Genomic DNA, 141,596 nt, shown 5'->3' with positions numbered 1-141,596 from the left:
AGTTACTATTGAGGACATGAATATTCTTCCATGTGGAGCCTGTGGGCAGCAGCACGAGCTCAGGGCATCCATGGGAGCTGACCTGAGCCCAGCCACGTGCTTTGCTTAACACTGGGAATGAAATGTGAGCAGAAGATTGTCTTGCCTGAGTCTGTCCTTGGAGCTGTGAGGTATCTGTTTCGCAGGGAGGGGGCTGTCATGTACAGAGGATGCCAAAAATTGGCGAGAAAACCCTGAAGAAAGGTCAATAAAAGCAGGATGGAAACACACTGAGGAGCTCCAGACCTGCAGGGCAATCAGAACACAGCATGAGGAGGGAGAGGAGCAGGAGGGCTGAATCACCGAGATGTGGCTGTGCTCCTGGGGCTGCACTCAGCAGGTGAAGCACATCTCATGTTTGGTGAAATTGGAAGGTAACACAAAGTGCAGCTGCAACTCCAGCTGGCACTGCGTGCACAACGTGCTTGTGCTGTCCCAGTGCTGGAAGCAAAGCTAGTGCCCAGCTGCTGTGCCAGGCAGGGAGCTGTGACTCCAGGGCAGTGTGGGGGGCTTGGTGCTCCTGCCTGCACCAGTGGGATGCTTCTGCCATGGGTCTGTTGTTAGAAACAGAATAAATATTATTCAAAATCTCTGCTCCCTGTTAAAATATGAATATCTGTGCTATATTAATATGCTCAAAGATTTCTATTATGTAGTTTGCTGCAAGTTGTTTATAACCCTGGCTTTATCTGGGGATGGCACACAGGAAAGAAGGGAGAAGGCATGCCTTGACTTCTAATAATCTCAATTTCTTCTTTGGTAGTGGTCTCCTATAGCAAGGGGCTTTTCCTTGAGCCATATAGTTTTAGATCAACATATGCAAATGAGGGGAAGGTGTTCTTAAAAGGCTCTATTTAATGCAAAGAAAATTTAATACAGAAAAGTTAATTGAATGAGTTACTGTCTCTGAAGTGTCTGGATGCTTTACTGTACTGAAAGCTTTCTATTATCCCATATTGTTTGTACTTGAATCTTGGCTCTAAAACCGGCCATCCCAACTGAAGTCCCCAAAAATGCTGAAAATTTTAATCTGTAACTAAGAGTAAAAAGGGAACAGCATTGAGTGTGTTCCTAAGCAGTCTGCTCAATGCTGAATTAAGGCATAAATTGGAAATTGAACAGGACCACAACGTTTTATAGTATTTGTGTCTGTACTGTCTCCTTTACCAGTGCAACAGTTAGAAAAGGACTTTATAGAATATTTTTAAAAACATGAAGTTTATGTCCAACGAAAAATTGACCACAGGAAGGAGACATGCTGGATAACATTGTCTGTTAATGATACAGTGCTGTATCATATCAGGTTTTCTGCTGTTGCAGGACTGCATGGACCCAGCATGGACCTGGCAAATGGGCACAGTGTGAGTTTCTGAAACAGCCTTGGAGCCCCGGGCACAGCTGCGGGTTCCCTCTTCCAGGCTGCTGTAGTGTGTGATAGCACTGCCTTGCTCTGGGTAAAAAAACAACCAAACACCAAAACCAACAAAACAAACAGAAACAAACAAAACCTACGACGACAACAACAACAACAAACAAAAAAACCGAAAAAACCCCAAACCCCCACAAAAGCAAAACCTGAAAAAAGCAACACAAAATGGGACACTAATGTGTTAAGCCCCACTGTTACAGGCTGCACACGGGAGCGCTGCCCTGCAGCTCTGGGACTCTCTCCCTCTGTCTCCCCAGGTGCCCGGCGCCGGCTGCCGCCGCTCGCCGCTGTTACACAGCCCTCGCCCCCCCGCCACCGGCCCTGCTCGGTCTCTGCTGGCGTTTCCCGTGGGCAGGGGGTCCCGTTTGTCACCCCCTCGAGGTGACGGGCTGCCCCGAGTTCCCCCCGACAGCATCCCGAAGGACGCAGCCGGCGCGGCGGGATGGGGGCACTAGATACGGCCTCGGGATGCCGTTGAGGGGGCGAGGAGGGATTCCTGGAGGGTAGCAATAACTCTCTGGGAGCTGCGTGTGCCCCGAGCCGGGCTGCGGGCAGCGCCCTGGGCACGGGTTTGGGTCCGAGTTCCCGTCTGGGGTGCACTGAGCGAGGGCGGGCTCAGCTGGGGCCGGGCTGGGGGCAGCGCCCCGGGAGCAAGTCTCGTCTGGGATGCGCTGAGCGGGGTCGGGCTCGTCGGGGGCGGGCTGCAGAGGAGCCGCCGCTCGGGGGAGGGGGCAACGCGGCCCCTATATCTGCCCCGGCCGGCGGTCGCACCCCATAGCCCGCGGGGCTCGGGCAGAGCGGGACCCCAGTGACCGGCGGGACCCCGGGAGCGGTGCCCGGGCGGTCCGGCCATGGGCTGCGGGCGGGCCGTGCTCGCCCTGCTGGCCGCCGCCCTGCTGGCCGCCCACGCCTTCCCCCAGACCAACATCAAGATCAGCCAAGGTGAGTGCCCGGCGGAGGTCGCGGCGTGGGGTGGCGGTGATTTAATCGGCGGTGGCTGCGGCAGGGAAGGAGCGCGTGTGCCTCCCGCAGGGCCGGCAGCTGCCTTCCCCCTACTCCGGCTGCTCCAGAAAGTCCTGAGTTGCTTTGAAATCAGCTTTCTTCTTTACCATGGGGACATGACAAGGGTAGCCCGGGTCCTTCTCATCGGGATGTCGAAGTTCCCTCTGGGCTGGCTTTGTTTGTGCATGTCAGTGTTTGCTCTTTTGCCTTCTCCAATGCGCTGCCGTGGCTCGGGGCCGTGGCGGGGACTGCAGGAATCACTGCACGAGCCACCCGTGTGAGGGGTGCAGTGCTGGGGCCACCGGGGCTGCCTGTTCTTTATTCACACTTACTGTGTGTGAAAAGTGGCCACAAATACGGGATTCCCTCTTATTCCCCTTTTTTTTCCCCTCAGAGCTGTGGTGATGGTGACTGTTATATGTCATTTAAGTTTCTTCCAAACTTTTTCAAGAGGTTGGTAGAAGTGAGTTGCTGCTCCAGTTTTGGTCATGCCCTGTTAGGTTTTTTGGGAATGTGAGCAGAAAGGGACTCCTTAAGTGCTGTTCAGTGAGATCGTGAGAAAAAGGATCGATACAAGCCCGGTTTTCCTGCCAGACGCCTAATCCGTGGGAGCTTTGCCAAAACTAATTAAGGAGGGAAAAAAACTCTGCAAGATAACTCCTGTCTGTCCGTGCCAGCTGCAGGAGTGCTGCTGCCGGTGTTGGCTGTATCCTCACAACTCCAAACATACCTGGTGGAAGATCTGAAACTGTAAAACCAGCTTGGTTTCATGAAAGGATTTTAAAATGCAAAGCCCCTGGTGTGAAAGGACGTCCCTTCCAATGTGCTGCAACTGTTGTTTAATATTTTACTTGGTCATTTGTAATGTTCACCTTAAAAAAAAAACAACATTTCAGAGTGTGGAAAATATTGCCTAGTTATTCAATGAGCTTCACATCCATCAGTGGATACCATTCCCTACAGCTCCATATAACCCCCAGACATGAGACCAAAATCCTGATCTGCTTGCTTTGCAAGTGGACAGTCAGTGTGAGACTCTTTGATCTGTTAATGAAAGACAAATATTGCAAGTAACATGAAGGTGGCATTGTTTTCCTTGATGACTATAGTGTCAAGGCTTAAGAGGTGCTTCTAAATCCACAGTGCCCTGAGGCATCCCAACATCACACAACAGCACTGTCTTAGTCCTTGCCACATGATCCTGCCCACCAACCCCCCTTTTTAATGTCTTTTCTTTGGGTCTATTCAGTAATGAGGACGTGGTGGATGTGTAAAGGCTGTGGTGGGATGGAGGTCTGGCTTAGCTGGCACTTTGAACCCCCCAGCCCAGCCACAGGCAGCTTCTGCTGAAGCCATCGTAGACAGGCCCTGGGGGTCCCCTGTCCCAGCCCTGTTGTCTCACCCATGCCCACTGCTCCAGCAGTGCCAGCCCAGGGTAAAGCCATGCTGCTGGCACTCCCCATGGCCTGAGCTGGTTAAGATTAATTGGCTTGGTGTTAGTGAGCACCAGGATGCTCATTTTGAGGCCCAGCTCTGCCAGATGGGGCCACGCCCCATCCTTCACTCTCAGCATCCCAGCCCTTGGGTATTGCTCTGTGGGCAGCTCTGCCCTGAGAAGGACCCAGCCTACCCTGTGACAGGGGTCTCCTCAGCTCTCCTCCCTTGGCATTAACTTCAGACAAGCCTCTTGGGTGTTGATGGATGTCCTCCAAAACAGCTGCTTGCCAAGAGCTGAAGAGGTTCACTTGCTTTTTCAGGTCAGATGTGCCAAGGGAGGGTGTCTCAAGACCATGCCTTTCAGTGCCCCTAAATGTTTTGGTGAGCTGTCAGCTGTTGATGAAACAGAGCTCTTTGATGCTCTGCAGCAAAAAGAGCATCTGCTGCCAGCACTGATCCAACCAGATCTGTTGTCCAAAACCTGTTGATAGAGCCACGGCCCCTCAGAAATCTTCCTTGCATGGGCGTGTCTTGCCAACCTTGTCCTAGCCCCAAACTTTATATCTCGAATCTGCACATCTCTGGAGGTGAGGCAGCACTGTTCCTTAGGATGAAGCTGTTCACGTGCAAACCTGCACTTCATCAGCTGAGTCTATGGGAGCCACACAGTTGGTAGAGTTTTTTGATCCTGGTTTGTTGGTTTTGTTGGTTTTCTTTTTGGTAGCATCCTGGAATTAAAAAAAAAAAACGACCTTGTGAAACTGCCTGGGACTTTTTCAGTTAATTATTTCTAATTGGAAAGAGGCCTGTTGGGGACATGCAACTTTTTGGCAGAGCAGTGCCAGCTTCTGCAAGATTCTGATAAGTGATTCTCCTGGTGGTTCTACAGTGGCTCTCAGCTAGTCAATAAATAAAAAAGCTCCAGCTTTGTTGGCACTGACACAAATTCAGAGAGCACAAACCCCTTTTTCTGACCCCAAAATACTTATTTTCCAGCTTTTGTGAGTTAGTAACACTGCCTAATCTGAATCTTATCCTCAACCAAGTGTAGACATCTATTTTGCTGGGTCTGTGTTAAAACATGGTCCTGCTCTTAAAACTGTTACACTGTAAATAAGCAAAGGGAGAAAGGATTCTTGCCATCATTTTTCACCAGGAATTTGGAGACAAACTTGGGGTTGGCAGGACCCCCCATCCTGGCTCTGCTGCTCCTGCCCTGTGCAGAGGAGCTGATGGTGCTGGGGTGATGTTTTGCTGGTGTGCTTAAAAGTGAGGATCTGGTCTAAGTAGGCCCAAAATGCTATCCCTGTCCCCTTCAAGATCAAAATCCCACCCCCAGCTGCTGGCTTGGGGTTTGAGGATTTCCTGCAGAGTCACAACCATACATCAGATTTCTTATGGCCTTTCTGCTAAAAACAGCCCTCGAAGATACTGAAAAAAGCAGCTCCCCTCATTGTTCCTGCCTGTAAAACTGGGAGCAGTAGCTCTCCTCCAAAGAGACAGCAAAAGTCTCTGATCCTGACCTAACAGAAAAGATGCTAATTAAAAGCTGACCTCCCATATTTTCCCTTTTGGTATATTTAACCTTAAATTCCTTCAGGCACCTCTGGTTCACTGAAGCTCATCAAATTAATGCTACCTAATGGGAAGCAGTATGGAATAACAAAGAAGGACTGTCTCAGTTTTTGACTCGGTTTCAGCTGCTCTGAACAAACATGAGGGTGATTTTCCCTGGCAGTCGGGGTGCTGATGGACCAGTCTTTGAGGCAGGACACTGGACGCCCACTGCAATTCGCACTCAGCAGTGAAGGCTCCATTTGCTGGGAGTGCTGCTGGGATAAGCCCTGTGAATTTTGCCACCACGCTGCTAGAGGTGAGGAGTTTGTCAAGGCACTATAATAAAATCCCAGTCGATGGGGGAGTTGGTGGTGCCTGTCTGGCGCAGACCTCTTGTTGTCCTCGGGAGGAAGGAACAGCAACCTGGTGTCTCTGTGAGCCAGGACCAGATCCCAGCCCTGTCCTCAATGGCAGTACACGTCTCACCTGTGACCTGGTGGTGAAGCTGAAGACTTGTCCTGTAGCTGAAGACTTACCCTCTGCCCCTGCTCTGCTTTGTGTTTGGTGGAAACAGGGAACCCTGGCCAGCATCGTAGGGGAAGGAGTGCTTGACTTCCAGGCAAATACATCAGCTCGCAGAATTCCTGGTCCTGCTCTATTGCTACAATAAAATAATTTGCATTTCCTAGGGCTGTTCTAAGGTTTTTCCCAATGCAAGTATGGTCTGGTGTGAACCAGAGAGCTGAACCCTGGATCGTCGCTGAGCTGGCTGCAATTTGGCCACTGTCCCCTGAAGCTGTTCTGCTCTTCCAGCACAGCATGCTTTATCCTTTTTCCTTCATACCCCACAATTAGTGCTGATGAGGATGAAAGAAACTCTTGAGCCCCTCAAGGGTTTGTTGCTGTGGGGTGCAGACCTGCCCTCAGCCTCAGCTCCTCCAGAGAGATGTCTGCGGGAGCTAAGGCATGTTGATAGGGTGACAACCCCACAGGGCTTGGCAGTTGACTTAGCCTTGCTCAGGAGGAAAAAAAAGGCTGTTTGCATTTGTGGCTCGTCACCTGGAAGTAGGATGTGACAGAAAGGACCCGAGGGCTGGCTGGTGGCTTTTTGTAGAACACTCAGAGATCCTCATGTGGAAAGAGCTGATGAAATATGAAATTATCACCCAGAGCTGCCAGCATTGGCACAGGGGAGGACTTGGCTCTGCGAACACTCACAGAGCTGCTATGGATTTACCTTGACTCTCCTTTTCCCTGTGCTGTTGCTTCTCTTGTCGTGGCCACATCCCTCATTGCTGCTGGCAGGGGTTTGCTCTCCCCACCCTTGGGGAAAGTGATTCCCCCAGCCCTTCAGTACTGGAGGCCCTGTAGCACCACTCTGACCTTTCTAGGCTTGAGCCTGTTACCTGCTTGGATAGTTTGATGGCATCTGATGTCTGCCTTCAACTCCTGCACACTCACCCTGGCCGCTGCCCTGCTCACTCCAGCAGCAGCTCTGACCCTGGACCAGGACTCCGTGGGGATGTGGGAACTGGCTAGCGGGGAGCTGGCAGTTCCCCAAGGCTCAAAAACCACCAGCTAAGAAAGTTAAGCCTATGTGCTCCAAGATTTGGGGGTTCCACACGTGTTTGTGCTGGGGGGTGTGTGGTGTGTGCTGCATCCTCCCCACTCACCATGGGGAGCACGGCACAGAGATTGGAGCAGCCGTGTTTACACAGCGGCAACTGCAAAGGCTCCAGGAAGACATCCTGCCCCCACAATGGCCTCTTCTGGGGCAACTTCCCCACTGTGCTGAAAAGTGACCAGGGAGGATGAGCAGCTCCGTGGCCCCAGCTGTTATCTGGTGGTGGGAGGCAGATAGGCTGGCACCGCTCCCGGCGGCACGTGCGCCTGGCCTGGCTATATATGGGGCTGAAATGCAACGCGTGTGTACGTGCACGGCTGCATCTGGGCCCAGGGGTGGTGAAAGGGTTTCCTTGGAGGGAGGAGGTGCAGACTGTCCTTGCAGGAGGGCAGAACACGGCCATAACCCTGCAGCCCTGGCTGTCGGATCCTATCCCAGCACAGTGGCTTTGGTGGTGCCTGGTGGAGATGAGAAGAGCCCTTATCTCGGTTTCCCCAGTAGCAAATGTCAGTGCCTTTATTTTAAGCACCCTCTACTGAAAATGATGTCAAGCTGGTTGGGAATATCCCTCCTGGTTTAGGCAGATGCTAAAACTGAGAAACCCACAAGTTGTGCAAAATGCATTTTAACTTTTGCGAAGTTCTGCACAGCTCCTGCAGCGTTGGTTTTTCCATGCATGTAGTTGAAGCTTATTTGCCTGCGTGAGGTGGGGGAGGAGCAGGGCTGGGCACTACTGTCTGCTCAGCTGCCTGGCAACACTGCCTCACCACCACTAGCTGTCTTCTGCTCTGCCCCCAGCCATGCCCGAGCCTGTCCACGCCTACTCCTGCCCACTCTTCTGGACAGAGTATGAAGGTCACTGCTACCGGTACTTCCCCATCAACAAAACCTGGGCTGAAGCTGACCTCTATTGTGCTGAGTTCTCCATTGGCATCAGATCAGCCAAGCTGGCCTCCATCCACAGGTGAGGGGTGCAGACACATGTCATTGAACCCTGGCACAGCATGGGGAGGAAGGAGAATAGGGACAAAGTCCCATTCCCACAGCACAATCTCTCTGTCAGCTGCAGGCTCATGTTCCAGCCTACACATCCCTCTGCAGCAGTGACCTGGTCAAGTCTGATGCACTGGGCACACAAAGGAGATACAGAAAATGCTTTTTCCTGGACTGGCAGAAAAACTGGCATAGTATTCCCTGAATTTCCCCAAGCTGTGTTGCTTGGTCTTGAAACAGGAACAGAAATACAACATGATTTCACAGGCTTTTCCTTCTGTTCCCTCTCCCTGAGCTCTCACAACACTATGCTCCTCTTGCATAGACCTGGGAAAGTAATCAACAGCAATTAGAAGAGGGGGACCCATTTGGCCATGAGTCCAGCAGTAGGGTGGATGCTTAGGGACACTCTTGACCATTTGCTGACACACCCCCTTGGCACCTCTGTATTGCTGTTTTGCCAGCTGGGAAGAAAACGTCTTTGTGTACGACCTGGTGAACAGCCGCGTGCCAGGCATCCCCACTGACATCTGGATGGGACTCAACGACTTGCGGCAGGTGAGAGCTCCTTGTAACCATGTAGGAAATGGCTTTGAAAAATTCACCTCTCTGCATTTTCCTCCTGTAAACCCACTTGGTTTTCTTCTTTGCCCCTTATGGCCCCTTTACTCAAGTGGTGGCATAGGATCTGTTGCAGAGTGCATGGAGAAAGTTGTCATTTCCTCCCATCCAGTCTGCTTTTACAAATGCTACTAGAATGAATATATAAATAATTAATAATTAGTCGTATTTTATTACTGGGTTAATTGAGAGAGCATTGTACTGCTGGTCCAAGAAGAGCAAATAAACTGAAAAGGTCTCCAGTGTCAAAAATCATGAAGTTCCATTGCTCTCTTGTGATCTTTGTGACTTTTCAAAGCTGACTTGTTAAAAATATGTGGTCTAATATGTTTGAAAGAAAAATTGAGACCACTGGGAGAACATTTCCATGTCAGCAAATTTTTTGTAGATATTGGGAAGGGAATGGAAAAGAAAAAGGAAAAGGAATACAGAATTGGGTGAGGGTGTTAAAAAATATACAGATTTAATGTCTGGGTTTGCCGTGGTGAGAACACTGAGAATTCTGGGGCTGTTCATCACAAGTTTTCAGTTTTAAAACCCAAATGAGCTGTTTGGCCTTTGCTGAGTGGTGACAATCTCTCCCCGTGTCCCCGGGCTGTCTGGTGATGGGGATGGGGTCTGCATTGGAGCAGGCCCTCACCCTCTGCAGTTGTGGGTCTATGATGATGGCCTTTACCCTGCCTGTCCTGTGCCAGGAGGGTCACTTTGAGTGGACAGATGGCTCCTCCTACGACTACCAGTACTGGGATGGCAGTCAGCCTGACGACGGGATCCACTCCATCCCGGAGGAGGAGGACTGTGTGCAGATCTGGTACAGACACAGCAGCGGTGAGTGCTGCACTAGGTGCCGAGGGCACCTTCAGTGTTATTTGCATGTCAATAAATTCAATCCACCGCAGCTCCTGCTTCACTGAAGTGCTTGGTGGCAGGCAGAGGATTTGCATTTTAATTTCTTAGCATTATTTTATTTCTTCTTTACAGAGAAGGGGTGAGTCTTCCCTTTTCACCATGTATGCATACACACACACACACACAACACACACACACACACACACAGAGACTTGTTTTCCCACTGCTCACAGCCCACTTCCCTCTCCCAGGAATATCAGCTGCCTTGAAAAATTACCAAATTTAGCCAAAGGTCAAATTTTCCCATTTTGCTTCCCATCAGGGAGGCTCATGGAAATACCCATTGGCTTGACAGCTTTTCTTTCCCATGCCCAGGCCTGGGCATCTTGCTGAAGTGGGACAAGACCCTGCCTTGTGCTTAAATCCCACTTCACACCCTCACTGCCAGTGAGAGCAGCCAGGTGTGTCCAGACCCCCAGATGTACCTAAATGCTCTGTCTGTGGGCAGCCTGCTGATATATTTTGGGGTACAGGACTGTTTGGAGCTACTTTTCCACTACCATGTCCTAGCTGGGGCCCAGGATCCCCTCCAGAATGCCCCAAATGGGTAGGGGAATGCTCAGAGGGGGTGCAGCTGGGAGTGGTGCAAATGGGAGCACAACCAGGGAAAGCCTCCCGTAATGGCAGGAGGTCCTGGCCCCAAGGGTGGTGCATGGCTACTTCCTTGTGCCTTTTTTCAGCTAATGCCTTGGGGTTTTTTTGGGAGGTAGCACTGCGCTCCTGGAACGACAACGCCTGTGGCAGAGCCTTCCCCTTCGTCTGCAAGATCCCCTCGCTGGCCCTGGACTGAGGCTGCTGGTGCTGCCTGTGCTCCCCCTCATTTTGGGTCACCTCTCCAGCCATACTGGGGAAGAGCAGTCAGGACATGGCATGAATTGTGAGAGCTATGGAGCTGCTTGGCATCCCCAGCCAGTCCCTGGCTGTAATATTCCTCCTGGGAGTGCCACGGGGATGAACCTGGTGCTCAACGACGATGGAGCTAAGGAGCCCCCCAAGCCTGTCTGGCTTTGGGCTTCAGATCAACCACTTCAGCATATGATAGGAAGCCCATGATTTTACCAATACATCAAACTGTTAGCACCAAAAAATAGCCACGTGTAGAAAAAGTTTTCGCCTGTTGATCTGTAAAGAGTGGAAGAAGTGTTATTTTCTGTTAAGTTATGCATAATGCCTCTTGTCCACATTATTTTTCTCTCTGCTAAAATAAACAGCAAACAGCAGGTGGAGGCTCCACTGTCTTTGTAGAGTAGTAGTGACTCCCCCGAGTCATAAGGTTGTGTGTGAAAGAAACTGGTTTTCCCCAATCTGCTCTGTATTACAGAGATGTGTTGGGGGAAGTGGGTACTAGAAAAGTTTATTTTATTGACCCTGACTGGTTTTTGGGGTCTCTGGGGCAACCTGTGTGCTCATCCTGCCCTTTGCCTGGCCCCCAGCGAACACAGTGTCACTGTGCAGGGTGTGTGGGGCCCGTCACTGCCCCACACCTGCACAGCATCCCCCCTGCCTGCAGCTGGTGAGCAGGGTGTGGCCTTGGCTGCTCCGGGATGACTGGATCAGCTGGAGGGCAGGTGAGGGGCTGACACACACCAGCTGGGGGTCAGCCTACCCTCACAACCTTGTCCTAGGTGGGGAAAACTTGTGGTGTTTGGTACAACTCTTGTTTCCCAGTGAGATGATGCTCTTTCTCTCAGTCCTGCTGATGTCCTCCAGTGCTGCACTGGCACTGCAGAGGTACTACTTCTTCTACGTAAATAATTTTTGGGGAGGGGCGTGTGGTTGTGCCAGCTGCAGTGTGCCTTGTTTGAACTGCTCAGAGGGGAGGTGGAACCCTCCTCCTTGGATTTGGGTGAATTTGCAGGGCTTGGATGCAAGTGGGGCTGTGGTGATGCCAGGGTCCAAGGGAAAGGCAGTGCTATGGAGGCAAAAACATGTTTCTCCTTCAGGGCACACAGCTCCAAGGGCACTGCTGGATCCAGTCAAGTGCAATAAATTCAGTGCTCCCCAGGGAGCCTTGGGGTGTGAACTTTGATCCCACACAGCTCTGTGGCATCCAGGTGGCTTTGCAAGTAGCCCTGTGCAGAGTGGGCTGTAGAGGGGCCCCTTGCCCTCTCCTGGGAGCCGTGTGTCCATTCTGTCCCTGCTCTGACACAGCCCCAGGGTCTCAGAGCACCGAAGCAGCTGGGACAGCCCTGGACTGCCCCATCTTAACCACTGCCTGCAACAGTGGGTAAAAGCACACCCATAAAGTTGTCTGATCCTCCTCGATGTCACCATCTAAGAAATACAAAATTTCAAAACTAAGACTTTCCAGAGTGATCACACTGGATACAATGAGGTAAGTAGCTAAGGCTCCTCTGGGAGCTTGGAACTTCCTCAGATGGAAGCTCAGGTTTTGGCTAAAATATATTTCCACTTGGAGAGAAACTGGAAAGCTTGGTGGGGACAATGGTGGAATGTGTATGTTGGAACAGGTTTCTAAAAAGGAAGTGCTGTCATCCCCAATTATGTATTTTTAGAAATATATTAAAAAATTATATAAATATATATACAAATGGATAGCACCTATAAATTAAACTACATTATTTTTTATTAGATTATATATTTTTATATATATATACACACAGACTATCCACATATTTATATGGAAAGTAAGCAATTTGTGTAGTGTTCAGTTCTAGATTTCAACATTGGATATGTTTTCTACAGGCTTTTGTTTCATTGGAAAACAATAAATTATGCATGGATGATAACAGAATGTAAAGAAACAAGCTGTTTAAAAAAGAAAGAGCTATTGGATCTAACAGGCTTAAAAAAGTTGATGTGTAGTATCTTGTCTGCGGCAGAAAAGGGTTTGAGGAACAAAGTGTGGTGTGGGACACATGTCTGATGAACTCCTGGTTCCGAGCGCTGGTGCTGAGGTGTGGTCCCATCTCCGAGACGGAGATCAGTCACAGCACAGGGAGTGGGAACAGCACACCCTCAGGGTCCCCTCGGGCTGGCCATGCCCAGAGCCCCTCACTGATGGGGAGGGTTGGGTGCTGGAGCAACAGCCACCACACTGAGAGATGCTGCTGCACGGTGCCAAGCTCTGCTCCGGGCCCCAAGCTGCCTCTTCCCAGTTTCTTTTCCTTGCCCCTCCTGTGTCCTCTGTTCAGAGGAGCTGGGAGTTCATCATGGCTGTGGATTGGTATGCCTCTAGCCAAACAACTGTCTTTTTTCCCGGTAAGTGGTATGAGATGTTTCAAAAGAAAGGTTAAAACCTTCCCTTGGGAAAGTGTTTGAAGACCTGGACCCTACTGTGGCTAAAAATATTGCTAATGGGGAACTCTATGAAAGCTGTCACCTCCAATTAACATCTTCATTTCCAGGTAGAAAGAACTGAACATGCGTGACCTGAAAGTCAGGACCAAAGTTAATAGGGGCTTTGTTTTGCAACCCCCCCTGTCTTTCTCCTTAGGCTTCAGGGTCCTTACTTAATAATCACCCATCTCTCCTTGCCAGTGTCTTCTGTTCCACATTAATCAAATAAAATTCAGAAAACAACAGGAGTTTTCACCTCCTTAATTAACTTCTAGTGAATCTGGCAAGGTCAGGCTTGCTGGAAGCAGGGATGTGCCCTTTCCCTCGGCGTGGATGGTCTCAGACTTTGGGTGGCCAGGAGATGCTCCAGCTCTCCAGGCTGAACTTTTTGTTTTTCTGTACTCCTGGTCCCATAACCCCTCACTTCCCTCTTATCTTGAATTTCTCCCTTTAGAGTCAGTGTGTGGTGCAGGCAGTGGGAAACCAGCAGTGGCAGAACTCTCCCACGCCTCTGCTGCACATCACTTACAAGTGATTGATTTTCTTTTTATGACATTGGTTTTTTTAGGAGCTGAACATCTTTTATTGTAATATATGAAATCTGGGGTAAGTGTGGACAGTGTGTGATGTATCCTAGGAGTGAACCAAAATAGTCTATTAGTGACAAATGCCTTTACCCTCCTATACCCCATTTATGAGCTGTAGAGGTAATATTGCCCCCAGCCCTGGCATGGCAATGAGGAGAGATGAGCCTACCTGCACCTTGGACCTTTTGATTCCATAATTATTCTTTATTTCCTGAGATATGCTGCTGGATACTGGGATATGGGAGATGGATGTCATGCTGGTGCTGCCCAGGCACAGCCTGGTGAGGATTTTCCTCCCTGGTGACTATCTTGGCTGCTCTAATGCCTGGCTGAGTTGAGCTGGGTTAGGCTGGGCTGTCCTTTCCTCTATTAATTTGGTACGATCTTTTCTCCTGAAAATGAGTGGGAGGATAAGGGCTGCACAGCTGAATCATGAGCTTTTTCTTCTGCATTTCCCTTGGGTTTAATTGCCTGAGTAGCAGCTCAGCTCCTGCCCTGCGGCCAGGATGCCGCAGAGTGGTTCCCTTTGACAGAACAAAAATATCTCAGGACCTAAAAACAGGCTTCCATCAGCTCAAACAGCACCTCACAGACATTTACTGGCTGCAGCAGTGATGCCCATCACAAAAACAACCCCTTGTGACAAATTATGGTACCCATTTGTGCATCCCAAATGTGCACAGCAGGGAGAGATGGAGCAGCAGGGCATGGGGAAGATGAGCAGGATCTGGCTGTGTGGATGCCAGGGGATGTTGGCTTAACTGAGAAATTCCTGCTGTTTTGCAGGAGGGCTTTCCCATCACATCTCACACCAGCTGGTCCCTGCTGCTGCCAGGGAATGAGTGGGACAGTGGGAGCCAGCAGGGACAAACCTGCTGGGAAATGTATCTTCTTCTGGGCAGCCAGAGGGCTCAGCTACGGCAGCCATCAAGAGGCATGAATCAAGATGGATTTATACACCATGGAAGCTACTGGTGTGTGATGGCACCTTAACTAATTGTGAAAGCTAAGTGAAACTTCCAGCAGCACCAGTTCCCCTCAGAGAGGCTCATTGCTGCCAGGACTCCTCCAGCCTGGGACGGGGCTGGCTTAGCACAGAAGCTGTCTCATGCCAGGGCCTATTTTACTGTTGATTGCTCCTTATTGGTACTCCAAAATTCTCCTCCTCTTTTGTGGCCAAGGCTTTACAGGCTTGCTGAGAAAACTGCCTTGGTGGGGAGCACTGGCTGTGGGCCAGTATCCCAGTCCCCCTTTGGCACAGGGCTCTGCAGCACAGCTGCCTAAAAAGGGTGGTTGGGTTTTTCATTAACCACTTTCACTTTGCTGGGGCTCAGTAATTTGGCTGAAAACTTTCTTTCCTGGTGCAAATTGCCAGAGCTGCCACTGGTCAGTGGTAAGGCACAGATCTGACAGGAACGCAGTTCCCACTGTGGTCCCTGCTTGGAAAGCTGGTCAGCCTTGAAGGACACAGACCCAAAGCACAGGTGATGTGAGAGAAAAAGGAACCACAGCTGACACCATATCTGTGAACCCCCGGAGTCGGCCAGGGAGGATGGGGCTGTTCTGGGCTGATGCTGAAAGAGCTGACACTGCTCAGCAATGCCTGGCTGCTGTCCCCAAGTGAGGTCCTGGGCATTGAGCTCCTGCTGCGCTGGCAAAATGTGGCTGTATTTGGGAATCTGCAAAAAAGTCTAGTCCGGCTCTTGGGGTTGCCATGGCAACTAGATATTTGCTCGTTTGTATTTCTTGAAAATTATATTGGGCTGCTGATTGCCTTATTTGTGAAGCTCTTTGTCAGGAGGCCTATAAATCCCTGTTTGTCAAGGGTTGTATGGGAGTGAATGGTGCTGTTATTGAGCAGAGTTCTCAATGGGAACTTTGCTGGAGTGTGGGGGTGTTATAACAGCATCCCTCCTGAAGACACCCAGTAATATAACCCCTGGCCTAGGAAGTGGCTGCTGTCTCTGCTCAACCCTCTGACATCCATTTGTACTCTGCAGTAGCTTGGGATAACATGAAGTATGACTCATCATGGGAGACCACACTGAGGATGGGATGGGAGAAGGCTTGAGGGGAAACTCTCTTCTTGCATGGAGAGAACTCAAATAAAATATCTGGCTGTGCTCAAGAATCTCCTGTGGAGTAGGAAGGCAAGAGGTTTAACTCAAAGGTAATTTGAGGAATTGCTAACTCCCCATGTGTTCAGGAGAGGAGATGAACACTGCATGGCTGGAGGGGTTCCAGGATCAATACCCTCCAGCCAAGATGGGAGGGCTGTGATCCTGCTCACAGGGGAATTAACCATCTGCTTCCAGAGTGCATGGAGACTTGAAGGTTTGGGAAAATGCCAGCTCATATTAAATGCTTGCTGGGTTTTGGTGTTGCAAAATGTGGCACTTGCTGTGGAGCACTGGGAAAGGACAGTGCTGTAGGGCTGTCTGGAACTTTCAGAGATGGCTGTAGGAGAGGATAGGGAAGACTTCTTTTTTATCCTGAAGACAAAATTAATTTGATTTGGATGCTGTTTAGACTCTGTGGCCCTGGTCAATTGACCCACAACCCAGCAGCTGTTCAAGAGCTCAGCATTCCTTGTCAAGTATTTGTTTAACGGCAAAAAGCCACTTGCCACTAACTCCTCCTTTGTCCTGTTGAAATAATTAAATTAGGAGGCAGAATATCATGGCAGGTCTGTAGGCAGAAGTTTTGCACAGCTTTTCCACATAAGGATGTAACACCTTTGTGGGCTCCCATGCTACTTGGCAGTGCTGGCACAGGTGCCCATGTGGAGTATGGGAACTGCTGGACCTCATCCCCCCCATCACATCCAGCTGCCTCCATTCTCCCACCACCAGCCATGGGTTGCACTCAGCAGGCACCAAACGTGAAGATCACAGGCCAGTAGGGGAAGCAAACAGCAGAAGGGTGGGTTAAGATATTTAAATGTGGTATTTCATCAGTGTGGAGGGCAAACACTTACAGGAAAGAGCCATGGCCTTTATTAATCTCCAAAGACATGAAGTCATGGCCCCAAATAAATGCTGAATGCAAATGATGCATGTATTAATCCATTATGGATAGTGGCCCTGGACTTAGGTGGGTTGTGACAGTGATTATAATTTGGTAATAGCAATAAGATTAACAGCTCTAATGAAATGTTAAAAGTCAGTTTTGTAACCTGCCCTTTTTTCTACATTAACTCCATCAAGCAATCTGTGGTAGCTGGCTGGGGGGCTGTGTGTCACATTGCATGTGATCCTTCTGACACCCCATGTGCACCTGGCCTGACCGGCATTTCAGTGTTAGTTCTTACCCTGGGCTCCATAACCACACAGGTGAGACAGAGTGGCTCCCACTCTGGCAGTAACGCAGTCAGGGCACTGAAAACGCTTGCTTGGATCTGACACTTTTGGGTCTATTCTACATCTACAGTCAACTCACCATTCAGTGCACATTGCCCTGGACCCTTGGGTGCTCCCTGCTGCAGAGATGTCTCTTGCAGGGACAACTGCCAGGGCAATAGCCACTGGGCTCCCAAAACATCCCAGTGTGCTAGTAAGTTTGGTCCCTTCAACCCTGGGTACCCCCAGGATGGAACTTTTGGGGAAGGACTGATGAGTTTTTGGCTTTGGGTGGAGTGGGATGAGGTGATGATGAGGAATGCTGCAGTTCTTCCACTCCTGCTTTTAGCATACAGCCATACAAGGAACAAAATGCCTGTCAGAGTGGAATGTTTAACTCCAAAATGTCAGTGCAGGCTCTCACTGCTCATATTGTCTGGCATCTGCAGGCACCACATCCTCTCTCCCACTGCTTTCTCCATTTTTCTGGTTTAAACTGAGAAAACCCAAAAAAGCTACTGTTTTGTTCAGAGTTCAGTGCAGTGAATGACCCATTTTTCTTCTCAGATGAGTCATGGATCCTCCTTTGGAAGATCTCATTATTAATATGTCATTTGTGGGATATGTCTGAATTTTCCAGCAGTGGCAGTGGCCTTGTCTGTGCTCACCAAGGGAACCTACACAATGAATATGTCAAACAGCTGCACCCTGATGCAACAGATTAGAGTCTATGTATTTTTAACGGACATATTGCTTTCATGCTTTACACTTTTTCCCTATTAGAAATTTGTTCAAATTCTCATAAGCAGGAGAAGGGGATCCCTCCTCAGATGGTTTATCTCATCAAAGAGAAATGGAAGAGGATAAGGGAGGTATTTTTAGATGAGCAGAACAGTCACAGAGTGGGCTTGAATGTCAGGGAGGTCAACCATCACCCTGTATCTGGGCTGCCAGGGCAGTGCATCTCGAAGCCCTGCTCTTTGCCTTTGGCACAGACCTCACTAAACTGTTGGAGAAAATTAAACCTGCAAGGTGACAAATGCAAGGGTTGCCCCGAGGTTACTCCACGGTGAGGCTTGCCTGGCTGGCACAGGGATCACCTGCCTGCACTGCCTGAAAGGGGAACATCAGGTCTGCTTGCCCACGGGGGATGGCAGCACCCACAGGGACAGTGCACAGATGCTGGCCCTTGGGCCATGACCAACCATGACAAATGCTTGGACAATATGGAAAATAACAAGAAAAAAGAGAGGAAAGGATGTGGCTGCATGGGAGCTGCAGACACAGCATCTGCCCCTGTGGCTTGGGAAGCACTGTAATGGAAACTCCTCAGATCTGCAGGAAATCAAGCAGAAAACACTAAACCAACCTTTCTCAGTATGTTTTCTGTTGGTCGCTGTTTACAGTTGGTCCAAATCCCAGATTCCTTGATTTTTAATAACTGGATCTGGGCTTTTAGCATGCCTTGCTCTGGGGTACTTGTGCAGGAGAGTGGCAGCTGGAGCAGTAATGCCCTCACAGAACAGAGGACAGAGAGTAGTTGGGCTTAATGAGCAGCTGGCACATGGCAAGTTTTCCATGCTAAGGAAAATGTTGGATGCATTTTCTTTAAACAAAGAGCCCTTAGGAAATGTTTACCATTGAAGCTGGCTCCTGTGGGCTGCCAGAGTTGGTGGGTACCCTGCGGGAAGGTGTTGCCAGCTTGGATATCCCCTCTTGTGACAGGCAAGGAGGCTGTGACATAGTGGCATTTGCAGGCAAGGTCACCTTGCTGCCCCTAATTAATGCTGCTACTAATTAACTTTTATCCCAGGTTCTTCTCCACCTAAATTTCTCATATTGGTGGCAGCAGGCTGTCCACTGCAGAAACCCAAGCCAGACTGTGCCCACGGTGATGGAGCAAAGCCACAGATCTTCCTGAAACCTGATGTGAAGGAGCATCTCTGGTTGGTGCTACCACCTAAGCAGACACTGCTGACCTCAGAGCTCTTTTGTAAAAATTTGTCTTAATTAGTATTTATTTTCCTTGCTTAGCTCTTAGAATGAGATCTTTCACTGTTGCTACTTCTGATGTGACAATGTTACACTAATGGCTCACACTAAATCTGCCCATGGTCATGGTCAGTGGTGGTAAAGGTTCTGTCTCTCTCCAGTAGCAGTGGCCAAGTCCACTGCTCTGTTGTGCAGCCCCTGGAAGATCATTGCTTCAGGCCAGGAGGCCCCAAAATTGGGAGGCCCAGATACATCCTGTAAGGGGGATTGTGCCCTGTAAGTTAAAATCCAATTGATCTTTTAACCAAAACACTGGAATTGGGGCAGGGTTGTGATTGGGAAGCAGAGTGTGCATGAGGAATTTGGCTGGAAGTGTTCAGGTCAGGTTGGAGCCTCCCTGGCTGCCTTGCTTTGTGGCATGAGAAACACCAGCCGGGATCCTGTGGGAAAGATAAACACAGCAGGGAGCTGGGCATGAGCCCCTGCAGCGGGGACTCCTCCTTAGAGAGAGCAGAGCTCAGCAGCCACAGCATCACCCCCCTGCCCCGTTTCTACCGCCCTGGATGCAGGATTGCATGCTGGGCTCATCACGCCCAGAGAAATGGAGTTTTTTCTCCTTAATTTGGCACAAAATGATTGCAGAACTGGGGTAGGCTTCCCTGCTGCGGGCTTTCCGGATCTGCTGGATGGGCCCCCGGGGCACTGAAAACGCTTAGCCCTGACTGAATTCAGCCTTAATGCACTGCAGATGTGATTATCCTAACGCATCGCAGCTCCTGGTGCGCCACTACGCCCCGTTGCCGATGGGCTTCTCGATACAAATCGGCTTTCTCTGGGTGCAGGTACCCACGTCACCCATGGCAGGGCGGGACTGCCACCGTGAGCTTTTCCTCTGCCTGCGAATGTTGTGAGCTGCTCTGCAAGTCCGAATTTCCCTGCAGCTCTCCGCCCCTTTTAGTGCCGTCTGTTTTCGTAGGGATTATAGAGCTCATCTTTGCATCAGGCTTCTTGAAAGCAAACCTCAGGTTCTTCTGCTTGCAAAGCTCTGGAATTGAAGGAGGGGTGGTTGTGATCCCAGGCAGTGGTAACAGCCTGGCGGGATCCCATGGGAAATAAGCCTTGGCAAGGGCAAAGCAGGTTCCTGGGGGTGCACCCCAAAGCGCTCAGCAAAATCAGGCAAGAAATAGGGACAGGGTAGGATAAAAAAGCAAGTGGAGGCAACAGTGTGGTAAATGTATCATCTTGGGAAAGGCAAACACCAAGACTGAGCATTTCCTGTGAGTTTCTCTGTTCCAGCTTTGATGGTGCACTTGAACAAGAAGCTGGTGTGCACTGAGGGCACTAGGAGCTGCACTATGTGGGGGCAGGTAAAAAAAGAGTCATTCCAGATACACATTTTGACAAAGGATGCTGTTGGCTTATTTTTTTCTCCTCCAAACAACACTCGGGACGATGAAAAACAGGTCCTCCCACTGATATTTGGTAAATGCCTGAGTGCCCAGTCCAGCATCCTCTCAGGGCCGGGGAGGGGATGGCCAGGTGTGCATGAAGTGATTCCTGCCGTGTCGTCCGGGGGTGGAAATGCTCGGTGGGGACCAGCGAGCTGCAAGAAGCGGCACCAGGAGCTGCAAGAAGCAGCAGCATCGTGCCTGCCCCTCGTGGCCACGGCTGCAGCCCCAGGGCCGCGAGTCTGGCCGTGTGCGACAGCAGACGGGGCAGGAGAATGTCCCTGCGACGTGCCTCGCCACTGCATGGAAACCTCTCACGTTTGCAGGGAGTGAGGGAGCTTTTCCAGCGGCACATCCGTGAGAGTGTGCTGCCATCTCTTGGCTATGCAAATCAGGACGCACAGCCGAGCGGGGCACGCTGCAACTCGCATTGCCTGGGAAAATGTCCCTTATGCACTATTCTTCTGTTATATGTTTTTACCATTATTCCATTACCGTGTCTTATTCCCTTTACCCTGTGAAGTGACCCTGGGTGCGAGGGGAGAGCCCTGACTGATGCCCAACACTGCCAGGGTGTCACCATTGTGGCACCTGGCACCCCAAGCTGAGCATCCAGGAGAGCACACCGTGAAGTGGAACCCCAGCAGCCCTTTTCTTCCAAACAACATAATAAAGTGGTTATTTTTAGTGCTTGAACTCAACATAAATAAAGATTTCTGCAAATTTCAAAATTAATTATTGAAAGCAATGGAAAGTCTCAGGCTTATCTGTTTGCTTCAGTAGCACACTGCAACATCTGAAGCCAAGTAATTACCACTTTCCTGGACTTAAAAATGGAGCTTACAACCAGCAAACAAGTGAGCATATACGGTGTTTAGCCTGTGTGTGTGGCCCAGGATTGAATGGTGACTACTACCACTAGGCACAACAGGTTTCATAAATGAACTTCAGAAAATGGAATACCTGATCCCTCTCTGACAAACATTATCCAGAGCTAAGCATGACTCACTCCATCCATCCATCTCCACAAAATCCACCAGTGTGATTTCTCTCAAAGCAAATGGGTTATGGTTTGACAGCTCCAGGCTACCAGCAGCTGCAGAGGTTATTTGTTGGAATGGCAGCCTTTCTTTTTCATGTGTGTGAGACAAAACAGCTCATCTGTGTTCCTTTATCTTTGAAAAGGAAAAGAGAAAATGGAAGTTATTGGAAAAATGTAACTGGATGCTCATGGCTGCTGGGGCTGGATGTAGGAAATGCAACCTGACACCTCGCTTCCCATGCCAGGACAGACTTGAGCTGCCACCCACACTGCAAGTGGTGTGTTCTGAACCCCACTGGGGTTGCTTTGTGCTGTGTGATTCCTTTTCCAGTTGGGAAACACCAACTACTGGCACTTGGTTCAGCTCCACTGATGATTTGGCTGCAGCTGCATGGTGCTGAGCTGAAATACCTCCTGGGGGCTCACCCTGAGTTAAACTCTCTTTTAGGGTGAATGCTTTTGGGAGAACAGCCCTACCACAATAGCCCTAACCAGCTATCACAAGCATGTGCTCTGTAGTTTGCCCCTACTCTTCCCATGGTGATAAAACCAATGTTTGAGCAGCCATGAAGAAAGAAAGAATTTCCTGGGGAGATTAGCTGGTCCAAGTGTGCCAGATATTTTGTTGATGCAGATGTGATGCATTTGAATGTAATGTCTCTGGCAGTGATGTAAGCTGCTTTCCCAAATATAAGGCTCTCGATAAATCACTTTTCCAATATTGAAAAATAAATTTCAGTGATGCTGCACAGAAAGAAGGGGGGAAAGGACATGATGGGGGCCTGTTCTGAGCTAATAGCCCATCACTGAGACTGTGAATGTTGAACTGTCGCATTTCAGGCTGTTTTTCTTGCCTCTGCCCAAATCAACAGTGGTGAGTCACCACGGCAGACGGTATCAGCTGCCATGGTGCTTGCAGCAGTTCACAGCACAGGCTGCCGAAACTTGCTGCTTTCCTCTGCTGCTGACAGGAGCGGGACTCTGATCCCAGCCATCCTCAACACCAAAACAATGATTGTTTGACAGAAACATGGTTTTGGAAGCCAGAGACCCTCTGTTTTTTCAATACCGAAAGAAGCAGTGGCCTGCTCCCACACTGAGTTGGGAGACAGTGGGAGGTTGGGCAGAGTCTGTCCGAGTGGATGCTGGGAAGGAGGAGCCTTGTGATGGGCAGCTCAGTGCTCCTACCTGGCAAATCCCACTGATGCAGCCCCTGAGGGTCTGAGGGTCGTGGAACCATTGTGCTAGTGATACAGGAACTCTACAGGAGAAAGCAAAGGTCTGGTTTGAACCTCTCCCACCAGCCCCTGCACTTTGGGTACCCCTATGCCACCATGGCACTGTCAGAGCATCCCTGTCGATGCAAAGCCAGTGTTTCACCTCCCTACCCCAGCTCAGTGAGGATCCAAGCAAAGCAAAGTCAGGCCCAGCTGCTCTATGCCCAGCACCTTTTTGGCCTGTACAGCTTAGTGCCTGTGTCATGGAGACCAGGACATTGGGTGAGGAAAGGGGAGTCTGACACCTCAGTGTCCTGGCCTATATGAACTCAAGATACCTTCTGGCATGTCCCCAAATCAGTGGCTGGGACCACCCACTTGCACAGAGATGGTGGAAGGTTCATGGGGTCCAATTCCTTCCTTATGCAAAGGTGGAGTTCCCATCCCCAGGGGTATTATAAAGAAATATAGATGTGGCAATTAGGGACAGGATTTAGTGGTGGACTTGACAGTGCTGGGTTAACAGTTGAACTGGTCTTAAATGTCTTTTCCAACATAAATGATTCTATGATTCCATGATCAGTGCCCAGGGCTCGCCATGGCCCTGCAGGTAGGAAGCACCACTCAGCACCTGGTCTGCCAAATTCACCAATGCCCAGCCTAAAACCTCCTGGGTGGTGACTGCAGGAGGGCCGGCACAGTGCTTGGCAGGGCAGAGTGGGCACCCCGGGGCAGTGCCAGGGCTGCAGGCACCATGCAAGCCCTCTCTTCCAGGTCTGCACATGCACACGGCTGTGCCTAGGAACACCTGTATTTCTCCAGGACATGGCTGTCCCAGAGCAGCTCTTGCTGAGCAGCCTGATGTGATTTAGAAAGGAAGCAGAAAAGCCTCAGTACTTGTCATTTTCCAGGCTTGATGAGCACGGCTTAGCAAAAGGTCAGTCCACGGCTGGAGCCAACAGACAGTCCTTGAGGGAACAGGTACAACCCATAACTTCAGCAAAACCAGCAAATGACGGAACTTGCCGGCAGGTCTTGAGATAACAGAGTTCACTCTTTCCACTACAGAGGAACGTATTTCAATAGCTTCTCAAGGGCAGTAGATGCCCTTTTGCCTTTGTCATCACAGATCCTCTGCCTCTTGCTTTGGAATGCAAATACAGTTGCAGTTAAAGGAGCAGAGCGTGGGCTGCTCCATTCAGGCTTTGTGAAGATCAGTTTCCCTTCTGCCCGCAGCTCCCTGCACACACAGCAATGGGACTGGGGAAGCGTGAGCCTGCATAATGATTGTTGTCAACTTATCATCCTGACCCATCGCATCCCCCCTTGAACACCAGCCTCACAGATATTAATCAACCAGCAGGCAGATTAGATTAACTGGATTTCTGCATCCAAAACTGATGCTGATGTCCACTGAATGGAAACACTCCAGAGCACAGGCAGTTAAACAGAAAGGTGTTTCCCATTTGTTGCTCAAAGGAGATATGGATACACAATAAGAGGAGGCAGAGGAGACCATGCAGCAAGGCTGAATTAACAAGGAGTTTGGTATGCTCTTGGTCTGAGGGTTACAACAGCCTCAGGAATTTGCTCATTAGCTGTGTCAGATCATTCTCTTGCCAGCCAGTGAGTGAAACGGTCATTCAGTGTAAGCACACTTTTTTTTTTTTTTATACTTGGAAGCATATTTGACACTTTGGCATCTCCATGTGCTGCAGGTCATTGATCCTGCAGCCTGTGCTGGACACAGACCCCCTGGGGTGACACTGCATGTAGCCTCACTGGTTGCTGCTGCAGGAAAGCAAAGCAGGCCAAAACATGGGGACTTGGGGTTTTTTTGTTTGTTTTGTGGGTTTTCTTTGTTTGGTGTTTTTTGGTCCTTTTGAGGGGGTTTGTTTTTTTGTTGTGGTTGAGTTGTTTTGGGTTTTCTTTGCATCCAACAGGCCTCTGAATTACATCTCAAGGATGGGGCTGTTTAGAAAGGAATTCAGTTTTCAACTGCTTTCAGTCATGAAGGATTAATTTTTTTAATATTGAATTAGTATAAGAGCATACTTTTGGTTTTTGAAGAGGAAGCCATGATAGATAAAGACCACAACTCCCAATCTCTGTCATTAGGTGTGGCAGGAGGATGTCCAAAGAAGGTTGTGACACACACACACACCCCACACCTCCCCCTTCCTGCCATGAGAAGCCCAAGTTGGAGCAGGTTTGCTGGCACGACTTGTGACCCCACAGGGTACCCACACTGGAGCAGTCTGTTCCTGAAGGACTGCATCTCATGGAAGGGATCCAGACTGGAACAGACTATTCCTGAAGGACTGCACCCTGTGGGGAACTCGTGCTGTAGCAGTTCATGAAGAACTGCAGCCATGGAAAGGACTCACATTGGAGAAGTTCCTGTGGGAACTTCCTGTCTTGTTTGGGAGGGACCTCATGCTGGAGCAAGGGAAGAGTGTGAGCAGTCCTCCCCCTGAAGAAGAAGGAGCAGAAGGAGATGCTCCAGGCACCACAGCAGAGAACCCATCACGTCCTGAGGTCCCTGCAGCCCTTGAGGACCACAGTGGAAATCATTACAGACATGACTTACAGCAGGAACCTCTTGCTGCAGCCAGGCTGGGAACAAGGGGAGAAGTTCAGTGTGATGTCAAACCCCATAACCTGGCCCAAAGGGAGCACGGTGGACATCCTGCACTGCTTTTCCCTTACATACAGCATGGGGAGCTTTTAGCTGAAGAAGCTGAAACAATTGCTTTTGAATATGTTCCAAAACTAATTTAATATGTGATGTCTGCTGGGACTGGGTGAGTCAGAGAGCTGTGGTGGGACTCTGTGCTGCAATTTATTTGTACTGAAGTTTAAATAAGATTGATGGAGCTATAAAGACATTATTGAAGAGACTTTGTGGTGAAGCCTGGGGGGAAAATGAAGCATAGCAACAGGCTCCTTATTCTGTAGCATCCTCCTACCTCCCTGCAGGGTTGGGATGGTGGTAGGTCTTCTTCGTCAGCTGTTTTGGGTCTGCTGGGAGCTGCGGGTGGCTGTAACTGTTGTGGATGCCTGAGACTTGTGAGAGTCACCAGAGCTCTGCAAGATTTCCCAGGAGACGAGGGAGTCCAGGCCAGGCCAGGCCAGGCACCTGTGGAACTGTATCTAGTAGAATCACAGAATCACAGAAATGTTAGTATTGGAAGAGACCTCTGGAAATCACCTAGTCCAACCCTTCTGCCAAAGCAGGGTCACCTGGGGCAGGTGACACAGGAGCATGTCCAGATGGCTTTGGAATGTCTCCAGAGAGGGAGAGACTACAACCTCCCTGGGAAGCCTGTTCCAGTGCTCTGCTACCCTCAATGGGAAGAGTTCTTCCTCATGTTGAGGTAAAACTTCTTGTGTTTTATTTTAGGTCCACTGCTCCCTGTCTCCTGTCACTGGGCACCACCAAAACCAGCCTGTCACCATCCTCTTGGTACCCACCTTTGAGATATTTATATAGTTTAGAGTCAGTTAAACGTCAGTCTGGATTTTCTGGTTTGATGGGAGATTTTGTCAGAACTTGGCCTTGAGGAAGAATTTGCAAACCTGGTGAGGGGTTAGGCCAGCACAGTGGGAATAACCTCTCAGTGGTGCTGGTGTCTCTGCCCTGCAATGAACCCCACCAGCAAACTCAGCCAGGCTGGAAGCCATAGGCTGCCCACCTGCCACAAGTGCTTTTGGAAGCAGAGCAAAAGAAGTTGCATGAATGGTATAATGAAACTAGAAAGGGTTATTTGCCTTGATTTAATTTTCAAAGATTACAAAGCTCTTTCAAGTGTCTTGGGCTTTATTTATCACCTAGATATAGACCAGCACAGACAAGTACATTTATGGTCCAAGATATTTCTAAAGGTCTTCCTTTACACTTCACAGCTGTGAGGTATCAAACCCTCAGCTTTCTTATGATGATTCATTCAAAGTAAACCATAAGGAGGAGCAGCAAATATATGTGGAGCTGTGGCATTCTGCAACTATAGACTGGGCATCCATGGGCTCCTGGCAGATCTGCTTTCCCAGTGCTCAGCATGTTTGAGTGGCAGGGCTGGCCCAGTAAAGGTAATGACAAGTCTGCTGCAAAATGTTTACAGGCATCTTCCCTTCAGGTTTGTAGAAAGGTTTAGTGGCAGCTGCTGCCTTGAGGTTTCCAATGCCAGAAATGTGTGGCTGACACATATGGTATTTCCCACTTGGAAATCTCCTTTGAAATTCTCTGAAACCTCAGATGCAGGGCAGGAGCAAGAAAGACTTGGGATGCACCAGGATTTCCAGCTGCAATATTTCTATCATTGCTGGATAGAAAGTGCTGAAACAAAACTTTTGGCTAATTCAGAGTCTCCCTTTGCAACTGAGTGTACGTGTGAGTCACCAGTATGTTGACACATACTCATTTTAGTAAAATCTGATGTTTGTTTCACAGGTAGTGTTGATGTACAAAAGGCATTGAAATTAAGTGCTGCATGTTAAAGATCAGTTAGGTTTTACTCCTACTGAAAATACCACTGGTATTTGGAAGACATATGCACCTACACCCCCCTTATGCTCACTGAGAAATTTATGGCCCAGCTGCAGAGAAGCCGTTTTCTCTTCAGTGAGCTTCAGACTTTGGATTCTAGCTCTGCTTTTTCTCCACTTGAGTATGTTTTCATGTACGGAAAGAAAAGTCCTGGAAAGAGAGGACAGATCAATGCCAGCTGGGAGACACCTGCTGCTCTTCAGACCTTGCTCCCTTTTCCTGAGACTTCTTTTTGCTAACCTAAGGAGCCAATTCACATCACGTGTGCAGGCTGCAGGTGAAAACTCATCACCTGCCATGAGAGGTACATCCTGGGGCCATTAACAGCAACTTAATGGGAGAAGAAAAAGCACCATCCCAGGTACCTTCAACACAAGTGCTGTGGGATTTGCTGCAGAGGTTTGCAGGACTGGTCTCAAGGGCATTGCGTTTCTATACTAGAAAAAGAGATGAGGCAGAAGAATGTGTGGTAAAAGTACTTGCCTGGGGGACTCTGTTCACCCTAATAATTTCCCTGATGTGGCTAAGGGGGCTGGAGAGGAGCTGCATGCATGGAGAAAGGGTGTGCTCAAGAAATATCTTGCTGTCAAAAGAGAGGAGAGGTGGACAAATGGGGATGACTCTTGCACTGGATTAGTTCCCTGGTGTGGTTTGCACTGTGCCTCCAAAAAAAAGGTGTAGTGGCCCAATTTGGACAGGACTGAGCTGGTGAAGAGAGGAGGTTCTGCCCCTCAGATGAGGGCAATGTGCTGGGGCCAAACAGGAAGAACAATGGGCTTCCTTCCATTTCTCTCTCTTCTGGACCTGGAAATTCAAACACTGCTGCATGAAGTATTATGGGCACCTTTTCCTGTTTTTTGGGTTCTGTTCTCTGCCATCTCTGTGTGAGGACAGATGCAAACTGGCTTTGGTTCAGTGTAGCTACAGAAGTGATTTCAGCTGCTGAGAGCAACAGCCTGGAAAGACAGAGGGAGGTGTGTGCTCTGTCTCGTGTTTGTACCGGAGTTGAAAATGTCATTTGTCATTTCCAATGGTGTGCATGATTTTGTCAGTTTAATCAAATTGCTCCTTTTAACACTAGATTTGCCCAGGGGCTTCTTTCCATTCCTTCCTCTGCTAGGCAAGGATCCAACACGGGCGGGGAAGGGGCCATCCCAATGCCCTGCCCAAAGGGCCAGCCATACGCTTCTGGGGGCTGTGCCCAGCTTTGGGCTCAGGCTGGGGCTGGACACATGGCAGCAGTGTTTTGGGGACATCAGCAGTGCTGGTCCTTGATATGATGATGGCCCTGGGGAGGCCTGGAGGAACTCACCTGGTTATGGAAGGCATTGGCAGGCCATGGCAGGGAGGGCAGCAATAAGGAGTTTGACGTCATGAGTTACGGCTGCTGGCGCTGTCTTGCCTGCTGGGGACTATTTTTAGCATTATCTCCAAAGTGCCCCTCGCCGGGTTTAGTTGCTTAGCAGCCGCCGTGCTGGCATGAGGAGGGTGGGAGCAGCTCTGGCAATGCACACGTGCAGAGATTTCCGCGCGGGTCCCTCCCAGCTGCTGCCTGCAAATCATGTAGCTCTCAGACCTCATGTTCCCTGTGTGCAGCAGGGTCAAACCCTTTAGCTCAGGGGGGGTCCTGCATCTCCTGTCTTGCACTTGGCCCTCAGGCACAGCAGGGCCTTTCCCTCTGGGTTTGCTCTGTTTAGGAACAGGCATCAAAAAAGAGGATTGGGCTCAAAATACGCCTCTCTGGAAGTCCCCAGCTCACAGCCAAACAAATGCAAGGCACTAAACCTTGGCAGGATGCTTTGTTTACTCTTTGGTGAGCCATTTTACTTTCAGATGATCTGTTTTCTCTGACATATATAGAATTGCATGTGCCTACCAGGATTGCTGGTGTCTGAGAGGGGAATTATGTTTGTTGTAAAGTCAGTGATAGTATCAGTCATAATCAGGGCTCTTGGAAGACAAAAGGGAGTTGTTTTCTCAAATTCACAAGTTTGGTGCTTAAATGATGTCTGCTCAAGTTCATTAAGTCAGATTGCTGAGCTACAAATCTACACTACAGTCAATACATTTAGCTGAAAAAAGATTACTTTTAATTTTCCATGCTCTGACAGGCTCCTTTTAAAGCAGGAAAGTCCTGAAATAAGTTACTGCAGGTACAAATACAATATACAAACAGGACTTCTAGGGACTGGCTTCCAAAATGGCAGGAGCCCAGGCTGATACACAGTTATAAGCATGTCCCAGCCACTGACAAAGTGATCTGCACATGAGACTGCTGCAGCCTGCTGACAGGCAGGGCATTGGCTCTCCTCCTGGCTAGACTGCAGGGATGGGCTTGTTCAGTGGTGGTGTTCGACAGTGCTGTGTGTGAGACAGAAGGTCTCTGTCAGGCACCGGAGCTGGAATGCCAATGGCAGGAGAGGGTTTCTGCTGTGTATTGGAAGCTTGCCTGGAGGAGTCCTGCAGCACCGAAACCAGGGATCAGATTCCTACTCAAGGGAAGCGACCTCTGAATACCACCCCTTGTTTAGTCCGGCATAAGTTATGCTGCTGTGTGTTTTACAGCGAGGATCCCATCTGGAGCATCTCCACACCACTCCTAGGCTGTGGATAGGGATAAGAGGTGTGAGTACTAGCTCCCAGTACAAAAGCCCTATCTGCATACCTGTAGTCTTATTGATTTGGTATAAAAGGCAGAAATCAAATATGAATTCAGCCTTACTTGCCAGCTGGGTCCTCATTTTTAAAAGCCATTCTACATCTTTCATGTAACTGAGAGTTATAGGTCACCACTCCTGGTAAAAAATTAAGCCAAAAATTAAGTAGGCTGCAAGAATGGGACAGTCATGCATTTCCTGCAGGTAACAGGGACACCAAGGGCTTTCCCAGTAGCTCATGATATTACCCAGCTTGCTGACACAGAGCTCAAACAGTTTGAGCAAAGGTAAAATACAGTACTACACAATAGAGGAGGTGTTTTGGTCTGGTTATGGTTGGCAGCCTGGAGTAATGTTTAATCACTTAAAGATTAAATGGCAATTCCTGAGATACTGAAAGCTGAGCATTTCAGGAAAATCATTCCCTTAAAGCATGCTTGAGTGATGGAGCTGTTCCCTCTCGCTTTGTCCTGTCTAACTGATGTACAGTAAAGGATGCAGAGCCAAAAAGCTGTTTTTGCTAACAAACTCTGGGAAAGGTGAATCTGGCAGACAACAGCAGCAGTGACCTGTGAGTGCTATCCAAAGTGACAAAACACGGGTACATGTTTCTGCCACAGTCCCAAAAAGGCAATGGAGAATCGAGTGCTGCTGTGTCTCTGCTCCCAATCCTCTGCAGTTACAGCCAGCTGGTTTTCACTGTCTGGCACGTGTCCTGGCTGAATCAACCCAGCCCGACTGTCTGCACAGGCATGCCCTGAGGTGATGCTGGAAAGGTTATTCCTTGGCTTTTTCTCCTGTTAGTCACATTAGTGCTTGTGCCCATATTGATTATTTTCAGACACTGTGCACTGCTAAAGCAGGTAAAGCCCTTCCACCCTCGTGAAGCAGTGGTAGAACAGGTTTGTGTGCTTTTCTTCAAAACAACTAAAACTATAAACCTGTGTGTCTGCCACCACAACCCCTTGCTGGGCCTTTGGAGTGCTTAATGAAACAATTTCTGCATTTAAATTCCAGATGCCTCTCACTCTGCCAGCTGCTGTTCACCTGGGCTTTGCTGCATTTGGGTCTAGGCCCTGTTTTTTAATTCTCTATTGTAAAATAAATTTGAAATAACGAATAATGTTTAGGTGGTTTAGGACAGAGCTTTATCCTACTATTTGTTTGCTTAATGCACCTTACTTTGGCAAGCATATCAGGAATGGGAAAGGAAATGAGTGTCACCATTTGTCACACATTTGGTAATGTTGCATATAGAAAGGTAAATGCTAAGTGTGCATATGCCATTTTATAAATAAATGCTTCTGGCAAGGAAAGGCGTTTTCGACCCAGTTATGCGCCCTTTTGGTTGTAAATGTTATGTATGTGTGGTAATATTTGGCCATCTGCTGCTGACAGTAAGAATTGCACGGGCATGGCAACAGGAGCCCTTTGACACCGGCTGCGGCCAGGAGGGGACCCGGGAGATCCCGGGAGGTACCGGGATCCGCTCCACAAGGTGGGACGGGGCTGACAGCCTCATCCGGACTACTTGGACTCAAAATTAATCTCGGTTTGAGCTCACCATCTTGGTCTGTAACAGTACCTATGGGTGGTGAATAGCAGCTGCCCCTGCTGGCCCATGGCGAGCCTTCCCAGGCTGCGGGGCAAGCTCGTTGCTCTCGTTTGCCTGATCTGTAACCTACAGCGTCATGTACCGCATACGGGAACAAAACCCGGGTACAATAGCTGGGTGAGAGAGGAAAGGGAGAGGTGTGAGGAGAAAAAAGGGAAAATGGGGACAAAGTGGAAAAGGTGTAAATTAAAGAAGGTGGAAAAGTTGGTATTGTGCTTTACAAAAAAAGTTGTGTGAGGGGATGTGATTTTGCAGCCTGCCCAGCAGAAGGCACTCCGGGAGGCTCAGACAGTATCTGCGTATCTGATCTTCCTCCCATCAGAGGGAGCTCTAATCCCTGGCACCCCACAGCAGGTACTGAGGTGGTGTTTTACGTGGTGAAAAAGTAGGACTTGGCTTTTAAACCCACTGAAACACAGTGAGTCAGAAAAAGTTTCTAGAGGAGAGATAAAAAAATAGCATAGACATTTTCTTTAGATCATTCCTAAACATGTTTGTTACATCTTTTTCTGCTCAATTAACACTGAATTTTCTCAGCACAGCCAGAGTTTTGCCCTGCAAGTGCACCTTCAATAGAGACAGGCAGCTGGCATGGTTATGCCACCAGTCCCATGTGTACCACCCTGAGTTTTCAGTGTGGGTTGTGATCTGAGAAGACATGTCCCACAGCAAGAGCTTGAATGGGTAAGAGAAGGTGACAAATGCATAGCAGGGGTGTTGGATCAATGGACTTCTATAGGAGCAGATCCCCAGGCTGGCCAGTGTTGAGAACCTCCAGCACTCAGAGCAGTCCTTGTGGTGTGCATGCTGCTGGTCTGGTCTTTTTGGGAGAGAAGGAGAAATTCTCATCTGTCTAAAGTTATCACCTGAACCTCCAAGTCCCCGGTTCAGCCCTGGGGCAATTCCACTGCTGCAATGGAATTGTGTCAGGTAGGGACTCTGACTGCACCTGTAAAAAATATGTGTTTTTCAGCTGTCATCACTTTGAAAATCACTTCTATATCTGACAGGCAGTGTATTGACTCGCTTCTGCTCATTTGCTTTCCAACTCAGTTTTTCATTTCACATTTCTCAATGTCTCACCAGAAGCCATTCAAGTCTGTGTTCTCTGTGATAGGGCACATCCTCATGCTTGACAATTTTGGATACATTTTGGAAAAGACATGTCTGCTGCAAGGCTTACATCTTGGCTTTTTATAAAGACCTAAGCAATGTATACAATCTGGGTACAGCTACTGTTTCAAACAAATGCAGCCCCCCAAATAGCTGTATTGTGGAACTCAAGTACAGCGTTGTTGCTGTTTTGCTGTAGCACTATTTTCTTGTTTCAGCTTAGAGTTAAAAATAAACTTGACATATACTGAAGGAACTGCTGGAGATGTCATACAGAAGAGTGAGGTACTCATGTTAGAAGTATGGGGACAAATTCCCTGTTAGGGGACCCTACAGTGCAGAGACTTCCAGGGGTTGAATGTTCCTTAGACCGAAAATCCTGTTCAATTCCTTCACCCTACTAAGTGAAAAGCTTTATGCTCTCCCTTACCACAGTCCTTAATTGTAAGTGAAAATCTTTCCACACATGGCTGAGATCTGTCTGTGGCCTGCAATAGCAATTGTATTCCAATTTCCTGTCTTATTTAATAATATCCTGAGCAGCACTGAATGCTACTGTTACACTTGCCACATCTGATACAGAATGAATATTGATCCCTTACAAAGCTGGATGTTAGGATATTCATGAATACTTTCTTTTATGCTGAGTTTGTTGTTGATTTTTTTAGGGTTCACCTTTCACATCTTCTGTTTCAATTAAAGGAAAAAACAATGCTGAAAAGCAAAGGCAGGAGGAAAGGCAGTTTCTGTGGGTTCATGTTGGTGTTCCCAAGGTACACCCTCTTGCCCTTCTTACCTGCAGTGCTACGGAAATCAGTAAGTCATAGAACTCCTACCACTGTGTCAGGCTGGGCCACATTTATCTTTATGCATAGAAGCCCTTAACTTCAGGCAGAGTATTTGATCTCTGAAGGGCCTGAACCACCCCCAGAGCCTGGGAAGGTAGAGGTGCACACTGTGTGTTTGCCGTGGAGAATCGCTGAGCTGCATTTCAGGCAGTTGCTCCCTGCTCCAGAGCTGGCTGCATTGCAGTAACAGCAGAAGACACCCCGTGCTGGTGAGCTGCAAGGCTGAACCAAAGCACACACAGATTCATTTCTTGCCACAAGACAAATGGTATTACTCACACAACGTGAGCAAGATCTATGCCAGGGCTTATGAAGACTGTCAGCTTTGCTCACATGGATAAAAGGCATTAAGGAAATCCCCCCTGTTTTTTTGATGTGTTGTCTCTTGTGGGACTGGCCCATGTGCTCTCACACTGAATGCGTTCTGAGCTCTCCTTGAGTGCTGTGTATTTAATTGGCTTCCCTGCACACCATGGTCTGTCTTGTTGGCAGCCTCCAAGATATTTTGCCATTGTTCTTTTTTCACTTGGCACACAAGTGTCTGCACACAGTGTCCAGAGTAACCAGGTCCAAGTCACTGATGACATTATGGTCTCTGAGAGAAAAACTTTCTCAGGGAGCAGGGGCAGTGTGTGCAGCTTTGGGGTAGCTACAACCCAAATCCACTGTTTTGTGCAGGAAATGAAAAATATCCTCACAAAGATCAAAGGGAGTAATAATGGTGACTGTTAGCAGAGAATGTGCTGGATGAGCCCAAAGTCAGTGTGCTTGTACTTTACACTGTCCCAGCAATCACATCTGTAGGATGAGCCCAGATATCAGAAAAATCATACTAAAGCCTTGGTGGCCCTTTCCCTCTCACAGGGGCAAACTGTGGTCCAGAGTGACCTGCCAGGATTCAGCAGCAGCTGACCTAAAGGAAGAGAGGGCTCCTCAGCAAGCCTTCTGTTTTGGGAACCCTTTACTTCCAGACTAGATCCTGCCAAGCCCTAGGCACTAACTGTGGTTTCCCTGTTCCTTTTTTCTTTATTTTTTTCTTAGCCGACTGTTGGTAGTGAACTGTAAAACCCCCTTTGCTGACACAGCTGCAGGAGATTCGTAGGCTTCTTCTCCTGGTCTCCAGGGAATATTGCAAACCCCAGGGCAGGGAAGGGTCAGCAGGGAGGGAGGAGGAACATGGCTGGAGCTATTCAACAGTCCTGGAAGATTTGCATCCCTCAGCTAATAACTAAAGCAGGATAACAATGGAATTAGTTTTAAATCACCTAAACAATCAAAGAGCAATTACTTCCTTTAATTATAAGCAAGATGAGGGAAACAATAGGATTTAATTTCAATAATATCTCAGCCAACTCAGCTATGATTTTAATTTAATACATAAGTGATAGAACTTCCTGCATTGAGATACTGGGCCTGAAAATACTGTGCTTTATTTTCACCATTGACTCAATAAACCATGGTATGGATTTTGCTTAATATTCAGCATCCAACTGAAAAACAAGCCAGGACCCTACATTTTGTTTTTAAATTATAATCCCAAGTCTCTATGGCAGTATCTGTTATCAGGAACCTGGTACTAAATTGAATGATGACCTGCCTGTCTAGGTGTTACTTATTAATAATATTTTTTAGATTCCCCCAAGTGTTGTAGTTCCTTTTCAGAACATGCAGCTTTCACAGACTCTCCCTGAAGGGGCTGAGGACCCAGCAAGGAAGATGTGAGGGGAGCCTTCCAGTACTCCTGGGCTGGAGGAATTTATCAAAATCTGGGTAAAGAGAAAGAGAAATTAGAGCAAAAGTAGCAGCTGGTTTAGTTGACTGCAGGCAAGCAGCACAGCTGGAGAACAGTTTTGGCTTGCTGCTTTGCTTTTTTGCCTTTGTAGTTGCAGCTTTTTTTTTTTTTGCTAGTATTTTTAGCATTATTCCAGTTTGGTAGCATTTAACCTTGTTGCTATAATAACTGCAGCAGAAATTGTCATGAGGGAATTTATTCTGTCTTTGTGAGTATGTTTGCACTGCATGAAATAAAGAAGGCCTGAGGCAAGCTTTTGAAGAACAAGGGAAAGACAAAATATTGACTCAACAATTCAGTGAGCATCATCTGCCCAGTGTGCTGAACAAGGCAGGAGTCCTACAAGAAAAATCTCCCTTGATCATGTTATTAAGGAATGTCTCAAAAGGCAAAGAGACAGGAGGACTGGAGATAGCTGTGTGGCCTAGAGCAAGCCTGATAATTTTTGAATACTTGCCTTCACAGCATACAAATATATAAAACTCATACATGATTCATATATAGGTAGGCAACGGAACTGATAGACCCAGGCATGTAACAGTGACAGTGTCATTCCTGGTGTTAGTGGTTTAATTTATTCTTGTCTTGGTGCTTGCCACTTTTATTTAGAGCAGCCCCTTTCGATGTCCTGAGTCACTTCAGAGAGGAGGACATGAGGATCCAGCTTTAGCTCCTCCAGGCAGCTCTCTCAGTCCCATGCCTGGGTTGTTGTCAAGGAGACATATCTCTGGCATATATCTCTGTGGTTTCTCTTCTTAGTATGCCTTCCCATTGCTATGGAGACTATCACAAACTCATTTAGCAACTCCCAGAGCCCCACAAGGAATGCGTATTTCATAACTCACTGCTCAGAACAAGGAGTGTTGTTTCATTTTTGGCTGCTCACCTGCATGTCCAGCCTGGTTATGCCAGGGACGGTCTGTACTAAGCCATTCTGAACTGACACAGCACAGCTCTAAGCGCAGGGCAACAAAAAGATGTCTTCAATGGGCACAGTTTGGAAGTTGAGGCAAACCTTGCATGTGGGAGGTAGATAACTGCTTGCCCTGGCTACTTGGTAAAGCTCTCCAAGTCCAAACCCCTCATAATATCCAGGTCTTCAGCTGGCATTCTGCTGAGTTCTCATAATATTGCTGTCTCTGGTAAAGACACCATTTCAGATCAAGTGTTTGCATGCTGTAGGTGAACTGAAGCTCTGAAGAACTTAAGGATTTCACAAGAATTTATTTTGAAAAGACAAATTGCAGGAAAGACTATCAAAACACAAGTTGCCAAACAGCAAGAACTGAACTTCCTGGGTTAGGAGTAGAAGCAGCTCATGAACTGGAGGACTGGGGCAGAGAACATAGGTATGGTGGTACACATGACAGCTCCACAGGCATCCTGATGCTGCAGATAAAGGCTGCACCCCCTCAGAGCAGCACCCGAGTTTGTGTGGCACTTTGATTTTCAGAGAGCTATGGGGCAGCTGCACTGGAGACAGCAGCATCCCAGTAGTAGAAGTAGCACCAGCAACCTGGAGGAACCTGACTATGTGCTGGCTCTGTGCACTCAAGCCACTCTAGCCAGCACAGAAGTGTAGGCTTTACTGAGAAAACCAAGACATAAGAAAAGTTATCATTTGGGGTTTGCAACAGCTGGTAGAAGGAATGCAATCACTGCTGGGCTGAAGGGCCAGCAGCAGTGTGTTTGAGCACACCAGAGCATCATTTTTTTCTGAGACAGAGGGAGAAAAATCCTTGCAAACCAGTCCAACAGAGAGTCAGTAGCATGGGAAGACCCTTTTCAAAGTGAATGCAAGTGGGCAGGCAAAAATAAACAGGGCAGTCTTTAAGATAATAAAGTTTTATGTTCAAGGTGGGAATTATTGCACTGTGGGTCGTGCTGAAACGGCAGCTGAAGCTGCAGTTCCCAGCTCCCTGTCCTGTTTCCCCAGTCCAGTGCACAATCTGACATATTAGCATAATCCCTTGTTCCAGTTTGCATTAATATGTCGGTCTATGCCCTGCAGTAACTCAGGAGCAGCTATACTGTCATTTAGCTATTGGGGTTAGAAGGCCATAGCAGGGATCTGAGATGGGGACAGTAACTCTGTTACTGTTACTGGGTAAGGCAGAGCTCCCTCACCCTCACCATACTCAGAAATCTGTAAGGAGCCAGATAGTCTCCAAATCTGCACCTTAGTGCTACAGAATCATAAATATTCAGCAGGCACAAGGAGCAGCTGAACCCAGCTAAATGTATCTAAATATATAAATAAAATGAAGTAATTAATCAATTCGCTCATTTTACAAAAATATACATCAAATTTACATATTTTACTGATGCTCATGATTTGTAATGAGGTAGAGTTTGGGGAACCCAAAGGAATCACATCTACCCTGTCACTTATGCAAATCACTCTCTATTCACTGATTTATAAAATCAGTTAGTTACACATGAAACTGCTTTAAAATGCTGATGTGTATCTCCCTGACATGCACATAATTTCTAGCTCACCCCAGTGCAAAGCTGGGCCGCTTTAGGAGGTGCACTCCAGATTTACCCTCCACATTTTGGAGCCAACACATTGCAACCAACACACTCACAGGCAGTGGAGAAGGAAAAGAGGAGGGAAATGCATTAGAAATCTACCCTGAGCAGTTGATTTCACTATGTCTCAGCAGTGATGGGCTGCTTTGTAATTTGCTTCAGTGTAATTTTTAATCTTGTGAAATTTAAAAGATAAAGGATATATTTCATTCAAACTTAGATTTTTTTTCAACTCAAATCTCAAATTTAAACATTATGTTATGTTGATCCATCTAGTGTCCACAGAAATGTATGTATGTATGTACCACGCATGGGATTGCATTTCAGAGGGGTGGTTATGCCCAAACAGCAATTACCTGTGCAGCTCTGGTTTGTACTGCTACATTTTTCAGTGTCACTTTTTTGTCTCATCATGGGTTTTCTTCCGGGTGTTTAAAGGCTTGGCTTGTTCTTCATCTGTGTGTTGGTGAAATCGTACAGCCAGGATTTATGGATTTGTGAACACGTCATTATGGGATTGGTGGACTGGGTCTGCATGCTTGGAGCTAAATTCCATTTATCTGGAGAGTAGGTGTTTAAGTAATGGGCCCATCAAACATGGAATAAATGCAGGGCAGCTTCTAGTCTCAGTGTTTTACAAAAACATCTGAATGAATGAGCTGAGAGAGCAAAACATTGACTGTTTTTATATTCAGTGAACAGAACAAGAAAAAGCATTGTGATGAAGCACTATCTTTGTGCACTACTGATTATTTCAAGGTTAATTCTATTTGTTCTGAAAGATTGCCGTATCTGTAAGACTGTGGAACAACGAGTTCAAGGAACTTGAATTAAGTTATTGCAAACCATAGGTTGAAAACAACCTATTTAATATCTCAAATAAGAATTCAAAGGAACTTATGTGAAAGTAAACAATAAATTTATGTAATTTTTTTTCTAGCTGAATGAAGAGTTGTTAAAAGGCCTTTGGGCAAATGGGCTGTAACATTCATGTGCATTGGCTCCATGAACTGTGGATATGGAGGGTGGTGGTGCCACAGGGAATTGGGTAAAAGTGTAGTTTAAATATGGCCTAGAAAAACAATGAGGAAGAGAAGGAGAGAGATGTGCTCTATTTAAGGGCTTTTTCTGCTTCAGATGATGGCAGTCCCACCAACTCCAGGCTCTTGAATTCTTCTGTAGCAGAAGTATTAGACTTAATGTTATGTTGTGCTCCAAATCCCAGCCAGATCAAGGTCTTACTGTGCTAAACATAAGGAAGGATGTAATGTCTGCCTAGAAAGCTTTACAATATACAGTGTTTTACAGAATAACATGTTTTTATGGGAGAAATGGCAAGTACTGGAGACTAAGGAGTATCAGTTCTGAGTAAATGATAAAAAGGTTGAAAGAACATGTCAATATGGCATGAGGAGGTCCTTTTTTGTTTGTTTCTGATTAAATCCTCTGTAAACATGCAAAAACAATGCAAAAAACTTTATGAAGGCTGCAAAAGCAAAACTTGAAAACTGGAGAAAAAGTCAGAATTCAGGTTGACTAGGAATAATGTATGCTTTTTATGCACAAAGCTACATGCTATTTTTTCATCTTGGCCTGGAGATGAGTCAAAGCTGCTTATTGAAGGAAGCTGTGGTTTCTAGGGCTGTTGTTAGAGAAGCTACAAATTGTAGTGATTTAGACAGGGCACTACAGGAAGATGATTTGGTGGTTACAATGCATGTATGTTATTTGGAAAATCAGATTTTCTTTTATATAATGCTGGACAGCTCTCCCACATCCAGCTTTTCACAGGCTCAAATGAATACAGAGTCTTTCCACTGAATGTATATGGCAATAAAAGGCAATTTACTTTCCTTTGATTCAGCTTTGATTCAGACACAGACATAGCTTTTCTCACAAAAATAACGTGCAATAAAAACTATACAGGTGAGATTTCAACCAAGTAGTGCCTGGGGCCTCAATTTCCCCTGTGGAGACTTTGAATCCTCCTGAGTTTGCTCTGGATAGTGTCAGTGACAGTGGCTGCAGGGATGTCTGTCCTCTGCAGCACCAAGCAGAAGAGCCCTGGTTGAGCAGGAGCAGAGAAACTGCTGCTGCTGCCCCAGTTTACCCCAGCTGTATACACGTGCCATAAGTCTATCCAACTTGATTTGTTTTCTGCTCCTAAGTGTTTTTCCTCCCTGTTAGCATGTTATTATGCAAACATCCAGAGATGTCTTTTTAGCTAGTTTCTTATGGAAGCAGAGATTATGTGGTCTCTTGGCCAGCAGATGAGCCGTGGGTCCTCGAGGAATGACTTTGGTTCCAATTGTCAGCTTTGTGGTCAGACACCTCACCTTGTGAGTGTCCACAGAAATGCCCTTCAGAAAGGCTGTGAGAAAATCCAAATGGGACTTGAGAAATGTATGCAGAACTGAGAGATGATCTAGTTGTACATCAGACATAAAGTTAGTCCTGTGGAAGATGGTCTGGGTCAGAGCAGTGAACTCTGAGGGATAAGGACCTGCTGCTTAAATGTCTCTCACTCTGGGCTCATAGTCCTTCTCTTTCATGCTCTGATAGTATGTTTTTTCTCATAAAGGCTGGTTATTGAGCTGTCACATGAAGTATGACTCAAGTGACATCTCTATTGATCTCATCAAAGTCTTTTCCAGAGGCTTCAAGGAAAGATGGAGAGATAAGGACTTGGTAATGTTGAGATCTGGAACACATTAAAACAACAGGTAGGAAAATAAGCCTAGAAAAAGCAATTAAACTTAGAGAAGATTAAAGGATAAATACCTTGGGGGAGTTTACTGTATGTTTCACTTCTGTTTGTACTGCACCTCTTAGACCAATTTTTCTTTTCATTTTCATAGCACTCCACTATCAGCAATAAGCACCAAACTGAGCTAAATTAACAAGTTGGATTCATTACACCATTCAAACAAATTTCCCTGGGCCTATTATGCCTTAAAGGCTTCGTACTTTCCTGGCAGCCTCTTTCAAATTACCCTTTCAATAAACATGACATAAACTTGGGTCTGTACAGCATGAAAATTTATGTGTGAGAGAGGTTATCTTAACAGGTGGAAATGGTTAGATTCACCAGAAAGGTGAAGCCATTATACTAGTCCTGTACTATTGGCATCCACAGTAAAAGGCGACAGTTTCTTGCTCCAGCGCTGCCTCTCTGCAGTGCAGTGCCACTCCCGCCAGCCCCGCTCCCGCCTTGTGCAGCGTTTCATAATGTTCAAGTGCTCGTAAGCCCCGATCAGCTGTTCATTCTCACAGGATGCAGTGTTTGTCATCAGGCTTCTGCCCGGGCTCTCCAGAAATAATGCAAGTGGCACAAATCTCCCTAGAGCTGCCAGTCTGAACAGCCAGCTCTGGCAGCAACATGAACTGATCTGCAGCCACGCTGTTTGGTTTGCAGGTAACAGCACATATCAGGCAGGACCTGGGGCACGGCACTGTCTTGTTGAGCAGAGGAGAGGGAGCTGCTGCTCGTGGCACACATTTTAGTCGGTGTGAGTAAAAGCTCACTTGATTCTCAGCCAGCGCTGTCTACGCATCAGACATTCAACTGTTCACAAAGTTTGATTTTCAGAGATGCTGAAAAATGTTGTAACTGAGTTGCTGTGATGCTGTCAATTTAACTACATAGCACACTGCATGCAGGCTACGATTTTCCTCTGAGGCAGCTGGTGTGGATTCCAAAACTTGGAAAAGAATTGGTGCAGTTTCCGCTCTCCTGAAACCAGCATGGAAACTACTGTTTTGGGCTATCTCTCCATTTTAACCCTGGCTGAAATTTAACATATGTAACATGCCTGGTTATGGATTTGTCAGGTCAAAGTAACTGCAACAACTACTTGTTTAGAAACCAGTCACTTAAATGGAAGCGCTCAGTTTGTATGTTATATATGACCGTTTATGCTAATATGTAAATGATGTGTAGGACATTTAAAGAAGCATACAGTTAATAAACAGAAAATTAAAAAATAACTTATGCATGCAAACAGGGACTAATGTAGCCCATGATGTAACAAATCTATAATGACAGGATGATGTCTGTGACAGGAACTCAAATATTTACTCACATATTGTACATAATGCTACTTACATAGGACAGTAAAAAGCCTTAAAGATGTAATAATCATAAAGAAATTCAGTAGAGCAAAGATGCAAGTTCTGAGGAAGTTAATGTCTTATATTTGTTGCACTGCTGTAGAAGAATACTGTTCAGGAAAAGATATCCTCTAAAAGACCTTGAGGAAATGGAGCAGATGGTTCAATGTGCTATCCCACTTAAATTTAAAGTGACTTTATAAATACTCAGAAAAAATAAATTAATGTTTCCCGTAGTATTTTTTTTGTAAAGAAAAGAAGGTAAAATATGATTTTTATTACTATTCAAACTGGAATTCCAAACAATAAGATTAACATTTTTACATTAAAATGATTTTCAACAAAATGCTTTAGAATGGCTCAATAGTCCTTGCTATCAGGACTATTTGTATGTTGCATTTCTGTATTAATACACCCCATAGGATAAGGAAAAATTCCAGTTTGGGATGAGAAAAGGTGGGCCTCAAAAAGGACTGTACCATTTGCTGGTGATAGACAATATCCCTGTTGGGCAGTACCACCTCCACAGCTCCTTGCACCTGCCGACATGTTTAACGAAGAAAACAGCGGGAATCCTGGGGAACCTCCTGTGCATGCGCGGGCGGCTGTGCCTGTGCCGCAAGTACAGCATGTTCTGGACACCCTGGGCTCCTGGTGCCTGCACAGATTGGCCATGCATCACATGTGCTTTGAGTCTGCTATGTCCAGAAAATAGTCTGTGGGGCCATCCAACTGACAATCTGTTTGGTTATTGATAAAACCGGGATTCTGCCATCAAAACAGTAGAATTGGCAGGTATAGGGAATGCTATTCTAGGAATCCTATATGATTCTTGAGGCATCTGTCTGAAATACACAAACTACAGGATCTTGGCAACTGGAACTTCTCTGCTCTAGTTAAATACTGGTTTGCTCCTTGGCTTCTGTTCTATTTCCAGAAGAGGAAATAGCATCTCTTTCCCTCTCATAACTGGTGATTGTTTTTCTCTCAATCTGTAGCTTTGTCATGGATCAGAGGGAGCCAAGGGCCATGAGTGACTTGCAATCCTCATCACATGCTGGTTTCTCTAGACATACTGCTTAGTAAGGAAATAAACTAGTGAAGGGTAAAAGACACAATATGGTGCTTACTGCCTTATTTCGGCACCTTAAATATATACAATTTGCACTTCATTCCAACTAAAAATAATACTCAGATTAATACAGCTTTCTTTGATATATTAAATAAAGACATCCTTACCATGAATTGTAAAGCAAGAAAAGTGTGTTTCACAGTGTCTGTCACAACAGAGTTCTGCTTTAGGATGGATGTGGGCAGTTTGATGGAGTGGACTGAGCGTACACTCAGCAGCGAGACAGGGCACAAATCTCTGCGAGTGTCATCGACTCTGAAATTTAAGGCAGGTCTTTTAAGTCCATGTATTTCTATTTTGAGAGGGTCCAGATTTAAACACTTTATTTATTTTTTAGCAAGACTCAAGAACGTACAGCTCCAACTGATATCTGTGCTGGCCACTCAGTATCCAAAACTGAAGTCCCAAATTTGAGGGCTGAAAATTAGAGGGCAGGTCCAAAAATCCTGGCCTCAGCTTTCCTGTGTTTCTTAATTCCTAGCATGATATCTGAGTGCCCTTATCCATCTTTGGCTGATTGAAATCTGCAACTGAGAAAAGGTTATAGGAATAATTATTGCTCTATCTCACAAATCTTGATGAGCTTTTAAACTATTATCTATAATACCATTCAAATTTCACAATATAATCATCCTTGCAGAAACAAATCTAGTGTATATCTTTTATTTTGGCAGCTATATAAGATTTTACAGATTTAAGGCTGTGCACAACCAGCAGTTTAGAAAGCTGAGCATCACTGATCTATTTTACAAATGGAGACAACTGCACTCAGAAGAGGGATCTGCATTAGACCACACAGACTGCAGCAAACTCACCACTAGAATACAGGATTTCTGATACAAAATTTACTCTACTGGACACTAAATCAGTGGTTCTTAAACTCTTGCTACACGCAGGCAGTTGTTGGTCATTGTAGCCAGCTTACTGTCATGCCTCCCCTAGCTAAATTAATTTGAAACGTAATTAAAAATACATTGCTGTATTACCTTGTCCCTCAAGTGGTTCACATTATTATTGCTGGGATACTACTCAGTCATGAAACAAAAAGAATCACCTGCTGCATCACTGGGGAATAGCATCTGCTCGACTTATTTGGAAAGTATCAGCAAATTTGCAACAGGTATTGTTGCTCTACTTACAAAAAACTGATTTTGCGGCATATTGTGTAATTCTGGATGTCCATCTCGATTATAAAAGATGGAAAAAAAGATCTGGCATGGCTTATGGAACTGATTGGTTTTGTACAACTAATTCAAGATACACAAACATATGTCAGTTCAAACGCAGTCTGATGGGCACGGGGTTGCTGCATCAAAATGGCATTATGTTGTGATGAAGCTTTGTGGCACAATTTTGTTTTTGTGTCCTGAAACTGAAATCTCCAGGTCTTGCACACACTGCCTATGGACTGCAAGCCAACAAGGCGATGTCAGAGGACGATGGCTGCCCAGCAGAGTCCGAGGGAGGCGGCAGTACACCATCTGTCTCACCGAAGTTTCCAACAGAACCGCGGCGTACTCAGCACAGGAGAATTTCAGAAGTCTCCTCAGGTCTTGCAGTGGTCTCAAACCTCGGATATTGTAATTAACAAAAGAGTTTGATCTACCCAGATCTCTTTGCTGAATACCTGACTCAACTATTATAATTTTTCATAACTAAGGGAATATTCTGCAGTCAGGGTCAGCTAATGTGAGTTTCCAGGTCTTGCAGGAAAGAGGTCTGTGAGGAAAAAGAAATCTTAGGGGTTCAGTCAGTGTTTAGTGTGAGACCAGAGCTGAACATCAGCCCTGTCCCAGGCAGGCACGCATGGGTGAGGTGCTGTACCAGTGGGGAGACGCGCGAGGATGAGGATCTGACCATTCAGAGGGACAGACTGCACTGAGGCTTGGGGCAGCACAGACCCTGCAGAGGGAAGGGGGGACATGTCCATACCCTTCAAACAAAGGGAGAGGGCAATGCTTCTCCCTCCAGCGCTGCTCAGGGCCGGGAGCCCTGGTTCTGCCCTCACCCCCCGGGCACCTTGGCCCCTCCGCGCTCCCTTCAGGCCCCGGAACCCTCTGGGTCCCCTCACAGCCGGACTGGGAGCCCAAACCCCGCCGTGCCCTGGGCATCCACGTCCTCAGGGCGAGAGGACTGTCTTCAGCTGTGCCCAGGGCGGTTTAAGTTGTGCATTAGGAAGAATTTCTTCACAGGAAAGTTGATCAGACACTGGAATGGGCTGCCCAAGGAGGTGGTGCAGTCACCGTCCCCGGAGGTGTTTAAGGAAAGCCTGGACGTGGTGCTCAGTGCCATGTTCTAGTTGACGATGTGGTGCCCGGTCACAGGTTGGACTCGGCGATCTCAGAGGTCTTTTCCAACCTCAGTGACTGGGTCTGTGTGACCCCTTCACGCTGCTCGCGCTGGGATGCCCTGTCCGCCCTCACTCCCCTCACTCAGGGGTCGCCACTGGAAGGCCGGGGGCTGTGAACCCCCTCACTGCCCTGGCCGGCCGCCCTCTCATGGGGCACGTGCGGTGAGGAGGGTCGGGGAGCCCCCGCGGGCAGGGATGCCGTGCCGGACCCGGCGGAGGCGGAGCCCCCGCGGCCCGTGCCCGCCCTCCCGGCGTGCCCCGCGGAGGGGCGGGCGGCTCATGTCCGCCATCCCGGCGTGCTGCGCGCCCAGGCAGCAGCCGGAGCAGCCGCGGCGGCCGCGTCCCCTCCCTGCGCACTGAGGCAGCAGCACCGCCCGCCGAGCGCCCGTGACGAGCCTCCGCCCGCGCCTCTCCCCGCATCCTCCCTGCCCTCCGCCGCTCCTCCTGCCCCTGCCCCGCGCCGCTGCCCGGCCGGCCATGCCGTCTCGGGCAAGGTAATGAGCCGCAGAGCCCCGGGGTCTCGGCTGAGCGGCACCGGCAGCAGGCAGCACTACCACCCGCGGGGCTGGAATGACTGGCAACCCAGGTGCGCAGGGCCGGGGGCGCGGGGCCGGCGCTGCGGGGAGCGGAGCGGGGCGGGACGGGCGGCTCGGCCGGGCCCCGGCCCGGGCCTGGGGGAGCGGGGTGGCGGCGGAGCCACTTCCTGGCGGCCGGGCCTAGCGCGGGCGGGCGGGCCCGGGCGGCGGGACGGGGTCGCGGCCGCTGGGACGGGCCGGGCACGGCACAGGGACGGGGCTGTCAGCGCTGGGCGCCGTCCCCGTTGCCCCCAGCCCCCCTGGCTTGCATGCGGTGTGGTTGCGGGCAGCACTTCCCTCCCTGCGGCCGCGGGGCCCGGCCGGGGCTGCGGTGCGGGGGAGCGCGGCTGGGCTCGGCTCCGGTGCTTCCAGCCTGTTTTTCAGCTGGCAGATAACCAGGGATGAGCTGGGGCTGCGGGAATACTCGTGATATTTTGAGGGTTAACAACATAGTGCGGGGTTTTTTATTTTTTCGTATTTTTTTTTCCTTAATCTGAGGAGAATAGTTGATCTGTGTAAGCTGTCACTCCAGCCCACTTACAGTGTGTGGTTAGGCTTTAGGTATATTATACCTGGCACTTTTTAGTAGGTAAAACTCGAAGTCTGCTCACTTCTTTAGGTATATGTAGAGAGTGTATTTCAGGTCTTGATTACTTCTAATGTATCTGATGCTCAGCCTTGCTATTTGAAAAGTCAAAATTGTCATGTAGAAATTGTAAGTAAATTTGCTGTTTCTTAATTTTTTTAATGTGTGAGATTTGAGGCTCTTTTAGTGTTTTGAAAGTTTAACAGAATGTGGGATCTTACTTATACACTTTCCATCAGAGAACATTGGCACATGCTTGGGAATGTATTGGCAGATGATGATCCCAGTTTCATGCAGTTCCAACTAGGAGAATTGAGTGGATGTGAAAGGAGACCTTAAGAAACACAGATGTAACTTCAGTGTTTACTGTGAAAGAAGCTTTCCTTTTGCTTGAACAACTGACAGCACAGCCTCTAGGGCCAGTGCTAGAGGCAATTCAGTTCTTAGTGCTGTGTGGGGCATGGTTATTTAAACTCCAGTTTCTTCTGTAATTGAACTAGTTGGTCAAATAACTTATTAATTTTACTTACTGAAAGACTTGGGGACCTCGTTGGCAACATTTTCTTAGAGCATCTAGATTTTCTGTTGGAGAGTGAGGAAGTCTGATCTCTCACATACTCCGTAACTACTACCTCTTCAGGTTTCTGGGCTGCAGACTGGGGTTCTGGGCCCTAACTCTGACCTTCCCACCTGGAAGAAATTGGATGTGACTTTGTAATGAGTGGCTTCTATGAATGCCTTCTGGTTGGGTATATGAATTTGTCATGAGTTCTACCTTTTAGTCTAAAAAATACATCTTACAGGGGTTAGGAAGCTGATTTAATTTAATACAGTATTGCCTGCTGTAGGGTCAGTGGTGTTAGAGCAGAAGTGAGAGTGTAGCTGCACAAACACTTTTTCTGGTGATAAGGATGGTTTAAGAAGATAGATTGTTACCTCTGGGTCTGGTGCTGGTCTGTTCCCTGTGCTGTGTTCTGGTGCCTCCTTAGCTCTCAGGTACAGCTGCTGTAAACTGAGTTGCTAAAATAGTTCTCTGCAAAGCCACAGCAGAAACAAAACTCTGAAAGCACAGACAGTGTGGTGGCCTAAGGGGTCCTCACAGCATGGACAGGGTCTTGCTCTGTTTCCATCACACTGTGTGACCAAGAGCCCCTGCTAAGAAATAGCTGACACTTCCACACTGGTCCTGTCACTTTTCAGAATTTAACTTTATCCTTCGCTTTAAATATTACCATCTTTTTCTTATAATGAGGGACCCTGGGAATCAGAAATACTCACACAGTCCCAAGCACAGCATATTTTCCTCCATGTGTTATGCTCCAGTTTTTTACATCTCAGAAAGATAGCTTTGGCAATGGGGAACCTGTAAGTCTACTCTGTGAACTTAAAGGACAGTGCAGAGAATAAATCAGTCTTTGTTGATTTGATGCTAACTGATTTTTAAAAGTTACTCCTCATGCACCTTTGAAAGGAGCTCTGTTATATAAAACTGATAGTATGTGTTTTTTTGATTGTTTGGAATATGCTCTTGGACAAACCCCACAACACAAATATACCCATGTATTCTTTCCTTCCCCTTTCCCTTCTGGTGACTGTTAGTTTCATTTACTTCAGGTGATGTTGCTGGTAAACGTTTTCTTGCAGGGCGTGGAAGAGGGGAGGGACATGGCCAAAGTAATGACAGCTGTAGTAATTGTAATTGGTTCAGTTTCCTAAAGGCAAAGTAAGGAACTGCTGATGCTTGGGTGTATCATCAGATGGATTGTGTTTTCATTACTAGGTCCAGATTCCTCTCAATTTTTAGTGATGCTGATCAGCATTGGCAGTTGGGGTGAAAACAGTGTGGAACTGGAAGTTTGAGCATAAAACCTTCTTTTAAGGAACAGTAGTTTTTAAATGAAAATTTCAAAATTTTTTGTGCCTGTGTGGATGCAGTCATGTCAGATAAGATCTTGTTCCCCCTTCTCCTAATCTGTAAGCTGTCTAGACCTTTACTTTTTTTTCTCTCTTTTTTTTTTTGGTTAACACATCACACTGTATTTTCCTGTTACAACATCTGGGACAAAAAGTAAAATCATGTCAGTGTGGAGGCCTTGTGTGGGAACAGAGTTAATTTGTTAGAGGCTGTTTACTGAAACAGGCAGTTCTGCCCTTGGATAGGAAATGTGGGAGTCTGAGTGCAGGGTAGCAGGTTAGCAAGTGCAGGGTGCACCATGACACGCTTAGGTGAAAGTGAGGAGGACCTGTCTCTCCTATCATACATGCAGTTAGCTTGGGTATGTGCAAAGGTGTAAAACAAGATCTGAGCAAAGTTCCAGAAATGTCCTGTTAGGTTCAGTACTGAATTTTATTCTTGAAAATGATGTGTATCCTCATGTTATGTAAGTCAGTGTTAGGAGTTACTGATTTCTGTTAGCATGGTGCTTGCCAGACCAAGTTACTGCCTGGTCCCAGTGGGTATAGGATGATGAGACAGGACAGTAAAATGTGGGTCTTCTTCTAGGTAGCTTAGAGTCTAAGCAGGAGAGCATATTGGCTGAAGCTTTGTGACTGAGGACAAGTACCCTGTCTTTAATTAAAGACAGATTGGGAGGTATTGGCAGCAAGCAAAGCAGCTCATCAGACCAAAAGGCCCAGGGAAATGATGTTTAGAGCAGTGCTTCTTACCTGGCTGTGAAGGGCAGAGACTTGTCTTCTACAACAAGCACATACTCACTGTGGGTAGTGTCTGATCGTAGTGCTGGATCCATGGAGTGAATGACAAGCAAGTGATTGTAGTGGGTGCTGTGTATGAGGAAAATTGTGACAGACTGTTTCTTCTGTGCTTGTATGGACAACGTACACAGAAAATGTTTGTTAGGAATAGGCTGAAACCTTAGTTTGCACAGAGAGAGACCTGAAAGTTGGCAACATAGAGGTGTTTGAGAATGTTGCTGAAATCACTTGAGGCTGGGTTTGTAGAGTCATGGATGATGAAAGTTGGGAAGATTTCTCTCTCTCTTCAGGGTAATTGAAATGGAGGTGAGAGCAAAGACTGAGATTCAGGTATGTACATAGGGAAGGAGAGGGAGAAAAATAGCCAGTTGATGTGGAAGGCAGCTTGAGGAACAATATGCTAGGGTTAGTTGTGAGGTGCCATTGTGAAGAGATCAGTGGAAACATTGGGAAGAGATTCAGTGGACTGTGCATGGGAGATGCTGAGCAGCAATGGGTTCACTTCTGGACTCGCAGCTGTAATTCTTGATCTCCTTTCACAATTGAATGAACATGCTGATAAGGTTGGGCTCGTGTGAGATGAACAACCTTTCTTTGGTTTTTGGTAAAATGGATGCACAGAAATTTGTAGTATGAAAAGCTTTGGTTTTAGTATGAAGACAGACGAGAACGAGAACGAGATGTGAGAATGATGAAAGAAGATGAAAGTGTGTCTGTGGAAAGCAGAATAAACTTGGAGCTCAGATAATTTTCCGTACAAGAACAGCCATACTAGATGAGACCAATGATTTGGCTAGCATAATATCCTGTACTCAGAAATGGCTGTCAGAAGATACCTGTGGAAAAAGAAGAGGATGCTTATATAATACCTTTCCTTGACATTCCCTTTTGATGTCCATCACAGGACAGAATGAAATTGGTGAGGAGTGATGCAGAATCAAGAAGTGATTTGAAACACTACTGTGATTGCAGGTAGATGTCCAACAGTAGAGATTGCAGAATTGCAGTAGGAAAATAGTTAATTAGTTGTTATTTCACTCGTAGATAACATGACTGTGTGCTCTCAACACAGGTGTGGAAACAAAAGTAGGTTTTGGGGTGGGCTCAGCCAGGCTTAGGCTTGGCAAAATGGACCAAGTCATGAGAAAAGGCCATGGCAAAAGGAGGCTATTGTGGCTCTGCATGCCAGTGAAAGAGCAGTTGGAAACTCGGTAGGAAGCTGTTAATTGAGTGGATACAGTGACTCTTAAGCTTAAATATTTTGTTGATAAAAAATTTAAGTAATGAAGAATTTATCTGTGCTACAGCGAATAAAATTGGCAAATAGAGCAGATAAGCAATTAAAATTGAGTGACTTGAACAATAATAGAGCTCACACAGTGGAGTTGTCTCAGACTAAATCCTTCATGTAGGTCCTGTACTTGGAAATAAAATCAAATAGAATAATTAAGTGGGTTTTGTCTCAAAATAATATCCATATGGCAGGGTTGTTCTCTGAAAAAGCTACAGATAATGAACAGTATACACCAGATTGTAACAAGCTTCTTGGACAAAAATTCTTAAGGCTTCCATATAACTAAACAAACATGATGTATTTTTGATTGACCTGTTTTTTTTTGTAGATAAAGACTTTTTTTTCAAAACCAGTTGTTATCATCTCTGCTTCTTCAGTTAAACAAATTGGCAAGTCAAATCGTAGTGATACTTTTGATGGAATGAGATCTAGACAGATTTTTGAAAAGCCTGTGTTTCCTTCTGTATGCCAATGGAAAAAAATAAGCAGCCTTTTTAGAGAATGGGGAGACACACAAGTGGCCATTTCTGCTTATTTGGGTGGGTGGACTGTTTTCTTTTTCTGAAAACCTACAGAAAACCGAATGAAGTCTCTTCTGTATAAGTGATGTTGCTAAAACAGTGTATGCAGCCTGTTGGTGGTGATGGCGAATCTTCCACCCAGAACAGGCACAGATGAAAACTGTCACATGAGCTCTTGAAGTACTTTGCTTAGTGAGCTTTTCAGGTGGAAATAAAACAGCACATAAAGTGCCAAAGAAGCTTTGGAAGCTGTAGTATAAGGTAATCATAGTCATGTTCATCCTTGCAATTCTCATTCTGACTTTGTCTAATATCTTTGTCTAACTTTGTGAATAAAAGTAGTTTTACTTTTGCTTGTCTGTTGCTAACATTGTACATTGTGATTCCATTAGTATGTGATGTTTGTTCGACTTCTGACAATGTCAATATATGTAACTTAAATTTCTTGTTACATAGGCTTTGTTTGAAAGATGATGCTAAGTGTTAGGTCTGTCATGTAACCTGCCATCTACAGGGCACAGTACAATTAAAGTGGAAATGCTGCCATGTGAGCAGGGGCAGTGTGCCCTTCTGAAATACAGGCATGAGCTGAGGTGGCCAGGAGTTCAGTTCTTCCCATCACCTGCTGGAATGGCTGCAGTGAACCCCAGAAGCCTGGAGGGAGGAGAAAGAAGAGATTTCTTGTAAAGCTTAAGGACCTGTCCACAGAGTGCCTGCCTCTGAGTTCTCAGTGGTTGTCTTTCAAAATCACAACTACATTCCTGACGTGTAAAGTAGAGTCTTTCAGAAATGGATTTGGAGATTCACTGTCTCTTCCTGTGCACGCAGTGAGGATGCACAGCAGTGCCCAGTGTAGTCTCCTGATGGAGCACAGGGAGAGGTGACAGGTACTGGGGTCGCAGCCCCGGGTCCTGATGAGCTCACGCCACAAGTTCCCTGAGTGCTGCTGCAGGAGCTGACAGTACAGCTCTTGAATTTGTTTCCCACCTGGAATTTGGTGTGTGTCAGTGGGCTGCTGGAAATGCACAGGCCCATCAGATGGTGGGCTCTGCTTCTGGCTTGAGTCTCATTGCAAGCTCCTTCCTGTTGAAAATCCTCCTTCCAAGCAATACAGGCCTTAGCAGTTAGTGGGATCACCGAACCTCGTTTCTAAAGTGGCATCTCTAGAAGGTATTTTTTTTCCTGCCTCATAAAGAAAGGATAGAAACTGCTGGCTATTTAAGCTACATGTTTATTATAGAGGGAACAATGTTTTCAGTGGTAACTATTGTCTCTTAAATTGGTACACAGGAGAACAAGTATGTATTTTTTTATTAAAACTGGACTCACCTTTTAGTAGGTGATGAAGTGTGAGCAGGTTGGCTTGCAGGTTGCAGTTCCCAAAGGCAGAATGAAGGGAGTGCGTGGGTTTTCCCAGGGAAACAATAGTCTTATGTATTTTACCACAATGGAAGATTATACAAAGCATTCAAGGGCTGTGCTGTGGGAAGTGGGGTTAGCTGAGAACATGGGTAGTCCTTCAGTTGTTTGGGATGCGCAGAGCAGTGTTAAAAATTGTGTGTTTAATCAGCTTGCCTTCAGATGTAGGAATTTCAGGCTTAATGGTTGACAATTGGAGATGATTCAGTTTCACACCTCATTGCCTTAAAAAAAGCGATGCCCTTTGGGAAGGTAAACTTAAGAACTCATCAGTACTTAAATTTACCAACTGAAAATTTGTCAGCCTGTTTCATTAGAGGGTTAAATAATTGCTCTAAGTGAGCTGGAGTTTCTGGAGTTTTTAGGGAAGGGAGAAAATCTGGGGACTGTAACTCTCTGGAAAATTTGCACACAGTGTAGACACATTTAAAATTCATGCCATTGAAGGTAAAGAGCAGGTTTGTTGTTTGACATGGCTTAGGTGAAAGATGGAGGTCCAATTGTATAAGAATTTTTACAGTCCTCATTGACTGTCATGAACAGAGACTTTCAGTAAGGCTTTGCCTCTTGAGTAGCATAGCTGATTTTATAAATAGTCCAAGCAAGTGCTCAACAAAGCAGTAGATGTGATGGCACAGTGAATACTCAATGAGGAAAAGTGTCCTACTGTGTATATCTAAAAATGAATTTGCTTATAGTGCAAAAGGGAATAATACCTGCCAATCAAACTTAGTGTCAACTTGCACTGTGAGAACAGGGCAAAAGCACAATTTTCTTCTTGTTCCAAGTTGGTAATATAATGTCTTTTAACATGCTCAAGAGAATAAAATGTGTGTGTATGTCTTTAATCTAGTTGGTTTTGCAAATACCAGCTCTCATGGTGTTGCTCTTCCAGTTGTGCTGAGGCTGAGCCATATTCGACTGTAGCAACCCTTCAGGACAGCTTAAGTAACAACTGCTTTTAAAAAAATTCACCTGTGTTTTTCCCTTTTGGCCTTTTCCTTGAATTTATTTACCAGTTCTAATCACAGTGTTCTCTTGAAAAGTCAGAGACTTTCTCAAGAACATATGGTGTTAGTCCTTACACAAAATGTAGTTAATTTACAGAAATTATCTGTCCTGACTTTTTTTTTTAAATAATCAAATGAACTATCCAAAACTTAAAGTAAAAATAGATCTTTAGAGTTTGCTTAGAGAAAACGCTCTGTAAATAATCTGAGTAGTGTGATTCCAAATATACTTGAGTTGAACAAAATTATATTGATTTTTCTTTTGGATGAGTATTGTTTTATTTGTTTTAATATCAAACCCTCAGCATTTCTTGTAAGAATGCATTTAAAGTAGTTGGTTGAGTTTATGTTCTGAAGTCTCATGCACACAAGTTTGTTTCATTAATGTTCCTGTATTTTTAAAAATTAAACCACTTGGTAGTAGACCACTTAGTTTGTCCAGTGAGAAGAGTTGGTCTCATAATTTTAATCTTTTTCTGTAAGAGTTTATTCTGGGCTATAGATCAGTTTTCTGGTGCAAGAGTGGTTTAAACTTCATGCAGTATTTTTTAAGTAACCTTTTATTTGCAAACATGTACTCTAAAGGATAACAGCTCTTAACTTACCTTTCTGTTTTTTCTCCAGTAAAGCCTGTTTGCTGGTTTGCAGCTTGGATTTTGTAAAAGCCTAATATGTGATTTCTGTGTTGATTATCAGTTACATGCTGGTAACTCTTCCATCGAATAAGAGGGTTTATGTGCTCAGTGAGGGCTATGGCATATTATGTAAAGGTTCATGTGTGGATTAGTGATGACTTTCACAAATGGTAGGTACTGTATCATCTACCTGTGGTACATGCCTGTACCTAGTTGATTTTATTTGTCACCTCTGGGAAGTAATTTTTCCTTACATAGGCATTCAGCTGAAAAGAGACTGGAGAATGTCCTGAGAAAAGGCACTGGAGCACTAGAATGCATTTCCTTTGCATGTTGCTTTGGTAATTAGTCAATTCTCATCCCAATGTGAATTTAAGGTCACACTTTAAGAAGCAGGTTAGATGTACAACTTTTTTACACAGGAAAATACACTTGGGATTGTCATTTAAGTATGTCGTATTTGTAAGTGAATGTGAATCCCACTCCTGTTATACCCCTACATAAAAAAATATTTTTCTCTTTATAGAACTGACAGTGCATCAGCTGACCAGGACAATTTAAAATATTCTTCATCCAGAGATCGGGGCAGTTCTGCCTCCTATGGATTACAACCCTCAAATTCAGCTGTGGTGTCTCGGCAAAGACACGATGATATCAGAGTCCACACTGACATACAGAATGAAGAAAAAGGTATACAGATTACTGTTTTATGTATGAAATGTGAGGGGACGTTCAGGGAAAGGCAGTAAACTGGAAATGGTGGAGAATTTTTTGGTTTGTTTGGTTTTTTACTCCCCCCAAAAAGGCAGTGAAATGATTTGACTTACTGTCACTGTATCACTGTTTTGAGAGATTGGTCAGGGGTGAAAGAAATGTAGTGGTTGATGTGAATACTGAGAAAAATATGCAATTGCATTAGGAGAGGAATGCAAGAGAAGACTTGATGTGTTAATAGAATAAGCACTTTTTTCTGAGGAATAGGGTTCTGGATCTATCTGGTCTACAGGCGGTAATTTCTTCCTGAATGCTCTCTAGTGCTTCTGGTATTGGATTAAACAGGCTACTAATCTGATATATTGCCTATTGCAGCTTTACTGCACCAAACTGGAATCTTTGTTTGGTAATCACATCTATATTTTGTCATTAATGGCAATTTTACTTCCGTGTGCCTCGGTCTGACTTCACGTAAATCGTATGATGTGTGATTCATACATTCATACTGGGTTTTTCAAATTACTTTTAGGATGGAAATACTACCTCTAGAAAATAACTAAACATTCAACTCGTGTTTTTTTCATATTTATGAAAAAGAAATCTGTATTTTGATTGTTTTCATTGCCAAATACAGACGTCAAATAGGATTTCTTGCTAGCACTTCTTAGACTATATAAATCTTCAGGCAGGCCAGAGTCAAAACAATCTCCCAGGAACAGGAGTGTGGGAGTTTTTGTTCAGGAACCTAAAAAGCATTTGCACTCCTCTTACTTCTCTGCCCTGTAACTGTCTGTAAACAATTGCTGTATCTTAGGGGAAGCTGCAGCTGGGTGCAAATTTATTTTATTATAAGTAGTAGGTGCTGTTAGTTGGCAGAAACATGAAGCATGTTCAGCTGCATGGCTTAAGAACCTTGAGATTTGTTTAACAGGAAAACTGCTTAGGGAGTATTTGTCAGTGTGTCAGCTAATGTGGAGTGTTTTACTGTGTTTAACATAGTGGGTTATTCTTATAAATTCTAGTATTTAAGAATGTACTGGCAGTGTAGTGAACTAGTAAGTTTAGGACAAATTCAGAAAGGTAGTTTGTGAAGTTGCTGGAAAAGTGCCATTAGAAAAGAAAAATGCACCTACCTGTCCCTGCAGTGCTGTCTCTTGCAGGGCATGTCTCTGCTAGCTCTGCACTTTGTGCTGTTTTGTTCAGGTGTGACTTGAAAAGAGATGATTAGGATATTCTGTATGAAAAACCCAAATTCCAGGTATCTCTTAGTTTATTTTTGGTTTTGGAGAAATTTGTAAGCTTACAGATGCAGAGTGGTTTCTTTGTTTATTAACATTTTTCAGTTCATGTGTTGGAGTCTGCCAGCATGGAATTTTCTTTCAAGATTTTCTGTGTTGGATGTCACAACCCCACTACCCACCTTACCCCAACTTCTGGTGTTGATAACGAAAGTTACTTCCAAATTGATAATTTCTGGGAGCTTTACAGATTTGAAAACTGCCAAGGATGGGAGATTCTGCAGCCTCCCTTAGGAACCTGTTTAGTGCTTTACCACTGTTGTTTTCTCATATTCAGTTCAAATTTTCTTTGCTGCAACTTAGGATTGTTTACTCCTGTTCTTTTGCTCTGCATCTGTTAAATTAGTATGGCTGATGTTTTTTGTTTTAAATAACCCTTCACATTAAGTAGTGGAAGGCTGCATTAGGACTCTCCCCCTTGTCTCCTCTCCTTTGTAAAACAAGACAGGGGACTTGGAAAATGTGTTTTTAAACTAAATAGAACGCTCTTGGGTGTTTTCTTCAGAGGTGTTCACCCTTCCTGCAACACTTTCTTCCCTCTTGATTTGTAACTATGATGTCCTCTAGTCCTTACTGCTACACTGTTTTCCCTTTCTCATGGTGTCTGCATATCTGTGCTCAAAGTAGTAACAGGGACATAACTGGTCGTGTTCTTTCTTGGCTTGAGATTTAGCATATAAAGGGAAATTAACAGAATTTATATCTATTAGGATTTTCAAAAGCTTTTCAGACTAGGAGATAAGTGAAGAGTTAGAATATAGAATTTACAGCCTTATTGCCAAAAAGCTTCTGCTGTTTTTTATTCAAACAAATTGTGATTTAGAGCAATATTGTTACTAAAGATGTACCATCTACATATTGAGTGGGAGAATATAGGTTTGTGTTTGAATCATTTGAGACGTTGTCAAATGTGCTGTGGCAAATACTGCAGCCTCTGCAGATGGCCAGAAAAGCTGGGATCTTGTGTACTAGAGGTAAAATATGAAATAACTTTTAAGACCTCCAGTAGTATGTGGTAGCATCTGTATTTTTGATAGTTGATGTTGGAGGCCTGAGTGCATGGCCATCTGACATCTTCAGTTAAACTCATTTGCTTGTTGATTTGAATTTTAGTGATACATTTCACATTTTGGTTTAGTCTTAATTGTATTCATTGCATTTGGAGTAATTTCCATCATAGGACAGTGTTGGTTTGTTCTGACAAAATAGTGTTAGGGTGACATACCTGCTATTTTATGTCTAAAAACTGAATTGTAAAAATTAATGTTGTAAATCCAAATATACACAAGCTATTTTTACTGTAAATGTAATTAACTAATTGCAAATGAGACTTTGCACGGGATTTTCTGTAATGGTTGGACAGTCCTTTGAGGATAGAAATGCACAGACATCTATCACTAGTTCACATCTGCTTTTTATCAAAAGCTTTGCCTTCAAGGGACATTCTTTGTATCTGCTGAGGTCCAGATTCACCTTGATCTTTGAACTTATTTTTTATCCAACCTTTAGTCTCAGTTGGCTGCCTCTTTTTATGGGGAGCCACCTCTCCTTTTCCCCAGACTTTTTTATACATTGAAGAAGGTGGAGTTGTGGAAATACCTTTCCTGAAAGAAATCTTGCATATCATTTGTTGTTTAGGGTTTAATTTTATTTGTTGATTCTTTCCTGTCTCAGGAAGGAAGGGCATTTTATAAAACAGCCTTAGAAATGATCTCTAATACATTGATTGAAGTATTGGGCAGGCTCAGGGGACAGTTTCACTTCTTCACTGTACTGAGAGGAAGAACCTGCCCCTGGAAGTGGTTTTGTAGACTGGAAAAATTTTCAGTATGAGCAATTGAGTATGTATATGTTTATGGATCTAGGAATAAGATTAATTGAATTACTCAGTGACACTTTTATTTTAATTTTATATTGCTACCAAAGATGTATCTCAAGTGGGAGAGCATAGGATTGACTTAATTAAGAATAATGCCAGTATTAGTGTCTGAAAATATTGACCTTGGCATGTTTAGAGAGATGTCCAATCTGTATGTACAAATAATGTTTGGCTTTTCAAAAACTTTCTCATTTTTTGAACCATTTTATTGAGCCTGTGTGATGGATTTATAGCAAGAACAGAATGGAAATTTGATGTGCATAATCAAGGAGCAAGTAAGTGAACATACCTAGCCATGTGTACTAGCAGTGTGACATGAAAGTCTTTTTAAAATAAAAGGTCAAAGTAATAATAAGAAAACATTAAATGCAGCAAAATCAGTGTCGAACTTCATTGCAACAGAGGTTTATTCATGTGCTTCAAAAAAAAAAAGACTGATGAGATCCTGAATATGTGACCTGGAAACTTAAAGGGTGTAAAAAACATGTGAAAAGGGAAGCTAAAGAAGGTGGTAGAGGATAGGGATGCTAATTTGCATAGGCACTGAATAACTGATAACTCGCTACCCTCCTAAATCCGTGGTCTGAGAGCCTGTTATAATGTCATACTGTTTTTTCCACAGGTGGCTACAGTGTCAATGGAGGATCTGGGGAAAATACTTATGGTCGGAAGTCGTTGGGGCAAGAGCTGAGAGTTAACAATGTGACCAATCCTGATTTTACCAGTGTTCCGCATGGGAATCGTGCTTTAGCCACAAAAGACATGAGGAAATCACAGGGTAAGCATATTGCATATTTTCAGGAAAAATTATCTCTTGCCAACATTTCTTGTGCTCAGAATATGAAAAGTTCACTACATCAGGCACTCTATATGGATTTTATGTTTTGTGGTTTATGATTAGGTGATGCTGATGGAAGTTGTCATCTTCTATTTACTACTCCCTACATCGAGGCTTCTTCCATAGGTTGGGCACATCCCTTGACTTAGGTTATCAATCTTTGTTTCCTTTAAATGACTTTTTAACCCTTATTTAGGTCAGCAAATTTGGCAAAGAGATCAAGGACTGTAAGAAGGAGAATTTCCTCTTTGATTTGTTGAAACCTGGTGCCTGAGTAAGAAGTTGTTGATTAATGAGTCATTAGTGTGGGAAGAGCAGCAGTGGTGAGCTCAGCCGTTACCTGTTCTCGCTGGCCTGCAGGTCAGGGAGCCATCACATCACTGTAGCAGCTGGTTACTCGATGTACTCCTGTTCCTGCCTCAACTCCTGCTGCCTCTTGCTCAGCTGAGGATTAGAGGCCAGGGAGGAACTGCAGGCATCAAGAGAATGCGGGCAAGGTCTGGGGAGATGCAGAGAGAACAAATTTGGAGTTGCAAGAGCGTGCAAAAATGCTGGGCTTGTGTTTTTGAGGAAGAAGGCTGGACTCTTCCCACTGTTAGAGCTTTGACTCATAGTTTAAAAAAAAAAGTTATTCCAAGGACTTTTGAATGAAAATAGAAACTTAAGTTATGACTAAGGACTGTCACTTACTGCATCACTTAGTATAAGTAGTAGTTAGGCCACTACTAAAAACTGTGACTGCTTTATGCCAGGCACGTTATAAACACATGAGGACATGCTGTTTCTTCTCAGGGATTTGTATTTCAGAGGAGAAAAGGATAGTAGTAGTTCAATGTGCTTTGCAGGTGGAAGAATGGAGGAGCAAGTGGTGATAGTTTCAAAAACGTGATCTTTGGAATGAGTTAAACTCAGACTTATGATCCCATTCTGGGGTTTTGATATAAAAATTACTTGGTCCTTTTTGTGCCTTTTTATGTCTGTAGAGGAAATAGAGAACTTTTTAAATAATACTTCTACTTGTGCATGAAGGTTTCTGCCAGTACTAAATAATAGTAAATTCAGACTTCTCTTCTAGGTACATGGGTACCTCCTTAATCCTTAAAAGGTTAAGATAGATAATTTTGGATGACTGAAGTTACTGCCTAGGACTTGTGTACTTCTGTATGTTCTCTCTCCTCTAGATGTCAGATCTCAAGAGTTTCTCCTTTTGAACTTGGCTGTCTTTATGATTGTTGTAGGTTTCAGCAAGTCACTTTGATTTTTCATAGCTTGTTTAAAATACAATGGGATTGTTTTTTAAATGCTTTGATATTCTCTTGTTTGGTAGCACGTGGCTGAGACCTTGCTGATTTTTCACAAAGTGGAAGACACAGGTGTTTGTAATGCTTTGGTTAGTGTAGCTTCAGTCATGTGCTCTGTTAGTATTTTGGCATTTTTTTAAGCTTATGGTTGTGACTTAACAAACAGCTCATATTTGTTCTCTTGGGGAGATATTCCTTAGATATTAACTGAATAAAAACAAAACTTGCTTTACTAGAAAGTTTATAACAGTGTGTCTTGTTCTAGCAGAAGCTAAATGTGTCTCTTGTACCAGTAATCTTGGTGGTGGCAGTTTATTTATGCAGTTCTGGTTTTCTGGACAGCAGCCTTCCTGGTAGTCCTTTTCTTTCTTCTTCAGAGCTGTTCAAACTTTTTGGGTGGATAACTGCATTGGGTCCATCCTTCTGAAGTTTGGCTGAGTATTGACCATTGGCAGGCAAGCCTTGGATTACAGCTGCTGGCTCAGCTCTGGGCAGCAGTACAAGGAGATCCTCCAATGCAAATCACCATCTAGCAAGGATTGTAGTTCTTGGCCTGGCACCGTCACTAGGGGAGACCTCAGAAACAGCTTCAGAAGATGTCTTTGTTGATCGTGGCTCCTTGTATGTGTCTCACCAGAAACACAGCTTTTTGTCCACTACTGAAGACTGTGGTTCCTAGAAGATAAATAAGGGAAAAAATCTTTAACTCTTTCTAAATGGCTGTGTCTGCCTTAGTCTTCTGTAAAATCACTAACATCTCAAAAGAAGTGCTCTTCATGCCTGTCAGATAACATTTCTGCATGTCTTGTGTGGTTGTGTTAGCTAAGAACAAAATGTAGATTTGATCCTTCAGACTCTTACTGCTATTTTAATTTGCTAAGCCTGCCTAATCCTTCAGAATGTCAGGTGTCTTCAAAATTAATTGCTTAAACTGATGCCTGGCAAGAAACAGATTATCAAAGCCTATTCTGTTCATACTTTTATTTTAAAATTCAAAAACAGAACATGAAAACAAGGTTAAAAATATTTTGTGAGTGTAAGACAGAAGCCGTGCTCTGCTGTAGATGATTTCATGACCTGTAAGAGTTACTGGCCTGTCAGTGGGTTCAGAGGATCTGTAATACACAAGGGCACAAAGGTTTTTTGTTTCTCAAATTTGTTACAAGGTACTGCAAATCATGACTAGTAAAGCAGGTATTTACTTACAATTAATTACTTACAGGCACACCTATATACTATTCCAAGTGTTACCTGTCCAGCACTCACCACACTTCTCCAGGAGTGGGGCCGGTTGATGATGGTGACACTTCAAAGCTGATCTGCACCCGGAGCTGGAGCTCAGTCAGGCGTCTCCAGGGAGAGCCTGGTGTGCCCAGGGGATCTCACACAGCAGAGTCTTTGCAGGGAGAGCTCTTGGGAAGATGCTTCATTTTGAGTAGAAAGCAAGTTATTTTCATGGTGTTAGGCATATAAGGGAATGTAGGACACAATCACCTGGAGCCACCAGTGCTTTTACTGCCTCCTGGTTTGCACATGGAACAGCCAATAGATGCTGCTGCTTTATTTTCTCAGACCAGTTTGCTATTGTTTTTCCTACTGGAGCAATCAATAGCTGTTGCCAATTCCAGCTTTCCCAGGATGTTTTTCTCTAGTTTTCACCTTTGCAGACAACAAATTTGTTGCTTCAGTTTCTTATTTGTTTTGTGCTTATCAAGGATATCTTGAGATGTCTTGTTCTTAGGTACCCAGCTGCCTTCAAGGATGCTCTGGGTTCCCAGGCTGTCAGATGACATCTTCTGTCAGTACTTTTCCATTATAACCTTCCAATTTTAACCAGTTTGACTTTTATGGCTGCTCCCATCTTATGACTGATCTGTAGCATTCCAGAGCGTAAAGCTGTCTGTAGTTGTCTTGGATTTTCTCATTAGTCATGTTGACTAAGAAAACCTCATCATGTTCTATGACTCCTCTGATTTTAACTACCATGAAACATCTAATGTTCAACTTCTTGAAATAACCTTTGTTTCCTTTTTGCAAGTGAGGGAAATTAATTACTTACATGAATTCATAGGCACTTAAATTTGGTAAGCTGCGTTGTGACCTCATGTGGTATCGAGTGCTATTGATCAACTTTAATGAAAGATTTTCTTAGGAAGATGTTCATTCTCCCACTTGATCTGCTTAAGCAAATAGCCACTGCACTCTGCATGCTGTAGGCTTTTGTGCCTCAATAAAGGAAGAGTAGATCTATTTTCCACGCAGAACTCACTATCTATTAGAGAGCTACTTGTAATCTGTCTTCTTGTACCAAAACAGGAGAGAAAATCTTGTTTCTTCATAGTTGCTGGAACTTGACTTTGGTTCTTTGCTTCAAGAAGCAGTTTTTTTCATTCACGAGGTTTTCTTTAAATATTATTTGTTGAATTATTTTTGTTTATCTATTCAGTCAGAAGTCTGATTTAACCTTGCCACACCCATTTTTTTCCATTTATGTGGAAGGGAACTAAATCTAGGTTTTTGTGTAGAAGTAAAACAGTTCTGCTTAGTTTTGAATGAATTGTATACAGGTATTGGGGCTGTCCATGAGAAGAAACAAAATAAGTCATGATTTATCTTTTTTTTCAAATTACTATTACGACTTACTAAGTTCAAAAATACATATTTTGTACAATACAGATGTTATTGATCAAATTGTGTAGGAGAAAATAAATTTTTTTTTTGCAGAGCGATCGTTGTCTTATTCTGACGAGTCTCGACTGTCAAATCTTCTTCGGAGGATTACTCGGGAAGACGACAGAGACCGAAGACTGGCTACTGTAAAGCAACTGAAAGAATTCATTCAGCAACCAGAAAACAAACTGGTTAGTAATTCTTCCTTTTCCATAGCACTGGGATGCTATTTCTCTTCTTACATAACTGTCTTTTTAAAAATCTGAGTATTGGGATATGTCTGCAAGGAATATCTTGTATGCAGGGAATTTCATTCCACAAGAAAGGAGAGTGTATTCCTGGATTCTGTGTTGTTTTCATAATTCAGGAAATTTTTAATTCCTTGATTACTTATGACATAGTGCCTTAAACCCTGGCAGTAGCTCCTGCACTTCCTGACACTATTAAGTGTATTTTAACAGAGTGGTTTTCATTCTCAGGGTTGAAATGTGTTCAACAAAGTAGTGAAGGTCAGTTGTCCCTTGTCATCCAGTGACATTATGCTCCAGCTTCTAAATTATATAGATGCCTTCTCCTGTCATTTTTGTAGCTTTTTTCCAGATACCACACACAATTTTAAAATGTGCTTCTGAGTTCTGAGAGACCAAAGATGTGGACCTCTCTGTCACTCTGCCCTCAAAACTGTGATATTGTTCAAAACTTTAAAAAAAAACCCTGGATAACATCTTCTGTGTTAAGGATGAATGTCTTTAAGGGAAGATAACAATTCTTTTTATTAACTTGTCAAGGAAACTTCTTGTTAATGTCTTGCACAGTTGTACCTTATATATGATTTTGCAATCAACCCACTAATACAGTGTGGGTTTAGTGCATATTAGGAAGCAATTATTTTTCGTTGTGTTTACTGAGAAGCCCTGGTTCATCAATAGTGTTTCATCCTGAAAATAGCACTCTATTTTGCTGTAATTTAGGTTTGCCTACATAGAAACTTTAATATTTCAGATGCTATTATCTGTTCCAATAAATTTTCTGGTGATACTGTTGATCATTAGTATAAAAGATTTAGTCTGCAGTGCGCACTACTCATGAGCTCTGTCTAACATTTGTGATGTAATGTTACTAGCAAGAACTAAACTTAGAACAAACCTTGATAGCAGGCTGCCAGTGTATTTTCATGGCTGCTGTAAATAAATATTAAATATAACATCTAGGATAATATTGCAGGATTGCTTAAAATAGTTCATGTTAGTTTGCAGCGGCCTTGGAAAGTCTAATGCTGTTCTATTGGCAAGCAGAATTGGCAGGGGTGTGTTTAACGTGGGTGTAAACAGGACCTATTGTGCAGACAGCACTGGGCCATTATTATGCTTATGCCTTTTATGTATCTTACATTATAGGTACTAGTTAAACAACTGGATAATATCCTGACTGCCATTCATGATGTACTCAATGAAAGGTAAGCTGGAAAAATGAAGCAATTTGAAGGCTTGGAAAGGGAAAAAATGATGACATGATTAGGTTTGGATTTCAGTATAAAGTCAAACGGAGAGGGAAAAGATTGAAAGAAGTTAATTCACTAATTTTGCATGGGTGTGACAGAATGAAACTGAAGGACAGTTAAGACAGACATATCATCAATACTGTTAGACTGTTTAAGGTGCACTTCTCATGGACAGGAGGAGAATGCACCATTGTGGCTTTGATGTTACAGGTAATGTGAAGTCTGTCTCAACTGAGTTTGATCACCTGGGTGTAGCAGTGCACTGCTGTGGCTGTGTAGCTGCAGAGTGGGCTTAAGGTGTTTTACAAGCTGATTCATTTACATCCAATGAAGAGCATTGTGCTGAGGGACCTCAAGTGTGTGGGGCTTTTTGGTGCTTAGGTCAGTGTTATGACTCAGGGTCAGCTGAATGTTAATTTTTTTTCTTGTATAGTGTGTTGCACGTAGAACAACACATTTGTTACATACTTTTATTAAGTTGACTTATTCTATAGAAGTAATATTTAATAGAATTTTGTTTTGGCTTAATCACTGGTGCCATTAAGTAGGAGAGAAGCAGCTTCATTCCGGCATATATTTTTTCCTTTAGAAAAATGCTTTAATTTGTTTGTGGTTTCTTCTTTTCTGCTGTCATGTTTGGAGATCCCAGATTTCTTTTTTTTTTTTTCTTTCCAAAAATATAGTAGCAAATTGCTTCAAGAACTGAGACAGGAAGGAGCTTGCTGTCTTGGCCTTCTTTGTGCTTCTCTGAGCTACGAGGCTGAGAAGATCTTCAAATGGATTTTTAGCAAATTCACTTCATCCACAAAAGATGAAGTTAAACTTCTTTATTTGTGTGCAACCTACAAAGCACTGGAGACTGTAGGAGAAAAGAAAGCCTTTTCATCTTTAATGCAGGTAAAATACAAGTTAAAACTGGGTTATTAATGATTTTTCCAGTACAATGCTTGAATGAACTTTTTAAACTGGAAGGAAGAAAAGTGATGCTGTATTGACATAATAAATAAGTATAATTACAACTGGGAGGGAACGCTATGACTGAATGGGATTCTTTGGATTCTGATTACACTAGAAAGCAATACAAGTCTTTGTAGGATGATATATACTTTGATGCAATTTTTTAGTATTTATAGTAGAACCAAGAAGAAAAATACTGCTGAGACCAAAAACTCAAATGGAATGGTACACAAACCCCAACCTTTTTATTGCTTTGTGCTACCTCCTATTTACAATTTCTAACGTGAATTGTGAAGAGTTCTAAAGTAGGATATGTGCAGACAGGATGTGTCCCCTCATTCAAATGTAAGGTTCTGTTAGATTTTGATTGTAGAACACCTATGTCCAGGTCTGTGCTCCAGTTTAATCCTATTTACTTTACAGAGCCAAAAAGCCTCAGCAGGAGAAATAGGAACTTAAAACAGTTAGTTGTTCTATGGCTAAAGAACTGAAGAAAACGCTGTCCTCAAAGCTTCAACCTGAGTGTACCATATTTCAGGCAAATGCCCACTTGAAGTGGTTATTTCCATGCGGAATATGTGATACTTTTCACATTCTTTCTTCCTGCAGACAGAGAGTTCAGTCGTTTGTTGTTTGAATTGAAGTAGTTTGCTGTGTGTTCAACACTGAGTAAATCTGTATGTCTTTAGCATAGTTCTCACATGTTTTTTTAATTAAGTGAAATTTCTGGTGGCTTTGCTTTACTTTTTAGCTTGTAATGAGCAGCCTGCAGTCCATTCTAGAAAATGTTGATACACCAGAATTACTGTGCAAGTGTGTCAAGTGCATCCTTTTGGTGTCTCGATGCTACCCGCACATTTTCAGCACCAATTTTAGGGTGAGTTTACCTTGTGCTCTGTATTTTCTTTCTTGGATAGAAACGTTACCGCAGCACATGGGCTGATTCAATTCATCTGTTGTCACTGTTGTTTTCCAGGACACAGTGGACATACTCGTTGGGTGGCACATTGATCACACTCAGAAACCTTCACTGACACAACAGGTGTCTGGTGAGTTTGGCCACAGAGTCAGTTTGCTCTGGCTTGCAAATGGTGTGGGTTTCCTTGCATAAGGTTGGTTCTACTGATGTGGATTTTGACATAAAACCAAATTGAGTTTCTGGCAACATAACAAGAGACTTTGTTCCTAACTTTTTAGTAAATTTACTTTTGCCATTTTATGCTTAATCTGGAAAAAATGGGACGCGTTATTTATGGTACATTTAAACCTCAATTGTTTTGTTCAACTTTGACAATTTTTAATAAGTTTATAGGTCTTAATATATTCTCTGTGAAAGGGTGTATTTTCTTCTAAGTATTTCTAGAAAATCTTTGTGGTAAAGACACTGTCCTGGCATTTAAAAATGAGGAAGACTTTCCTGTGGCTGTAGTAGTTGTCTTGGGAGTTACTCACAGCAAGTCTGTTTTGTTTCATGTGTCATAGTCCTGGATTCTCTCCTCAACTGCTGTGAGGCAGGACTGAACCATAAAATTGATTTTTCCAAAGGACAGAAGAGGGTAATACCATTTATATTTAATTTTCGAAACAAGTTATGTTAAAAGTTTTCATGGAGATAATCTTCTCTTACCTGAGCAACTTTTCCCTCAGCAATATGTAACTAAAACTTAATGTTTGCATGTTACCTTGTTCCCCTGTATTAATTATCCAGGTATTTTTATACAGGATGGCTGCAGAGCTTGGAGCCCTTTTGGGTGGCTGATCTTACTTTTTCTACCACACTGTTGGGTCAGTTTTTGGAAGATATGGAAGCTTATGCTGAGGTAAACAAGACTTGATGGTATTATACTAAACTGTTAGGATTTTCTTAAAAAATCCACAGCTGTGATTCTTAGGGTAGCATTACATTTGTAGAAAATAAAATGACATGGTTTTCCCGGGGAAAGAGTTCCAAATTATAGAACATACTGGAGTCATGTGCAAAGACCATGCTGCACAAATCCTGAACTACCTAAGAAGTGTGTGTCATAGCCAGACTTTGAGCCATAGTTGATTGAGAGTCATCTTGTAATAAAAATGAAAGCAATTCACCAAACAGGAATGCTTTCATTTTTTCAAGAGCTGCATTGAAGACATTCCGTGGTCTTTCCTTGGTGTTTTTTTTTAATTGTCCAACTTCAGAGTTTTTTCAGAAGTAGCAGGAACTGATGGAAAACTAAATTATACTCATTTAACTCATTTAACAAGTCAAAAACTTTATAATCTTTGGTTAGTTAACAGGGCATAGAGTTTATCTGGTGCTGTCATTAAAGGAAGAGTTACAGCTTTTAAGGTGTATGTACTCATATGTAAATATGCCCATAGCTAGGTTATACTATATTGTATATGTTAATATGCAGATTCTGAAGGTAGAATTGTACTTTGAGCAGAATCTGTTTCACTCAAAGCAGAATGAATAATCTGATCAGAGTACTTACATGTACACCAGGTCTTCTGATGGTGCAGCTTTACACGTCAGGATTCACAGTCCAGTGCAGGAAGTCACTGCTTATCAACTTGTCTGCTGAACTGGTCAATGTGTGTATTCTTAGTGACAGAAGAGTTTTAAGATAACATGTGTTAACTTAAGTCATGGAGGATGTGGTTCCATCTAGTGTGTCTTTATCTCACAGTGGGGTAGACTGAGGCTGCATCTATACTAATGAGATCAGCACTTCTGGGAATGTTCCCAGGCACTGGTGCCAGCTGGCATGGAGTGGTCTGTTAGTAAACTCTGTCTCCAGGTCAGCGTAGCTGTATGTAAACAGTGTGATGGGAATGGCCAGTCAAACATCGACTCCAATTTGTGGACGGGAATTTTTTTGAAGAGTCGTGGAAGTGTGTGGGCTGCTGTTGTAACAGTGCAGCAAGATCATGTTCCAGGGACCAGGAACTCCATAAGCTTCTGGTTTAATTTAAAATATGTAGTCAGAGCACTTCGTTTCAGTGGCTGGAGTAATGAGCAGCATCTCATTACTGCTCTGTGCCTTCACTGTCAGTGTGTGCCTCCATCTCACCTTCATATGGGTGTGTAGTTGAGATACTGTAGAAATACATCTGTAATCAGATAGTAGAGTTCAATGTCTGGAAAACAGATGGAGTATTTTCAGTCTCATTTTTTGATCTTTTATCTATATGTAACAATTAATGATGTGCACTGACCCATAAAACTTGTGTGCTGCAGGACCTCAGCCATGTGGCTTCTGGGGAATCAGTAGATGAGGATATTCCTCCTCCCTCAGTGTCGCTGCCCAAACTGGCTGCACTTCTTCGTGTGTTCAGTACTGTGGTGAGGAGCATTGGGGAGCGCTTCAGCCCCATTAGAGGACCACCAATTACAGAAGCTTATGTAACTGATGTAAGAACTCAAGTTTTTATTGGTATTTCTTTGCTGCTGACATGATTTATTACCATATAATGTTGCTGTTTGTTCTGGGATTTATTTAGGTTTTATGGCTTTTACATTGATATGCATATTTTCAGCTTTGAGTAAATCTGTTTTCTCAAAGAAATATGCTACAATAATTTTATTAAATATTAAGATATAGATTGATTCCCATGTGCCACTATGACACGTAGCAGAAACTAACTTTATTAGGCATTTTAATTTTGTGGCTAGGTTTATGCTTATCTGTCTTTAAAACCATGTTATCATTTGTTCCGAGAACTATGGTGCTATAAAAGCTTGAACTCAAATTGAGTGACTTTATAAAAATGTGAGGTTTCTATTCATATTGACATTGTATCTTTCAAATCTGATAGTAAGTTGCTCTTGTTCTATAGTGCAGGATGGTGTAAATGTAATAAATACTATATAGTATGGTAAGTAGCTCCTGTAGTTCTGTAACAGGGAGGGGGAGATAAGATAAAAATACCTGCAGTCAAAGTCTTCTTGTTGCTTTATGAGCTGGAATTTATGCCCTTGCAGAATTTTGTGAGGGACACAACTTCTTCGATAAATAAGTGTATGGAATCCCCAATTAAAGACAAGACAGTTATGTAACTTCTGTCTTAATTGGCAGAGGAATATTGTGACAAAAGGTTAAGAAAGTTTATCTATCTTTTACAAGAGGAGTTCTGTTGACATGAGTTGGAACTTAACAGAATTGTGTGTAATGATTTCAAGTTTTCTATCTCTTTAACTGAATTGGAAACCAAGCATTTGGAAGTTTTTTCTTACTCTTCTGAAGTGTAATGCAGTGATACACATTATTCAGATAGAATTCACCAAGATGCAGAGTAGATGATGGGACAGGATATCAAATGGGTGTGAATACAATTAAAAAGCATCTCTTCTTAATGGAGTTTAATTCAGTTGTGGTTTTATTTTTCCAGGTTCTGTACAGAGTAATGAGATGTGTGACAGCAGCAAACCAAGTATTCTTTTCCGAAGCTGTACTTACAGCTGCCAATGAGTGTGTTGGGGTTTTGCTTGGCAGCCTGGATCCAAGTATGACCATACACTGTGACATGGTCATCACATATGGATTAGATCAGATGGAAAGTTGTCAGACTTGTGGCACTGATTATGTCATTTCAGTCCTGAATCTGTTGACACTGGTTTGTACATAGTTTTATTATTTGGGGGGTTTACATTGAAAAATGTTATTTTCTAAGCTACCTCCCTTTTTTGAGGGTGTGTATTAGATAAATATTTTAAACTCTTCCTGATTGTAAACAAGAAATCCCTATTATAAACACTGATTCTTCGTAAAACTTATGCTGCTTGGGTTTTTATGCATTTGGCTTGTGGATAAAGTGGCATTTATTTTAGCCTGTTTTCCGATGGGGTTGGGGTTTTTTTGTTCTTTTGAGTGGTTTTTTTCCCTTGTTTTTCTTCTCGTTTCTGGTTTAACTGTTGGATAGTGCAGTAGTTCTCTGGCCTCTGCAGTTGTTAATACCACCTGATGGATTTCAGAATCTTAGTGCTTAGTATGTTCCGTTTATCAAATTATGCCATTACTTGGAAAGTCAGACTTCTTCAGAACAGCACTTAATGTGTCGGCCACCAGCTCCTAATGTTCCATTGATCTAAATGAATCACACAGCTCTCTCTCTCAACTGTGCTGTTAAAGCCTGACAATAACTACTTACCTGACTGAATTTTGGAAATGCAAATACAAAATACTTGCATTACTGGGAAGCTTTTTCTAGATGTGCTGTGTACAAACTAGAAAAAAGTATTTTAATGAATCTTTACCTGGATTATTATATTATTAAAGATATTTATAATTTTGGTTTTTATCCCCAGATTGTTGAACAAATAAATACAAAACTACCATCATCATTTGTAGAGAAATTATTTATACCAGAGTCTAAACTACTTGTTCTTCGTTATCATAAGGAGAAAGAGGTAAGAGTAAGCACCTTCTACAGGTGTATTACAACAGCCTTCATGAATTTCCTAAAATCTGTTAAGCTGTAAAACTTTGTTCATCTTAAATGTATTTTTGATCTGTGTATCTATGAAACTTCTAAAAGGGCAGATATAGCTAGTTCTTGGTTTTAGTCTTTAGGTTTGATAAGGAATGGGTAAGTTTGCCATCGTTCCTAATAGAGAACTTCTTAGTTGATCTGGCTTTGATACTCAGGTGGATGATCAAGAAAGTAATTAATAGATTCTCTAAGTAAGAGGTACTTAATTACAGAAAACTGAAAATAGATGTGTGTACCAGACCAGGCTGTTAAAGAAAAGTAATTTTAAATTCTTTGTTGCTGATTAATATACTTTATGATTTTATGCTAATCAATTATTGCTGTGATTTTATTCTCAAGGTTGTTGCAGCAGCCCTTGCTGTCTACCAGGCTGTGTTGAGCCTGAAGAACATTCCTGTTTTGGAGACTGCTTACAGGTTGATTTTAGGAGAAATGACCTGTGCTCTAAATAGTCTTCTCCATAGTTTACATCTTCCTGAGGCCTGTTCTGAAATCCAGCATGACTCTTTCAAGAAGCTTATATCCAATGTGGATAATGCCAAGTTTGTTGTTATATTTGACCTCAGTGCTCTAAGTACTATTGGAAATGCTAAAAACTCATTAATTGGGGTGAGTAAAAACTCTACAGTTTGTGCAATAAGTGTAAAAAGTAGTTTATTACTCAAAATACACCCTATTGTATTACACCAGTAGGGCACATATGAATAATTAAAATGATCATATTTGTCTCTTAACTTGTTACAGAAAAACCTCTACTATTAAAACTTACGGGAAACATTGAGTGGATTATATCTCTACTTGGTGCATAATGGAAAGCAGTTTCTAGGGAAGAGCACCCTACAGGGTTATTAATGGATTGATTCTAAGATCATCATAGTAATTGCTTTTGAAATCAAGACAGAAAAAAGCAGATAATGTGTCTTTTGATTGTATATCAGCCGTGTGAAAACACTTTGTCCAGATCTTTCCAAATAAAACTATGAACTGCTTTTAACAGCCTGTTTAAAAAGGGAAAAGAAAATAGTTGCAATTAAGGTCAAAAAATAATAAATTATTTCCCATGGGAAAAAGCAAAACCTATTAATTAGTGGTGTAGAAATGACACTTAAAAATAGATCCTATTTATTATGTTCCTTTGCTTATGTTGCAATTGTTTTCTAGATGTGGGCCCTTTCGCCAACTGTGTTTGCACTGCTGAGTAAAAATCTGATGATTGTTCACGGTGACATAGCAGTTCACTTTCCTGCTGTCCAGTATGCAGTGCTCTATACACTGTATTCACACTGCTCCAGGTAGGAGGTTTAATAATTCATCAGTATTTTAAGAGCACTAGGATGGACTGATCTGATTAAAATACATTGGTGGAGGGATGACTTTAAATAAGCTGCAATTACAGTCAAACTATTGCCCAGACTTCCCTGATCAGTTTTTACTTTCATTAATTGCAGGGAAACTGTGTATCAGCCAGCAAAGCATATCCTGGTTTGGAGTTGGCCTTTTATTCAAAGGCAGATTAGAAATCTTGTGTTTGAGTAGAGATAACTAAGGGAGAACTCTCTTGAAAGTAAATAAGGAAAGATTACTTACTATTTTTCTTATTGAGAGATCCAGGACAGGTAATGATATGTAAACAGTAGATGTAAATATGTTTCAGACTGTATTAATACAAAATGGTTTCTGAGTAACTGTTATTCTGTACATCTCTTGGTTTTGATTTTTCACTAAGCATTGGACTGATGTGAAACTGTAGCTTTATTCTTCTAGGCTAGGGATCCAAGTACTTGGGTTTTGACAGTGTGGTTACTATGAGGGTGTACATTGAACTTGTGCTGCTTTTTGTTGATTTTCCTCCCTCCTGTAAACTTCAAGGAGGTACCCTGAATCTTGAGGTAGTTTTATATTTTTGCTTTTCCTTGCCTTTTCAGGCATGACCATTTCATATCCAGTAGCCTCAGTTCTTCCTCTCCCTCCCTGTTTGACGGAGCAGTTATTAGTACTGTAACCACAGCAACAAAAAAACATTTCTCAATCATATTAAACCTTTTGGGGCTATTGCTAAAGAAGGATAACCTTACTCCAGATACCAGGTAAAGTAACTTAACATTTTCTTATGAATTGGGATTTTTTTTCTGGTAGAATACCTGAATTCAGAATGATTTTAATCTGTAAAACTTGGGGTAAATTTAACCAGTCAAACATTTTAGGTTTTTTAAACGTCAATAATGAAATACCTGTGGAAAAAGTAGCTGCTTGTTATTATACATGAAAGCTAGAAGAGTTTAAACCATCCTAAGATCTCTACAGTAAAAGCAGAGCTATCAAACCTTATTGAAACAAAGGCTTTGCTCTGGTAGTACCCTTTTACAATAGTTGCCATCCTGTATTAGCAAAATGCTGTGAAAACTGGGGACACATTTCAAGGTGTGAAATGTCTCGTTTAAAACATATGAGTTATGGTATAATTCTGATTTGTAATGTGAAGTAATTTTAAGTTATATGGGAAAGTACCTTTCTGTAACTGTGTAGAGTGACTCATATTCTTGCTTTTTGAAGGAAACTACTTACAACGTGGGCTTTGGAAGTGGCTCTTCTGATGAAAAAATCAGAAACATATGCACCATTATTTTCTCTCCCATCTTTCCATAAGTTTTGTAAAGGACTATTAGCAAACAGTAAGATACTGCATATTTCTACTTAACTATGTTTTACATTTCAAAATTAAGTACATATGTGGCCATGTGCCACTGATACCAGTAACTGAACTTGTTTAATTTAGTTTAGGGATGCTTCGAGTTTTTATTGTGCAAAAACTTACACTCATTTTATAATGTTTTTCAAGTGGATCCTTGCCTATTATTTAAATAAATAATTTCTTAAAATAAAAAGCAGTCTTAAAGTAAGATTTGACAGGTCATGACATTTTTGGTAGATAATTTCCCATTGACAAATTATTACTTAATCAAAAGCACGGGAGCTGTTCCATAATGTGATGTGATATTTTCGATTTCAAAACCTATAAACAGAAATATGGGAAGAAATGCTTTTAGTGGATAATACTAGCACAAGTAGTAACTTCCCAAGGCCAGGAGTTACTAACTTTGCCTTAGTTTTTTAATCATCGAAATACATTATCTATAATGCAAATGTGTGGAGATCACAGAATTTATCTGTCAGCACTTACAAAAGGCCTGTAACTTACTAAGTGCTCACTTGTTACAGTAAAACCAGTAAATGAAACTAAAAGAAAACTGTTGCTTAAGGCCTGTGTCTCCATTTGCTGGCTGTGCTGTAAAAATGTCATTAGATGCTCTGCCACAGCCAGAGTAATGCAGGAGTTAGCTAATTTCAGCAAGAATAATTTTTTTCCCTTCAACTCCTTAATTCAGCTCTTCTGGAAGATGTGAACATTTGTCTTCAAGCATGTAGTAGCCTCCATGCCCTGTCTTCCTCCCTTCCAGATGACCTTTTACAAAGGTACTTGCACAGAATTCTGAATGTTATTCGATTTCTGCTGTTCATGGAGATCTTACCACTGGTTTTCCTTTGTGGGTTGCAGGTGTGTTGATGTGTGTCGTGTTCAATTAGTACATAGTGGTGCTCGTGTCAGACAGGCTTTTGGAAAACTTCTGAAGTCAATTCCTTTAGATGTTGTGTTGAGGTAAGTTGTTCAGATGAACTTAAGTGTAAAGAATGATTTAGTTTCTTTCTTCAGTGACACTTACCTGAAAAATAATGCCAGTGCAATGTCATCATACTCTATTATAAATTTAAAATGAAAAAGTGTGAAGTGTCTTGCCATCTCCTCTGCTTTCTTCAGGTTTAAGAACAGTAGGTAGTACACAAAGTAATTAGCAAATTTGATAAGCTGTACATCACTTCTTGAAGCAAATATGGATACTTGTAAGGTCTGTGTTATTCAGAGCTTCAGCAATATTATGCCCTACAATTTGCCTTGAAAGACCTGAACTCTGAAAGCACCTTCTCTTAATACCAAAGTATATATTTATTTCTAACTATTGCATAATGTGTGTGTAACTTTTTTGCACGACCTTCTTTATTTATTCAAGTACATTATAGGATGACTTGTTTCCCTTTCTGCCTGCAGTAATCGTACCCACACAGAAATACAAGAAATTTCTTTGGCTATAAGAAGTCACATGAGTAAAGCTCCAAGTAATACATTCCACCCACAGGATTTCTCTGACGTCATTAGTTTTATTTTGTATGGAAACCTCCACCGAACTGGGTAAGAACTTCTTGTACAACTGAAATCTGTGAATCTTGAGTTTATGGAAAACAATTCTGAGTTATAGTTAGTTTATAATTTGTGATTATTTTTACAAATTACATTGTTTTACTTTCAGTCTTTTTTTTCCTGTGTGTTTCTAAATATTTATAAATGTCTTATTTACACATCTCTTTGCATATTTGTCTATGAGCATTGGTGCTTGGAAATAAGTTTGTGAGAGATTTGTTTGAGAACAAGAGGGAAATGAAGTGTGTGCAGTATTAAACTTGTTTCCATGTGAACTTGTGTTAATGTACTGATATTTTCTTTCAGGAAGGATAATTGGTTAGAAAGGTTATTCTACAGCTGTCAAAGACTAGATAAGAGAGATCAGCCAACCATCCCTCGGAACCTGTTGAAGACTGATGCTGTGCTTTGGCAATGGGCTGTTTGGGAAGCAGCTCAGTTCACTGTTCTTTCCAAGTTACGAACTCCGCTGGGTAGAGCCCAAGATACGTTTCAAACAATTGAAGGTAAAGTGAAAAAAACCAGTTTATTTTAATGAGATTTTTTAATAGGGTTGTGAAGCTAAGGTCTTCAAGTCCAAGGCAAGGAGCACAATGACTTTATTTTTCAGTGTTTATAAAGATGTTGCATAATTACTGTTAGTTTTGATAGACTAATTTACATACTGCATTTGACAGATTTTTGAGAGCTAACATTTTTGTCCTTTGACATGTTTAAGTACAATACACTCTGGTAACTCTTTTTTCCCCTCCATGTTTTGGTACACTGTGTAGGTATTATTAGGAATCTTGCAGCCCATACATTAAACCCTGATCAAGATGTCAACCAGTGGACTACTGCAGACAATGATGAAGGACACAGTAGCAACCAGCTGAGACTTGTTCTCCTTCTGCAGTATTTGGAGAACTTGGAAAAATTGATGTACAATGCATATGAAGGATGTGCCAATGCCCTGACCTCCCCACCCAAGGTATGTCTGTCTTGCAGTGCTGGTGTTACTTGGAACACTGTTGAATGAACAGGCTTGTCAGATTTGTTCTGTTCTTAATCATGAAATTTCAGAACTTCTCAAACGAAGTTTGAGACTTAAAAGTAGTCTGGCTTTGACTTGGTCCTATTCCTAGAGAACATGTAAAGCCAGACTTTATTTCTGGAGTACCAGCTTGTATAGTGGTACAAATCGAGCAAGTCTGTAGTACCTCTGCTTCTTAGCAGTCTCTTATTTGTAGATTGTCAGCAGTTCTGCTACAAAGTAACAGTTCTTTGAGGCTTTAAATCACTTTTTGAAGAATGTAGTAGTTATTTATAAGCAACATACCCTTTTGTGTAGTTCTAACTCCAAAATATTCTTCCCTGTTGAAATAAGCTGTTTAATTACCAGCCTTTGACATGACAGTAAGACATAATTTATAGTCAGTTCATGTAAAGACTTTTAGCTTGCCAGTGTGCCTGGCCATTTGGATGCTATGTGTGATTTCAGACGATTTGCATTAATAAAATTAAAGATGCAGAATTTTACCCGTTTCTTCATCTCTTGACCTGAGGAAAGAAACCTTCTTGCCTTTGATTATTGTAAGTGCTACATAACGTAGCTATTTTGGTTTGTACAGAAGAATGGTGTTGTGAGACTTTTTCTCTGTCTTTAAAGGTTATCAGGACGTTCTTTTATACAAATCGCCAGACATGCCAAGATTGGCTGACACGGATTAGACTGTCCATCATGAGAGTTGGATTGCTGGCTGGGCAACCTGCTGTGACAGTCAGGCATGGGTTTGATTTGCTCACAGAAATGAAAACTAATAATAGTATCTCTCAGGTACTCTCTTTTCAAACTCTGTACATACTGCAAAAGTATTCCCATGATATTCTGAAAGAACTAAGCTAAGGCAATCAGTTGTTATTAAACCAACCAGTATGAAAATAATGTGTTGTTTAACTTTTTTAACTCATAATTCTATATTGACAGACTTTTGTGGTCAATGGGTTGGAGATCAGGATGTTCTGTACATCTGTAGTCAAATACTACACAGAAATGAGTGTTATAGTTCAGTCACAGATTGACTGGGTCCATTTCTTAAGTAGGAGGTCCTGCTTAAACTTTATGAAACTGCTGCTGACAGTATGAGGCCTTCCCAAACTTGTGGTAGTGTAATGTCTTTGCTTACCTGTGGGTTTGGGGAGAAAGGGGATTGTATCATGAGGTATCCTTCCTATATAAGTGACTAGCAGGTTAAGTGCAGGGGTGGGATGAATGGATAAAGTGGTTAAAGCCTTCCTGAAAAGGATTAATAGTGTCTTCAGCACATGACTTGATTTTCTTAAATGTTTTATCAAAGAAGGATTGATTAGATATTTGTTACTTCATGGTCCTTTTGAATTCTTGTATAGGTATAACCCATCACATAGTGATTGCTGACTGTTGATGTTTGGGCTGTGGGTTCACAGCACATACTCTTACCTTTGCTCCCTTGCTTTTCCAAAGGCAGTGCAATGGATGGATATGAGTAGCACTTGCAGATGCATGTAATAAAATCCTGCCTCACCATTTCTAAGTATTTACCCACATGTATATATAACTCTTATTTTATATGGGTTTTGTTAAGTAATGCTTTTTGTTTGGTTTTAGGGAAATGAATTTGAGGTGACGATTATGATGCTGGTAGAGGCATTGTGTGAGCTTCACTGTCCTGAAGCTATTCAGGGTATCGCTGTCTGGTCTTCTGCTGTGGTTGGGAAGAGTCTCTCCTGGATCAATTCTGTAGCTCAACAAGCAGAAGGGCGGTGAGTTTTCTTAAATAACTGGATGCTACAAACTGGGACATTTTTTCCTTCTTATGGATGGTTCTATTTCTGAATCTTTTAAATTGTGGGATGAGTCAAGGCTGCTGATCTAATTTCCATGTCAATTAAAGTCATGGTATCTTTTCAGAGATACTGAATCCATCCAGCACTTTTAGGTATTTTAGGTATTAGTTTGAAATAAATTTTCAGGATTTGAATGTAAATTGTGTTCCTAAATTGTTCTTTCTTAGTTGTTCATACACAGCAATGCTGTGTTCTTATTGTATTTAATCTTCCCTTGCAAAATAGTATTAATTTAAATTATTTTCTAGTGAAGTTTCTGACAAATGTGTTATCTGCTTATCTGCTTCAGTTTGCCAAGAGAGGGGCCTGCTTTGCAGTTTTAGTTCAGCTTAGAAAAAGTGGTTTTTACGTCTATTGCTGTAGAATATTTTCGGATGCAGATACAAATAAGTGGGTCATTGTTCCAGATAGGGTGCACCTTCATTAAGGTGTTTTCATCTCCTTAAAGGAATGCATCATTTCTTCTGTATGAAATGAAAAAGAGTCAACTTTCATTTACCTTCCATGTGAAAATCCCCAAACTTTAAAACAGTCTTTTTCCTGTTTTTGTGAGATTTCTTAAAATCATGTGCAGTTCTGTAATAGGTGAGAAGTTTCTCTGAAATGTGAAGTTTAAGGTGTGAATTGTTGCCCTAGAGCCACTTCTACAGTCCTTTAGTAATCAATAGGTATTTGATCAGTATTCAGCTCTACTCATTCAGGTAAAAAGAGTAACAGTCAAATATAAAACTCATTTATCTGCTTCTGTTTGTACTTGGCTTGAAGTTGACTTTAAAACTTGACTGGACAAGCTTTTATCCTGTGCTATAACCTGGAAATTCAGCCAGTAAACTTGTATCCTGTGTTAATAATCTCTATCTTTTGCTGAAGGTGGTATGAACTTTTTGTGTATCAGGGTAAAGAAATGCTGAAAGATACAGTCTGTTTCCAAAAAAAACCCAACCTGGTTCTTTAAAATGCTGACTAAAATATTAAACTGTTTAAGGTTTGAAAAAGCAACTGTGGAATACCAGGAGCACCTGTGCTCCATGACGGGAGTGGATTGCTGTATAGCAGGCTTTGACAAGACTGTTCTGAAGTTGGCCAATTCAAACAGTGTGAATAATGCCAGCCCAAAGCATTCCTTGAATGGTCAGTGTTGTTTGTTTTCTTTGTAAATGTATGTACACAAAATAAGAACGTGCAATGATTCAGCCCTGTTAGTGTGTGACTGTGAAATCTGAAAACCTGTTTCTGTCTGCAGTTAAACTGAACCATTTAATGCCATTGAAACCAATATTATGTGTAGATAGGAGGGTTTGCAGTACTGAGGTCTAGCTCAATGAAACTAAAAGTAATAGGTAAAATACTTTGTAACTTCCTAAGTCTAATTTATTTTAGAGCATCATAACATAAACCTCAGTATTTCTGACATTATTGTATCATAAATACACGAGTTACACAGAGGTTTTTAACTAAGACTTGGTTACAGTATTCTGTTTCATCCTCAAAAAAGAACCTTCTTTGTTCCTAATTTAGTTGTCCTGTTTTTCTGTTTTGATGTTTCTTTACAGATATGGAGTAAAATCTCCCAAAACCTCCTTTGAAAAGTTTGTCTTTTTTTTTCCTTAGAAAAAGTGTCAGTGGAAGAGTACTTTAAACTTGGTGTAACCATTTTTGGTTTTTTTAAAATTAAGTGTTTTTCTTTACAAAAGATATAGAAATTACATTTGAGTAATAGAATTGCTATTTTAAAATACACATTAAAGTGTTATATATAACTTTTTCCTTTCACAGGAGAAACTAGAAAAACTGTTCTGACTAAGCCAAGTGACTCTTCACCTGAAGTTATAAACTACTTGGGTAACAAGGCCTGTGAATGTTACATTTCCATTGCCGACTGGGCTGCTGTTCAGGAGTGGCAAAATATGGTCCATGAATTGAAGAAAAGCAATAGTAATACCTCAATCAATCTGAAAGCAGATTTTAACTACATAAAGTAAGGATATAATTAATTTATTCAACAGTACCTTGAAGTTCATTAATTTAGAACTGAAATATTAAAGTTTTTATGAATTTTAGAAAATGTCAGTTTCGAAACAGAGGCTTGTGAATAAGTATTAGTATTCAAGAAAAACATCCCTCATGGGAGGAAAAATATACCAAATTTATTTTCTCTTAGCAGAATATACATCCTTTTGCACAACTTAATAGCAGAAAATAAAATGCCTTTCAGTGGTACAGTTCTTCAATATTTTAATTCATTAATTTAATGTAAAACATATAGGAGGAAAGCAGTCTTGGCTGTTTCATTTTTGTTTTGTTTCTTTTTTTAATGGAATTTAGAATTGTAGCTTGTGCATTTATTTCCTGACCTTTGCTATTTGTCTGGTTCATGAAAAAATACTTGGACATTGAATAGTCTTTCAAGGCTTAAGGGCCTTTTCTTTTTGTTTGGCAACTTGATTGCTTTCCATCTCTGTACCATTGTGGCAAACATAGTAAAATCCTTTTGGCTGAAATTTCCTGACTTGAAAATAAAAGCATACAAGGAAGCAGTGAAATAAAATCTTACAGTTCTGACAAAGTGGCTGCTTCTGTCAGAGAAAGGGGTGATCCTTTTTCTTACTGCAGTTAAATTCATTAGGAGGGCAAGTACTTGTCTTAAAGGTGAAAATGTGTAATTTCTGAGTGTTTGTGTTATTCTAAACTAAACCCACGGTACTTGTACTCTTGCAGAGGTCGTGTCATTGGTCACATACCTTTCATTGATCTATGTGAAAATTGGAATTTTTTGCTTAGAATTCATTGTAGGAGGTCTGTAGGATTTGGAGTTAGGCTTGAGTCTTTGTTTGCTGTATAATATACTTAGCAACTGAAGTAAAGTAAAAAACATGAAAATAAAACTATAAACATTGAATTGCAGATCTTTGAGCAGCTTTGAGTCTGGACAACTTACTGAATGCACTGAACAACTAGAATTATTACCAGGAGAAAATATCAACCTGCTTGCAGGGGGATCCAAAGAAAAAATAGGTATAAATGCATAAATTAACATTACTTCAAGTACAAAAGTAAATATTTCTTCATCTATCTGTCTCTGTAAATGACAGGCTGAAACTTCTGAATGCAGTTTGCTGTGTTCAGTGGACTGACCATAACCTTTATGAATCAAGCTTCAAAATGATTGTCAGTGATCATCCTAAATGTTGATGCAAGTGTGCTTTCTGGAGTTAAAGTGACTGTCTATAAGTAATCTGTTGTGAATTTCTAATACGAATACATATATCTGTAAAACACATCCATTTTTAAAAGAGTTTTTTTCCAAACTTCCTTAGTGTCCAAAATGCATTCTCAGATGGTGAAACTTGATAAAATTTGGCAGTTCTAGTTGGTTTCAATTGTTTAATCTCCATGTAGACATGAAGAAGCTCCTGCCTAATATGCTAAGTCCTGATCCAAGAGAACTTCAAAAAGCAGTTGAAGTACAGCTTTTGAGAAGTTCAGTATGTCTGGCAACAGCTGTAAACCACATAGAACAGGAGCAAAAGTGGCAGTCAATATCTGAGTAAGTTGAAATGTGCTGTGAATGAATGTAATACACTGTGAAAACCTGCTCTAGTTTTTTAAACATAACTTTTTGTAAAGTTGCAGCATCTGTAGTAGTTTGCTGCCAGTTCTAGCTGTTGTGAATTACAAGCTTACTGAGGAAAATTGAGATGATGTTTAACTTGGAATTTATGTAGTTGATAAAGTAATTCTGCTTGTCAGTTTAATAATAAAGTATCGTAACTTGTGTGTAATAGTGCAAGGTGTTCTCATCATCTTTTTAAAGATGCTGAATTTGGATTTTCTTCAGTAATTTTAATACCACTGTTTAAAGTCTTGCTAACAAAAATGACTTGTTCTGATCCTTTTATTTCAGAAATCTTATTAAGTACTTGAAGCAGACATCACGTATTGCTATTGGGCCTTTGAGACTTTCCACACTCACTGTGTCTCAGTCTTTACCAGTGTTGAGCACTCTTCAGCTGTATTGTTCTTCTGCTTTGGAAAACACTGTATCCAACAGGCTGACATCAGAGGTATATCTGTGTTTAGAATCTAAATTGGGGTAATGTCTTTCTCCATGTAATGTTGTGGAGTACTGAATATAAAACATATATTAATTGTTTTGACAGTTGTTGATCATACTGTAATAAAACCTCACTGAGTTTTTTGAAGTTTACATCTCAGTTGGACTTCCTTCTATAGTTACAAATACAACAACTCTTTCAATTACTTACAGTATTTTTGAAGTTTTATTGGCAGTTGCCTTTCAGAGAAGTGGTGGTATTTCTTCTCTAAGTACATGGTTACACTTATTCCTGCAACACACAGTATTTACTTTAAAAGCAACTTGAGAATATTCTAAAAAAAATCACCTCAGCAATTAAAAACTCAGACTCCAACCAGTATGAATGTTCTAGTTCTAATTACTAATCACATCATTCAGAAAAGAATTCAGTTTGATTTTGAGCAATTCTTAGTGTTGTCCTCTCAAAATCAAGCATAAACCAGATTTAAGTTTAATTAATGACAAAATGTGGCTACTGATACAAATAAGAATGTTTGTGCTGCACTGAAATGTTCTTTGGTTTTAGTAAGTGAAAATACATTGTAGTATTTTCTCATGACAACTATGCAACTTCTGTGCCTCTTCAGGACTGTCTTGTACCTCTGTTCAATGATGCTTTGAGGTCATGCAAGCAGCACGATGTGAGGCCGTGGATGCATGCACTGAGGTACACGGTGTACCAGAATCAATTGATGGAAAAACTTAAAGGTATGTAAGCTCTCATTTTAGTGTTATGAGAAGTAAATGCAGAATTTGAACTTGAATTGTCTGCTGAAAGCAGCAGCTGTGTCATCTTCTATTATTTAGATGGACTACTTTTTAAATGCCAAGTTCTGTTGTTTGGGTATCTTGCTTTACAACTCATTCTCTCAATTACTGCTGTGACGAAGACAGTGTTAAAAAGAAAAAATAGTATTCTGAAGTGTTTAGCAGTTCTCTACTCTCCTAATAACACCTCACTTGCTCATCTCTTCATACTTTAAATGCTTTCACTTTTGAACACTTCAACAGTATGAATAATGGGTCTTTAAAAACAGTCATGAAAGCCATTTAGATGTGCAGTGTAATAAGAGGTAATGGGAGAAAAAGTTCTATCAGGGAACAGGTAGTTTTATTAGCTAAGAAGACTGGTTATAGTGGAAAAAACTTCTTTTGCCCAGCAGATGATATGTGGATATATTTTGTGTTTTAGAGGGGATGTATAAATATTCTAGGCAGAAGGAGATGTTAGAAACTAAGAAAAAGCTGAGCAATTTTTTACTGATGGGCGTGTGCAGAATACATTGGGCAGAAATTATCTGTGTGTATCAGATAATTTAATAATTTTGTTGACAATGTCTTGCTCTCTTCTTCAGAACCAACAGTCCCAATTAAAAGCCATCTAATGGAACTGGGCTTAACAGCAGCAAAATTTGCACGGAAACGAGGAAATATTGCACTGGCTACACGGCTGCTTGCCCAGTGCAGCGAGGTCCAGTTGGGAAAAACCACCACTGCACAGGACTTAGTCCAGCACTTTAAAAAATTGTCTGCACCAGGCCAGATAGATGAAAAATGGGGTCCTGAGCTCGATATTGAGAAAACAAAATTGTTGTACACAGCAGGTGAGTGTTTGCTAATTGTGTTGTAGTGACTTGAGCTTGTTGTCTTTATCACCAGGCTAATTCACCTGACCTTAAAGAAATTATAAAAGGACAGGATCATTAGGAACTGATTTCATCCTATTAACTGTTGTCTCAGTGTGAAAGTGTTTTCATAAGCCTTTTCTTACTTGTCATTTTTAACTTCAAAAACAATTTTCTGTGTAAAAATACATTGCTACAAGCTGTATCTGCATACATTGAATTTCAGAAGTGTTTTGAATAATGTTCACACAGTTCTGAAGATCTGCTTTTCATGATATGCAGGTCAGTCAACACATGCCATGGAAATGCTGAGTTCTTGTGCCATATCTTTCTGCAAATCTGCCAAAGCCGAATATGCAGTTGCTAAATCAATTCTCACACTGGCTAAGTGGATTCAAGCAGAGTGGAAAGAGATTTCAGGACAGTTGAAACAAGTATATAGAGCTCGACAGCAGCAGAATCACAGTGGTCTGTCTACGTTGTCTAAAAACATATATAATTTGATTGATCTCCCAGCTGTCAATACACTAGAAGAAGAATATCCCAGGATTGAAAGTGAATCTACAGGTAGATGTCTCCTCCTTCTTATTCTTTTATAAATTCGTTACTGATGATTTCATTGAGGGATAGAACCAGTTATATTGATAAGCACGAAGTGCTCCATCACTTGTATTAGTTTTCCTAATGCACATACAAATAGTGTGTTTTGTGCAATAGATAACTATATACTGCTAAAAAACCCAAACACCTTAATATTTCTATCATATTTCTGTAACATTTTCCTCATTCAAGTGATGGTGGCCTGAAGAAGAAACTGGTATGCATTTATTTTGTATGAGGATATCAGTTTTTGTCCTGTGTGTGTTTGCTTGCAGCTTGTGTATTTGCTAAAGTTTGAATGAGATCTTTAAACATGGACGGAATTTATGTTTTGAAGGCCCTAATAAATGTGAAAAGTACTTCAAGTTTCCTCATGATCTTTAATCTGTACTTAAGTCTGAGCACTTTTGCTCTTGCCACAAATGTATTCTCATTCCTAATTTTCAGAAGACTTTTTTCTTAGATGTTGAGATAAATTCTGTTGTTCCGTAAACGTGGATTTCATAAATAAAACACGGACATACACATATGTATGTATATATATATATACACACACCCCCAAATAAACACAGCTACACTTCCCTGGGTAGTACTTCATAGAAGTCTGCTCTCTGAAGTGTCATGCTCTTTTGGAGATCGTGAGTTTTTTGCCTTAGTCCCATCGTTCTGTAAAAGAGGAAGTAATTGTAGAGATAAGCAGTGGCTGTTAGCAAATGAAAACTGCTTTGTTTTGCAGCAGTGACAGAACTGAAAAATAATTTCACTTTGTAAAATTTTACACCTTTGGATACTAACTGTACTGAAAAAGTATTATGTGTTCATAATGTGTTGGTGTTATTTTCTGTGTTAAGGAAATTAGGAGTAGGTTTTACACCATAACATCTATTGCTCTATTTCTCCCATCACAGTAAACATTGGAGTTGGGGAACCAGACTTCATCTTGGGCCAGCTCTATCACTTGTCTTCAGTACAGGCACCTGAAGTAGCCAAGTCTTGGGCAGCCCTGGCTAGCTGGGCCTATAGATGGGGCCGGAAGGTAGTGGATAATGCCAGGTAAATTCATCCTAATGTTTAAATTTATGCAACACAATTAGTTTTCTTAAGATAAACCATAGCTTTGTAGTTATGATTAGTGTTGTTTGTGGTCCAAAGTTGCATGTGAGCAGAGAAATGAATATTCTCTTGATTACTTGCCCTCTGTAAAAGGCTAGTTTAATTCTGAGATAGAGATGATTTCTTCCTCCAAGGAGTTTTATATATACAGTCTTAATGGTTTCAGTACCTCTACAAATAGCCATGTAACGGGGATCAATAATTCATTAAATGTTGCAGTCAGGGAGAAGGTGTTCGTCTGCTGCCCCGGGAGAAGTCTGAGGTTCAGAAGTTGCTTCCAGACAACATTGCAGAGGAAGATAAAGAGAAAATCTATGGGATTCTTGGGCAGGCAGTGTGTCGTCCAGCTGGGATTCAAGTAAGTGTGAATCTGCTTGCTTAAAAAAATATTCAGCTTCAGTGTGAACCTTATTTTTCATATACTTGTGATTCATGTTAACTCTTCTAAGTCTCTTAAAGTTAAAATTCAGGCAGACCAAGAAACTATTGGTTAGCTAAGTGGTCACACATCTGTTGTATGAGCTATGGTAATGGGATCAAATAATGCCTTTGCATGAGTTGCCTAGACAAAAACTGAATTGGGAACTAATATTGCTTGTAGAAATTGCTGGATGGCTTAACCAAATCTGTGTTCTCTTTATTTGCATTTAGGATGAAGATATGACACTACAAATCACTGAAAATGAGGACAATGAAGAAGATGATATGGTGGATGTGATATGGCGTCAGTTATTAACAAGTTGTCCCTGGCTTTCAGATCTAGATGAAAATGCAACAGAAGGATTAATTAAAGTGTGGAGGAAAGTTGTAGACAGAATCTTCAGTCTCTATAAACTCTCCTGCAGTGCATACTTTACTTTCCTCAAACTCAATGCTGGTCAGGTTAGTGTCCATGCTGATGAGAAGATCCAATTACAAACTTGTATAAGTGATATGAACTGTATACTAAACTTAGAGGAGTATTTTTTTGTTTCAAGGTTCCACTTGATGAAGAAGACCCCAGACTGCACTTAAGAAACACCTCTGAGCAAAGCACTGATGATGTTATTGTGATGGCAACCCTAAGACTACTACGATTGCTCGTGAAACATGCTGGAGAACTTAGACAGTATCTAGAGCATGGGCTGGAAACTACACCTACTGCTCCTTGGAGAGGTGAATATGTTACCGAGTTGTTAATTTTGATGCATTTTTTTCTAAATGCAGAAAGCTGTTCTTTGCACTTCAATAAATTTTTTGTTTAAGCATCATAGAAAGAGAACTTGTCTTTCACTAAATAATGTCATTAAAGATATTCCAGTCTGCCATACATTCTGATCTTAGAGCAGTTAAGTAGCACAGATTCTGATCCCCTCCCTCCCCAACCGGGAGACATGGGAAGGAGGAAGGAAATGTAGTTTATGAAATATTACATGATATTACCACCTTAAAAAAATAAATGAGGTGGGTTTTTTCCTAGCTACAGTTGAGAAAGATGGGTGACTAAAGCCAGATGTCTCAGAAGTAATTTTTTGTCACTACACTGCTGGTTCTGGTAGTTCAGGGACTTTCCCTCAAAAGGTGATGGAGTTAGTGTGGGAAGCAGCGGAAGAGGAAACCAGCAATTGTAAAATTGCACTTTCTTTTGGACTTTTTTGTGGATTTGTACTGCCTTTTTTTTTTAAATTACAATAAAAAAAAAGTATGCTTTTAAAAATAAACAAAGTTCTGCCTCATTTGTCAGCACACCTTCTTTTCCTCTTCCTGCAGGTATTATACCCCAGCTTTTCTCCCGCCTGAATCACCCAGAAGTGTATGTTCGTCAGAGTATTTGCAACTTACTGTGTCGGGTGGCCCAAGATTCCCCTCATCTCATACTATATCCTGCAATAGTGGGAACCATTTCACTTAGCAGTGAATCCCAGACATCAGGTATGGAGATAAAAATCAGCCTTCAAGTAAATTTTAGCTAATATGTTTCTATATACTGGATTAAATGATATTGAGGAGTTTGGGTTTTTTTCTCAGTAACTGATACTTTCTCTCTGAAGAATGTTTTTATTATAGGACCTCACTGATACCTTTCATCATATTTAGCAGTGTGTCAAATAAGACTCTTAATTTTGCATATTTTTCCATATTCTTTGCTAGTACTTCATGTAATATGGGGACCTGATGCTAAATGAAGTATGGAGTGATACATGTTGATGTGGCTAATATTTTAATACCTTTTTTTAATTTAGGAAGCAAGTTGCCTTCTGCCATCCCTACTTTGCTAGGTAATATTCAAGGAGAAGAGCTGTTGGGTGGTGAATGTGATGAAGGGAGCGCACCAGCTTCCCAGGAAAGTAGTAAAGATGATACAAAAGCTGGATTAAATGAAGATCAAGCAATGATGCAAGATTGCTACAGCAAAATTGTGGAGAAACTCTCTGCTGCAAATCCAACAATGGTATTGCAGGTAAATAATCCAAATGTCCACAACTTGGGTACCTGAACCACAAAGTATGTCATTTGTATCTTGGCCTACTGAAAGTTTGGTGTGTCGTTGCTTGAGGCTGTCATCTTTTTTCAACTTGTTCATCTACAAAAATAAGTCAATACTAGTTCTTTTAAAAGAAGTGAATCTTGTTTTACACAGGTTCAGATGCTGGTGGCTGAGCTGCGCAGAGTTACAGTTCTTTGGGATGAACTGTGGTTGGGAGTTTTGCTGCAGCAGCACATGTATGTCCTCAGACGGATTCAACAGCTGGAAGATGAAGTCAAGAGGGTCCAGAACAACAACACTTTACGGAAGTATGTCTCTTTCAGTAGTTCAAATGACAGCATAACAACTGTTTATTTTTGGGAAGCATACAGTCAAACCAAAAGTGTTGTGGTTCCTGAGTTCATGCTATCCCAGCTTCTGCTTTATGAGCCTGTGACCTCATTTCAGGAACATTTTGATGCTGCAGCTTGTACTCTAATCAAATGAGAAACAGCAACAGTCTACTTGGAAATCTGTGTTGGGATTTCTTCGTAATAATGTGTTAGAATCCAGTGTATTAAGTTGGGGATCGAGATCCTACAGTTCTTGACTTTCAAATCAGATGAAATGCAGACAAGCATGTTGAAGGGAGTCATCTATTTAAAGATTACAATAAATACAGATATTTAGAGTAAACTGAATGTTTTAATCTGCTTATAGTTTGCAGTGTTGAGCAAGTCTTTTTTTTCCCCCTCACCTGGGTTCTGCTGTGAATGCATTAGTGGAAGAGGAGATCCATTCACTGGACAGCTGGCTAAAGTTAAGGAAGCCTCTTGAGCTCCGGATTGGGACAACAGAATTACCTGAATCTCCCTTCTTCATAGTGTGGTAGATCCTCAAGAATTAGTAGAAAAGAGCTCTTTTATTAAAGGCAATCAATTTTTTAGAGTGGTTTCTCCTTGGAGCTTCTCAGCAGTTTCTAATGGTGAAGAACTCAGTTCAAATGTTTGGTATTTCTAAAAAAAAAAAAAAAAGTGACTTGAACTACTCCTTTTAATAGGATCATCCTTGAAGACCTCATTTTAGAGATGTAATAATTTTTGTGATGCATCCTTCAATGTCTAATTTACCATTTTAGTGCTCTGATGATGAGGTAACTTGGTTTAATGGCGTTACGAGGAAATTTTGGTGTGTTTTTTTTCTAACAGAGAGGAGAAGATAGCAATCATGCGTGAGAAGCACACAGCTCTCATGAAGCCCATCGTGTTTGCTTTGGAGCACGTGCGGAGCATCACTGCAGCTCCTGCAGAAACTCCTCACGAGAAGTGGTTTCAGGATAACTATGGAGATGCAATTGAGAATGCACTAGAGAAACTTAAGAATCCTTTGAATCCTGCCAAACCTGGAAGCAGCTGGCTTCCATTTAAAGAGGTATGATATGCACAGATGTGGAGTACACTGTAGAGACTCCTGCTGCACTTTTTGCTTGACCCTCTCCTTCTCTTGTTCTCTTGCCATATCAGATTTGCAGCCTGAAATTTTGTCTTCTCAACACAGGCATGCTGGACACTAAAGCACAGTATTTTCTGTCTCTGGCAAGTCCTGTTGACTGTGTTATTGCATTTCTATCCAGTGAAATTATTTTGGTTTTCTAATCTTGGATCTTCCATCTGGGGTGTTAGTTTTGGGAGAAGAGGGCTTTATTTTTTTTAAATAACTTTTTTCTGAAAGTATGCCATCTGAGTTTAGTGGATTTAAATTTTAGCAAGTTAATTCCATGGTTATCTATATACAGTCCTTGGGCTCTACAGCAACCTTCAATTGATAACTCTTCTCAGGGGTACTCTGTCAATTATGTCATCTTCTCCTAGTTTTTTTATGTCTGAAGATTAAATATGCACTCAGCTATCCAGAGCCAACCTGGTGGTTTTTAAAAGTCTTGCTAGACAGAGCCAAGGTCTTACACACAAATACTGTACTTTTCCCTGTACTTCCCCTTCTGCTTTGCAGAACAAACATGCAGATACATGAACAGAAGGTTGCTGAATGCTGCTGCCTTTAACCACAGCTCAAATACTTACAAATGCAGGAGCAAAACTAGAGGAGCATGATTTGTTGTGACTTTGTTGCTTATCACTATGCAGGGTATGTTTGGTGCATAAAGAATGTCTTTTAGGATGAAGATGACAAAAGCTAAACTATCTGGATCAGTAGGGTGGAAAGGAATTTAAGGAAAATCTCAGTGCCTTCAGGAAGATTGCCACCACTGAGTCTGGTTTGGTGGTGGTTTTGTTTTTTAATGCTGACTGTTGAGATGAACCTCTACCTAATAAAGAAAAAAATTCCTTTGGAATAGGTTATGCTAAGTTTGCAGCAAAGAGCACAGAAACGGGCCAGTTACCTCTTACGACTTGAAGAAATCAGTCCTTGGTTGGCTGCCATGATGAACACTGAAATAGCACTTCCTGGAGAAGTATCTACCAGGGACACAGTCACAATTCACAGTGTGGGCAGCACCATCACAATCCTGCCTACCAAAACCAAACCTAAGAAACTGCTTTTCCTGGGTTCAGATGGGAAGAATTATCCCTACCTGTTCAAAGGTAAGAAATTACAGTTTTCTCTTACAAGGTACTACCTCTTGTTATAAATTAGACTGTATTAATGTTAGGAAGATTGCATGGTGCAATTTCTGTTTTATCTGCCTGAATAATATGGTGAAAGAGGAGTTTGAAGCATTTGTTCTCTCTCTTCTCTACCTCCCACTTCACCATACGTTTTCCAGGAATTTTGACTGGTGAAGCTTTAAGTCCAGGGTGTTTTGAATTTCATCTTTGTAAGGCTTCAATCAGAAACTGTTCTTCTTGCATGTTGATTGGATTAGTTGGATGCAATTTTTCAGAAGCTTGAGGTAGCACCTAAAAGAGAACTTTAGAGACTTCTTGTCCTCCCGGAAAGGGGAAGAGCTGTTTGTTATGTTAGTAACTGTTGTGTGTACCTCTCACAGAGCGAGCTGACATAAACTGGTCATTCTAGTGGATAAATGCCATGTAAACATTTAGGTTTAGTCTGAACAACTCATGCTTAATCTACATAATTTATAAAGACATGCACAGTCTGATATAAAGTAGTTTAAAAAATGCTAAATTTTGGGCTTTAGAAGATATTTTTTTTATCTAGAAACCAAATTTTTAAGCAATTTTGTCACAGGTTTGGAAGACTTGCATCTAGATGAAAGAATTATGCAGTTCTTATCAATTGTGAACACCATGTTTGCCACCATCAACCGCCAAGAGACACCACGGTTCCATGCAAGGCACTACTCTGTGACACCGCTGGGAACGAGGTCAGGCTTGATCCAGTGGGTGGATGGAGCTACACCTTTGTTTGGTCTTTACAAGCGCTGGCAACAGCGAGAAGCTGCTTTGCAAGCACAGAAGGTAACTACTGTGTTTTATGCTAACTAGAACAAGTTGGAAGAGGAACATCTATTTTGATGATTGCTTTGCAATTCTAAATCATGTAGTCTTAAAAGAATTGTTTTTTGTTCATAATAACGGAGAATGGTTCTGTGTATTTATATGTCTTGGGATTTCACCAAAAGTCAATGAAATTGCATATGTGTCTTTATATATAATTACAGTATGCAACATGAACATGCTGTACTGGCACTGAAATTCACAGAGAACTCTTCTTTACAACTAGAATTATCCTTGGTTATAATTATTTTAGTTCCATATCTCATTTTCTCCTTCTCATTTCATTTTAAATACAGTTTTTACAGTTAGATTTTTAGATTTACTTTGATAAGTGTTAGACCAAAACAGTATGTTTTCAGTTTATATAGATTTTAACTACTGAGTTTTGAAAAAATTCTCTGAGCTGTAAAAATCATGTTCAGTAGAGGCATTGATTTCATATTTCATTCTCACCAAAACTGAATTTGGGATACTTTTGTGTGGTAATGAATGACAGTACAAAAGCTATTTTTTTTTAATCTCTTCTAGGCTCAGGACTCTTACCAGAGTCCTCAGAATCCTGGAATAGTGCCTAGACCCAGTGAACTTTACTACAGTAAGATTGGACCTGCTTTAAAGGCAGTTGGGCTTAGTCTTGATGTGTCACGTCGTGACTGGCCCTTGAATGTCATGAGGGCTGTTCTGGAAGAACTGATGGAAGCAACTCCCCCGAATCTTCTTGCTAAGGAGCTCTGGTCATCGTGTACCACACCAGATGAATGGTGGAGAGTTACCCAGGTGAGTCATAACTATATTTTACCTTTGAGAGGCTGTGGTTTTAATGGGATGAGGGGCAACAAATGCCTGAGATGTGTGCAAGCTGTGATACTTGTGAGTTTGGAGAGCTAGCACTGCTGATGTTTGATGCAACAGGAAATGTGTGCAGTTCTACCATCTGGAATTGTATAATGGTATAGACCTGGTAACTCTACTTTATTATACTAGAATTAACAGCCTAAGACATGAAAACTTGTAAGATATCATCAAACAACGCATAGAAAACTGCTTGGAATAAGTTGGGTTTCATTTGTCTTACACTTAAAAATACTGTTTTAAGATGGTAGTCAGTCCAATGTGTTGGCAGAGGATTCCCGCAAATAATTTTTTCCTGAAACTCTCTTTAAAGTCGTATGCAAGATCCACTGCAGTTATGTCCATGGTTGGCTACATCATTGGTCTTGGAGACAGACATCTGGATAATGTTCTTATAGATATGACTACAGGAGAAGTTGTCCACATAGATTATAATGTTTGCTTTGAAAAAGGTAATTTAAAAAATGCTCTATGTTATTCAAATAAAAGGTTTCTCTTCTGGCTAATTAAAAGAAACAACTTAAATTTTTATCTTAAAGGGAAGAGCCTTAGGGTACCAGAGAAGGTTCCGTTCCGGATGACGCACAATATTGAAACAGCACTTGGAGTGACGGGAGTAGAAGGGGTTTTCAGGCTTTCTTGTGAACAGGTACGTTAGGAAACTTGAAAACTGAGGGCTCCCATTTGCCAAATACTGTCATAAAACTTTTCTATTAAGTATTCTGCTGCTGGATTATAAAACCTTCAGCTTTTCTGCTGTGATTGTAGTTGGACTTATTTTAGATATATCCTATGGTAGGTATTTAAGAAACATGAGAATGTCAGATTCTTGCATGTCACACATGCAAGTAGTGGCATGGCTGTGATTTAGGGGGAAGGGAGGACTTCTAACTCTAGATATTAAAATACTACGTTTTTCCAATCTTTTTTTTGTGACATTTTGCTTACCCTATTTGGGACTCATCCTTTATAACCAGATAGATTTTTTAAAAGAAAAATGTTCTGAACAAGGGAGAATTTTCTTCCTTAATTGCCTGTGCCTGGTTTATAGAGTTTGTGTGGAAGGTTAGAAGGCAATCTTGAGTTTTGGTGACATTCCTACAATTTGGCTGCATTTGTACACACTCTGGTGTTCTTCCTGTCTCTGTAGTAGGTAAGGATATGTTGCAGATTGCTGCACCTACTCAAATACAGTATTCTGCATCAAAATTTCCACTGTTGTAGAAGAAAAATTGCAGAATCGAAATGAATTTGTTTAAAACATGATGCAGGTCCTTCATATTATGAGACGTGGGAGAGAGACTTTGCTTACGTTGCTTGAAGCTTTTGTTTATGATCCACTGGTGGACTGGACAGCTGGAGGTGAAGCTGGATTTGCTGGAGCTGTCTATGGTGGTGGTGGCCAGCAGGCTGAAAACAAACAGAGCAAAAGGGAAATGGAAAGGGATATTACACGTAGTCTCTTTTCTTCGAGGGTGGCCGAGATAAAGGTGAGTTTACTACAAAAATTTTGTATCTTACAACCAGAGTAGGCCTTTGCTTTCATTTCATTTATTTGCATCTTTGGCATGGTAGAAGATATGGCCATTTATTAGAAATAGTTCACAAATTCTTTTGAGCTAAATTGGGTTTGTATTAAGGGAAGTGCTTGTATTGAACTTGCAAGTATTTAATTTTCAATTCCTGCATGCTGAATTCTGAAACATGTTTTCAGTGTTTTGCTTGAATCTGGGCTAAGGGAATAAAAATAGAGGTCTTTATTTAGAGAGCAGTCTAAATAAAGAATGTTTGTAAAGATGTAGCACTGGAAGCAGTCCTGAATGAACGGCGTCACAAAGGGTTAAGTTTTGCCATATCTTACTTTCTCTTACCTTCTTGAATTAAGTCCAATTCTATAACTCTGTGTCTTGTTTACAGGTTAACTGGTTTAAGAACAGAGATGAAATGCTTGCTGTGCTGCCCAAATTAGACAGTAGTTTAGAAGAGTATCTGAACCTGCAAGAGCAGTTGACAGATGTAGAAAAGTTGCAAGGAAAACTACTGGAAGAAATAGAATTTCTGGAAGGTGCAGAAGGAGTGGATCATCCCTCCCACACACTGCAGCACAGGTACAGAGGAGCTGGGAATTCTGTCAGGATCAGTGACCACAATTCAATACATGTGGCATTTTAGTAATGTACCTATGGGTTAAATATTAGAAATGTGTGTATATGAGAGTGGTGAATAGCTGGGTCAAAGCTATTCTTACAATAAGCAGGTTACTTCTTGTGCAGAAGAACTACTGAAACAATTTTGCTACTGAATAATCTTATATAATGTCTTGCACCCGATACTCCATCAATATAATCTGTGTAAGTCCCAACTAACTCTCAAGGCAAGATAAAAATGAAAAGATGTTTGTGCTATTTATCAGTATATGCCTTATGTTGATTATTCTGGTGGGACACCACATTCAGCACATTCTAAGTCACTTAATTCTTGAAGGTTTTTTTAAGACTGTTTGAAATTGGTAAGAATTTTGGAATTGCATGAGTATGCACATGCATTAATTATTTTGTAGGAAAACAGTTATTATTGCAACATTGTTACTTCTGTTTAATTGGTTAGAATATGTTCATTCTTCTGGTCAACGTGGTAGTTGTATTGTTTGATACAGTTGTGTATTCTGTAGTGTTATGTATTTTTATTTTGGTAGTACTTGATTCTGTGGCTTCAATAATTCAGGTACTCTGAGCACACACAGCTGCAGTCTCAACAAAGAGCTGTCCAGGAAGCAATCCAAGTGAAGCTGAATGAGTTCGAGCAGTGGATAACACATTACCAAACGGCTTTCAGTAATTTAGAGGCAACACAACTTGCAAGTCTTCTTCAAGAAATTAGCACACAAATGGATCTAGGTATAAAATTGTATTTGTGGGGGTGTTTTTAATGGTTTGAAAACAACTACAGTTTAATATCAGGAGGCATTATGAGTATCTTCTAACTTAAAGGCAAGGACCTGTATGTAATAAATGTTAAAAAGGGGCTTCTTCAAAGAGTGATTTGGAGCACTTCAAGGTTTCTGTGCCAAGCTGTCTGAAGGAGCTGTCTCTGCTGGTTTCAGTCCTAACTGGGCATAAGACTATTCTCTTACCTTGTGCTCAAAATTCTCCATATGAATTCTCCATGCTTACTGTATCACAAGTAAAAGAATATTTTTGAAAAAGTGTTAAAGCTTAGTATTTCTATGCTATAAAATATATTTCTGCTTCAGAGATACATCTTAATTTTTAACCATCTTTCTTAAAAGGTCCTCCAAGTTATGTCCCAGCAACAGCATTTCTGCAAAATGCAGGCCAGGCACATCTAATCAGTCAGTGTGAACAACTGGAAGGAGAAGTTGGTGCCCTTCTCCAGCAGAGAAGATCCGTGTTACGAGGTTGTCTGGAACAGTTACACAACTATGCAACAGTAGCTCTGCAGTATCCAAAAGCTGTTTTTCAGAAGCACCGAATAGAGCAGTGGAAAACCTGGATGGAAGAACTCATTTGTAACATGACAATAGAGCGTTGTCAGGATATCTTTAGAAAGTGAGTTGACAGAATAATGCATTGTTCAAAAAAACTGAATTTTCAAGCTATTATCCTAATTTGCTAATTAAAATAAATACTTCTACCTAATTTTAAAGCAAGACAACATTAAGTTGTAATTCTAGAAATTTGGAGAAAAATACAAAAAACTGCTTTAAAAGTATTGTTCTGATGTTTAATCTCTGTACTCCAACACCAAAACCAAGTAACATTGTCCTGTAATGAACAAATGAAGAACCATGTTTGTGGCTTTAGAGTAGTGATGATATTCAGAGTTTTAAAAACTGCTGGTATCTAAAAATAAATTAAATTCAACTAAATTTTTTTTCAGGTATGATTTCAATCAGTTTTTGGTTCTTTTTTCTTCTGAGATCAGGCTGTTCAGTGTTGCTATGGCTTGGATTACAAGATCTGTGGTTCGGTGCAGGGCTAAGAGTTGCACTCAGTGATCCTTGTGGGTCTCTTCCAGCTCAGTATATTCTGTGATTCTGTATTTGAGCATTTACTTGAAAACCTGTTTCCTTCCTTTTTATCTTCCATTCATTCTTTGCCTCGAGGACTATCAATTGTCTTCTGTCCTTGCAAATAGGTGTGAAATATAGTGCATTCTAGGACTTTATGAAACTGTCACTAAGGCCATCAACTACTTGTAGTATTTGAAGTTGATAATGAGTAGGTGATAGTGGAACAGTTCAAACACAGTGTTTTTCCTATCTGCAGAGCAGAATGCAGTTAGCTAGCACTTGAGAAAGGAAAATTTTGTCACTGTACTTTTGCTTTACAGGTATGAAATGCAGTATGCTCCTCAACCCCCTCCGAGCATGTGCCAGTTCATAACTGCCACGGAAATGACCCTACAACGCTACGCAGCTGACATCAACAACAGGCTCATCAGGCAGGTGGAGCGCTTGAAACAGGAGGCAGTCACTGTGCCTGTGTGTGAAGAGCAGCTGAAAGAAATTGAACGGTGCATCAAAGTTTTCCTTCATGAAAATGGAGAGGAGGGCTCGCTGAGCTTGGCCAGTGTTATCATCTCTGCTCTTTGTGCACTGACAAGGTGAGTTCCCTCTTGAGAAAGTTTGTATGAGTTTGCCTTTGAGACCACATAAAAGGAACATTCACGTGATGTAATTATGTGAAAAATGCAAAGCAGGCATGTTGTCTAAGTGTCATAATTCATCTAGGCGAAATCTGATGATGGAAGGCGCAGCATCAAGTGCTGGAGAGCAGCTGGTTGATTTGACTTCAAGAGATGGAGCCTGGTTCTTGGAGGAGCTTTGCAGCATGAGCGGGAATGTTACGTGCCTTGTGCAGTTGCTGAAGCAGTGTCATCTTGTACCCCAGGACCTGGATATTCCCAACCCCATTGAAGCATCAGAAGCTGTTCACTTGGCAAATGGAGTCTATATCTCACTTCAGGTGATACTTTCATGTTACTTTTCCTCTCAGTACTCAAGACATTACCTAAGCCACTCATAATAGATTCTTCCTTGAAGGGCTAAATACTTGTTCATTATGCTGAGATTTTTATTTCTTAAATCTTAGTCTTGATTGCTGTATTTGTCTGAGCTGAACAGGCATTTGCTTCTGCTGTTTACATTTTTATTGGTTGAAAGAGACCGTTTTGATCTATACATGACAGATGGTAAAAACTGCTGTCGAGTAAGTAACCACGAGGAAACAGTATCAGATTTATAGACACACCAGCTTCATGTCTTGTTTTCCTTCTTTTGTTCTGTTGCTGGCAGTCCAGAACAAGTCCCAAACTGCTTAAATTATATTCTTTCTGTTTTCTGCTCCTGTTAAACTAACTATAACCCTGAGATTAGCTCAGTTGGTTAGAGCATGGTGCTGGTAACACTAAGGTTGTGGGTTCAATCCCCATATGGGCCATTCACTTTTAGAGTCGGACTTGATGATCCTTGTGGGTCCCTTCCAACTCAGAATATTTTGTGATTATTTTCACCTGAAACAAATAGTTTCAAACAAATTCTGAAAAACCTGTTGTACAAGCCTGTGTCTCTAAGATTGAGGAGGAAAAAATGGATTTATAATTTGGTGGTTTAGGAATGTTTCTATGTTAATAAAACAAACAAAAAAACCCTGAATGGCAGCTCGAGTGAAATATCTACTGAAGATTGATGTGTATAAACTGTGGCTGGTGTAAGTACCTTTTGAAGGGTTTTGGTTCCACTGTATTGTGTTTGAAAAATATTTTCCCATCAAGCTGTGTAAGTGCATTGGGATTTTCTTTCTTTGAAGTAGTGACACCTACACAGTGTTGTTCCTCCTCTGAGCTCTTAGATTAAGGTGCAGCTTGCTGAGCAGTCAAGATAACCAGTGTTTTTGTTGTGTCTTGTCTCATTTTGGAGACAGTGTGCTGGTTCTTTCTGTAGCTGCCTTTAGCCCTCTGGTCCGTTCTCCTTGGGGGCAATTGCTCTGTGCCATTTGAGGTACTGTTTTCCTTCCCTGCATTGATTCCTATGGCATGAGTAGAACCCCAGTAAAATTACCACTACCTGGCAGGTTTCTGATTCTTTTCCCTTGCCTACTCCAATGAGTTTAGCAAATTATAAATTCAGTAAATAATTCACTCATAGTTATGTAATGGAAAAGAAAAGCTGTATAGTTTGATGAAATTGATTTAAAAAGTGTGATCTTCGTACCACCAGGCCTTTGCTAAGGAATGCTGTAAGGTGCTGTGGTGATAAGTATTGCTGCATTGTCACAAATGTTGAGCCTTTGGATTTGTACAGGGTTTAATGTATTTCTGATTTCCTGAAAACTAAAAAGCAGACTTTTGACTCTTGACTGACCACCATCATGTTATGTTTTAGATGATGTCTGCTGCAAGGTGGTGTAATACTAAAATGACAAGAATGTTCCATATGATACCTCTGGAGGGAGAAAAGTTTTTTATGTTTTCTTATTTACTCCCCAACAGGAATTGAACTCAAACTTCCGACAGATCATTTTTCCTGAAGCACTTCGGTGCTTAATGAAAGGAGAGTATACTTTAGAAAGTATGCTCCATGAATTGGATAATCTTATAGAGCAAACAACTGATGGAGTCCCTTTGCAAACGTTGGTTGAATCTCTTCAAGCCTACTTACGAAATGCTGCTATGGGTCTAGAGGAAGAAACACATACTCATTACATTGATGTTGCAAGGTAAATCACCTTTTTTTTTTTAGTTCAGGTGTGAGAAAATGAAACTGCAGAACATTACTTTGTCTAAGTTTATTATTTGATATGTAGGCTTTTCTTGCCCAAGAATGCCCTTAAGCAGAGTGCAGTGTCTGAGGTGCACTGTTTTCCTGCCTGTGAATTTGTGTTTATCCACACACATACACAGAAACAGAACTATGGCAATTCACATTTACATCTGCTTAAAGCTGACTTTTGGTAGTCAGCTCGTTGCAAAATATGTTGTTGTGATTTTATATTTGAAGTTAAAGCATGCTAATAATAGGAACTGGTTCATTAGTTTGTGGGAGGAACCTGTGGAACGGCGAGCTTGTAACCATGGCACTCCTCTGTCAGGAGGTTTGATGAGCAGCTTTTGCATAATGAGTCAGTGACTTGATTAAAAAACCAGAATGCAAACAAACAAAACCCCAGCCAAACAAAAAAACTTGTGCATCTTATAATGTGGAACAGTACCTTTAAGGTGTTAAGTGCTTGGTACACAACTGAGCCAATTCAAAAGCTTCAAGGGATCTTACTGCTTCCCTTGAGCCAGTTACGCTGGTTCCATCCGCAATACAAGTGAAGGTTGCTATGCCCATTGTTTACATTTTTGTAATTAGTTTGCTTCCTGGTTTACCCATTGGCAAGCCTGCTCAGCCTGTTAGTTGAGGGTTAGTTGACATAAGGGGAGGAGGGGATGAGACCACCCTTAAGGAGCAACCAGCTGTTAAACTGTCTCAGCCAAACCTTTTTACCTCACACTCCAGTCAGTTACATATGTGCGTCTTATAAAAACGGTGTTTGGTTTTCAAGGAAGGAAGGGTGATATTTACATCTCTAACCTTTCATAACTTTATCATGCTCATAGGAAATTCAGTCTGTATCTTCTACCTGCATTCTATAGTTATTATTATAGCTTTGTAGGGAGTCCTTTAATGCATGTAATACCTTGTCTTATATGGTATCCTTAGCTGTTCTTGTGAGACCAGCATTGGGATTCATGTGGAAACAGAGCAGGGAGGGTGGGAAAAGCCTGCAAAAGTGTCACCTTGTTCAGGTGCAACTTTCATTGATCTGTGGGATCAATGAGCTTAAGAACATCCTATTTTTTGTGGACTAAGCAAAACCATGTAAATTTTCTTTCTTTTTTTTCCCATTTTATTTTAAGAGTACTTCATGCTCAGTATGGTGAATTGATTCAGCCGAGAAACGGTTCAGTTGATGAAACTCCCAAAATGTCAGCTGGTCAGATGCTTCTGGTAGCTTTTGATGGAATGTTTGCTCAAGTGGAAACTGCATTTGGTTTATTGATTGAAAAGGTATGGTTTTGTTCTTTTTAGAGTCACTGAGTCAAAAATAGGAAGCTTTTATAAAAACAAAACTAATTTATTTCCTTTGCATTGCTCAGCTAAACAAGATGGAGATTCCTCTTGCCTGGCGTAAGATCGACATCATCAGGGAAGCTCGAAGTACCCAAGTGAACTTCTTTGATGATGACAATAATCGGCAAGTTCTAGAGGAAATTTTCTTTCTGAAGAGACTGCAAACAATTAAAGAATTTTTCAGGCTCTGTGGTACCTTTTCTAAAACACTGTCAGGTAAATAAATGTTATCAAATATTCAGTATGGCTTTATGCACTGCTCATCCTCTTCAGAAGAGCATAAAATGATCATTTTTATTGTAAGTTACCTTCCATATATGGCAAGGATGCAGAAATTAAAAAAATAAATTCCTGTAATCTTTTGTTGATAAGTAGGGTAATACTTTTTTAGATGCATCAAATATTTTGTTTATCACAAAAATACTCTTTCTTTCCTTCAAAAGGAATCAGTTCACTTGAAGACCAGAATGCAGTAAATGGACCTGTTCCAATTGTCAATGTGAAAGCCCTTTACAGGAACTCTTGTTTTAGTGAAGATCAAATGGCCAAACCAATTAAGGCTTTTACAGCTGACTTTGTGAGACAGCTTTTAATTGGTCTTCCAAATCAAGCTTTGGGACTGACTTTGTGCAGTTTCATCAGTGCTTTGGGTGTGGATATCATTGCTCAGGTAGAGGCTAAAGACTTTGGAGCAGAAAGCAAAGTTTCTGTGGATGACTTGTGCAAGAAAGCTGTGGAGCACAATATCCAGGTTGGGAAGTTCTCCCAGCTGGTGATGAACAGGGCAACAGTTCTGGCAAGTTCTTACGACACCGCGTGGAAGAAGCACGATCTGGTGCGCAGACTCGAGACCAGCATTTCGTCTTGCAAGACCAGTCTGCAGAGAGTGCAGCTGCACATTGCCATGTTTCAGGTGAGAGCACAGCCTGGGTTATTTATTTCTGAATTGTGTCTGTGAAAGTAAGTGTGAGTTCCTGTGTCTGAGCACAGCAAAACTTGATACTTTGTGGAATAAGTTCTAAGGTATCTTAATGGACTTTATAAAGTATTTTGGTTTAAATTATTCTGTAAAGATTGCTTAAAACAGCATGCATTACTGAATGTCTTCTTGTATCTTTCCTTCAAAGTTTTAATGCATTAGCTGTCCCCTTGTTTGCCTCATTAAAAAATATAAATACCAAAATTGATCCTCAAAAACGTTCTTCTGAGGCTTTACATAAATGCCATTGTGTACCTTGAAGTGTACACTGGTATCTACTTGTATTGTATTTTAATGCATCACAAGTGAATTGTTTCTGAATGTTGAGGGCTTTTCCTTTAGATCAAAAAAAGTGTGTAAATCACTTCTAGTAAGTTAATGACTGTTTAATGGTATGGACATCCAAGCCAGCGCAACATAATTCACAACTGCTTGTATAATTTAATGCTCTGTAATGATTTAGAACTTTGAAGCCACTCTGGTATCATCTGACTTGCAGCCCTTTTAAATGCTCTTACTTACAAAATTTACCAGAGCACCAGAAGTGCTGCTTATGAAGCAGAGTATTTTGTGCTGAGCAATACTGATAATCGAGTGTTGCTGTTATCTCCTTAAAGTGGCAGCATGAAGATCTCCTCATCAGTCGCCCACAAGCTATTTCTGTCACTCCTCCACCTCGTTCTGCAATTTTAGCCAGCATGAAAAAGAAACTTCACACACTCAGTCAGATTGAAGCTTCGATTGTGACAGTCCAGGTATGACTATTCTGGGGAGGTCTGTTCAGCACCATATTGAAATGTGACTAACACAAAATGCAAAATATCTGCCACCTTCAAGTTCTGTTACCTGTCTTGCTATCTTGCACAAATGTAGGGGTCTTTCACTGATCTCTTTCATTATGTCTGACGTCTACTGTTCCCTGGTTTGATTTTGCTGTCTCATCCAAAACATTCTCTCTGGAATATCAGTAAATCTCTTTGAGGAAAAATACAAATGTGTTAAGGTTCCTTTCTGTCAGAAGGGTGCTCCTGCTCCTATTCTTTGTCTGCCTTAGATCATCCTTAGTATCATTTTACTAGCTAAGTGTCAGAAGCTTCCTTTGTAGGTCTGGGCAAATCAATTGTTCTGCGTCTTAAGGTTTGTGTGCTGTGTCTTGGCTCAACTTTTTAGCTTTTCTTGGTGTCAGTGTTATAGAATATTTCATTGTTTAAAATAAATAATGCTTAGCTTCCTGAATTTTAATTTCCTTTTTTTTAGTTATAAAGGTACTGTTTATAATAATTTTTTGAATTATTTGGAAAATAATTGAGGACTATGATTTTATATAATTCTTAGTCCAGAAATGTGATTACTGTTGCTTTTTTTTCCCTAGTGAGTTAAAATCTAAATAGGTGACTTTCCATAACAGTCAAATCCCGTTGTAATGTGTACTGAAAGCAAACCTTTAAACAACATAAACTAACATTTTTCTATCATTAATACCACATATATGGGCATAAAAATGTAACTGCATGTGTTACATATGCACAATTTTTTTCCCATTTAGGCTTGGATTATACACATCAGTATGGATTATATATATGCGTGTGTGTGTGATTTTGGTTTTTTTTTCCTTCTTCCCCAATGCAGGAGAAACTAGCAGCACTTGAAGCAAGTATTGAGCAGCGTTTAAAATGGGCAGGAGGTGCTAATCCTGCACTGGCACCTGTCTTGCAAGATTTTGATGCCACTATTGCTGAAAGAAGAAACCTTGTACTGAAAGAAAGTCAAAGAGCAAGTCAGGTACAATAGATGAGTACAGGTTGATTCTTAAGTGTGTTCACTCTTCGTTTCCTACTTGAGATTTATGTAGAAAATATTTTTCTGCTCTGCATCTAAAGACCAAACATAGATAACCAAATACTTGTGGGAAATCCCACTTGAAAAACAATGAATAATATCTGAGAATTGCTGCAGGGCTGAATGACCCTGAAATGATACTGCTACTGTAACAGAGCATATCTGTGTGTTTAAAATCTTCACTTCTAAGGATGTGAAAAAAATGCAGCTTGAATAATATAGTTGAATGGGAATAATTTCTCTCACTCTTGCCTTGATTTTCAGGTCACTTTTCTTTGCAGTAATATCATTCATTTTGAAAGTTTACGTACTAGAACAGCAGAAGCCTTAAATCTTGATGCTGCATTATTTGAACTTCTCAAACGCTGTCAACAAATGTGCTCCTTTGCGTCGCAGTTCAACAGCTCCGTGTCTGACCTGGAGCTCCGCCTGCTTCAGAGAGTGGTAAGCAAAGGTCAAAGCAAAACGTGAAACATCACAGAGTCACTGGAAGGAGTTCTCAGTTTTGTCTTCCATTCTGCATCTGTGCTATGTATACCTTCAAGTGGGGTGTGGATGACAATTTATGCTGTCAGATGCTGAATGATTTGCAGTGGCATCTGCACAGGAATTGAATTTTATCTCTGGATACAGATAAAATATTGCTGTTATTTTTAGGGCACTGGTCTTGAACATCCTATTGGCAGCTCTGAATGGCTTCACTCAGCTCACAAGCAGTTGACCCAGGAAATATCTACACAGAGAACAGTACAAACAGAAAGAGAACAGCAAATAGAAACAGTTTGTGAAACAATTCAGAATCTGGTGGATAGTATTAAAACTGTGCTCACGGGTCATAACAGACAACTTGGAGATGTGAAACATCTACTGAAGGCTATGGCAAAGGTATGCCTGAAATGTCCTTACATTTATTCCTCAAACCCATGTCAGTACAGTTTAAGAAAATTAACACTTGTAGCTCTGTGCCTTTTAAAGTATCTAGAACCAGGGAAATGTGTTCATGCATATGGAGTTCAAGACAGAATTAATTTTATCTCTAAGAATTCATTAAACTTTCTAACATGAGGCTAATCAGGCTTTGGTTGAATTGAACTTTTTCTCTCTGTTGGCAGTTGGAACATTTTCTTTGTGTTTATAAATCCTCTTAGTTCTCAATCAGTAAAACAGTTGATCATTTTTAAATTTGTTTTCAGGGAATGTAACTACTGACAATTATGGTTATTAGTAGTCAAATGAACAACTGAGGGGCTGAAAGGGCTCAACTTTATTCTCTTAGCCAAAAAATTGCAGTTGATCTTTTTGCACATCTTTGTTACAGGATGAAGAAGCAGCTTTGGCAGATGGTGAAGATGTTCCCTATGAGAATAGTGTTAGGCAGTTCTTAGGCGAATATAAATCGTGGCAAGATAATATTCAGACAGTTCTGTTTACATTAGTTCAGGTTATGGGTCAAGTCCGCAGTCAGGAACATGTTGAAATGCTGCAGGAAATAACACCCACCTTGAAAGAACTAAAAACACAGAGCCAAAGGTAAGTCAGTCACCTTGTCAGAGGTGAGAAAAGGCACTTTTCAATAAGTAGTTGCATGAATATTTATCAACTCCATCTTGTTTCCCAGTGTCTACAATAATCTGGTGGGTTTCGCATCACCCTTAGTCACGGATACATCAAATGAATGCTCAAGCCCAACTTCAGCTCCTACATATCAGCCAACGTTTGCTGCAGGTAATACTTGAACAAGTAGAAACATGAAACCACCAGGAATTCATAGTAGAGAGGAGATCATAACTCTTACTAAATTTTGAAATACAGGCAATTTCTACAAGATTATAAAAGCCTATAAAATAAAAGTAATTCATCAAACAATGTTGATGAATGACTGCATGATCATAGCCTTGAGATCTGGTATCACCCCACAAAGCCCAGAATACATGGAAAGCACTGTCACGTGTATCAACCAAACTGTAATTTCTGTTAAATTAGCATTAAAACTTATGGTAACTTCAGAATTAATTTGGAAACCTACAGAAACATTCATGTCTGCAAAATGTTCATTACTATACAGTTAAAAACATGAATAAAATTTCTCATGAGAAATCCTTTCTATTTAAAGAGTTATTCTACTGTCAATATTTGGACCAGGCACAGGTTTAACTTCTATCAAGAAAAGGATTGCATTTTACAACTGCCCTACAAATTACAGAGGCTGAGAGCCCATGAAAATTTGCTTAATGTAAATAAATGTTTTGAAGTGGAATAAAACTTCTTGTTTATGAGTGAAAGAAATTAGAAAATGGAAAGATTGAAAACTGGTACAGAGTTAAAATGCATTTGTTCTGAAGAAGGGATGACTGTATTTGATACACATTTAATTGTGATTTTTCTTTGCCGTTATTTTGAAGACTTTAAGCACTTTTAAACTTTCTTTACAGCTGTGCGTAGCAATACAGGGCAGAAAACTCAGCCAGAGGTGATGTCACAGAATGCAAGAAAGCTAATTCAGAAAAATCTTGCAACATCAGCAGATACTCCTCCAAGCACAGTCCCAGGAACTGGAAAAAGTGTTGCTTGTAGTCCCAAAAAAACACCCAGGGACCCTAAAACGGGAAAAGGTAAATACAGGCCTTTAAAAACAAACAAACAAACAAAAAAAGCCAACAACAAAAAAAATCCCACCACTCATAGCAACAAAAATCCTAAAACGCCTCAGTGGGTTTCTGTGCAGAAATGTATAGTTGAACTAACTTTATTTTGTACCTTCAGCCGTGCAGGAAAGGAATTCATACGCAGTTAGCGTGTGGAAGCGAGTCAAAGCCAAGTTAGAGGGCCGAGATGTGGATCCCAACAGGAGAATGTCTGTGGCTGAACAGGTGAGTTGAAAATTTAATAAAATTCCATTACTGGTCCTTGCTTTAAATATATGGTAGTAAGGAGGTGTGTGTGTGTGTGTGTGCTGAAGTGTGCCTTCAGGCTCTTTTTGGGGTGTGTGACATAGTCCAGTGCAAATCTGCTTTGCTGCTGCCTTGTATTGCTGCATTCATTGTTTTTTTATTGTCACATGCCCTTGTTTTCTGTATGGGAGGTTTATGTAAAATCATGAATTGGATAAAACTGCCTTTTATTCTTCAGTAGGCTAACATTTGTTCCACAGCTGTTGATAGACAGGGAGAACATGAGATCTGTACAGCTGTCTAAGAGACAAAACTTGTCTGTGTTTGCTCAGATAACACTACAATGCTCCTGTCTCTAGGAAATGGAGCCAAGGGGAGGGACCCAGTTGTTCATGTCAGTTGAGAATGTTGTGGCTCTTTTCCAGATAGGGGCTATGAATGAGGTTGTGAGATCCTTTTTTGCTCCTGCAGTACAAATTCCTATAGGCAGTTAAATGCCTCCCTGACATCTGATCCCATCAGATCTTGGAAGCTGAGCAGAGTCAGCCCTGGATTAGTACTTGGATGGGAGACCTCCTGGGCAATGCTGGGTGCTGTAGGTTCTAGTCCTGAGGAACTTCACTGTCCCTGTCCAAGCTCGCTCGGCCGTGGCAGATGGACCTCAGGACTGAAACGGTGGGGCCAGTTCTGTGCACGCTGAGCCTCACCTAAAATCCACTGCCCAGGCTGGAAGGGCACAGCCATGTGGGGACAGCCCTGCCCAAATCTTCGTTCGCGAAGCCGAGCCACACACACACAAATTCCTGTTTCTTATGTGGACTGCACAATGTTGAAAGTTACTGTAGATTTTTTTTTCCACTGAAATATTTGCAGGTGACATTCAGCAGTAAATTCTAAGATCAATTAAACACCTTTAAAATGCTATCTTATTTTTAATTACCTGTTTGACCTTTTTAATAGGTTGACTTTGTGATTAAGGAAGCAACTAATCTAGATAACTTGGCTCAGCTGTATGAAGGTTGGACTGCCTGGGTATGAGTAGGGAGACAGCAGATCGGTCTGGTTCAGCGAGGTCAGACATCCACCAGAATCAACTCGGCCTCAGGCATCCGTAGCCGCACCACAGTCGGTGGTGATGCATACTGGGGCTTAATCTGAGGAAACCTAGGAAATCTCGGTGCACTGGGAAGTGAATCCTGCAGGATAGCTGCACTCAGGGATACGCTAAACACAATGGTCTGCCACCCCCACGGCCAAGGGTGAAAGCTCACCGCTTGGGCAACACGGTTTGTCTTTCTGCTACGGAAGAACTGCAAACGTGTCTGGGGGTCAGCTGCAGAAAGAAATCAGGATGCTACAAACCGCAGAGTGATTTGGAACTCAATTCCATCTGACCCTGTGAACAATTCAGGAAACACCGAACCCTGTTCAAAGAAAAACAGAAAAATGGGGCCATGAAGAAATCACAGCAAGGGCAGATTTGATGCATTCAGATTCTTGTTCCTCTTGTTATGTGGCAGCAGTGCTGGTTGAGTCGACCAGTTAGTACAGGAAAAGGCTACAAAATGTAAACTTCAGAAATGGACTGAAAGCAAAGAGCTGTACATCAGATATACGCTGCATTGGAAGAACTTCTGAGATAGAAGAAAAAGCCTTTGTTCTCCCTTTCTGCTTTCCTCTCTCTCCTCCCTCCCAGCCTCTCCTTGCACACACCCCTCTCTCGGCTTATTCTTGTAGGTTAGGCGTACTTCCAATATACTTTTTATTTCAATCCTTCTACTTCACAGTTTAGTCAAATTAACAACTTAAATTTTGTTTGGTAAACAATTTTTCCAAAAGCACTGAAAATATAGAACATCAATGATTACTTATGAGTTGGATGGTCAAGTGCAAAATGTAATTTTGGTTATTTTGAAGTCATTTTTGTGATTCTATTATGTACAGTTTCTCAAAATTGTCACTGTGCATTTAAAAGTAATGAATCCTACAGGCATCTGATTTAATGTGCACTTCCCTCTGCTTGCAGTGTACACTTTTTTGTAATTCAAATTGTCCCTCCAATCTCATTCTACTGTGATTGCTGTAGTTTCTTTCATATGACGTAGCTAATCCAATGTAATCTTTACCTTTTTAAAAACCAGGATAGAGTATCTAGTAGAGTTTTACATTGTTGATGACAGATAAACAATAAAGTGATGTTCTGGTGGAGGTAGACTGATACGCTTCTTACTTCACTTTCCTAATCCTTTTAGTTTATACTTGTAAATTCTAGTGCATCACAGGGGTATACATATAATCCAAGAGATGAAGGACTCTCCAATTTTTGTTCAACTAGATCTGTATAGATTTCTGCAAAGTAGTTTTCCTTTGCCATATTATTTCTATAGATGGTTGTTCAGTAATGCATCCATACAGAATCTTCCACCAAGGTTTTTTTCTAATCAGTTCTCAAAGTGTGATTATGGTCAGAAAAGTCTCTCTAAAATGGCATCATCTTACTTAGATCAAGGTCCTGCTTTTCTGCTAGTTGTCTAAAAGACTTCTTGATTCCATTTTTAAGTGGGACACCTTTAGGGAAAGCACCTTCCTTTTCTTAGAGCAAATAAACCCCATGGAATTCAGTTACAACTGGAGTTGTACAGGTGCTGATATCTAAAGCAGAAATGCACACTGGCATTCTCAACCCAGAAAAATTTGTGCAGTTATGTGTAAAAAGTTTCTTTTTTGTAAACTTCAACAATTCATTATGCACAGTTGCTGCAAAATGGGAGAAGATCCTTTATGCCATTTTAGTCACTTTTCAGAGTAAAAACACACTTTAAATACAGCATTTTTCTGTCAAAAACAAGTATTAAAGGATTTGAGCCAAGCCCACTACTGGCATAAAATTAGTTCAGTTGAATGGGTTTGCAGCAGTTCATCTGAGTAGGAAGCTTGGCTGGTAATTTTCGGATCACATAATGAATGCCCAGCAAACCTGTGTTCCTTTCAGTATTTGCACTATGCTAACTGCTCTGCCTCCGCAGTAGGTCTTAGAATTCACTTTCTTCTCTGTTGCCAATTTTTCATGGACATGCACTTTGAAGTGTAAGAGTTTTCAACAGTCACATGGCCTTCCTTGCACTCTGATTGCCTGATTACCTCTAGGGAAGTCACAGGCTTTGCATCTCACAGTACCCGTGCAAATGCATTCCACTGCCACTGCTTCCTGACCCTCTGCGCCGCATTGCAAGGAAAGGTGTTGGAATGTTGCAGTGAAGAACATTCATATGCAGAACAAGACACTTGGCACTGTTGGTCCTTTTCATTTTTCTCTAGTTAAAAATGACCTTACGAACAATCTGTTGGAGAACCATAGTAACAGGAGTGTGTTGTACCTGCTGTTTTGTTTCTTGGAAGCTGGGGGGAAGGGAGGGTAATGCACCTACCTGTGGCTCATGTATTATACCTCTGCAATCCAGAAATGAAACACTTGTGTGGAGATGGGTTCTTGCTGCGTAATTTAATAAAGTTAAAAAAAATACCCTGATGTATCTTTAATTTCCTTTTATACAAAACCATGTGTGGCTGTGAAAATTACAGGGAAGAATGAAGTGCCTGATACAAACAAATACAAACCAAACCCCAAATTAAAACAGGCTTCTCCAGAGATTTAATTTGCATAACTAATGCAAAGGAGACAGCTCAGATGTGCAGGAGTTAGTGGGATTGGCAGCTTTTGTGTGCTGATGCCTTTTGCTTGGAAAAGTGGACAGGATGGCAGGTTAGGCCTTGGTGACACCTAAAACTGAGATTCTGTGCATGCAGCTTCCACAGTAAATAAGACTTCCTTAGTTACATTGTCTTAAAAGATGTGTTTCCTATAAAGACATGAGTATTTCATTTATTTTCAGTAAAACTGCTGTGATTACTTTTCTCTGCTGTAGGGCACAGCTGGGATAATGCTGATCTGGAATCACATCTCTAAATACACACACAGCAGCTGAAGCTGTAGAAGTCAAACAGTTGAGCTGATGGCAATTCCTTGCGTGCTGCTCACCTGCAGTAAACGTTAACCAAGGGGGGACCATACTCTGAAGTGATTTTTCAAAGCCAAATTCCATGTATGCTCAGCAGTTTTGTTGCCCTCTCCCAATTACACAGGCTTGTGCGTGAGATGCTTGGGGATATCTGAATGAGAATAAAATGTAAAAATATTCCATACTAGAGAGGATTGGATAAGTTAAAGCTCTGGTTTTCTGAATGCTGTAGCCTTAAGGATAATTTGCTTCAATTATTCATCAGCGTGGTCTGTAACTGTTACATTAGACGTACTGTTTTAGTATATTCAAGTAACTTAAAAGGTTTCTTTGCTTTCTTTTTTCCTTTTTTTTTTTGGCAAGGTTTTCCTAAAATTAACAGGCACCTGTACTTTATTACACTTTAGGCATTAGAGAACTGGACTAGGAAAAGAGTTTTAAGATGATATCTCCCGTACATGTTTCTTAACATGGTCCCAAATTGCAACATGCATTTTTTTCTTTAGTGGAAGATGGTTATGAATGCAACATATACTGTTAACATCTTAGTGAATTTCATTCAAAATACAAATTTTACATACAACTATGTGTACCTAGATGCATAGACAATTAGAGCATTTTTGCCTTTCATCAGGCTAATTTTTATTAATAGTGATAAATAAATAATAAATATATATTAGGTATGACAGGGTTGAAGCTTGACATGCAAACGTGTCTCTGTTCTAAGTGCACAGAGCAATGGCACTGCTCGTCTTGAAAGTGCTTTGAAGTTAGCTTGGGCATTTCATTTTCTGTGTATCTGCTAAGAGAGACTCAGTGCAGGAAGAACGATCCCAGTGCAGTGTGGTTTGTATCACTCAGTGAGGCCAACAAAACAATCGCCTGGCTACAGCCCAGGTGAGGTGTGGAAGGTGGGACTGAGCTACTGCACTTGCCATCCTCTGCCTCCTACACCAGGGCTCAGATTTGAACAACCAAATTTACATACGTGTCTATGTACATACACACACTTTTGTTTTGATTTTACGTTGTGCTTCACAAGGCCTGGCTGCTCAGGGAGGAAGGTGTGGGCAGGCTCCACGCTGTCCTTTCTCTTCAGTGTGATATCCCCTCTCTGGCATTTCTGGGTGTGAGGACACCCAGCAACACCTGCCTTTCCGTCTGCCCCTCCAAGTTATGGAGCAACACGTAACATGAGGAAACAGCACCTCTGCAGGCCCTCTGGGATGAGAGAAAAACTGCAAGGGCAGATTGATTTGGGACCTGGCACTGGAAGAACTGTCTGGAGGATGATGAATATGATGGGCTGGAGATGATGGAAATGCCTGCTTTTCTATTGGTAAGTTCTTTTGGTTTTTGTGGTGAGAATTGTGTAAATGGATGAAACCAGGTGCTGGCTGGTTGTATCAGATAGCCAGAGCAGTGCTGCTGCAGGGCATTGGAAATACTCCTAGGAAGTGCAATGCATCACTGAATGCTGAGGGGTTAGAATGGGCCCTAAAGGTCTTTTAGTTCCAGCCCTGCTGCCATGGGCAGGGACATGTCCCACTAGACTGGTTTGCTCACCGGCTTTGAACATTGCCAGGGTTGGGGCATCCACAGCACTCCTGGGTAATCTGTTCCAGTGTCTCACCACTCTCACAGTGAAAAATGTATTCTATCTAAGCCAAGTTTCCCCTCTTTCAGTTTGTACCCATTACTTCTTGTCCTATCAGTACAATTCCTGACAGTCACCCTCCAGCTCCCCTGTAGGCCCCCTTCAGACACTGGAAGGTTGCTTTGAGGTTGTGCTTCTACATAAAATGATTGCTGGCATCACTTTCTTATGAAATCAGCTTTTGTTTGAGCTTTGCTTGTAAAATTACAGATTTTGAGGATGGACTCCATCATTTAAAAGTGTAAAACGGTACACAAAAACACTTGTTAGCTTCTCACAGTATGTGAATGCATTTGAATGTTTTTAAGAATCTGTTCTTTACATACGTTCTTGACTGTGAAAAGCACAGTGAGAAAGATCAAACCATTCAGGACTGACATGTTTGCTTTTACAGTGTCCTGCTTAGTCTTTCTCTTTTTTCCTCTCCACCAGGCTGGTGCCAGAGCAGTTTTGGTGCCCGAGATGTTTTCTTTGCTCTCATTTTAGACTTGCATTGCACCCTGGGCAACGTGATTAAGCTTTTAACACACACGCCTGAAGCATTTAAAACCTGAGTCAGAAAGAGTATTTATATCCCAGTGCCTTTCTCCTGTGTCTATTCCCATGCTGCCCCTGGTTCTGAAGGAAACAAAACACACTGGGCTTTGATGTTACCAACAGCGTTCCCCCTGCACTGTGGTGCGGCCACACCTCGAGTGCTGCGTCCAGGTCTGGACCCCTCAGTTCGGGAAGGACATGGAGGTGCTGAGCAGGGCCAGAGAAGGGCAGCGGGGCTGGGAAGGGTCTGACGCACAAGTTTGATGAGGTGTGGCTGAGGGTGTTTAGCCTGGAGGAGGCTCGAGGGAACCTTAGTAGTTTACAACCACCTCACAGGAGGTCGTAGCCAGCTGGGCTCGGGCTCTGCTCCCCGGCAGCCAGCAAAGGGACGGCAGAAGCTGCGCCAGGAGAGGGCTAAGTTGAATTTCAGTAAGTTTCTTCACAGAAAGGGTGATTAGACATTGGACGGCGCTGCCCAAGGAGCTGGTGCAGTCACCGTCCCTGCGGGTGTCCAAGGAAAGACTGGACGTGGCAGTGAGTGCCGTGCTCCAGCTGACGCGGGGGTGTTCAGTCATAGGTTGGAGTCGATGGCCTCAGAGGTCTTTTCCAGCCTGGGTGACTCTGATGCCGCCCCAGACCAGCACCCTCAGCCGCGGAGCCGCCCGGGCGGTGCCACCGCCCCTCTGGCCGTGCCTGCCCCGCCTCAGCCGCACTGCGGCGCGGGGGGGGGGGCGGCGCGCACGCCCCGCGCCGTTCGAATCCCTCCAGCCAACCGGCGGCCCGCGGGGCGCAGGGCTCGGCCAATCAGAGAGCCGAGAAGGCCCGCGGAGGCTATAAAAGGAGGCGGCGCGGCGCGGGAGGGCGTGGCCGGCGCGGGAGCTGAGCAAGATGGCGGAGGGGGACAACAACAGCGGCTACCCGCTGGTGCGTGAGGGCGGGCGGCGGGAGGGCCTGCTGGAGTCTGCCCTGCCCTGCTGTGCCCGCGGTGGCTGGCGAGGGCCGCCCCGGCCTCGCGCTGTGTGTGTGTGTGGCGGGTCGGTGTGGGGTGGGCTCGGGGCCCGGAGGGGCCGCGTGCGGAGCGGCTGCTCCGTGTCAGTTGTGCCGCTGCTCGCGGGCCGGAGCCCGCACCAGCACCCGGCGGTACCGGGCGTGCGGGGGCTGCCGTGAATGTGTGCGTGTGTGCCTGTCTGTCTGTGAGTGCTTGTGTCTGTGAATGTTATCAGACCCTCCCGCTGCGGGACCGAGCGCCGCAGCGGTGCGGGAGAGAGGCAGGAGCCGGGGGATCAGCTTAAGTAATGTGAGAAGGGGGGCTTGAATGCTTATATAAACACAGGATTTGAATATTTGTCTCTATATGGGGTCAGCGGCTGCCGTAGGAAATGGTAAATGCTCTGTAAAAGCCTGTGAAAGAGCAGAGGCTGGAAGCGTTCGAGCGCTGCGGTGTTTCCCGCACGGACCGGGAGCAGCTGCCAAGAGGGCAGAGCTGGGAGGGGGCTCGGGAGTCTGCAGAAAGAGAGCGCGAAACTATTCCCTAAATAAAATACGTGCAGAGTTCGGGAGGGAGGCCCCTTTCAGAGCGGGAGGTCACAGTTCTGGAAACTTTGTTGTTTAATAGATCAGAAAATACTTTTGATGGATGATGGATTCAGGGTGAAGATGGATGTTGGTAAAAGCTGTCTGTGAGTTTTCCCTACCTGGCCCAGGGGGAAAACAACTAACCGTAGTTGTCCTCTAGGCTGACAGAGGGCAGGCTGGTGGTAATAACACTTATATTCCAGTCTGTTTCCCATTAAATGTTGTCTTGATTGTGATGTTAAATGCAGATACACAGAAGTAATAAACCAAAACAGTTTGTCATGAAATGTCTCCTGGAGAAACGCAGCTTTTTTATTTATCTCCACCTGACAGGTTGTGTTTATGACATGAAATGAGTATGATAGCTGGAAGGTGTTCAGCAGCAAGACACATAGTTTTCTACACTTTATGTTGCCTTGAACTGTAGTTTTCAAGTAGTTTCTAGTGGTATCACACAAGAAAACAATGCTTTACTCTGATAGCTGCACTCAGCTGTCTTTGCTATTCTAGTGATGTTGGGCTTATCAGAGTTGAGTCAGACCTGCTCTGCTACCTCTGCACAGCAGGTGTGCAAGTCTTGGTGACTTTCCAGCTCACAGAACGCAGGCGGCAGTAGGTTCTGCTCAGTTACCTGAGTTTTGTAATCTCTAAGATGCCATCTCCCACTGAGGGGAGACTGCTAAGCTCTGTTAAATGTGGAACACCTCAGGTGAACTGCTTAACAAGCTGGTGCCAGTGCAGGTGGGGCCTCCTTGCAGGAAATGTGTACGGAGGAATCACATTGGAGTTTAAATGCTGATCACTGTCCTGGGCAGCCTGTGGGAAAACTTTCTTGGCAGTCAAAATGTGATTAGTTGAGTAACTTTATTCTGTTGTGGATTCTGAGTTTGTATCCATCTTCCACATAATAAGAAATTGGTGTTGGACAGCAGCTAGAAAGCTTCAGGTTAATGTGGTAGAGTTGTCTTTGAAAGTACATGTATTTTATATAGTTCTCACATTGCAATTTTCCAGATGTTGACACTGAAAACTTGAGAGGCCTTAGGTAGGCTTGAAAACTTGACTTTCTGTTAATCTGAGAGAAGGGAGTAGGTAAATGGGAGACTGGGGGAAAACACCTTGGCAAAATCTGGGAGGAGGTATTATTTAGTGTAATAAGATATTCTGAGAGCATCCTGACTGTGTTAGAATCGTGATTGTTTGAAAGTATGACTGCTACAAAGTTGTAACTTAGTACAAAACTCACAATGTTATTAGTAATGTAATTACTCAGAAAGATTTGTGACTGGGATCTTACTGTACTGGAGGGGTTTTTTTTAGTTGCTTCAGTGATATTTTGGTTAGTCAAGGAGTTTTCTTCTCTTTTTGTGTAGGCTTCCGAAACTGCAAGTTTGGAAGAGCAGTTGCAAGGATGGGGAGAAGTGATTCTGTTGACGGACAAAGTCCTTCGCTGGGAGCGCGCCTGGTTTCCCCTGGCACTGATGAGCGTTGTTTCCTTTTTCTTCCTGTAAGTACCTTCTGGAGGGAGCCTGGAACACCACTGCACCTTCATGAGAGGTAGCAAACCTATTAAGAAAATTAGGAAGATATCTTCAGAAATCTGATAGGAAGGCTTTTACTCCAGGTTCCATTTCTTAAGGTGTGTGAACCTTGTTAGAAAAACCACAGAAGTATTGAAAACAGGAAATAGCACGAGTCACATCCTGTTCAAAGGAGTGACAGAGCTTTCTGCAAAAGCTGTTTCCCAGCAGTGGTTGCTGGAGTTTTCACTGTGCTCAGCTGATGGTTCATGGTCTGGCCTCGTCCTATTTTCCCCAAACCCAGCAGCAGTATCATTACGGAAAACTTGTTTCCATAGGGCAAAATTTGAATTAAATGTTCAGCTCAGCACTGGGCAGATGTGCAGAATGCCTGACCCTGCCATGGAATGGGTCACTTCCTTGCTTTTATTATTTCAGTGTTCAGGAAGTTCTGTGAAGTGCAATTAAGTAGCACAGGGCACGGCTGAGTTTATCTGACACTCAGATGTCCAGTCTCCTTCCATGTTTGAGTGATGGCACACTGAATATGGACAGTGCAGCACTGTCCTCAGTGGAGATTTATGGCTTCTTGTCTAGAACAGGTTTCTCTGGCTCAAAAGGTGATGCAGACAACCTGTAGTGTATCTGAATTCTGTGACTTAAGAACCAACAAAATTAGACCTTTCACTCTACCTAATTATTTCATGGGTTCACTCACTCATCCTCATCTCTCAGTCAGTGTTAAGTTCAGTAGGTGTCAACTTCTGAGAGAATAATAATGATGAACTTTTGCTTCTACCAAACTTCAAACCATGCTTACTTATGGCATTTTCTTATCCACTACATTAAGAAAAAAAAATTCTACCTGTATTTCTCTGTAATAGTGTAGAAAAGTACTTGGACCTCTATTTGTTGGTAATATGAGATAATTTGTGATTCTTTTTTTTTGTGAGGTTGGGCAAGAGGGTACATCTACTATTTGAATTTCTGAGCCAGTCTGAAAAGGTGACCAAGTATGTCTAGTATTTAGCAGTTTGAGGATCCGGAAATAATTAATCTTCTCTCTGCAGGATGATCTACTACTTGGACCCATCAGTTCTTTCAGGAGTCTCCTGTTTCGTTATGTTCCTCTGTTTGGCTGATTATCTTGTTCCTGCTCTTGCACCTCGAATCTTTGGCTCTAATAAATGGTGAGGAAAGCTTGAAAAGCAGTTTCTTGAGTGTAAATACATTGTGAACTTTATCAAAATGAGTATCTGATTTGCAGATACCAAATGATTGCTTTGTAGAGTCATTGCAGTGAGAAATGAGCAATCTCTAATACCTGAAGTGAGCACAGTATTAAGATGATTTTTAATCTTTTTCTGGAAGGTAATGACTACAACATACCTTTATTGTTCCTCCTCTTCTGAAAAATAAGATTTTTTTTTTTTAAGGAGCTGGCACATTCTTTCCTCTCCATTAAGGATGTCAGTTAGTTCTGCTAAACTACTTTTTAGTAATTAATGTGTAACAGATGCTGAGAACTAAAATTATGTTGAAGAGTATTGATTGTATGGAAAGAGGCACTGGTAAATGTGATGAAGGAAGAGAGTAATGCAGTGAATATGGATGTGATTGAACAATAAGTTGGAGAAGAACCTAATTTGAACTAAATCTTGAGTTAAAAGTAAATTTTAGTGTATCTGCTTTAAGGTGACTAGTGGATAAATGTTCTTGTGTAGTACTAACATAAAAGCCAAAGCAATACACACTGATCTCAGCTGTGTATTACCTGTGTGTATCAGACTGGTATCAGGTTGAGATCAGTGGTCTTCTAGTTTGGATATGGTTGCTCTTTGAGAGTCAGTTTAAGAGAGCATGGAGGGAAATTACACGGACAATTGTTACAGTGCTCAGTGAATCTGAGGTGTGAAACTAAGCAAAGCAAACACCAGCATAAGTACTGGATCTGTTATTTACTGCTGGAAAAACGCCATGAGAGATTTTTTATAAATTTCAGATTAAATCTTGAATTCTTACTTCTTATTTTCTTTTTTCCTTTAATAAAAGGACTACAGAACAGCAGCAAAGATTTCATGAGATTTGCGGCAATTTGGTGAAATCTCGTCGCCGGATTGTTGGCTGGTGGAAGCGCCTCTTCGCCCTGAAGGAAGAAAAGCCTAAAATGGTATTGAGTTCTAGGAGTTAATCTCTATTGTCTTTAGCTTTGTCTAAAGTGTTTTATCAAGGCATGTGCCTGAAGGAGCTGGGATTTCCAACCAAGAACTGACAGTTCTGGCTGTGACCTGAGACTGATCACACATTTATTCAGATCTGGAGTGGCAAGGTACAAGACTTCAAACTTGCAGTTCTGTGCAGTTAGGAGCATGTCCTTGCTAATAAGATAAAGCCAGACTGGATTTCCCTGGATAGGTAAATTTTTGGAAACAAGCTCTACTGTACACAAACAGTCCAAAATACCAGATCTTCAGAGTGTGTTGGCTGGTACATGAACTACTGAGCTGTCGTCCTAAAGAAGCCTTGGGTGTGGTGTGAGGCTGAGGAGGTGTCAGTGGGGATGATGGCAGGAATATCTGGGCAGAAGAGAACTGCAATCCTGTAAAGCTGATGGTCTGAAAATAAATGAGAACATACAATTATAGGTGATGTAATCTCAATTTTAACACACCTATGCATTCTATATGAAAGTGCCAGAAAACTTCCAAGTTGCTTTAAATGTTGAAATGTTGCCAAATAAAGGAGGGGGTAGAAGCCTCAACAAGTCTGTGGTAACTCTTCCCTTTTCCCTTTTTAGTACTTCATGACCATGCTCTTTACTCTTGCCATCGTTGCCTGGATTGGACAGCAAGTTCACAATCTCTTTCTGACTTATCTTATTGGTAAGTGTGAGCATGCAAAACACAGGGAACCTTTCTGGTAGCTGCCTGAAATGTGATGAGACTGGTAGAAGTAATTTTTCATGATGTAAGTATGGTGGGGTGTTTCTGTGCAGGGTTATGTTTTTCTCTTTGCAAGCAGTTAACAGAGCTTCAGGGAAGCAAGGCATTGCAAAGTGACAGAAGGCTGTTAAGGGAGTATTAATTAATTCCTTTTTTTTATTTCCCTCTCTAGTAAGTTTCTTTTTGCTGTTTCCTGGACTAAACCAGCATGGAATCATCACAAAGTACATTGGAATGGCGAAAAGGGAGATAAACAAACTTCTCAAGCACAAGGAAAAGAAAAATGAATGAAGACTGAACTGCTGTTCACTCTAGTAAAAGGTTTCCTTGGGAACAGTTCTGAGAATTAACCTATAATTAAGACAATAGAAGTTACATTGCTCACTGGCTTTTTTTTTTTAATTGGCTCCCTGATGAAGTGAAAATGTCACTCTGGCACATGCTGTGGGTTTGTGTCTCTTGCTGTGCTGAGTAGGGTTCTGCAGCCTGCAGCTGATCCTGTCTGAGAGATCCTCTCCTTTGGTGTAGGGAGCTTAAGTGTCTTCATCAAACTAAGAGCCCCCGTGAATAAATCCCCCAACAGCAGAGCTGTAATGCCTGATAGTAGTTCTGTAGCTGTGTTAGTTTCACTGATCATTGGCTGTGGCTGCAGCAGCAGCAGAGGCCGTGCTGAAGGCCTTGGAGGTTTGTTACTACTGATCCTTGTGCAAGAGAACAACTGAGAACGAGAATGGCCATAACTGAGGGTGCACACCCGAAATGGGGTGGTTCCATTGTCTCACTGAATCTGTTTGCATACCAGATTATCTCTTGAGTAGGGGTCTGGAATATACTCACCTGTAGGTCAGTTATTTAGCTGTAGTGTAAACTCATTGCACTGAGACTGTAGAAAATGAGTGAGGATGTGTGTTACCTGAGCAGCTGATTGTTCTGGAAACTGCTGTTGTCTCGGAGCCATGTAGCACGTTTGGGATTATGAATGTTGTCTGTGCACAGAATCACTCTGAACATGCTGGGTTTGTCTCTGTAAATAAGCCTGAATTGTTTGTGTTTTTCTATGACCTTTCCCTCCTTTTTTAAAACTGAACTTTTTTCTTTAAAAAGCTAAAACCTGTGTTGATGTTTTACAAGTTTACTGTTTGAAAATGAACCCTCTTCAGTGTCTATTGTAACTGTTGAATAGGTAAATACAGACTAAAGAGAAACTTGTGTAAGACTCGCTCTTTGTGAATGTGCAGACAACGGTGTAAATGCATTTTTCAGTCGGGGAGGGAGCTGGGAATGGTTTAGGAAGTGTTAATGGTTAACTGGGAGAAGATCAGGATGTGAGGGGAATGGCTTAGGAAGTGCTCTGCTCACCTGGCACAGCCCGTTGCCGGCAGAGCTGTGGAACCCCAGCAGTGCCGGTGCCGCGTCCCCGGGGCTGGTGCGGCCCCTCCATCCCTGCACCGACAGCGGCTGCGGCGCTGCTCGTGTGTCACAGCACCGAGCGGCGTGTTCCCCGTGGGAATCCGAACTCAGTAGAGACACAGCCCACCCTCCTGGGGCGGGTTTGTGCCCCGCGGCCCCTCGGCGACCCCTCTCGGTGACCCCTCTCGGTGCCCTCGGGCGGTTTCGTGGGGTTCGGTCCCGCGCGCAGCATTTTGTCCCTCGCGCGCCGCCGTCGCACCCGGCGTCCGCGTTGCCATGGGAACCGCGCGGCTGCGGCGGTGCGGAAGCGCGGCGTGCGCCCCCAGCCAATGAGAGGCGAGCGCGCCCGGCGCGCGGAGTCTCGCGAGATGTGTCGCGCGCCCGCGGCGCTCCCATGGTCCCGCGCGGCCCGCGCTCTTCCTTTTCCGCCATCGCGCTGTCGGTGAGTGGGACCGGGCCGGGCCCCGCCGCATCCGCCCCCGCCCGCCGCCATCCCCGCACCGCGCCCGCCCCAACCGCGCCCCCGCGCCCGCCCCAACCCCAGCGACACCCCCCGCCCGCTCTGGGCCGCCCGCGCCGCCCCCGGCGCCGTGTGCAGCCCGCCGAGTGCCGGGTGGGGGCCCGCAAATTCTGCCGCGATGAGCGGCGCGGGTGGCCGGGCTGCGGGGAGCCGGGCTGGGCAGGGCGGGGTGGCCGGGCCGGGCTGCGGGGAGCCGGGCTGGGCAGGGCGGGGTGGCCGGGCCGAGCTGCGGAGAGCCGGGCTGGGCAGGGCGCGGGTGGCCGGGCCGGGCTGCGGGGAGCCGGGCTGGGCAGGGCGCGGGTGGCCGGGCCGGGCTGCGGGGAGCCGGGCTGGGCAGGGCGCGGGTGGCCGGGCCGGGCTGCGGGGAGCCGGGCTGGGCAGGGCGCGGGTGGCCGGGCCGGGCTGCGGGGAGCCGGGCTGGGCAGGGCGCGGGTGGCCGGGCCGGGCTGCGGGGAGCCGGGCTGGGCAGGGCGCGGGTGGCCGCGCCGCGGTGCCGGGGAATCTGGGGCGGGCGCGGGTGGCCGCGCCGCGGTGCCGGGGAATCTGGGGCGGGCGCGGGTCGGGCGGCTGAGGAGGGAGCGGGGCGGGGGGCGGGCAGGGCCCGCGGCAGGAGGCGGCCCCGGCGCGGGGCAGCGCGGGCAGGAGGTGGCCGGGGCCGCGCCTCTGGATTCCCTCTGGCAGCGGTGAAAGTCCCGGTGTGCCGCAGCACCTGCCCCAGTGACCCCGGCCGTGCCGAGTCATCCTCGCCGTGCCGTGCGGTGCGGTGCTCCCGGGCTGTTGTCACCGTCACGAGAGCTGATGCCGGGGTTCCTTCCCGGGGTGCTGTGCTCTGTGTGGTCCCTGCAAAGTGTTTGCAGAGCAGCGACCCGAGCAGCAGCTGTTGATTTAATGCCACCTAGAACCCGGTTATTGCACAGCGCTGATGCTGCATATTTGAGCTTTAAAGCCACCCTGACGTGCCTGTGGAAGGTGTCACGCTGCTGATGTGGTGGGTTTGAAATCTTAGTGTGTGTGCTTTGATTCAGCCACATTTAACTCAGTGTCAGATTCCCTGACTTGTCATGGCAGTTGTGACTCTTGGTCACACGTGGGTGTGTGACTTGATTGGTTTATTTACTCTGAAAGTGCTTTTTGAGGTTTAGGGCAATTCTCTGCCAGTCTTGGATCTTGTAGGCCCAAAATTAGCCTTGCAAGCAGCGCTGCTGAGCGTTTCTGTGCTGAGGAGCTGGTGCCCATCGCTGCCTCCCCTCCCTGCAGGCACCATGGTGCGCATGAACGTCCTGGCAGATGCTCTCAAGAGCATCAACAATGCAGAGAAACGTGGGAAGCGCCAGGTCCTCATCCGGCCGTGCTCCAAGGTGATCGTCCGCTTCCTGACCGTCATGATGAAGCACGGTGAGTCCTGCCCCGCTCGCCCCGGGGGGCTCTGCCTGCTCCGGGGAAGGCGCTGCTCGAGTAAATCAAAGTGCCTGAACTACCTTTGTGTGACGCAGTGCACGAGTTGTTTTATTGTAGCTAAATGTCATATATATACATATAGACAGAGAGTACCCGAGTGTTACATACTTGATTGTCTCTTTGCTGGTCTCTCCTGCAGGTTACATTGGCGAATTTGAGATAATTGATGACCACAGAGCTGGGAAAATTGTTGTCAACCTCACAGGCAGACTCAACAAGGTAGGATTTCTCTTTCCTGAGTTCAGTTCTCCAGGGATGTGTTTAAATGACCCTTTTGTTATTGTTTTAACTTTATCTGCACAATTTCTGAAAAAATTACTTGTAAAGAAGGTGGTATTTGTTGAATCCTTGTAAATGACAGCAATATGGATATTAACAGTTAAAAGGGTGGTTAAATCGTCAAGATTCATAATGACATGGGTCACTAATTACATTTCTTTTAAATTCTGAATATGCAAGACACAGTTTAAGGGAAGTCTTTGGGCAAATGCTGTGCATTTCTTTTTCTTCAAAGGCTCTCTGGCTATCTGGGGGTTTCTCAGTTTCTTTGGTATTTAAATTATCTGGAGGATTTGTCTTAAGAGGCAGGAGCTGAGTTGTTTTCCATTTGATTTTTGATACCTGTAGATGTAGAAAAGACAAACCTTTCTCCTGCAGCCAGATGGGCTTTGCTTGAGTTGAGGGAAAGTTGAATGTTACATTAATTGGTGCTTGTTAAGTTCCTGGGAAATATGAGGCATTCATCTGTGTTTTGGAAACTTTAAAGGCTTTTGTCTCAAAATATTGAGCTGTCTAGTGCTGTGGGGACCTGCTGTGCATTGTTGTTTCCAGTTGGCCCTTCAGTGAAGAAACCAAAAAAATTACTTGTTCAAAATATGTTGAGGGCTGTCTTCATGATGAATATTGCAGCTGAAAATTGCTTGAGTGTCCAGGACAGAATTCAGACACTCCCAAATTACTGGTGTTGTGTGTCTGTAACAGGAGTAATGCATGGCAGGTTTGAGGGTAGTGCTCCTTGAACTCTGCTGGGATGATTTCATAAGGGATCTTGTGGGGTACAGCTGGATATAAAGTATCTCTCAGTCCTTGCAACAAAGGAACAGTTGTTTGGTTTAGAAAAGTGCAGGAGAGCGTGATTCTGGTTTGGTCTTGGGTGGGTATTAATGTAATTGGAGCCAGTGAGGTAGTGGTGGTCATGGTCAGTAATTTGATTAACTTAAAAACTTGGATAACTTCTGTGCATGTTAATTTCTCCCTCATTAAAATCTACATCTATATTTTTGCTAACTATATGGGGGTTAGAGGTAATTATGGTTAGAGTAAGCACATGGTTTTTGCTGATATTATAGTGTGCTTTTTGGTCCCCCAGGTCTAGGCACTACTGGGTTAGTGTGGCCTCAGCAGCAGCACAAGTCTGTGTTTGGGTGAGGAGGAGGGGATGAGGCTGAGGAAATAACTGCTGGATGGTCACTGTGTGTGAGTGTCTCAGGTGGGAGGAAGAGCTGCTCAAACTGTGGGTAATGGAGTGTATGTAACTGCCCCTGTTAAACTCCTCCAGCCTCCGAACTGGGATGACAAATGTGGAAGTCCAGTCTGTATCAGTTTGTAATGGAATTCTCGTTTACAGTGTGGTGTAATCAGTCCCAGATTTGATGTTCAGCTGAAGGACCTGGAAAAGTGGCAGAACAACCTGCTGCCTTCACGTCAGTTTGGGTAAGTGTGAGGAAGAGTTCAATGTTTGTGTGTAAAACGGGGTTTGTTATGCTTGCATACTGCCTGAGTTAGACTCACATGACACCTTTCCTGTGATCACTTTGGAGGTAAATCCCAGCCTAAAAATCCATCTTCCATATAAACACTTTTTAACCAGTTTTAAAGGGGCACTGCTAAGCAAGGACTGTCGTGGAAGTTACCAGGTCAGTGGAAGGAGGTTGTGTACTTTAATTCAAGTAGTACACAACAGTAGTGTGTAAACTGATCAGATAATAACTGTTAAACAAACCTCCACAACACAGAAACTCTTTCTGTGGTGCACTGTTTCCCAAAATGCACTGAGTCAAGAGCAGTAAATGCCAGTGCATCAGGATGGCAGAGTGAGAAGAGTCTCCAGGGCCTCAGCCAGTCCTGTCAAAGGAAGGATTAACAGTTTGTGTCATGTCTGTTCTTAAAGCTCCAGCAGTAACTCCTTCATCTGTCTCTGTGTAGCTCCTGTGTGTGTTGTCACTGGGATTTTTAAGAGTGTTTGTAGAGTGGTGGGACAAGAGGTTCTCAGACGTGGAGCTGTGTGGGCGGGGTGTGCTGACAGTGCAGATGTTGGCATGAGCAGTGATGGCTGCTGCAGTTGTCAGTGGGATGCACATCCTCACCTGCCTCAGGCAGTGCCGGGCACCAGGCAGAGCTCCGAGCTGAGGAGCTGTCGGGCACTGTGGGAGCTCTGCCTGCCCTGGAGAGCAGCACCCCTGGAAGATAGAAGGGAACTTTGTCGAGACACCTTTGACTTGCTGCTACTGCAGCAGCTGAACAGGCTCTGCCCAGTGGGAATGCACAAGGAGACAGGCCAGTATTTGGAGAACAGAAGGCTGTGGGTGTCCTGTGTGTGCTGCAGGGCTGTGCTCATGAGAGGAGCTGCCTTGTCATTGTCTCATAACCTGAGCTCACTGTGTTAGGCCCCTTCTTACAGGCACAGTCTCGCTGTTGTAACAGAGAGGTGAAACTGGTGCTGTCAGCTCTGCACCAACCTGGAACAGAGAGATGGACTGAACATTTGTTCTCTCTTGACAGGTACATTGTACTGACGACCTCAGCTGGCATCATGGACCATGAGGAGGCAAGGCGAAAACACACAGGAGGCAAAATCCTGGGCTTCTTTTTCTAAAACTTGTAAAAAAAGAGGATACTAATAAATTGTTCAAATGGACTCTGGTGTTTCCAGTTGGTATTTAATGACTTCGAACACTGCCTGTGACAGTGCTGTTAACAGACAGCTCTCCCAAAGTGCTCAAGTTCCAACTTTACTTCAAATGATGCTTGGGTTCCACACCATCCCTCGTCACAGCTTTATTTCTGTTAATTTTATAACATACTTTAAATAGTTGCCATTGGAATGACAGTACAGGAGAGCCTCAGCAGGGGGCCCATAATCCTACTGATGCTAAACCCAGCTGTCCTGCGCGGGGTCACCTTGCAGGTGTTCAGTGATGTGTCTCCACAGTTACCTGTGTGTGACTCTAGGGTTTCACCTCTTGGCTCAATAATAGCACATGCCTTGCCAGAAAGTATTTATTATTTCTTGTTTAAAAAGTGACAATATGGGGAATTTTGGAATAACTAAGGTGGTTGAAGTTTGCTTTCAGATCACAGACTTGTTCCACATGATACAGTGTAAGGAGTAACAGAGAGGTGAATATTATTTTTCCTTCAAATTTTTGCTTTGAAAGTCCTTTGGAACACCAGAATTTTGGGTAGGGTTGTTGCTGTGCAGCTGCTTTGTATGTTGCCACAGAGATGTTACTGTTTGGGGTTTCTTTAGATTTTTAGAGTGAAGAGGTAAGTCTGGCTGAACCTACAGATAGTGAATATTCAGTATTGAGGGAGTTGGTGTTGGTTTCAGGCATCTGATGTGTGACAGCACATTGTACTTGATAGTGAGAAACCAACAAATGTATTTGAAGGCAGTACAGGGAGCAGGTGAAGCTTCAGTTGGTAGAGGATGGGAAGCGAGCTGGGATAATTGCATTGTCCTCCAACAGCCCCTCGAAATTCCTTACCTTATTCTTGCTTTGGAGTCTTACCAAGAAGAATCTTACTGAAATGTAGCAAGCCTGTTTCAACACACTAAAATGCTGTTGAATTTGTAATTCTCTTGACACACACTGTTGGCAAAAAGTTTTCCTCCTTGGGGATACATCCTCATGCTTGGCATGTACGGTTGCTTGAGCTGGAAGTGTTGTACCTTGAAGGGGATACTTAGTCACTAATCTTTTCCCAGGGGCTTTGAGATGGAAATTACTGTATTCAGGCACAAATTCTGAACTGTGTAACTGTCTGACCTCAGATTGGTCTAATATTTTTATGGAGAAAAGGAGAAGGTCTGAACTGTGTGGATGGACAGCACAGTCTCACCTGATGTGTCTCTTTTTTAAGGAACTTGAAGTACCAGAAGAGCTCTTAAAGTGCATGTGGGAAGTGTCATTGTGTGCACCAGCATCCTGACTTTAGCTTGGCTGAGAAGAGTAGGGGAATAATAAAAGGCTGGTTTACCTGTTTTGTCTCAGTCATGTGATGTTACTGTTACAAAGTATACATTGGAGAGAGAATCATAATACTCAAATGGGATCAATGTGGTTCTGTTTGATAGGGAACATCTGCTTAGCTGAAGATAAAAATCTGTACACTAAATTAGCAGTTACAAAGTAAAAAGAAGTCTCTTCTAACCCCTTTTTGTTGGGAATGGACTAAATTTATTTCATAAGCCAGCCCAACAATTTTTATAGAATTACTAAAAGGAAATTAGAGTTCTGAGGCAATAGCAGATATACCCCCTTTCTGTGGTCTGTCTCCAAATGTGAGTGCACATGGGCTCTGCACATGTGGAAGCTGATGAGGCTGATCCGAGTTCACGACATGATCTCTGAGCTTGCAGCTCACTGGTGAGAGCTTTGCTCCTCAGCTGCTGGCCTGGATTCAAGGACTTTGGAAGAGGGGCTCAGGAGCTGACACGTGGGATTATGACATGCCCTGCAGCACAACAGCTTTGAATGGGTTTGCTGAAGTTCTTGCTCTCAGACATGCTAAAATCTGAAAGTGGTATTTTTTTAAGCCTGAGGGATATTTTGTGAGCCGAGGGCATACCTATGCCTTGGGTTTGTGGGTAAAAGCATTTCAGTAAGAAAAGGGTTAATAGAGGTGAGAGGGAAAGTGACACGAAGCTGAAAGTGCAGTATGGTTGCAACAGGCAATCAAGGCCAAGTACTAGTTTAGAGAAGGTGTTTGGTACTTGTGGGGTAGAGGGAAGATCTGTCCCCTGTGGGACAGAGACAGCTGCCCTTCATGTAGGGAAAACCAGGTGACCCCTGCAGAAACACCTGAGTTGCCAAGTTTTGTTCCTGGTGCCGTCCTGGATCCCCTGTGGTCCATCACTGAGTGAGTCTGGAAGCGATGGTGTCACCTCCATACCCTCCACTCCAAAGCTGAGCAGCTCCATGCCCAGTGCTGTGGAGCAGCCAATGGTTACTGTGGGGAGAGCAGGTGGTGCTGCACTGCCTGCAGTCCCTTATTGCTCAGCTGGGCACAAGCGGGTGGAAGCATCTGTCACCTGTCACTGGGATCAGAACTTCCTCTGAGTTGTGGAAATAAGTTGGAAGTAGTTGGGAGAAGCTGGTGACCACCCCCCTGCAGGTGCAGCCCTGTCTCACTTCTGTGATCAGGTATGTGATCAGTGTCATGGGAGGTCAGTTGCCATGGTTTACGAGGAAGATAAAGCATGTTCAAATCGCCTGCTGTGCATCCAGAGAAATACCTGTTTACTGCCGCAGTGGGAAGGTGTCAACAGATGGCAGCATCCGACCTGGAATCGCTGGAGACTGAGCGTGATCGGTGTGAGAAGAGTCCAAGAGCGTGTGGGTTTGTTTCCCTGCTCCTTCTGCAGAGTGACTATCCTGACTTCTGTGCTCGGGTCCACAGAGAATTGTTTCTGTCTTTGATGCACTTGGGCCTGGTTTAAGGTAATGTGAGAGGTGAGCATAACTATGAATCTTCAAAATACAGCAACAAGGTAAGAAGCCTGGTGCGTGAGAGTGGCTTCACTGGAAATGCACCTTTTCTTCCTCATCCTATGCTGTTTAGCCAATTTAGATTTAAGACAACACTGTGTATTGTTCATTGTCTTACTGCCAATTATTGTAAATATCTGACTGGATTTATCTACAGTTTAGTCTGGAGAACTGTCCTAGTGGAGCCAAGGTGTTTCAGAAGCTGGTGGTTCCATTCTTGCTCATGTTTCTGATGTTTTCTCTGCTTAGGTGCTGCCATTTTATTAATGTGGTTCTGGGCTGTAATTTTCCTGATCCAGTCTTGTGAGGGAGTTGAGAATAGTGATGCTGTTGGCACATTTGTGGTAGTGGGATGGCCATGGGACTTTGTTCTGGGATTAAAGGGCACGATTCAAGTTCCAAGTCTAGTTTAGTTACATTTTATTGAGGATTTTATCTGCTGGTGCTGCACTTAATCATTGTGTATGCATTCCTGTAGCATTGTCTGGTTTTGGACAGTGTGCCTCAGCAGGGTACATGACCCACCCCAATATTTCTGACTGCCAAGGAGGTGCTTTTTTCACCATTTGTTGTGTGAGGGCCATGGAAATGGAGAGCCTTCCTGCTACTCTATAACCCATTCTTATTCCCTCTAAGATCTTTATAATTTATAACCAGGAGTTGATTTATTTCATATTTCATTCATTTGATTTATTGTTCCCACTCTGTAAACACACTGCTACAGAAACCTGTTTTTCCAGAAGCTTGCAATCCCCTGTCTGTCAGCTCTAGGTGTCTCTCTTGCCCTAATGTAAGAAGATGTGGGAAAGGCAGGAGTAACAAAATACTTGGTACGTGATCTTGGATAGAAACATGTATGTGCAATACTCGTCTGTCTTCACCTCCCCAGCTAGATTAGAGTGGGATTTGCCCCTTCTATTGTGGTGAAAAAACGTGGTATAACCATTCTTGCTGTCTTCCACTGATGCAAGTTAATTGTGCTTTCAGCTGGACCAGGCTGTAAGCAGAACAGAGCGAGGATTGTATCTGGGAGCAGCAGGAGAAAAGTAGGTGACAAGTGAGTTTAAGAGAAAAGCTGCTGCTGAAGCCCAGGTCTGGGTACTTTCCCAGTCTCATCAGCTCCATGGATGTAGCCTAATTGGTATTTGGTCCACTGTTCTGTGCCCTTTTAAAAAGCAAAGTCTGGGAATATCGATCAAACTTTAATTTTGAAGTACCTTTACAAATCAGGCCTTTAAGAATGAAAAAAAGGGGAAATGAAAGGATTTTTTTTCCATTTTCTCCCTACACCTCTGCATTTCACATGGATGCTTGTCTCCTCACCTGCAATAACATGCCCAGATGTATTCTTGCATAACAGGATCCTCGATACATAATCCACAAGTCTGTGTGGGCTGGTAATTAGTGCTGGCCCTCGTTCAGTCCTTGGGATTCATTCCTTAGGGCAGCAGCATTAGCCCCTCAGTTAAGCATCTGCACTTCTCAAGCTTGAATCAATTTTTACCTCTCTGGGGCCGGCTGTGGGTCTCGGAGATGACTGCACACCTCGCTGTGTTGTGCAGGGACCCGTGTTCGCCTCACTGAGGATGGACAGGTGGATCTCTCCCTCTTGGACAGAAGTCAGTCTTGCTTGTTTTCCATGACTGGTGGTGAATTTCTGACTCTGTTCCATTTTCAGTTTAACGAGAAAAATAGTTGCAGTTCAGCCCAGGTAGTGAGAGTTTCATGTGAAGCCTTGCTTTCTGTTTGTGTTTTGTCAGGTGAAAGATGACATGTGTGTTGCAGGACCACTAAATGCATCTGCTACCTGCCAGGCAGGCGTTTGCTCTGGGAGGGAAGCAAAAATCAGGAGTCTATTTTTAGCTCTGAAATACTTTTCTTGAATGACATTCAGTCCTCGTCAGCCTTTGATGAGCAGAGAAATAATCCCTCCAGGGAGCAACGGAAGGTGCCTGATCTGTGCTCAGCTGCTGGCAGCTCCCGGTGTGGCTGTGGGAGTGCCGGGGCAGCTCCTGGCACAGCAGCCACTGCACACATCACCTAATGGCAGGCACTGGGTGAGAATGAAGCACCCCAGAGTACAGAAATGTATTTGAGCTTGAACAAAAAGGACTCTGAGCCCATTTCCTTGAGAGAGACCCAGTCCTATGGAGTGGGACATGGGTCTGAGAGCCACAAACCCATCGCACATCAGGAGTCAGCCCTGTTCCTGTGCCCAGGATGGAGGACCCATCTGGCAAATCAGTGAATTACAAAACCAGTGCTGGTAGGTGGTGGCTCCAGAAATAGATACAGTCATAGCACATAACGCTCCCTGATAGCTGAAATAAAAAGAATTAAACTGTACAAAAGTGTGCTTTAATTGCTAACTCTCTCCTGTCTGCTTAAATCACTAGAAATAAAGGTCTCCACTTTAGTGATGAGCAGTTCCAGGCAGAACAGACGTGATGGGGGAAACATGTTTGGAATAAATACTGATGTGAATGACACTTATTAGCTACAGTGTGGCATATTTATTTCTCTGTAGTTAGCATAATAGCACAGCTTGAAATGAGAAGGGTTCTTTCCTCATGTCTGTGTGTGCGTGCGTAAAAATAACAATGGGTTGTTATGGGCAGAATGCAGATGATTCTCCTGTCACTGCAATTAGCAGCCTTTGGATGGTGTCAGTCACTGTGGGAGGTGAGTGAGTGGCCCAAGCATGACTGTGCTTTGAGAAAACCTTCCTGTCCTTATGTCAAATGGGAGAAAAGTGAGATAGCAGCACAAGAGCCCAAATGGCTCTTCTCTCCCATCTTCGTGCCAAGCAGTCGCCAACCTGTGGTGGCTTTGCTCTCTTTTTGGGTGCTGCAGAGCTCCTGTAAGGGTGAACTCCCCCCTTGCCAGTGCCCTTGGGACTCCTGGCACTCTGGCCACAGCCAACAGCCTTAACTGGAGCTGTGGCTGGAGTGGGAGGAGAGTGGAAACATCCTGATTGTCTCACAGGAATTCAATCCCAGACATGAGGATGACTGGGTGAAAGCTTTATTGTCTCCTGAGTTGCTGGGAGGAGATAAGTTTGGCTGCTGGAATGTGCAGATTACCTGCCCTTCTGCTGATGGGAACCTGCTCATCTTAGTCTTGTTTTGCTTTTCTGTTCCAGGTGCTTTCTCATCTCTTCTGCATACATTTTAATGTAAGAACATGTGGAATGGACAAACTTGAACCTTTACTGTCCTGCTTAAACTGTAAGTGAAGGTGTCTGGTGGATTGCAGAGCTGTTTGGGGAAGGGAAGACAACAGAGTGGAGGGACAAAGGTGTTGTCAGAGCTCTCCTTAAGAAAAGGCATGAGGCATTTCAAATGAGAAGTAAAGAGGTTCTCAGGTGGGCTGTGAGTGCTGAGTACTCTCTCAGGAGCCATTTCACAAGCCTTTTTGTTGAGGGGCATAATTATACTGTGGCAAAAGTATTTACTTGCCATGTATTTGCCTGCCTTATTTGTACTGTATTCTTCCATTGCTGAAATGTAAGATGAAAAACCTGGGAGTAACAAACTTTCTGTTCTAACTCTGCTTGATTGAGTGCTTGGTTCAGAAACACCATAAAAGTGCCAGGCCAGAGCTTGAAATATCTCATTACCAGGTGTCAGGCTGCTTATAACTTCCACTCTGGGATTGTTCAGGGTTTTTTTTCCTGTTGGTCTTTTAATGAAAATGCCAAAGGGGGAAAAACTATTAAAAAAATAAAAAATGCTGCTTTGATTGAAAATAAAACTGCTGAGCCAGCAGCAGCTTTCAGTAGTGCTTGCTTGCATTGCCCTGGCTATATATTATTTCACAAGCCTGTGGGATGTTGTACAGTCTGAGGGTCTGGTACGGGCATGGACCTGCTGGCTCTTGGTGTGCTGGGAGGTATTGCAGAGCTGAGAGCTGAGCAGGTTGTTAATGTCAGCTGAGGGATCTGACAAGCTGGCAGGGAGGAAAAATCTCAGAAGCTGAGGTTACAGCACTGGCTTTGCTGAAGTCAGACAAGTGTCCCCTCTAAAGCATGACCAGCATGGCCAGCTGAGGGGACAAAGACCTTGTTGGATTTTTTAAGGCTGCTGGTGACCTGTGACAATGTGGGGACACTATTTTGATGCTCTTGCCTTCTCTTACAGGGAAAGAAAGAAGCTTTGGGTGCTAGAACAGTAAGTGATGTGAGGGAACTTCTGGCATTGCCAGGCCCTGTGTAATGTGTGCAGGAGCAGAGAGGCCACTGTGGACCTGTGAAAAGTGACTGAAGAAGCAGCCAAGAACTGGTGGTCTGAAGCATGAGTAGGCAATAATAGTGCTGGGAAGGAAATGTGAGAAGGCTAAGCTGCTGGAGAGGCTGGGGAGGCCATATCTCTTCTACCTAAAAGGAGGAGGAAGGTGCTTCTCTGGAGACCTCAGTCATAGCTGGAGATTCATGTGGCCCCTTAATAAGCCTCCTGTCATGGAGGAGATGATACTCCAGAAGGGCAGTCTTGACCAGGTCCAGCTTGTACTGACTCTGGGTAGCATCAGTGTCCTTAGTGCTGGACTTCAGCAGTGCTTCAGCAGTGCTGCCTGAGCATCTCCCAGTGGGTTGGAGGACCTCCATTTCATGCTGGAGAAGGTGCTGTCAAGGATGGAGGTGTCACACCTTGTATACCAGCACTGGGACGTGCTGACTCCTGGGAAGCCTGTGATCCCTGTGATCCCCTTGCTGCCTGTCAGTGAGCTGTCCCAGGGACATGCAGACAGAGGTGCCCAAAGACACTGCAATACCACTGGGGGAGGTCACCGTGCTCCAGAGCAGCCTGCGTTTGTGGGGGTTTCTGTGGTCCTCCCCAAGGTTCAATTGATTGCTCCTTCAGGCCTGCTGGAGGCCGCAATCCCCTCCTTGGAGCAACACTGGCACTTTCCACAGCAGGGAAAGGAAAACGTGGAGACGTGGCAAAAATTTGCAACACTCAAAGCTGCATGAGAAGCATCTCACATGGAAAATCGGAGCGGGAAAAGCAGCGTTTACCATCATTATAATGCAGCTGAAATCTCTTTCTTAGAGATAATCATCTCTGACTCCAGCAGTAAAAATAAAGGACAAAAACTGGAAGAAGTCAGAAAACACAGTCGTGGGAGTGAGTCTTGGTGAAATGAAAATTAAAAACACAATGAAAAGCATAGAATTGCTTTAAATAAAAACAGCAGCCTGCCTAGAACAACAGCTGGGATTCTATGGGAAGCACATGGGGTATGGGGAGCAAGGCTGAGCATGGGGCTGCAGCAGGGCTGGTGCCGTGTCAGTGCTCAGCTGTGAGGCAAGGGAGGGGGAAGAGCCCTTGCCCAGACTTGAGAAAGATCAAGATTTCAGGTTTTCCTCATCATTTAGGAGACGTTCAGGTCCTTGCCTTTAGCACCCAGTCTGAAGGATAAGGCAATTCATGGTCTGTGGGAAGGATAACGGCTGATCCCAGCTCCCGGCTGCTGAAGATCATCCCCGAACTGCTGACCTGTAATGGACAGCATGTGCTGAACTGGCCTTCCTCAGCAAATCTCGCTGAGCCTCACGTTTAAAGGTCTGTGCAAGCCAGTCCTCATCCCGAGCTCGAACAACTGAAGGGAAGATTTCCACTGGCACAGGTCCAACCCCCACTAGGCTGTGATGGCTCAGAGAGGCAGCACTGCCAGCTGCACTGGTTTGAGAGCAGCCCATGGAGGTCGTTATTGTCCCTGCCGTGTGGGAGCACGGGACTTATGCAAATCAGAGCCACAAAACTGGGCTCTTAATGCTGTTTCCCACTTCATTTAAAATTAGGTATCACTTTTTGGGTGCTACGGGAGATGGACAGCCTTTTATTGAAGGATGTCAATATATGGTGTGAATACCTATGTCTTCTGACTATTTCAGGCTGACCTTGATGGATTTGTTACGCTGTCATAAAAATCAAACTGCTAAATTAACTACCTGCTATTTCCCACAACACCAAGGAAGCACCTGGGGCCCTTTTGCTCCCAGTAGACAATGGCTCACGGAGGCTTATGCAACTCCTGCACTGCTGGTGGCTGCTCTCTTCCAGAGCTGGCACGGTATTTTTAGATGCAAAGGAGAAGTGTCTCCTAACTATATGCTAATCACATTTTCAAAGCTTCAGCTGATATTAAAATGATTCAGCCGTGTCCTGAATTCACATACTTTTGTTTGTTGCCTTTTGTATGCTCTGTGTAGCTTTTCATATGATTGTGCCTATTTTCAACCAAAATCATGGTTTGTGAACTGCCGTATGACAAAGGATGTTTTTATCATTTTTTGAAGATCTTTTAAGTTATCCTTAGCCCCAGCTATCTGAAATACAGACTCATGCATATATATTCTCTGCAGGCAAAGAACAGAGGCAGGAATAGACTTTACAGCTGTGATTCTCAAGTTTTATTAAAGGGCTGTCTGACCTTCAAGGGGAGAAGAAAGTATTTGGGAACCATCATATCTGATGCTGCCTCCCTGATGTTCATTTATGGCCAAATAACTTCTTGATAGGATTTTTTTATTAGTTTTGCTTGCCCTTTTGTTTACCCTCTTGCCTGATGTGAATGTGCTCCATAAATGTCTGTCTCTGTCTGGTGTCTCCCACAGCCCCCTCCAGCCCATGCTGAACACAGGTCTGCAGCCCTTGTGGCCTCTGCCCCATTGATCTGCTGTGGTGTCTGCTACACTGAACAAAACAGTCACTTCTCTTCAGATAGTATAACTAGTCCTTTTCTTAGGAAAAAGGTGCTGCATACTCAGCCCAGCTCATTGTCTGCTTCTGAAGATGTATTCTCAAATTCAGGCCAGTGCAGAATAAATTCGCCATGAACTGAACAAGAGATTGCCACGGCTTTTCCTGGTGAGGACCCAGCTCAGAGCAGGATCTTGGCTGATAAGGTCATTGGGAATGAAGGAGAGGAGCTGGAAAGACCCAGCTGGGCTTCGCTGGTATTTCCAGACCCAGGTCAAGGAGCAGAGGGGACTGTCAGATGGGCAAAGGGAGCAGCTCTCTGCAGAGGGTGTTTTGGGGATCCCAGCGCAGGATGGTTCTTCCAAAGCCAAGTCTTTTTGTGGCCAAGCAGTGCCTGGGTTTGCTGTTCCCCAAGGCCATACGGGCTGCTGCCCTCCTGGCCACCTGTGCCTGTGGCAGGGGGACCAGGACTGGGGGACACTGGGGCCTGGCTCCCGCATTCCCGTTGTCTCGGCTCCCACATTCCCGCTGTCCCAGCTCCTGCTGCTCGGCAGCCACCGAGCCCCTCTGGCTTTCAGCCCCCTCTCCTGCCCAGCCGTGCGGGCTGGCCCACGGTCCTGGAGGGAGGGAAAGTGCCTGGACTGCATTAAGGTGAAGCACAGGTGTCATTCTGAGAGAAACTCGTCCTGTGTAACTGAAGCCCCCGAGGGAGCGACTGGTGCTGGTGGAGAGTTTGTGCTGTGCCTTCTCTCTTCTTCCCCTCCCTCTCTTTAATCCCCATCTGACTTGGATTCAACTTTTTATACTGAATCTTCGAGGACCAGCACAAAATGCTTCCACAGCTCAGGAAGCTGCCCAGATTTGCATTTAGCATATTTAAATATTTAACATATTTAGAGTTGAATTAAAGCAAAGGGAGACAAAATTGGGAACAGGCTGAAGAATTACTGTGTGTGTGTGTATGAAGGAATCAAGGTGATGCGTGCAGATACACAGGGAAAATTAAACATGGGAAAGAAGACAGAGAGCCTGGTCCCTCTTTGTTGTCGTATCAAGCACGCTGTGACTAATGGCGATAATTTCCCCCCCCTTCCCTCCCCAGCACCATAATAGAGGAAAAACCCTAATTGTCATCTGCCACCCACTGTTTGTAAAGCAGCTTCCCTTAAATAGTTCTTATGTATTGAGTTCAGCTGTCAAAAGGAGCTGCTTTTTTCATGGTCTGCAAAATGCATTTCAGTATGAACACAGCTCGATGCAAAGGTCACCCCATCAAAAATGTTTCCCTCAGTAGTGAGTATAATGGCAAAACTGAGCATTTTGCAGTCTATTCTCATCATTTTACTTGATATTTCTTAAATGGTAGACAGCTGGAGATTAAATTCCCTTTGATGGGCAGAATTTGAGGGAAAATGTTCTGCAGTATACTTTGGGTTTCCCCCTCCTCTCTGCCATGCTGTGTGGTATGGGCTCTTTAATAGGCTACTTATGACAGGTAGTATGAGCCATGAAAAGAGCAGGAGGCAGAGGAAAATTGCCTATTGTTTTTTAGATTGGCTATCGTTCCTTAGGATATTAGTATGTCTTCCTGTGTGTGCTAGTGTTTTAATGGTAGTTTGGTTTCTGAATGCTTAAATTACTCTCCCTGTCAGTGTTTCCATTTACTTGACACGTTTAAAAACGAGAAGACTTTTGGAGCCAGCCTGCAGTGTGAGGGGAGACCACAACGACTGCAAATATCACTACAGGCAGTAGGCAGGGATCACACAGCAGAGAGAGGAGGGTTCCTGCTAACATTTCTGCAGGAGCTGGGGTAAGGCAGTTTGAAGTTATAATTACAGGTGTATTCATACAGGGGTGCCTGCTCTGTGTATTCTCTCAGACCTGCTTGCAACATAACCTGGTGGGGAAAAAAAGGACATGGACAGGCTGTCTCCTGCCAAGCATCTGGAAGTGGATGTTGCATCTTTCACCTACATTTTTGCAAATCTTTGCTATGTTATTGAATTGTAGAGGGGAAGTTTGGAGAAGACTTTATTTGCCCCTAGAGGAAATGGTTTCTGCTGTTGTGCTGCCTGGATTAACCCGTGGTGACCCTTGTCAAAAGGACCATGTGCAGACAATGAAAACAGTGGCTCTGCATCAGCTCCTACCAAATAACTTGTCAAGTGATCTTCCAGTAATGGCAAAGGGAAGCTCAGGATAGTTGAGAGTATAACCCCAGCTTCCCCTAGAAGGAGGAACGTGGCTTTCAAACATAATTTCATCTGTAGTTGAATTTTGTGCACTGATTGAGGCTTTGCTCTGCTTAAAGGCACAGAGATATTAAAGAAAAAAAATCAAATAAAAGGCAAGCACAGATGGTGCTAAACCTGCCATTAAAGGCAGCCTTTAGAAGTTTGTATTACAACAGTGGTTGATGATCAAGCTGCCCTGGGAGACTCAGCAGTGGTGGTAGGTCACCCTCAGCAGACAAGAGGTTGTACTTGCTTGAGGAAAGATGAGTGTGTCAGTCTGCAGCAAGAACCAGGATTTGCCTCAGTGAAGGGAATGCAGTGTCATAGTAGTCCTGGTGTGCTGACATAGGCAGGTCAGGGAGTAACAGTTTGAACATCTTAAATGTCAGCCTTCAGCAGGGGCCCTGGATGCAGATTGAACCTGGAGCACCTGAATCATTAACCCAGGCTGTATTGTTTGATCTGTTAGTGAGTAGTAGTAGTGGATGGAAATTTTGTTGGACCAGCCTCTGAGGCAGCAGGGTCAGCTGGGATGATGCCAACCACACCTTACCTGCAGGAGGTGCTACCCATTACATCCCTAACAAATTTTCTGGTGGTACATGTGTTACATTTTCTCATCCACTCATCAGAACAGAAAACTTCAACTCTCTCCAGGATTTATTCTTCTCTTAACTGTTAGATTTCTCTTTTCTAAAGGGTGATTGTACCACATGTAAAAGATTTTAGTTGCAAGTGTGATCTGAATGCAGCAGAACCTGCTTTGTTCTGGTGTGCTGTCAAAAATGTCTTGACAGGGATGGGTGTCGATGCCCCAGGCTGAATTAACTGGCCTGGAATTAGGCAGAAGATGTTTTTCAAGGCTGTTCCAGCTGGGGAAAACCACAGTGTCTGCAGTCCAGAGAGCTCCTTTAAGTTGTGTTATTCATGGCCAAGTGACAGGGGTGGAGTCCTTACTTAGTCTCAGAGCCCTCTGCAGGTGACAGTGCCACGAGGTGGCACTGGCCACCAAATAATGTTTGGCCAGAAGCACAAGGTCAAGCACAAGCATAGCCCATATTCTAAATGTCAGGCAAAGCACTGCTCTAGCTTATACTTGTCTTTTGACTTATAAGTAGACCCAAATTTCCATTTCTCTATTCCTATGATGTTTGAGCACATCAGCAAAGTCAGTCAGGGTGAGACCAAATTCTTGATGGCCTGTGCATTTCTTCACCGTGTGCACACTGCCAGAGCCTTACTGTCTTTGGAGGGCTCACTCTTGTCCAGGCTGCACATGCCCTGCAGGATTATCTTGGCTGTTTAGTGTAGTGGTGCTTTTGTATCCTTTCCAAGATACTCCATTTTTGGCTAACAGTTTGCTCTCCTATGCCAGGGCTACCTGGGATGGACTGCAGGAATTGCAGTGTGAATAAAAGCTGAATCACTTGATTGATGGTGGCTACAATGTCTTGTCACAGGTGTCTGAAGGGGCAGAGTTCTCCTGCAGTTTGGTGGGATAGACTTTTAGAATAATAGAATCATTTAGGTTGGAAAGGACCTTTAAGATCATCATATCCCCTGCATGTCTTTTAAATAACTCCTGGGATGATGACTCCATCACTTTTGTGGGCATTCTGTTCCAACACTTGACAACCGTTTCAGTAAGGAGATTTTTCTTATGTCCAAACTAAACCTCCTCTGAAGTAATTTGACAGATACAGATGTCTTTGCCATGCAGCTTTTTGCTGTCTTTGGTGTAACCAGTGGAAAGCAAGAGCAGGTCTCTCCAAGGAGAATTGCTGAGAAAGACAGGATGGCTTTTCATTCTACAGACAAGTTACTGAATAATCTGAGGGCAGGGCAGGAGGGTGGAAAGATGGGAGGAATTGCCTCTATTCTATTTTTCTGCTGCTAAGTTATGCATGACAGCACAAAACTGAATAAAACACTGTGATATTTTAGGTAGGACATTGTACTTGGGTGAAATGAGTTGCTTACCTCTGATGGGAAGGCTCACTTTCCAACAAGGAACTTTGCTGCTGTCACATCATTGGGGCTGGTAGATAGTGTGCCATGGATTTCTGTGAGCAAATCTCCCATTTCAGGTTCCTCTCTGTAAAATGGATTTTGCTTAACTCAGCAGGGGTGATGTGAGGATATGTTTGTTGATAGTCTTGGGGTCCTCATCTATTTTTGGGAGAGTGCTGTGGAAGGCTTGAATGGCAAATTCTTTCTGTCAAAGCATACCCATAATTAAACCAGTCTGTTTATCCCTGAGTTCAGGCAGGCTTATTACTGTTTTTTCTAATCTTGATCTAACAAGTTGTGCAATGTGGTCTGCCACACATCTGCTGCTTCATGCCTGCTGGGGAGGGTGGACACCTGGTGTCAGAGGGAGAGTAGTGGAGTGGAAACAGTGGCCTCACTGGGAATTTCCTCTGAAGGTAAAAACCCTGCATGGCTATCTGTGAAATGCTGCTGTTGAACCATCGGCATGGGTAGGTTTGCTGTCAAGCAGGAGATACTAACTGCAAGTTGGCAAGTACTTTATAAGAATCCATGAGCTGTGATAGGTGAAGTGGTCTGGCAGCAACCCTGGCTGCATTGCTGTGTCACACAGTGGTGGTTGCTCATGGGAGACACATTTGTACAGTGTACCTGGTGCATGTGTTGCTGCTTCTCCGTGCAAGACAGGCTGTTTCCATCACGTCTTGTGGGCCACATAGGAAATTGTCACATGTGGTCATGTGCAAGGACCATGACTGGTTCTATTCTCCTGAAGTTGAGGGCAGAAAGGGGGATGTCCCCTTGTGGACAGGGTTTGGTAGGAAGGGGAAGCAACGGGCTGCCTGAGCGCTGCATCTGCCAGCGTGGACACTTGAGCCTTTGCAATACGTAAATCATGGAAAATGTGTGTGCTTTTCTCATTGTGTCAAAGTCAGAAAGTCCTGACCCAGCTGGAGGAAAATAACAATTTGAACAGAGATGTCTTCAAGCAAGATGTTCCAGCTCGTTAGAAAACAACTTGCTGTATGCTTGAAAGGTGCCTGCAATGAATAAAAAGAAATAGCTCACTCTTGCTCTGGAAAAAGCAAAGAATAGGCAGATATGACCTCATGTCTTCATGCTGGAAAATTACTGCCTCTTAACTTGATGTTCTTGCCGTCATAAAGTGGTTACTGGGAAGTCAGTGATTTAGGAGCAAGCGTAACTGTGGCTAAATTGCTTATCTAGTTGAGTAAAGTCTCTTAGTTAGAAATATGTATAATGAATAGAAAAACAATTCAACAAGCAATATTGTCCCCCTTTTTTTACTGGCCTCTGCCATGTGTCTGGAAGGCTTGGGATGGAAGAATTGTAAGTGAACTGTGTTGCTTCACCCTTGCATTGATGTCAACTATGGTCATGCCATTCAGAGCACAGACTTCTGCTCTGGTGCCCCTCAGTTCATTTGGGAAGCACAGTCCAAGTGACAGACACTGCCACAGTGTTTAGGAAAATGAGCTGGTTTCATGATGCAGACATGGTGTACATTTTGGGGATGACCTGAGTGATGTAGCAATAAACGGCACTGATGGTTATATATGTCTGATCTCCCCTTGTGCCAGTGCAGGGTACTGGGCTTTTGCTGTGCCTGCAGACCTGGGGCAGACTTGCAGGTGAGGTGTGCTCAGGCTGCATGCTGCTGGCAGGGGAGACCACCTCTCTGTGCTGGGCTGCCATGTGAGAGGTCTTTTGACTAGAACATGGCCTTTAGGAGATGATTCTTTTATAAGCAAAGACAGCTAGTCCCAGCATCTCTGGGACCACAACCATCTCCAAAGAGAGCATCTAATGAGAGAGATGTTCCTAAGAAGAGAAGAGGGTGGTGGCAGTGGCTGGAGAGACCTTCAATCTGTATGGCTGGTTGTCATGGGCTTCACTTAGTAGTGCTTGAATATACCTTTTTCCTCAGCAAATTCCACAGTTCTAAAAATGTACACAGGATCCGAATCTTGAGTATAAGAGCTCAGGAGCTCCAAGCATGGTCTGGAGGTCCCCAGGTTCCTGTAGGCTCTGCCAGGGGAGTGAGAGCCAAGTCCTGGCTAGGGAAGATGTGCCTTGGCTCCAGCCTGTTGTTTCACAGCAGGACACATGTAAGGAAAAGGCCCTCAGCCCCGAGAGAGGCCATGTGGCATGGGACCACTGCAATATGTCTGTTTGGCACGCTTGGATGTGCAGGGATAGATGAAGCAGACTAAAGTATATCACCCAGCAGTGGTACACTTCCCAGTGGGGAAGTCTGCCACTTCCCCAGGGAAGCTATTCCAAGGGCTTAATTACTCTCAGTGCTGGGAAACAAGCTTTTATTTCAGAGCTGGATTTTTTTGACTGTGCTATCTGCCCATTGGGTCCTATTTCATGAGGCTCACTCTTGGCTAGCTCTTTCCTGCACAAGTATCTGTTGACTTGTCTCTTAGTTTTATTCAGACATATTTAATTCCCTATGTCTGTCTCTACAGGAATTGTTCTCCAGGCTCTGGTTTCCTTTCAGCTCTCATTTAAACTAATTTCCACGTCTTTCTATTTTCTGAAAGCTGACTATCTGCTTTGGACATGGTTCTTGGGACTTAGGTACAAAGTTAAGGTTGCTTTCATGCTGCCTGGCTCTTCAGCCATGGAAGAATGGCATCAGCACTGCAGAGACCATCACTTTCTTCTCTGAATCCTTTTCTGTCTTGTGAACACAACACTGCCTTTTGGAACCCACATCTTACATTGTATTCTGCAGCAGTAATCCTACAAGGCCAGTGCTCACCTCTGCAGACAGCACAGCAGGTCTGACTGGGAACTGAGGCTGCATGGGTCTCATTGGGTTTTGGCCCAGCCTGCCAGGCTCCGTTTTCTACCAGGTCTGTTGTCTCTGTGTTACTGGCACTCATAGAAATGGGAAAGTTCTCCCTATGACCTCCATTTCACAACAATTTGCTTCTCAACTTAATTGGTGTTTGTCCAGATTAGAAAATTTCCAGCTAGCAAATGCATTCAGACTTGGCTGGGTGGGAAACAGGAACTGCTTTCACACCTTTTGCTGGGGTTTTGCTGCCTGTCAAGGGAAAGATGGGGATGGAAATGTGGAGGGAAAGCAGGGTCTGAAACCCACCATGAGGGCATGAGATGGTTTGTTTTAGGTGTATGAGCTTTTATAGTGAGTTGCAGGGAAGAGCTACTGAATGTGGTTCAGAGGAACCATCTGCTGTGGGCAGGCTGTGCAGTGGTCCAGGAGAGCCACCTCTGTTTTTGATGAATATTATCCTTTACTAGGCCACTTAACCACAAGAACTGGTTAACCTCTTGTAAACTCTCAGAAAGTGAGTAGCATCACCAGAAGTTGATGGTTAATTAAAGGTTAAATTCAGGTGTCAGTGTGAGAAAAAAATCTCAGCTCAAAGAATTTTTAGAGAGACGAGTTGAAGGAGCAAAGCAAAATGG

At 43.2% G+C, this 141,596-nt stretch overlaps 4 protein-coding genes across 6 annotated transcripts; all 4 read left to right on the top strand.

Annotated features, from left to right (window-relative positions):
• The first annotated feature begins 2,317 nt into the window (after nucleotides 1-2,317).
• On the top strand, nucleotides 2,318-10,722 carry CLEC19A (C-type lectin domain containing 19A). The gene is made up of 5 exons (XM_071571058.1): nucleotides 2,318-2,410; nucleotides 7,887-8,052; nucleotides 8,546-8,639; nucleotides 9,398-9,530; nucleotides 10,322-10,722. Exons 1-5 carry the CDS (start codon nucleotides 2,320-2,322, stop codon nucleotides 10,399-10,401), a joined length of 564 nt encoding a protein of 187 aa, XP_071427159.1. The 5' UTR covers nucleotides 2,318-2,319; the 3' UTR covers nucleotides 10,402-10,722.
• Nucleotides 10,723-45,535: 34,813 nt separating this feature from the next.
• SMG1 (SMG1 nonsense mediated mRNA decay associated PI3K related kinase) lies at nucleotides 45,536-108,003 on the top strand. Of its 2 annotated transcripts, XM_071571567.1 has the most exons (63): nucleotides 45,536-45,816; nucleotides 54,512-54,675; nucleotides 58,499-58,654; nucleotides 62,740-62,876; nucleotides 64,083-64,141; nucleotides 64,870-65,083; nucleotides 65,895-66,020; nucleotides 66,120-66,192; nucleotides 66,866-66,963; nucleotides 68,364-68,537; nucleotides 69,515-69,739; nucleotides 70,431-70,532; nucleotides 70,955-71,224; nucleotides 71,777-71,907; nucleotides 72,541-72,702; nucleotides 73,169-73,287; nucleotides 74,002-74,089; nucleotides 74,172-74,273; nucleotides 74,721-74,861; nucleotides 75,177-75,376; nucleotides 75,644-75,840; nucleotides 76,519-76,686; nucleotides 77,497-77,651; nucleotides 78,721-78,866; nucleotides 79,512-79,713; nucleotides 80,641-80,750; nucleotides 81,135-81,282; nucleotides 81,640-81,799; nucleotides 82,419-82,539; nucleotides 83,187-83,435; nucleotides 83,739-84,023; nucleotides 84,965-85,109; nucleotides 85,389-85,527; nucleotides 85,821-86,051; nucleotides 86,147-86,324; nucleotides 86,919-87,080; nucleotides 87,392-87,609; nucleotides 87,790-87,944; nucleotides 88,824-89,046; nucleotides 89,972-90,218; nucleotides 90,826-91,055; nucleotides 91,623-91,871; nucleotides 92,260-92,398; nucleotides 92,486-92,595; nucleotides 93,218-93,436; nucleotides 93,864-94,054; nucleotides 94,671-94,843; nucleotides 95,236-95,515; nucleotides 96,300-96,572; nucleotides 96,700-96,934; nucleotides 98,460-98,686; nucleotides 99,873-100,023; nucleotides 100,113-100,302; nucleotides 100,530-100,999; nucleotides 101,683-101,820; nucleotides 102,695-102,847; nucleotides 103,169-103,348; nucleotides 103,562-103,789; nucleotides 104,223-104,434; nucleotides 104,523-104,629; nucleotides 105,337-105,516; nucleotides 105,668-105,774; nucleotides 106,756-108,003. In XM_071571567.1, the coding sequence occupies exons 1-63, from the start codon at nucleotides 45,728-45,730 to the stop codon at nucleotides 106,831-106,833; spliced, it is 10,989 nt and encodes a 3,662-aa protein (XP_071427668.1). In that variant the 5' UTR covers nucleotides 45,536-45,727; the 3' UTR covers nucleotides 106,834-108,003. The 2 variants fall into 2 exon arrangements, with proteins under 2 accessions (XP_071427668.1, XP_071427669.1); XM_071571568.1 differs by lacking the exon at nucleotides 54,512-54,675.
• A 4,866-nt stretch (nucleotides 108,004-112,869) lies between these two features.
• On the top strand, nucleotides 112,870-119,254 carry ARL6IP1 (ARL6 interacting reticulophagy regulator 1). The gene is made up of 6 exons (XM_071571418.1): nucleotides 112,870-112,932; nucleotides 114,957-115,090; nucleotides 116,174-116,293; nucleotides 117,156-117,273; nucleotides 117,901-117,985; nucleotides 118,218-119,254. The coding sequence occupies exons 1-6, from the start codon at nucleotides 112,897-112,899 to the stop codon at nucleotides 118,334-118,336; spliced, it is 612 nt and encodes a 203-aa protein (XP_071427519.1). The 5' UTR covers nucleotides 112,870-112,896; the 3' UTR covers nucleotides 118,337-119,254.
• A 569-nt stretch (nucleotides 119,255-119,823) lies between these two features.
• RPS15A (ribosomal protein S15a) lies at nucleotides 119,824-124,350 on the top strand. Of its 2 annotated transcripts, none has more exons than XM_071571434.1 (5): nucleotides 119,824-119,897; nucleotides 121,233-121,370; nucleotides 121,573-121,652; nucleotides 123,061-123,146; nucleotides 124,215-124,350. In XM_071571434.1, exons 2-5 carry the CDS (start codon nucleotides 121,238-121,240, stop codon nucleotides 124,306-124,308), a joined length of 393 nt encoding a protein of 130 aa, XP_071427535.1. In that variant the 5' UTR covers nucleotides 119,824-119,897; nucleotides 121,233-121,237; the 3' UTR covers nucleotides 124,309-124,350. The 2 variants fall into 2 exon arrangements, with proteins under 2 accessions (XP_071427535.1, XP_071427536.1); XM_071571435.1 differs by lacking the exon at nucleotides 119,824-119,897 and adding an exon at nucleotides 120,897-120,963.
• Nucleotides 124,351-141,596: the final 17,246 nt, after the last annotated feature.

This window comes from Pithys albifrons, chromosome 16, assembly GCF_047495875.1.
Source record: "Pithys albifrons albifrons isolate INPA30051 chromosome 16, PitAlb_v1, whole genome shotgun sequence".
NCBI lineage: Eukaryota > Metazoa > Chordata > Aves > Passeriformes > Thamnophilidae > Pithys > Pithys albifrons.
This window is presented reverse-complemented; position numbering and strand designations above follow the sequence as displayed.

What these genes read in the sequence shown, in the direction of transcription:
- CLEC19A (XM_071571058.1), top strand. Translation starts at nt 2,320, where the DNA reads ATGGGCTGCGGGCGGGCCGTGCTCGCCCTGCTGGCCGCCGCCCTGCTG. An exon ending in CAACATCAAGATCAGCCAAG is followed by an intron (nt 2,411 to 7,886) that starts GTGAGTGCCCGG and finishes CTCTGCCCCCAG; the next exon opens with CCATGCCCGAGCCTGTCCAC. An exon ending in AAGCTGGCCTCCATCCACAG is followed by an intron (nt 8,053 to 8,545) that starts GTGAGGGGTGCA and finishes CTGTTTTGCCAG; the next exon opens with CTGGGAAGAAAACGTCTTTG.
- SMG1 (XM_071571567.1), top strand. Translation starts at nt 45,728, where the DNA reads ATGAGCCGCAGAGCCCCGGGGTCTCGGCTGAGCGGCACCGGCAGCAGG. An exon ending in CTGCTTTGCAAGCACAGAAG is followed by an intron (nt 91,056 to 91,622) that starts GTAACTACTGTG and finishes AATCTCTTCTAG; the next exon opens with GCTCAGGACTCTTACCAGAG. An exon ending in TCAGCCAACGTTTGCTGCAG is followed by an intron (nt 104,630 to 105,336) that starts GTAATACTTGAA and finishes CTTTCTTTACAG; the next exon opens with CTGTGCGTAGCAATACAGGG.
- ARL6IP1 (XM_071571418.1), top strand. Translation starts at nt 112,897, where the DNA reads ATGGCGGAGGGGGACAACAACAGCGGCTACCCGCTG. An exon ending in ACAACAGCGGCTACCCGCTG is followed by an intron (nt 112,933 to 114,956) that starts GTGCGTGAGGGC and finishes CTTTTTGTGTAG; the next exon opens with GCTTCCGAAACTGCAAGTTT. An exon ending in AGGAAGAAAAGCCTAAAATG is followed by an intron (nt 117,274 to 117,900) that starts GTATTGAGTTCT and finishes TTCCCTTTTTAG; the next exon opens with TACTTCATGACCATGCTCTT.
- RPS15A (XM_071571434.1), top strand. Translation starts at nt 121,238, where the DNA reads ATGGTGCGCATGAACGTCCTGGCAGATGCTCTCAAGAGCATCAACAAT. An exon ending in TCACAGGCAGACTCAACAAG is followed by an intron (nt 121,653 to 123,060) that starts GTAGGATTTCTC and finishes TCTCGTTTACAG; the next exon opens with TGTGGTGTAATCAGTCCCAG. An exon ending in CTGCCTTCACGTCAGTTTGG is followed by an intron (nt 123,147 to 124,214) that starts GTAAGTGTGAGG and finishes CTCTCTTGACAG; the next exon opens with GTACATTGTACTGACGACCT.